The 144,179-nt window shown below is 34.4% G+C and overlaps 1 protein-coding gene across 7 annotated transcripts; it reads left to right on the top strand.

Moving 5' to 3' along the window:
- Positions 1-65,472: 65,472 nt before the first annotated feature.
- Positions 65,473-129,981, top strand: LOC149556999 (shaggy-related protein kinase epsilon). Of its 7 annotated transcripts, none has more exons than XM_089831649.1 (15): positions 65,473-65,550; positions 70,775-70,870; positions 71,102-71,287; positions 126,764-126,971; positions 127,168-127,260; positions 127,362-127,421; positions 127,576-127,848; positions 127,939-128,013; positions 128,093-128,149; positions 128,347-128,487; positions 128,608-128,658; positions 128,771-128,866; positions 128,937-129,020; positions 129,118-129,220; positions 129,383-129,981. In XM_089831649.1, the coding sequence occupies exons 4-15, from the start codon at positions 126,858-126,860 to the stop codon at positions 129,454-129,456; spliced, it is 1,221 nt and encodes a 406-aa protein (XP_089687775.1). In that variant the 5' UTR covers positions 65,473-65,550; positions 70,775-70,870; positions 71,102-71,287; positions 126,764-126,857; the 3' UTR covers positions 129,457-129,981. The 7 variants fall into 7 exon arrangements, with proteins under 7 accessions (XP_089687775.1, XP_089687771.1, XP_089687773.1 ...); XM_089831645.1 differs by having other exon boundaries at positions 126,764-126,992; XM_089831647.1 differs by lacking the exons at positions 70,775-70,870; positions 71,102-71,287 and adding an exon at positions 95,342-95,688 and having other exon boundaries at positions 126,764-126,992.
- Positions 129,982-144,179: the final 14,198 nt, after the last annotated feature.

The following is a 144,179-nucleotide window of genomic DNA, read 5'->3' as shown; positions in this document are numbered from 1 at the left end:
TATCATTAGCAAAAATGGTAGATAATTTTGTTCATGGTCTCAAGGAAAACAAAGACTGCTTGACAATAGCAAGAAACAACACAGATGACTTAGAAATAGTCTATCACAATGAAAGACATATTTTGCCCATCATAACACTAGCAGTGCTCTACTGTCTCATTTTTGGTAACAGAGACACCCCCCAAACATCTTAAAACATGAAATGATCCACTGTCTATTAGACTGGTGTCTAATCCAGGCTAAACCTCCATCAACAATTACCATCCAACACTGCACTTACACCAAGTTTTCCCACTCTCCTACATTTGGTTAATATAGTACAAATAAATTATCACAACCTCATTGTCTCCCACCAATAACAGTGACTACAGGTGGTAGGAGAGAATCTACATTGGAAACTTCAGAATAAGTACAGTTGATTGTGCCTAACTAGTCACTAGTTTGAATGCACCAGTATATTATTCCTTACTCAACCCACAATGAAAATTAAAAGAATGCGTGGAAAAGATAACATTAAATATTAGTCAAAATGCATTTGATACATCATAGGAACTCACCATGGGACAGATATTGAATTGCAGAGAACAGGATTATTTTATTGATTAAATTTTTTTCACAATGCCTTGTCTCACCACACCAACTCTACTTCTCCCCAAACACTCGACAAATCCCTTCTAAATAACCAAACAAGAGTAAACAACCACTACTGTCTAACTATCTAACTATTACCAGTTAGTTATAAACTAAAATTTGTTGTCTAAATTGACACAAAGTGTCAACTTCGACAACTTACAATCATATATGCCTTTAATATATTTCACTAACCTTTTCAAAGGTTTTATAACTTCACTAACCCTTCCAAAGACACCTAAAACCCTTACAAGCTTTTCTTTGCATTTTTTCTACATTTGATACTTTTCTTATAGGTGGACATGTCTATCACAAACATCCAACATGTCTGTCCTTGGACTTCATGGCAAAAACCCTACAAACAACAAAAAAAAAAAAAGGACATGAACCATCCAAACATCTCTCTAATAGCTTGTGGATATCCCAAAGATTCATAAGTGCATGACTTGTGAAAACCAAAAAGATAAAACTAACTTGTATAACAAGCGAATAACCAAAATGATTTTATGTATGTGTTATGTTTGACAATGATAATGATATTTGGATTCAAGAATGAGGAAATTTGTATCAATCAATTCATTAAATATCATTTGAATACAAAGAAGATTTTAAGAGATTCAAGAGCATAATTATAAGCTAAATTTGTGGAAGACCTAAATCAGACCTAAGTGAATAGACATGTGAAGGCTTATTTTGAATATGATGAGCATATCTAAGGCAAAATTTTTATGGAGGTATATTCCAAGTTTAGAGCATTTATTGAAAAACACTATTTCATATCTTGGTGGATTATTCATAAGTACAAGGCAGATTTGTTGAAGACCTCGAAGGAGATCTAAGGCAAATCTACCTACATTATAAACACTTTGCATTTCAAAGGTCAGCTCCTTCTACATTGCAGGATTTGAGGTTGGTGTCTCTTGCTAATTGAGTCTACACATTTGTTTGAAGTTATATACATACATTGTACATATATGTGTGTGTGTGTACATACACACACAATTCACCTACAAAGATTTCCATGCTAAATAGTATATGCATCTTGTCTTCTTTTGTTAGACATCAACTATGTGAATGCTTTCTACATTGCTTTCAGTTGACTAAATATAATAAAATAGTGGAAAAATATTTAATAATTGGGATTTAAAATAAGCAAGAACTATATGTTCAAGGAACCAAAAGATGACTGCAATGAGACTATTACAAGCAAAAAAACTTCAGTCTCATTAAAAAGAATTGGAATGTGTGTTTGAAGACTTAACAAATTTGAGCTTCACTTGGTTTCAAGAATATTATAATATTCTCTACTTAACAAGGCCAACCACGTGAAGGTGGAAGCTCATCTAGCCTCACCCCCCTCCCCCTAACACCAATCTAAAGTACCCATTATCATTTAATTACATACTTCATTCATTCATTCATCCATTTATGAACTATAACATTCAATCAATACAATCACATAACATTCATTAATGTGATATAAAATTCATTAATACACAATACTAATCAAAATTTTATTAACACATAACAATATTAATACGCTATTTTTAAAGCATCATTCATACAAAATTACTTAAAACAAAGTTCTTTCATTATCCAACAAGGTTTATCAAAGAAAATTTTTAAATCATTTCCTTTTTTTTGTTTTTTTGAGCTCTATTAAGAAAAATGCTCATAGGAGCATCCATATCTGCTTCATTCTCCTCCTCTTCTGGCATGTGTAATGTCAAATTATGATGGCTCCTCCTTTTTGGAGGAGCAAGAGGTTGCTGCACTAAAGGGCTCTGTTGCAAGAACAAGTGAATGCGATAAATTGGCATACTCTTTTTCTTTTTCTAACTATTACAAGTTTTTAATTAAGTACGAGTACAACATAAAATGCATTTTTCTTACCTGACAATGCCACATCATCTAAATTAACATTTTGAACTGCCACCGCGTCAACATGTTGAACACTTGGAACATGGTCCACTGCTTCAGCATGATGTTCAACATGCTCTGAAATATTCAAAAAAAGGATACACATCAAATTCCAATTGAAGATGTTAAATTGTATTCATAATTGCATAATTAATTTCTAATAGAAAATTAATACCTCCACCACTATAATGCACATCATCGCCTTCGTCAGGAGCAGGTTCTGTGGTAGGATATGAAGGCTGCGGTAAAATGTTATGCACATTGTTATGTAGTCAATTTACATTTAAAACTAATACCAAAAAAGAATCTTCTCAACTATTTAATTTCATTTACTTTTCATCTGACCAATTTACCTGTGAGATATCATTTGGTGCATTGGATTGTTGGGCAAGGCTTACAAATTCTTCACGTAGGCGTGCAACCACAACTTTATAGCCTTCCTTCAAGACAATTTTTTTATCTTTATCTGTGACCTCCACATTGAAATCTGTGCCCTGTGTTTTTTGCTTGATAATGTCAATTTTTCATGTATGATTTCATTAAACAAAACTGTTTGCAACATTATATTAAAAAAAAATACAAAATTCATTGCTCTACTTACAACTCGAGACTGCAAATTCATATAGCCACCAGAGCCAAGTTTGTGTTGGCCAACCTTTTCTATTCTCGCTTTTGTAGCCACGGATGTGTCCTACAATCTATGGACAATTTCAAGCATCTTAGATTATATATTTACAAATATCAATAATTAGTGCATGATTACAATGTAGTTAATACTATAATGACATACCTCTTTTTGCCCTGTGTTGCTTCATTATCTCTATCTTCACATAGCCTTTTCTCCTTTGCATCTTCTATTATTTCATTCCACTCCATCGGTGGAATCATAGGAGGATGGTTGTACTTTGGGTTATCCTTAAGAGCCCTTCTATATTGATCCCTCACAGTCTTTATATGCTTTGCTACTCTTTTCAGAAGTAGGCCAGTGTCAAAAATATTTTTCCCAAATTTCTCCTCAATGGATGCAATCAACTGATTTTTTAATTCCACAGCTTGTAAATTCCACCTTTTTAAAAACAAATAGATTGTTATATTAATAACTTTAATATATTACAATAAATAAAAGAAAACAAAAATTATGTAGCAATGATATGAAACTATGTACCGTTTACGTATGGTGGGTCCAAATAGTCTCAATGTCATATGAAAAAGATGTTCAAAGAAAGCATTATTACCTACAAAGACATAAAGGATTTATCAGTCCAAAATGAGTAATCTAAAAATAAACTAAATTTACACTTTAAATAATATCAATTTTAAAGCACTTGGAAGCTTTCATTCTCGTAATGGAAACATAAGAATTCAGCAACAATGTCCCTCCATACGAACCAGTACTAATCACATGAACTAGTCTAGAAAATTGATCAGCTTCAGTAGTACTACTCTCTGTTGCTCTATCAATTGAAACATCATACAATTAAATGACAATTTTAGTACTACTCTCTATTGCTCTACCTCCCTACCTATGTCCATGTCTCTCTATGTGTGGCTATATATATATATATGTATGTATGTATGTATGTATGTATGTATGTATGTGTGGTGTGTGTATGCAAGCTTCTGTAGACATCATTTAAGCACTAATATGCTACTTCATTGTTCATCAACTTGTAGAAAGACATTACAAAATATAACACATTACAAAATATAGCAAAACAAGGTTTTACTAGTTCTATTGGGCATAGACGATGATGTTTGCATGGTCCTTGTTGCCAACAATGCAACAGACAATAGTGGACCGCCAATTGAAGGAGGAGTTCGCACTTCATCATGAGCTAAAGAATAGAATATTGTTAGCAAAGACATTTGTAATGGATAAATATCAAATGGGATACTAGCGAGAAACATCCACCAAAAAAAGGTAAGTGTTATAATTTGATCAAAACAAACAAAGTGTTACTTACACGAAGGTATTGCACAACAATCTTGACCATGTTCACCATGTGACCTCGCAACTAGCACATATGCCTATACAAGAACACATAAAATTAGAGATCATGATCCATAAGATACTATAAAAGATCAATATCTATTGAACTTCTATTACTACTTACTTTCAAATATTGGATTCTACAGTCCAATTCTATTCTCAGTGCCTCTTTCTCCTCACTTCTGTCACCCTTGATGATAATTCTAACAAGCTCATCAGTGTATCTTTGAGTAATTTTTTGGGTGATGAATATGGGGTCAGTACTAAGGCCAATGTCATGTAGATATGATGCCCATATTTCAGATTGCATTTGATCAGCGATCATTGTAGCTTTTTCCTATCATTTGTGACATCAAATATTCGTATACTTTCATCAAAATAACTCCAAAGCCATAAAGAAAAGAACATAATAATAGAACATTTGTTTCTATATTAACATTAAAATTTACAATGATTAATGTTTACCTCTATTGAAGTTGTCTAAGATGGTGCATCCATATCGCCCTGTGAAAAAAATTAGGAAATCTTAGAAATCAGCAGTGAAATTAAAGTAATAGACTTACCAAAAAAAATATTAATAATAAAGTAGATTGTATATGTAAATCATTTGTCTTAAGTTAAAAATTTAGCGTAACTAATGTTTATATCTAAAAAAATATTTGACATGTTCTACCTTAATGTTTATATGTGCACATATGGTTTGGAAAGAAATATTTGGTCATACAAGACCCTATCATAGTTGACATTGATCATATCTGAAGATTTCATTGATCATCATGATCTTCATCCATGTCATCATCATCATCATCATCGAACTTGTCACTTTGATCGTCATCGTCACCACTACCATCTTCATCACCATCATCATCCTCTTGATCACTATCATCATCATGACCATCATCGCCATGATCATCACCATCTTCATCACCATGATCATGATCGTCATCAACATCATCATCATTATCGCCATTATCATTAGCATGACCAAAATCATCACCATCTTCTTCTACTTCATCACTGGGTAACTGTCGTTCCTGATAATCATTTACTTCCTCTTGTGCTTCTTCAATATCTTCTTCTTTGATCATATTATGCGTTACTGGCCTTCCTCTTGGGTCATGTCTAACAACAAATGACCAACCTGGTTTGTCTAGAACACCAAAGTAGAACACTTGCTCACATTGACTTGGAAGAACATAAGGCTCATCTCTGACTGGCTCAAATGACCTTGTATTAATCATACTAAATCCACTGTCATGTTCAATAACAATCCTATCGGGATCATTTTGATTCAGTCGTAACCTAAACCATTTGACGAAAAATAGAACTATTTTGAATGAATCAAAGTCACACTCAAGTATATCATCCAAAATGCCATAGTATCGATTTTCAGATTGTTGAGGATGTATATCAATTCTAGATAAAATATTGGTGACCGCGAAGACAACACTTATCCCAGAATCACACATTTTTTTTGTTTCATCTAACTTTTTTGTGCAAAATTTATAGCCATGGTAGTACATAGCTTTGTGGTGTTTGACCTAAAATTATTCAAACATGTCAAGAATCTTCTCATTGATCTATGAGTTGATATTAAACTTATGTCTCATGATTAGTAATCTTATGCATACCTTTGTATCTCTTAAGCCATATATTAGATCAAGTACCATTGGCGTAAGATTGGGATCTCCATTACGATGAGCTTCTTTAACCAACGATGCAACACCATCCCATCTTAATGAGCGACCATTTTCTTGAGACTGTTCAATCCACACTGTCATCCAATCAAGATTGTTTGCAATGTACAAGTGTAGTACATCCCACTCACGACCAACTATAAAGAAGACAATTACACCAGTTAGAAACAACTTATATATATTAATGATGGATAAGAATTGTTAAATTACAAAAAAAAACTTATAATTACCTATCACCCTCCTCAATCTACCTTTCCCCATCAAGTAGAGTCCCTTTGAATTTGTCATTACAGTTTTGATCCCAAATGCGATCTACATAGATACCTGCTGTAAACTTTGGAAGATATTCACTAATATACACCATGGTCTGGTATATCATATATCCCTCTATTATAAAACCCTCAGGACGTGCTCTTTTTCGAATCAAGCCCTTCATAAATTTCAAGTGCCTCTCAACACATTGATCTAGCTTGTACAAGTCCACACAATTCAATCTCCTCAACTTCATGAATGAGGCAGTGTTCTTAAGCATTGAAAAATGTTGGAGGTAAACACTTTTGCATTTCACACATAAGCTGTGGAGTTTTTCTCTTCCAATATTTTATATCTTTTTTATCAATTTCTTTAGATGATAACCACCTAAAAGAGATTCAACACACAAAAACACATAGAAGAGATTTCAAATAAAATTATACAATAGATTTCAAATAAAAAGCTACAAATCTAAGAAAAAACACTCTTCTAACCTCATGTATTTTTCAAGATCATATATAACTTGTTTAATACTATTGTCAAACTATTGTGGAAGGGATAGACGTAGGACAAACTGCAATCATTAAAAAACGGTCATTTCAATATATTATTAAATAATGCAACTAGTACTACATTCAATCTTACAAATATATTGTAAATAGAAAACATAACTTACCTTGAGGAAGGTATGCCAATCATGTGTCTTCAACCCTGGCCCAAAATCACCTTTCTTTGATAGAAGAGTGCTTATATTTGTAGCAAATCCTGTTGAATTTTTTTTTTTTTTTTATTACTTATTTTAATGCATCACTTTGTTGCTCCGTTAATAAGGGCACTTGTATTTATTTGGTCTCCATTCCTATTTGATTCAATAAAAACTTTTAGTGCATGATTAGATTCATGTATGTCAGTACAATTTTTAGCAATTTTTTCTCTATCACGCCTTCCATCCAACATTTTCCATAGTGTCTCTGTTACATTCTTTCCAATATGCATAGCATCAAACAAATGCGTGATTGGGAGATCCTTGTAGTATGATAACCTACTAAATTGAGTAGGATAACTTTTCATTCCTCTAGGAAGTTGGTCATTGATGCTTTGAGGACCTTCACGAGCATTAGTTACAGCATTACATATAAGACAATATCGAAATACAAATTGTAAACTTTGGACGACCAATTGGACATTACCTCGACAATTTAGTCGATCGTATTCCAACTTCCATAAATGAGGTGTCATTCTTCATGGCCTTGATGATGTCTCTTCTTTCCCAGTGAAAAGATGTTTTTCGGCAATTTGATACTTATGATTATGGTGGAGAAAGTGTCTAAACTCATCAAACACCTACTTTCCTAAACTTCTCGAATGATAACATTTCATCTTCAGACCACAAACTGGACATGCAAATTTTCCTTTTGTCTGAAGACCTAAAAGATCATGTATAATTGAATCATGTACAATGATCACGCGCAACTTAAGCATTCGATAGTAATGTGTAACCACTATAACATACCAAAAATATGTAATCTTAACAATATAACATATCACAAAAATGAGTTAGCCCAGGGGCATCATGTATTGTTCATACAAGCATTGCATGGAATTGAAATTGTCGATGTCCTATCAGTCTAGAGATTTCATACATAGTGATGCCATTCTATAACTTTAACAACTCGTCAATTAGGGGCTCAATATACATGTTCATATCTTTAACTTGGTATTTACCTAGCAATTGAATGAACATAAACATTTCATAATTATTATAACCATTTCCATGCACTATTTATAAATTAATTTAGATAAGTATAAAATAAAAAAATACCTAGCACAATCATTGACAACATTATGTGCTCCCTCTTTTTGGACATCCAAGGAAGAATGTTATTGTTAATAACAAAAATAGGCCATATTGAGTAAACAGATCTCATATCTCCATATGGATTGACACCGTCTGCCGCCAATGAAACTTTTAGATTACGAGGTTCTTCTTTAAAGTGTGACCATGTTTCTTCTATCTCTTTAAATGCAAAACCATCGGTAAGCATTCGCATAATGTCATCCTAACTTCTATTGCGTGCATGGTAATCCATAAATTGTGCCAAGCTAGTGCACTTGAATAACTGTTCAAGACGTAGAATAATGAGAATGTACCGAAGAACCTTGTGAGGCACTTTTTTTGTTATTTGATCTGACCGATATCTACTAACATGACAATCAAGGCATTCTATTGCAAATTCATGTTGTTTATGATATAGAATGTGATCATTGGGACATGCATGTATTGTCTGATACTTTATTCCAATCGGATCCATAATGTTAGATAATTTTCGGTACGAACGAGGCAAAATGTTTGATGGTGGTAACAAAAACTCACTAATCAACCTACAACAACAAATATGCATTGTTAATAGAATGAATAGTAATTGTATGCTATCATTGAAGATGACAAAAATGACATACCTTAGCATATGTGACATTGCTACATTGGATATACTATTCATAACCTTTAAGTTCGCCAACAACACTATAGCTGACAGTAGAGTTGTTTGGGAGCCTTCTTATAAGGGCTCGTGTGCCTTCTCAAGTAAAGGTATATCAAGGCTATCTTCATCATTATTATCAGATTCACTAGTACCATCATTGTGAGCCTCTTCATCACTTGCCTCAATGCCATCTTCTTCAATCGTGTCCTCTGGAAAATTATCATCTTCTTCCATGGGAGTGTTATCCTTAGCTTGGATATTCACACCTCCATGTTCCTCCAGTAGGAAATCCACATTCAGCAATGGAACAAAATTGTGGCCCCCTTCAACATGACCATATTACCTACAATAACTCTGGGCTGTTGTGATTAGAATTCTTTGATTATTTTAAGTCCTTACACTTTTTGCAAGGACAATAGCATTTATCAGGTTTTCTTCAAAGATGAGCCCACAATGCAACCATTGTCTCATTATTTTGTTCTGGGTTCATATTGTCAGGCATGGTCTTTCTTCAAAGGAAAATATACCTACAAATAAATTAGATATGTTGTGATTAATGTTTATAGCTGCACATATAGTTTTTGTTAATTAATGTTTTCAAATGTAACTAAAATGATTACAAACATATCAAAAAGGACTTTCACAAAGTCTTATTACATCAACTATTCTAACATGGTCGACCATCTTGGTTATCTTGAGACCTTAATTTCTTCTCGTGCCTTTAACCTTGACCTTGATGCTCCTGCATCATTCTCCCAAGGATCAAGGAAAGTTGGATCATCATGGAATTGATTAGGCAGACCTTCTAGGAAGTTGCAATACTTCAACCTTGTAAGTGTCACGTCAATGCAATGGGTACTAAACAAACAATTTAAGTTGATGAGAAATAGTTGTTATGAATTCAAATTGTAAGTGTCACCTCAATGCATTGGGTATTAAACAAACAATTCAAGCTGATGAGTATGGGTTTTAATGAACCACAACTCATGAAATATGCATTAAGTCCATACCTATTGTTTACAATGAGTATGGATTTTTTTTCTAAGAACATACATGTTGTTTAGAGTCAGTAAGTTTCTATATCCTCTAAGAAATTTATTATGTCAAATCAACGTACCCAACATCTAGCAGATAAATGTGCAATACAATTTGTGTGCTATTCACATTCAATTGTACAAAAATGATCCCTCAATTGAGGACAAAGTATCTTTTAATGAGTACATCAGATATGTTGGTCTGATTTTTTGCAAATCAAATTTTCTTAAGATCATAAAAAAAAAATCAGATGAGAAGTTGATAAGTAGGTGATAATTTCCACAGCAAGTCAAATTGTGATATTGCTATCAAGATTTAACTGTGTGATTTTTGAGTCAAACTCATTGACCCATGTTTCATGAGTAGTGATTCAACATGAATCCATCTCTCATGCGAATAAATGGAACACTTAGCACTCATTGGATCTAGGTGATGCTCACAGGGGTCAAGCACCGGGACTTCCCGGGAGGTCACCCATCCCAGTACTACTCCAGCCTGAGCGCGCTTAACTACAGAGTTTCCTCCATGGTTAAACCCAAAGCTTGCAACCCCATTTGCAAAACCTTCACCAAGTGTTGTGCCTTATGAACCATTCATTAGAAAGCCCCTTAAGCTCATCAATTGATAAGTAGGTGATAATTTCCATAGCAAGTCAAATTGTGATATTACTATCAAGATTTAACTGTGTGATTTTTGAGTCAAACTCATTGACCCATGTTTCATGAGTTGTGATTCAACATGAATCCATCTCTCATGCGAATAAATGGAACACTTAGCACTCATTGGATCTAGGTGATGCTCACAGGGGTGAAGCACCGAGACTTCCCGGGAGGTCACCCATCCCAGTACTACTCCAGCCTGAGCGCGCTTAACTACAGAGTTTCCTCCATGGTTAAACCCAAAGCTTGCAACCCCATTTGCAAAACCTTCACCAAGTGTTGTGCCTTATGAACCATTCATTAGAAAGCCCCTTAAGCTCATCAATTGATAAGTAGGTGATAATTTCCACAGCAAGTCAAATTGTGAGAAGTTTTTGATAAGTCATAGGGCTTTAGGTTTTGGCATAGTATATTTTGATACCTTTAAAAAATTTGTGAAAAGCCTTAGGTTTTTCCTTTTAAGTTTTTCCTGGCGCAAATTTTTAAAAAAAGGAAAAAAGAAAAAGCAAACAACAAGGAGCGAATATTCTTTTCCTGTCTGCTTGATCGCTGTTGTTAAGTCTTTTGAAAAAGGGGTTTTAATCTTGCCATCTGATCTGATTTGAATCTACGGTTGTCGCATGTTCGCTATGGCAAGATGCTCGTATGTTATGCATAGCGAGGTAGTGACCATCAGAGAATTATGTGTGATACTGAAAAGTGGAGTCCGGTGCCGCGAAATGTGTTGGCAGGAAGATCTATTGACCATGTACTATGTCCTAAACCAGTCAGTTTCAAGAAGAAGGGCACGTGGAAATATTTGCAAGTGGTGTCACTGAAGTTTAATTTTATCCAAGAATTTTCCAAGTCGCTAACTGAAAACACTTGTGACTTGCCAGTGGCGATATAGCGAATGCTCAAATTTTCCAAAGACGGCATCTTTCTGAGATTAGAAGTAATTTTGAGGATCCTGAGGAAGATATGATGCACGTTTCACTTTTGTCCCTTTGCAAGTTATTGTCTTTTGTAGTTTCTTTTTTCGAGCATTATTTTTAAAGTGCTTATCGAAACTCGCCATATCGCTAGCCGGATTTGTGGTTTTTATGCTGGTAGCGATGTAGCGATTGCTTGAAAAATTGTAATGTAACTGAAAAATCCTCAAAGGTGGGCCCCAAATAAATGACGTGATAGGGCTGAGCTGTGCAGATCAAATTACATGGTGGTGTCCTGTTGAAATATCTTTGAGCCGAAAAACTTTGATTCATCGGAGCTCGCCATGTCGCAAGTTGGATTGTTTTTTTTTGCTGGTAGCGACATAGCGACCCACCTGAAAGTCATAAACATGATGAGGCCCAAGACATGTGATGTCATCAAGAGATTTAAAATATGTGTGTGTGTGTGTGTGTGTGTGTGCGCGCCAACGTGTTGAGCCAGCTCAGCGACAACGGTATCATGGACCTACTTCCCGTAAATAAAGTACAAAAATTTTTTATCATGAGATCGAGCCAAGATCAAAGGCCATCATTAGCTCACTATGAAGAAGTGCTTGGAAGTTATGTATAGCGAGTTGGCGAGTGGTGGCCCACCATTGTTGCAGTAAATTGCTGACCGCAAGATAAAATCTAGATTGATGACGCTCGTTAACTCGCTATGAGGAGATGTACAATAAATAAGTATAGCGAGTAAATGAGCAAGGGACCCACCATTGTATTCTTAAAGGTTGTTTCAATTATCTGCCACACGATTAAAGTAAGATAAGTGGTTATCGCTAGCTCACTATGGAAAGGTGCTCGAGAGTTATCTATAACGAGTTAGCGAGTTGATGACACATGTCTGTGGTCATCTATGGGCCCAGTTTGAAGCCCCAGCCTTGAAGGAAAGGTATAGATGGAGGTATTTCATTGGTTTGACTGCTAATGTGTTAAGAAGAAAGCTGAGTCAGCCTAGTTGTCATTCCTAGGTCGTAGGATTTTTCATGGATCAACGGCGCAAGTTTAAAAAAGGAAATGTGATGCCACTCTATTTTTCTGTCTTGCGAATTTATGATAAATGAAAGCTTCGCATGTGGAAAAAATAGAGTATAATACAAGAGATTTTCATTAATTCTAGTCCCACGTGAACAAAGATTGCAGATTTTTTGAGCAGAAGAGCCTATTGATTTCGTCATGTTAAGCTTGGTAAGAATATGAAAACTATTCCTCAGTTGTTCGAGATCAATTACAAAGGTTCAGAGAAGAACAAGTTTAGCAAGTCAAGTAAGTACTCATACTATAACCTCTGTGGCATTCCAGTTCTCTCAATACTGTCAAAATGTCTCCTAAGAAGCCATTTTATGGGAAAATTAACTATATGGATAGGAATGTCCATGATGATTTATTAGAATTACTCCTAGAGTCTACTCTAGAGCCTGCGCAAGTTAAAAATTTGATTTCCTTAAACCCTAGGCTTAAAATTGTGGATGGCCTGTATGACAAGGGGAATTGGGTAAGGGATGCAACAACTACTCAAACTAGTCTTATCCTATTTAAAAAGTGGTTTTCAAAAAGGAAGTTGTTTGCCCCGCATGCTAATGTCTGGAAGTTTGATTTGGGAAAGTTAGTAGTCCCAAGTGTTTTCATGGATTATGATTTGCTTGAAGCCATTGCTAAAAATTATGACCAAGCCATTAGGGTTGTAAGAAGAAAGGATGGTGTGCCTCTGGTCTCGATTACTCCTGAAGAAATTAGAGAGGTTTTTCACCTTGAACCATTATCAAATTACCATGTGCAAATCAATCTACTAGAATTAGAGAATTAATATAAAGCAAAGAAGGTTGTAATCAGGGGAGGTGCATTGAGGGCACATATTGGTACAATAGGAACTTTGCTAGTAATTACTGCAGCCTCTAGAGAGCCTTTTAAGAAGAGTCTTTTTAGTTCTCGAGCTATAGAGATATACAGGACCTTATGTCGAGTTTTTGGTAAAGATGAGCAAGAACTTATGCCCATTGGTTTCATGTACATTATGGTTCAGATTGCTTCCTTTCGTGTAGATGTTATTTTTGATTTTGCTTCCTTTTTGGCTGAAGAAATTCACATTGGTTTAGTTGGGATTGCGAAGGGCAAGGTGGAAAAAACTTTTGGTCACTACTCTCTATTAATGCATATGTTTTTGTTCAAAGGAGTGACATATTTTGGTAATGAGATGGAACTAAACAGAGAGGAGAATGGGAAAATACTGCCAGTCTAGTCGTGGAGTGCAGATATGACCTGGGATGCAAGTAATGCTAGTTTTGTCAGATTTGATAGATATTTTGCTTCTAAGCTGAGGTGCCTTATATTGAGTGACAATCCCAGAATCCCTAGGGTACTAATGAGTCTCATTAGGCCTATGGATAACCCCCATGACTTGAAAGTTTCACATAATTGGGGAGATATCATCCCTTACTCTATTTCTACTATTTTTAGAATATATGGTTTTAAAGGGAGTCCTCATGTTTTTCCTTACCAAGTATTTTTGATGGTAGGAGTGGCTAAAGTTTTGTGGCAGTTAGGGGGAGTTGAAGAAATGTTTTTGTTGAAAAGGCAATTAGGGTCAATTTTCTCTACCTACACAGTGGCCCATCAGTTTGTGATTACAAAAGGGGGACAGCTCTTTTTGCATAAAATTTTGGAGTAGTAGATGATGGTTGTCTCGCATCCCCATTTTTGTGATTCTAAGGGATTTCTCAATCAGATGTTGAGGCATAGAATCAAGTTGGGACCAGTCAAGCACGATTCTTATTATCCAGAGGAAATTATAAGGAATGAATTCTCATTGCAGGAGCAGGAAACTAAAAAGGAAAAGTGGAGAGTTTATTCTTGGGTCTTAGAATTCATTCATTGTTTTGATAATAAATATGATCCTTTAGATAATTATGCTGTTACAGAGGCTGATAAAATAAGTAAACTCACGAATACCTTCCTTGAAATAATGGAAGTCATGAATGAAAAGAAACAAATTTTTATTGATTCCTATCCTGATAAGGCCACAGAGAGGTCATAAGGAGATTGGCTTTCACCCCAAATGTGGGAGCTGGTAAAATAATTTTACAAAAGAGGCCCTGGGTATACTATAATTTAGAATAAAAGGGTTCCTATAGATAAGGGCAAACAAATAAAAGGATCCACTAGTATAGCCCAAGAGGAGAGACCTAATGAGCCTAGTCCTAAGAGGCAGAAGGTAATAACAGAAGAAAGGCCTCAAGTTGAGGAATATTTGCCCACTCAGTCCCCTCTGAGGATTGGAGAAGAACATCTCACTGGTGAACAGATCAAACAGATGGGATCATAGGGAGGTATTTTTATTACTCAAGTAGAATTAGATGAGGGTAACTCTCCAGAACTTTCTCTCCCAAGTTTGGATCTAACTGTAGCAGATTATAGTCGTAGGGAATTGAACCCTGTATTAGAGCAGGCAAGTCATAATTTTTTGACTGATGACAGTTTTGTTAAATCTAGGGCTTTTCAACAGTTTGCATGGAGGGCAAACATGAACATTTTTGAGGAGAAATGTAAAAAGATGAAAATAGAGCATCCAAAAATGGAAGAAACTTCCATTTAGAACCAAACTAAAGAAGAAATGATAAAAGAATTATAGAATATAAGCCCTGAGGAAGGGACGAAAATGGTCAAGGCATCTAACATTTTACTGTTGCCAAATTGGGATATTGATGATGCTTTAGTTTTTAGTTTTGTTTCAAATAAATTGACTTTGCAAGACCAGAATAAAGAGAACTTTCAAGGCACTGCATTCATTGAAGATCAAGCTGCATTAGTCAATTGGTCACTAAGAAGAGGATCCAGAGCCACACCATCGCAGTCAAATGACTCTGGCTATATGGGAAGCTTAATTGTGAGAAGAGTTGCTGATACCTCACATGTGCAGGCAGCATCTTGGAATGTGGAATCTTCCAAGTTTCTTTTGGATACTGCAAAGAAGGAGGAATAGGCCATGTCTAATTTACAAGGTAAATATGAAACACTTCTTGAGGCCTATAATAGGGAGGTAAAAAGGAGAATTGAACTTGAAAACAAGGTAATGGGGAAGTCCACAAGGCCAAGAATAACATACCCCCGTCTCCAGTGGAACCTTTTAAATCCACCCCCCTTGTAGAACTACTAGACACACCTCAAAGGCTAGAATATTATACAGCTAAGGATTTTGAAGAAGAAAAAAATAAGCGATGGGCTTTAGATGTAGAGTTAAATACGCAATATGAGGATAAGCTTAGAAAGGCCCTAATGTATTTGGTAGATAAGATTGAATGGCCCTTGTTTTTTGATTAGTTGGAAAGAGTAATAAGTATATGGGAGCAACTGAAAACCCATGCTGAAATCCTCAAGCCTATTGTTAACAAGTGCGGAAAAAGGAAAAAAGAAATGACCCTTTTATGCTATTCAATTATAAGGTCTTCAAATGGCCATATTGAAAAATTATATGATATTGCTAATGACTTGACAGATTTTGATAACAGGAGAGTTGCTTTACAACTAAAAATTGTTTCTTATTTGAATAAATACAAGAATCAAAAATTTGATCTATTTCCTTGTGCTTTGGATAGAAAGAACCAATTGAAAAATAAGGATGAATGGAGTAAAGAACTAGATGACCTTTTCTGCATAAGGATAAATAAAGTTGTTAATGAAAAGGGGCATGCCTGGTGGGCCACCATGACAGAGGAATTGGTTAAAGTCTAGTTTTTTTTAATTCTTTGAGGCAAGAATTTGTTGGTTTTGAAAAGGAGGCTGATTATATATTAAAGAAACAAGATGATATCTTGCAATTCAACTGGCCGGATAACATACAATTTAACACATGGATGGCAGATATTCCTTCAAACCAGCAGTTGGAGGAAGGCAGTTCAGATAATGATAGGAAACAGGAAGATGAGGTGCAGGTCATTGACACATCAGCACCAGAATTGAAGGAAGAAGAAAGTGAAAAGGAAATAGTGCCTGCTCAAGGTGAAAGCAGTGAAAATCCACAGGAACAAACTGATCTAAAGGAATCACAAGATCACCCCTCATTGGCTAGCCTGGCAGCCACGTATTATGAGGATCCAAAACAATGAGAGACAAATCAAAAGTTGATAAGTACAGCAGTAACAAGAACGGGCCTACCTAAAAGAATATTTGATACACCTGGCATTCTGTTGTGACCTTTTTGTCTTTTGAGTAATGTTTTGTTCCTTGGACACCTCTCAATCACATTTTCCCTTTGCTTGTTGCAACTCATATCTATATAAATGAGTTTTCAAGGCATTGTGATGGTCCAAGACTTGTGTAATTTTTTTTTTCTTTCAAGAAGAGTACATATACAGTTGCTCCAATAGTATGCAAGGGTTTTGAGTTTGCTTCCATTGTACTTTCTGATAAGCAAATTGAAATGACAGAAATGGCAATCTATCTAGGCATTCAATTGGTTTTCTATTGGTTATTGTATTACTCATATGAAAAGGATAATACAACAGGTATTTACACTATTTCTGTGTGCTAAAAGGAAGTATTATGTGTATGATCAAGAGTTGTATTCTATTGTTAAAGCCTTGAAGAAGTGGAGACATTATTTGATTCCTAAGGAGTTTATGCAGTATATTGATCATAAAGCTTTATAGTATTTGGGAAGTCAATATAAATTGAATCAAAGACATCTAAAGTGGGTTGAATACTTGCAGATTTTTACATTTGTGATCAAGCATAGGAGTGGAGTTACTAATCGAGTTGCTAATGCATTGAGCATAAGATGTTCTTTGATGATCGAGATGAAGGTTGAAGTTATTGGTTTTGATGAAATGAAGGAATTTTTTGATACTACCCCTATTTTTCTAAGGTATGGAGAGAGTGCAGAGCACCAAATCTATCAGATCAAATAAGTAAGTATGATGAGTATTTCATTCAAGATAGTATATTGTTCAAAGATAATTAGTTGTGTATACCAAGAAGTCCTATGAGAGTTAATTTGATTAACAAAAAACATTGTGGTGGTTTGGATGGACATTTTGGAATTGATAAGACATTAAGTTTTCTTTTGCTTAAGTTATATCAACAAAATATGTATAATTATGTTTAGAATTTTGTAAGGATTTGTGGAATTTGTCAAATTGCAAAAGGAGTAAGTTAGAATACTAGTTTTTATATACCTATTTTTCTTCTTGAGAAAGCTTGGAGTGACATTAGTATGAATTTTGTTCTTATATTACCTAAGATAGCAAGAGGGTATGATTCCATATTTGTTGTTTTGGATAGATTTCTTAAGATGGAAAATTTCATACCATGTAAGAAGACATGAGATGTTGTGCATATTGCTAAGATTTTCTTCAAAGATATTGTTAGATTGCATGGATTCCCAAAAAGTGTTATTTCTAACAAAGACTATAAGTTTGTTGGTTACTTTTGGAGGACTTTGTGGAAGAAAATGGGTACTGAGTTGAGATTTAGTTCTACATTCCATCTACAGATAGATGGAAAGACAAAGGTTGTAAATAGAAGTTTGGGCAATTTTTTGAGATGTTTATTTGGAGATAAGCGAAGAGATTGGGATATTGTATTGGCACAAGATGAGTTTGCATATAATAATTTTGTGAATAGGAGTACAGAAAAAACATGTTTTGAGATTGTTATTAGAATGTAACCTAGAGGTATCAGATTTGAGGGATGTTGCTAGTGAATAGAAGAGAAAAGGGGAAGAATTTTCTGATTTTATGAAGTCTTTTCATGAAAAAGTGAAGTTGAACTTGGAAAAAAGTAATCAAAAGTATACAATGAATGTTGATAAGTCTAAGAGACATCATATTTTTGAAGTTGGTGATGAGGTGATGATTCATTTTGTTAAGGTTGTAGCTTCTGTCAGATTGATTTGATGGTAAAACATCTTTAAGATAAATATCCTATATATTTTATATGTAATGTAATATATTTTTTATATAATATACATTATATATTATTATATGATAATATAATAACATATTACATATATGCTTAAAGATGAGTTATACATATAGTTATTTATATTATTAATATAATGATGATTAACTATAGAGACATGTCTCCTCCTCTCATATTTATATGAGATCCAAATCAAGATTTTGAAATCATTAATAACATTGGCAATGTTATTACATTTATAGAAAATGATCCATGTTACTCAACATGGCATCAAAGCCTAACTATAAATGCAAGAAAATAAAAGAATACCTTGAATATTCTAAGCATCCTTTCTAGACTTCCCATCCAACTCACAAGTGTGTGAACTCAAGGATGTTTAGGAGTGCTTCACTACAAACTACCTTAAAATCAGGATGTTCAATGCAATATTTTATATGAAGAACAAACCCATTTTTTTCAATACAGAGCTCTAGTAAATGGATGGACAATGAACCACTTTCTTATTCCTCTAAGAAAAGGGTTCCTTTAATATATTTTTTAATGAATGATATTGGATCTCTACAATTGAGGTCCACAAGCGTCTATCTCCAACATTTACAAAGTGTATTGTGGCAGCGTTGGTGTGTTGCAACTTGACATTATGCATCATAATGTGAGTTAGAAACAAATGAATACTCATACCAAATGAATCCCACTGGAAGATTGACATCAAATGGATTGCAGTGAAAGACTCTCACCTAATGATCGTGATCGGGTGTGAAATGAATAAGGGATTAACATATATATATAATTTGTTGTATATATATATAGAGAACCATTATATATATATATTAACAATATGTAGAGTGGAAAGCAATAAGAATCACTTTAAAAACTCTAAAAATTTTCTCTATTCTATATAAACCAAGATGATGCCTCTACATAAAGATTATCATGCTCTCTGATTGAATACGATGCAGAAAATCTTTATTTCATGCACTTCTATCACTCATTTAGATGATGTATTAGTTCCTCCTATATTATGAAAGACACAAAAGGATGAATCACTTTACTCTTTGGCTAGTTATAAAACAAGTGACGTGTCATCATTAATCTTTTTAGCAAAGACAAGGGGAGGCCTTCTAACTATAATAATTGATATTGATGGTGAAAATCAAGGCACATTAAGGCACTTGGATTGGACCCATTTAAGGATTTGGTGTTATATTCACATCATGTACATCATTCAAGTTTGCATGTTTGACTGGTCCTTATCACCTAGAATATAAGGATTCGGGCATATAAATTAAAAAAAGGTAAACCATTCTAAAACTGACCTAAGTGTATATATGTTAGTAGAAAAGTACACTAGGTGTTTAACCAGGTGGTGTGGCCATACATGAGAAGGAAATAAGTTAGACACATTAAAGGTAGGTAGGTATAAATGCATAATTTATTGCTAATGATCATTCCCATTCCTTATTTCTATTTAAATTTTTGCTAATGTCATGTGTGGGAGTATATATATTAACATATATATCTTGTGTTTAATATATTCTATATATTAATGAAAATGGAATATATGTATATATATTCAAACTATATATTCTTATTTATGTTTTTGGAAAGATCTTTATTATGCTAGAAATAGATAATACTAAGAGGGGGGGTGGTGAATCAATATTCTACAAAATTTTGTGCACAACAAGATATTGTTAATTACTTTCTAAATTTGCATATGGAAGTAAACCAAAATTGTTGAATAGTAAATATAAACATGCACATAGAGAACTCATAACACCATTATGTTAACTAGGGAAACCTTGGCCAAGGGAAAACCCTGGTGGAGATGGTACCCACTAGATGATTCACTAAACAATAGGACCCTATTAAGGGTATTGACCCTATTAGGAGTCTATGAAGTACATATATTATTTCAAGTCCTTGATAGAGGACTAGGCCTTGTTAGAAGTCTCAACCCTATTAGGAGTTGCTACAACCTTGTTAGGAGTTGGTATAACAATTACACGCAAGAATATCTCACTGCCCTAACATGCAATTATACAATTCAATTCCTTCACAAAATAGGTATACATACAATACTTTCTTGGCTACTATAACTCAAAATTGCTCTGATCTTACATCAGATTTCACATCACATAAAACTTGCAGATATTTCTCATAATAGTTTGCATGTCACATCTAATCACACAAGTTCCTCCTTCTCTGCGCAAGATAAGATCTTTACTTATACCTTTCACATTAACAAAACTTTGCACTGGCAACCTTCATGTCTTCACATGCTTGACGTAATATAAAATAACTTATGAAATAATATCCACATAGTCAGCTCAACATAACTTAGTAATTATTTTGTAACCAAAATAATTCCTTAAGTCATACAACTTTGTTTACTGCTATGTTATGTTTTACACTATTAAATACCCACACTTTTAATCTTACTATAACTTGTGTCGTACTATTCATACACATCTATGCAATGACACACATCATCATGATAGTTTCAAAAAGCTTTCCTCAACTACACATAAGATAACTCTCAATGCATCATCCATACTCTTAAGATCTATTCTCTGAATTGCTGCAAACTATTTAATACTTAAACAATTTCTATCTTTAAATGCATAAATGAAATGTTGAATGTATGTTTCCATAATTGAAAACCATCAAGACATATAGCTGACCATATTTCCAATAATCTCCTCCTTTGGCATCGATGGAAACATTTGGGAAAAAATTTCTAAGTCCCAAAATGGTATCATACATAACAAAAAAAAAAAGTAACTATACAAAAATTGCCTTAGTACCTTTGGATTAAAGGTATATCCTATCATTAAATTCATTGCAAATATATAAAATGATGGAGCTATACCTTTTAATTTAGAGGATAGTTATCAATCAATGATAACTGATCCAACTATTAGTGTATTTTGTCTTTCATAGTTGGGCATGTTGAGTTCTCTTTTATTTTTCTATCCAAAGGACAAATCTGTTTACTAATAGGATGCAAGCATGAAGCTCAAAGAATGATAAATGTAAGTGGATGCTATGCAAAGGTGTAATCTAAGTCATGTCAAGCACTCCTAAGGTTACAAGTCTCCATATTTTCAAGGTTTCAAGTGTTTTGGACCGAAGTTTACAATGTCTTGACAATGTTGAAATTTTTTGACAAGTGTTTGAATAGTATCCAAGGTGTAAATTTGCAAGTTTTTCTTTATCTTGATTAATGTTTTACACACACACAAGGCACAATAAGACAAGAATAGTTTTACATCACAACCTAGGATTTAAGACTGTATATTCCATTGAATTCCCACTTGAACCAAAGTTTATCCATGCTTATCTAGAGTGGACAGCTTAGAATCTTGTCACGATAGGCTCTCCCTTATAGTGAACTCACTTCTTGGGGCTACCAAGATTTGGTTCCCAAGGGGCATTACTTCCCTAGGGACTATTGTCTCTACTAAGGATGTGAGAATATGGGATGTCTTCATGGGCATTAGTGACCCCTTGAGCTAGTCGGTAGAAAGGATTTTGGTCTCTAAAACAACGTATTTAGTGTGGTCATTTCATGTGGAAAGTGAATGATAAACTTCCCCAGAAGGTCTCTAAGCCCTAAGAGCTAGGGTTTGATACACCACACAGATACTGGAGGAGAGCTATCACACAACAATACCATTGACATAACATTAATTGTATCAAGTCTATTATAGTCGTTGGAATGTTGAAACCTAGTTTTGGCCCATCACCACTTCAAGGTCGCTCCCTAGGGCTCACCAAGTGATGAGTCTTGTGTCCAAGATAGGCCTCTCTATAGAAATTGCACAAATTTCTCTTGTACCCAAGATCTATGAATAACGAGGGGAGATGATATGTCCATGCAACTCCTAAGGTTCTAAACAATGCATAAACACCAAGTAGTATAGAAAGTTAATTTTGGTGAACCAAATAAAGTGTTATCTAATCTACAAAAACCATGCATAGAGTTTGAACAAGCACACAAGTCTTCAACAACATCCTGCAAACAAGCATTAGTAGTTTTTCAATGAATGTGTTCTCCCAATGATTGCCACATATTGTAAATAGACCATCAGTAACAAAAATTCATCTACTCCAAGTCCTAACATGAAATTGAAACCCTAGATGTGAATTTTGATCAAAATAGGTGCTTTTTGTGAACCAAATGAGCTCTGATAGAGTAGATTACACCCCAAAAGACCAAAATGACTAAAGATGCCCCCAATTGTGCTTAGACAATGAATATTACATCCATGGTGTAGTTGGGGTCCTAAAGGGTGCAATTGGTAGTTTTTAGGTGCAGTTGGGAGAGTGGAAGTAGGCTATAGGGAAATGGTGTCAAATAAATACCTAGAAACTTAAATCTTGAAACCTGCCTAATTCATCAATTTTTGTCTCTAGTTTATGGGTTTGTTTACTTTGAAGTCATTTAAATAAGGTTTATTTGGCTGAATGCAGTCTGGATGGGTTGTATGCTGGTTTTATATAAATGCTTCAGTAAATCAGTAGGGTTTATGAGTTCATAAAAGGGATATTGCATAAGAATGGAGATGGGTGATTGCAGTTGATTAATTCTTATACAAGTTATTTGAATTAGATCTCCCACCAATAGTCAATTTCTTGCCCAATGGATAAGGCACTGGTCCTATAAATCAGAAGTAAACAAGGATGAATTCTATTGCTGCATATCAAATCATCTTATAAAATCAAAATTATTTCAATCCTGTTCAAGAATTATAAATGTTGGTCTCAACTCATTTATATCTAATTCCTGAGTCTTAGGTAGCTGTTATTTTCAGAAATATTTATAAATTTTAGGAGAATTATGACCAGATCTACTAATAAGGGATGTGTATAAGTTTGAGAGCATTGAAGAATTGAAGTGAGATGTGTATGTATGTGAAGGTAACAGATGAGAATCAGAATGAAACTAAGATAATTTCATACATAGTTGCATTAGAATTATCCCTAGGTATACCCACCTTGGTTTAGCAGAGCTAGAAGAGTAGGAAACCATCATTTGGTTTTGTTGAAGTTGGGTTATAGTGATTCATTCATATAGTTGATATTGGGAATTGGCTAATCCCTAGATTGTGAGTCATTTCACTGTGATATTAAGCATTTTGTTGCTTGATAGTTTCAGCAGTTTGAAACACCAACAAGATACATGCTACTCCTAATCATTCAAAGCACAAGCATGAGGGAAAAAATGAATAATTATTTATAGTAGGACTATCTATGAGAGAATATAACACAGCTTCAAGAGTATGAGTTGCGTCTTTAGCCAGAGATGATAAAGAAAATTGCTTCTTTTCTTCTTCTTTTTTCTCCCACACAAGCATACCCATCTGCATGTCATTTGCTAGAATCACTAAATTACATTTTCTATTTTGGAGAAACAATTCCTTAAAATGGTACTTCTAGATTACACCAGGAAAGCTTGTATAACTTATAACAATGCATCTCATATACTTTACAAATGACAAGATATGGTCAATTTGGCCAAAAGATCAAAGTAAGTAGAATGAGAAAATGGGACAAATTAGTATGAATAAGTGATGAAGTTGTAGATGTGAACCATTTTTGAGCGTCTACATTTTTTTCCTCTTTGATACAATGTGATTTAGTGCATTGTATCAAAGAATAACTGATGAGAAAGCCACAACATGCCCCAATAGGGATGATATATATGGGTGCCCCCTCAAAAAATTGATTAAGATAAGCATATGATAAGTCAATTTATCAACAACAAGAAGACAAAATCATAGCAATTGACGGATCGCAAATCAGAGCTAAGATGTGAAAGTTATGAGGTCTAGAGTGCAAAACAGGGTCAATCAAGAGCCCAAGAGTGATTGCATGGGTTACCACTCTAGAATAACACAAAATGATGAAAATGATATTTCATGTTGTCCACAATGAAGATACGAATCCAACGCAACTGACGGATTGCAAATTCGAGTAAAAACACAAAAGTTATGGGCTCTAGAGTGCAACTTAGGGGCGCCGAGAGTAGTTCTAGGTATCCTAGGTCCCCAACTGCGCCCAAAACTCAACCAAGTGCGTCATTGACACACTTGGTAAGTCCAAGTGCGCCATGACTATTGGTTAACAAAGGAAATCATTTTCGAGTCAACTTCTACCGAGCTGGGTTGACTAACGAAGGATTTTCTTATTTTTTTATATAGCTTAATTGATTTATATATTTATTCCAGCTGACTAAGGTGATGAATATTGTTTATTCTAAGTTGCATTTGAGCCAACTTGACAAAGTGGAAGATATAAGTATAAGGTCAAGTTGTGATTTCAAAGTGTGTAAGTGAATGGCATGAAGATTTTATTGAAGATTTAATGATAAGCAGAGGAAGAAAATTTGAAGGATAAGTAGAATATCCTTGTGGAGCAACAAAGCCTTATTTGATTAAGAAGGATCAAGTACAAGCCAGAAAAAAGATCTGTAATCAGCAAATTAGTTGCATTCAATCAAATCATTTCATTGTTACTCTCTAACCATTGTAGTAGTGATCTAAATCTCTTAACAAAGTTGGCTTAATAGTCATTTGCAAATCCTCTAACAAGGTGGCAGTTCTATTGAATTATCTCAAGACCTCTAACTAGGCCACTCCTAATAAGGTGATTAAATCCTTTAATAGGGTCACACTTAATAGTGTGTTTTGTAATCTTCAACATGGTTGGCTCCTAATAGGGCTCACTTCAAAAGACTGAAAAATAGTAACTAGTTACAATTGGTGGTTTTTTCCAAATTAGGTTTCCACGTTAAATCCTAGTGTCTATTGTGTTCATTTTCTGCTATGTTTTTGCAACTTGATTAAAGTAATGTTAATCATAGGCAACATCTAAAGGTTTATATGTTAAACACTTACTAAGCCAATTTAGTTATTACCAAGTTACAACATTTTGTGTGTGTTTATCAAGCTTCAACAGTATTCAATTTTTTTAGTTTGTATTTTTGTACTGACATCTAAGGGATCTAGGATTTATTTTAGTAGTAAATGATTCACCCCTCCCCTCTCAGTTACTTCTCTTATATTTCTAACAATTGGTATAAAAGCTTTTGGTGCTTGCAGAGAAATTTTCAAGGACCTAAGATAAAGATCAAGATATCTTACAAAAGAGAGATTCCCAAGTTGAATAGAGACAACTTTGCAGCATGGCAAGGACTTATGAGGTTACATCTGGCTACCATCAGTGATTCAAGTTGCAAGTATCTTGATGCTAAATATAAGACTCCCACTAGAATATTATCAGTTGAAGATATTGTTGAAAAGAAGAATCATAATATCATGATGATTGATATTGCATCTGCTCTCAGTTGTGTTGAATTTGATGAGGCAAAGGATTGTGAAACTGCTTATGAAATGTGGAACAAACTGAAAGATATCTATGGAGGAGATGACAATGTAAGAAGAGCCAAAGTAGAAAGCCTTAAAGGACAATTTGATCAAATGAGAATGAGAGAAGATGAAAATATTGCAAAATATGTGGAAAGAATCAAGGCCAATGTAAGTGCAATCAAAGCATATGGAGGAGACATTAAGGAGGAAATTATTGTAAGTAAAGTGCTTAGAACTCTTCTTCCTATTTATGCAATTATCTGCTATTCAAGAAATGAGATGAGATCCAAATAAAAAATTGGACTTGGATGCTCTAGTTCAAAGATTGACAACTTTTGAATTAGATAACTATGGTAACTATGTTCCTGCTTCAAAGAATATTGTATCTGCATTCAAAGCAAAACTCTCACTCAAAGAAAAAGGTAAGAAATCAAAGTCTATTCAATCAAGAAGTGAAGAAGATGGATCATTAGAAGAAAATTTAGATAGTGATCTTGAAGTTGTTGAAGCCCTGCTTGCAAGGAAATATTCCAAAGGAAGAGGAAAGTACAAAGGTAAAGTCCCTCTGATCTACTTTTCTTGTGAAGAAGTTGATCACGTTGCTGCTAAGTGTCCAAATAAGGAAATCAAGGATGAGAAGAAAATCAATAAGCATAAAGGCAAGAAGGACTCCAAGAACCACAAGAACTACAAGGAAAAAGTTAAGAAATCTTGTTTTATAGCTAAAGATTCTAATAAAAATGAAGATGAAATGGTATATATTGTTGTGAAAGATGAATTTGACGATGAAAGAGAAGATGGCACTTATCTCTCATGTTAGTAAAAATGATATATGGATTATTGATAGTGGTTGCTCACACATATGACTGGTGACAAAACAAAATTTGAGCACATGGAATATTATGATGGAGGTAGTGTGAGATTTGGAAACAATAAACCTTGTAACATAAAAGAAAAATGATGGAAACAATATTCCTTGACAAAAGAACTTGTATGTGACAATGTTTATCGGGTTGAAAGACTAAAGTATAATCTACTGAGTGTGGCACAATTGAACAACATTGGATTCAAGGTAGAATTCATGAATAGATAGGCCAAACTACTAGATGAGAAAGGAAGTCTTGTTGGATTTGGCAAGGAAACAAAAGGTAATATATTTTATCTTGATCTCAATGATTGTTCATGTTTTATTGCTCAAGTAGAAGAAAGTTGGTTATGGCACAAAAGGCTATATCATGTGAATTTTGATAATCTGGCCAAGATAAGCAAACAGAGAAGAGTAAGAGGTATTCCTAGTTTGAAGAAACCTAACATGGGTCTATGTAAGAATTTCCAAATTGGTAAGATGGGGAAAACTAGCTTCAAAAGAAAAGACTATCAGTCAGAAGAAGTCTTGGAAATTGTTCATACAAATTTATGTGGACCTATTGGAATAGAAAGCTATAGTGGACAAAAGTTTTTTATTCTTTTTGTTGATGACTATTCTCGAATGATGATAGTAATGTATTTCAATAAAAAATTAGAAGCCTTTAAAAAATTCAAGTGATATCTGGCAAGAGTGGAGAAGGAAACTGGAAAGAAGTTGAAATGCTTAAAATCAGATAGAGGTGGTGAATTCATCTCCCATGAATTCAATAATTTTTGCATTATAAGAGGAATTAAAAGACAAGTATTAGCCTCTGGTACACCACAGTAGAATGGTATTGCTAAAAGAAGAAATAGATCTATCATGGATTGTGCAAGAACCTTGATGATTGAAAAGAATGTTGCTCTCAAATACTAAAGGAAGCTATCAACACTACAGTTCATACTTTGAATAGAGTTTAGTTGAAGAAAGATTCAAACAAAACACCTTAAAAACTATCGTATGGCTACAAATCTAATGTAAGTTACTTGAAAATATTTGGTAGTAGATGTTATTTATTGAAAGAATCTAGAAAAGGAAAATTTTATGTAAAAGGTGATGAAGGCATATTTCTAGGATACTCTTGCAGAAGTAAAGCATACAAATGTTTGAATTTATCTCAAAAAATTATAGAAAGTGCACATGTTAGAATTGATGAGTTTGCAAAAAAGAGTGAAGAAGAAAGCAACAAGGAGCCAAAAGATTACAAAAAAATTGTTTACTATGAACCTGATACCCTACCAAATCTATGTGAGAGAAAAGAAGCTACATCTCCTGAGTCCCCAAAAACTCCTATAGTTACCGAGTTGCAAATAGTGCAACCTAGGCTACAATCTGAAGGACCCAAATTAGAGGCTACCAAGCTAGTTTAGACTGAGCCTAATGGAACTGAGTCACAAACAAAAAGACCCAAGCTTGAAACTAAAATTCAAAATGAAGATGGTGGAACTCATTCAAAAACTAAAGAGCCCGTGTTAGCAAGATATGTTAGAAGGCATCATGCACTTGATCAGATCATTGAAGTCAAATCAAATGGAACAATGACAAGAGGAAACTTAAAAGGTACATGTTTACTTGCTAAATTTGAACTTAAAAGTGTTAAAGATGCTCTAGAAAATGAAAGTTGAATTGAAGCAATGAATGAAGAGATAGAACAGATAGAAAAGAACAAAACTTGGACTCTTGTTCCTAGACCCAAGGAAAAAAATGGAATTGGTACAAAGTGGGTATTTAGAAATAAGTTGAATGAAGCTGGAAAACTTCCAAAAAATGAAGCAAGATTGGTGTGCAAAGGTTATTCTCAAGGAGAAGGTATTGACTATGGTGAGACTTTTGCTCCTATGGCAAGACTAGAAGGTGTTAGAACCTTACTAGCATATGCAACACATAGAGGATTTAAAGTATATCAAATGAATGTAAAATCTGCATTCTTGAATGAAATTCTTGATGAAGAAGTCTACATTGAACAACCAGAAGGTTTTGTAAATCCTAGCAAAAGAGACATGCTTTGCAAGTTACACAAAGCACTATATGGTCTCAAGCAAGCTCCTAGAGCTTGGTATGAAAGACTCCATAATTACTTGGTATAGATTGGTTTTTGAAAAACAAATGATAATAGTAATCTATATATCAAGGAAGGACCAGAAAAGAAGATTGTGTTGGCAAAAATATTTGTTGATGGTACTCTATTCATAGGAAATGATGACTTGTGCAAAGAAGTTGAGATGTCCATTTTTGGTGAGATAAAATTCTTTGTTGGATTGAAGATACAATAGAACAAGAATGGTATCTACATCACTCAATTTAAGTATATCAAGGAGATATTGAAGAAATTTGGAATGAAAAATTCAAGACCAATTGGAACACCTATATCTACTAGACATAAGCTCTCCAAAAATGATGATTCCAAAGAAGTAGATAAGACCACATACATATCAATGATTGGAAAATTTTAGTATGTAGTGTACACAAGGCTTGATATTGCTTTAGCAGTTGGAATAGTAGCAAGATTCTCAACAAATCCCAAGGAAAATCACATAATGGCAATCAAGAGAATCATGAGGTATTTGAAAGGTACTGAAGATTATGGTTTATGGCACAAACTTGGAGGCAATTTGGACTTGAAAAGTATTTATTGATGTTAATTAGATAGGAAGTCTTGATGAAAGAAAAAACACTAGTGGTGGAGCATTCTTTCTTAGTAACAGACTAGAATCTTGGACAAGCAAGAAGCAAAATTGTACATCTCAATTGCAGAGGCAAAATATGTAGCAGTAGCAGACAATTGTTCTAACATTGTTCGGTTCAAACAGTTGTTGGAAGGAATGAAGGTAGAGATCAAAGACCCAATAGTCATATACTATGATAACACCAGTGCAATCAATATATCAAATAATCCAGTAATGCATTCCAAAACAAAGCACATTACAATAAAATATCACTTCTTAAGAGAGTTAGTGCAAGATAAAGAAGTCAGTTTGAAATATGTGAATATAAAGGAACAGATTGCAAACATATTTAGCAAGCCATTGCCTAAGGATGCATTTTTGTGTCTAAGAGGTAAGCTATGGGTCATTCCCCTATCTAAAATTTACTAAATAAAGTTTAGTGAATGCATCAACCAGAACCTATTGAAGATCAATTAGTTGGTGCAAAATTAGCAAGGGCATATTGCAGATGAATTAGTACTTAAGGTACATTGGTATTTTCAAAATTATTGTCTTTGGCATGTGTTGTCAAAGAGGGAGAAGTTTACCGTCATATCTTTGAGAAATTTTTGGAACCAAAATAAAGTAAGGAACCAGAGAGGGAGAATATTTTGAATGAACTTGGTAGCAGTTGTTGTAGATAGAATCCAATGAAAGGAAGAGCTCATACTAATAGAGGGAGTTCTCAGTCTGAATCCAAAATTTCATTGTGCTATGACATGTTGTGTTGCCATCAATGTCTAAGAGGGAGATTGTTGGATACAAATGATTAATTGTGTTATTTTTGATGTTACACAAATGTCATATCATTATCAATTAGTATATGTCAAGCTCACTTGGGCAGTGAAGGCAGTTCTCAATGACTATTGAGCATTCCTATGTTTGCCTAGTTCAAAAGGCAGTATCTACTGAGTTCACTCGAGCATCAAAAGAAAAGTTGCAGAAAGCAAGTGTTAACCAAGATCAGTCGGGTAATAAAAGAAAGTTGGATGGAACTAGTGCTAACCGAGCTCACTTGGTTGCCAAAGAATTTTTGCAAGTTTGCAGTTTTAACTGAGCTTATGTTGGTTAACAAAGGAAATCATTTCTAAGTCAGTTTCTACTGAGTTGGGTTGGCTAACAAGGATTTTCTTATTTTGTTGTATTAAGCTTAATTGATTTATCTATTAATTTCAGCGAACGAAGGTGATGAATATTGTTTATTCTAAGTTGTATTTGAGCTGACTTGACAAAGTGGAAGATATAAGTATAAGGTCAAGTTGTGATTTCAAAGTGTGTGAATGAATGGCATGAAGATATAATGATAAGCAAAGGAAACAAATTTGAAGGATAAGAAAAATATCCTTGTGGAGCAACAAAGTCTTATTTGATCAGGATGGATCAAGTACAAGCCAGAACAAAGATATGTAATCAGCAAATCAATTGCATTCAATTAGGTCATCTCATTGTTACTCTCTAACCATTGTAGCAAATCCTCTAACAAGGTGACAGTTCTATTGAATTGTCTCAAGACCTCTAACTAGGCCACTCTTAATAGGGTGATTAAATCCTTTAACAAGGTCACACCTAACAATGTGTTTTGTAACTTTTAACATAGTTGCTTCTAATAGGACTCACTTCAGAAGAGTGAAAAATAGTCACTAGTTGCAATTGGTAGTTTTTCCCAAATTGGGTTTCTACATTAGATCTTGGTGTCTACTATGTTCATTTTCTTCTATGTGTTTGTAACTTAGTTAAAGTAATGTTAATCACAGGAAACATTCAAAGGTTTATATGTTAAGCACTTATCGAGCCAAATCAGTTATTACTGAGTTACATCATTCTGTGTTTGTGTTTATCAAGCTTTAGTAGTATTTTTTTTTTTGGTTTGCATTTTTGTACTGACATCTAAGGGATTTGGAATTTATTTTAAGTAACCGATTCACCCCTGCCCTCTCAGTTACTCCTCTTATATTTCCAACACTTATGATGTCATTTTCCTAGTTTAGGTTTATTCTTCCAAGACTTAATCCATAATGTAATTAAATGCCTAACTAGTTGAGTTGTGGCTTAGCTAGCTATATAAGAAGTTTGGTTAGATGTAGGAAATAATCATTCTTAGAGAGAAGAAGATAGAAGGTGCAAGCTTGGACTCTAATTTTGTAATTTTCCTTATATATGGCCACAACCCAAAAGACCTCACAATTGGGCATGTTATTTTCTTTACATGTGAAGTGAAATAATTACATTATTGATCTGTTGCATATGGATTTTATTTTCCCTATTGATTATATGAGTAAAGATTCTATGTGTAACTCTAAGAAAGAGGTTTTAGTAGGTTTAAGTTGAGTCTATCACATCTTATTAATTATTAAGAAATTAAAAAGATTTATATTAAAGTTCAATAAATAGTATTAATGATGATTCTTAATAGTGTGAGGGGTCCCATAACATGATTTAGTAAAAAGTTAGAGATTCAACTTACGGGCTAAAATGATGATGGGGAACAATGATGATAACAAATATCTTGATAAGGTTATAGTATTTCATAGCAGTAGTGAAGTGCCATTTACTATGTAGATATTGGTTGTCAATGTCAAACTCTACTTTTATAGTCATGAAGCACAAAATACATGATCAGTCATCAAAATAGTGATCTTGAAAAGGGCAAGTATGATAGTTATTTGCATTGTACCAATGATCAAGTCTTGGGAAGATGTGAAACTCTATGAGCATACAACATGGTTCAAAGAAACAGTAAAATCAATGTAATAAAAATTAGTAGTGTTAAGACAAAAAAATGTATGTAAAGACAATAATAGATAGGTAACCAAACCCTATTTCTAGAGGGAAAAATAGATAGTCATCGAAATCATCACTATTGTTAATTTAATACCTTAGATATTTTTTGGTGTTTGGACCTATGAATGGGTTATCAAGAGTAAGGTTGCCAAGCCTTTTCAAGTTGTAATGTGCCAACAATACTCTATAAACTATCTACTTGCCTTCATATACAATATGATAAATCAATTAGTATCTTCTATTCATTGAGTATTAATGCACATAAGATAGCAAAGAGAGAGATAAATCCAATAACCAAAATGCAAATGAATATTTATCATGCACTTTAAGATAATTTTTAAGGACATCTATAAGAACTAAAAATGCACTGCAAACTATGCTAATTTAAATGGAATAATTTACTATGAACCCTACATTTTTGGGAATTTGACAAATATAAAAAAGGAGAGCATACTACAAGAAGATTGTTTAGTTGCTTATATAACTAATCATTGATTTATCTAGATTAAATTATGAGTATATCTAAGCAAAACCCCAAGCAAGTATCATAAGAGAGTATAATAGAGATGGAATGTACCTAGTAGAGAGGTTGTAGTAATCCCCTTTCTCATTCAATCACTCCAACTTCTCATGAATTGAAGGAACAATCGTGCCCATGAATCCAAGAAATAATGGAAAATGACTTTCATCTTAGCATGAATGAGTTCCATCTTGGCACAAATGAGTTTGTAGATGAATTTTCTCTATTGCGTGAATTATGGTCAAAGTAATATTGATTTTAGTTATTAAATATACCCAAAAAAACCTTCCAAAAACTCTAGACACTCCATGGTTGGCCAAATATCAAACATTGCTCTTTGTATTTTTATACAATGTTGATTCTTTTATTAGTTATTTTTTATTAATAAAATCCAATGCTTCATTCTTGTTATAGAAATTCTCTTCTCTTTTTTTATCATAGAATTTTTTATTACTATTTTATTAAAATAATGTATTTTAAAGGGTAATTCCACCAAGATGGTGTCCAAAAAGGGGGTATAAGTGGACAATTTTTTCTTGAAATCAAATAACCCTAAACTTGGACAAAATGTTTGAGGATTATCCACTCAAAATGACAAGATGTGTAAAAAATATAAATTATAGTAATCTGAATCTACTTTCTAAACTACTATAGTTTGTATAAAATGGATAAGATTAGGTGGGTCTAACCTTGTGCATATAAAAAATAGTCCCTAATTTGTTTAGGAAACATAACATAGCTATTTTCATGTGCAACACAAAATGCCTATTTATATTCAATATTTTGAAAATTCCTTTAGTAAGATGATAGTTAGGAGTGATATCTGGAAGTTGTGTATTTTTTTTGTAATTTTTTGATGAGTACATTTTTATGAATTATTGAAGTAACTGCATACTGAAATTATAGTACTTGTTCACACGAGCAAAGCATAACTTGCATCAAAATAATCAAAAATGAGTTTTTTTGTAAGTGTATAGAATAGAGTGTAGAGCAATAATATGTAATTTATTCTGTATTTATTTAAGAATATTAAAAGTTATTAAAAGAAGGATAGACATATGCATGTGAGGACTGTGAAGATAGTAGTAAAAACTAATTAACATTTACAATGTTAATGTTGTCAAAAAAAGAAAAAATCTACATATTCAGAAAGGTGAGAAGACAACTAAGATTATGGTGGTGATTTCATAGATAGCCACTTTATCATTTCAAAACCTTATGAAGGCAAAAATAAGAATTCATCTTATAAGATGAAAAAATGTCCAAAGGATTGCAATTGGAGGGAAACGAGCTCCCAAGTCTTTGGGTCAGCTTCCAAGGCTAATTTTAAGCCATAAACCAATTGGGTTTTATGTTTTCAAATAACTTGATTAGGTTTTTATGATACAAAACCTGATTGGGTTAATGAGTGAATGCAAAATACATTCCATTCACATAAGCCTTCCAAGTTACTATGATAGAAATAACCTGATTAGGTTATCTATAACCTGATTGGGTTATGTCCATCATAAATAAAGTAAATATTTATAATTCAATATTTATAAATATATAAACAAATTATCTTTACAATTATATATTTATTATTATATAATTAAATATTATATATAGAGAGATTTATAACTATATATTTCTAAGTATACAACTAAATTCATATATAATTAAATATTTCTAATCTATTATTATATATACAACTGCATATATTCATAACCTATCTCTCACTCTCTCGGTAACCCCTTACACCCACTCCCTCTAACCTATAACCCTTCTCTATCCAGGCTAACCCCTAACCCTCTCTCTCCTTAAAGACCTTACCTACCTCTCCCCCTCCCTCTCAAACCCATCTCTTTCTATCTAACTCCTAATGCCTCATCTCTAACCCTATACTTCCTTCTCTTATTGACCCCTAAGTAGTCTCCCCCCCCCCTTCTCAAACCCTTAATCTACTCTTCATTTATCTCCCTCCCTTTCAAATGCCTCTCTCTCTCTCTCTCTCTCTCTCTCTCTCTCTCTCTCTCTCTCTCTCTCTCTCTCTCTCTATATATATATATATATATATATATAGTTCATCTCTCTCTCCTCCCACCCTTCCTCTCCATCCCCTAACCTCTATTTTTTATCTTTATTTAACTCCTAACCCCCCTCTATAATACCTAAAGCCTCCTCTCTCTCATTGATCCCTAATCCCTCTCCCTCCCTCCCTCCCTACTTCTCTCTCTCTCTCTCTCCCTCCCTCCCTCCCTTTGTATCTTTATATAACTCCTAACCCTTCTCTCTCTCTCTCTCTCTCTCTCTCTCTCTCCTCTCACCCACTAACCCTTAATCCATATTCCCTATCCTCTCTCTCAATCCCCTAACCCATATCCCTCTCTTCCTCTCCTCCCCCCCCCTCCCCCCAAAAAATTTCTCTCTCTCAATCCTCACTCCCTCCCTCAATCTACTTTTCTATAGTAGTAATACATAACCTAATCAGACTATTAGTTCATATGGATGATTCAGTCAACACTCAATATCGATCAGATTAATGAAAACTATAAATAAAACATCATGTCTATGTTTATTATATTGTTTCAGTGTGGCCCACGATATTCTATTATTGTTTTACATGTATTTCTGCACCAGGTATGCAAGTATTTAGTTTTTTTTGCTTAGAAATGCTAAATCTGGTCTATTTTCTTGTGCCAACTTCTTATTTTATGTTAGTATCTTGTGATTGAGCATAAAATAATCATGCAAATTTGTTTAATTTTCTATTTGATCATGTATAATGTTCATGTTATTGTTTATAGGGTATTTTGCGTGGAAATGATGAATTTGTTATATTTCCTTGTGTTCACATGTTAATTTATGTTTGGAATTTTTGATTGAGCATAAAATAATGATGCAAATTTGTTTAATTTTGTACTTTATTGTGTGTTTTGTTCATGTTATTGTTTGTAGGGAAATTTCCATCTACAATAGTGGGAAAGAATAAAGAGGGATGATTAAAAAATGAGAGGCAACAAAGGCACAAACAAGGGAGTGTATGAGGAGATTACGTGAAAGTACATAATCAAATGCCTCTAATGTAAGTGATAAAAATATATCTATTGATATTGATGTTTCAAATGCACCTAATTTAACAAACAAAAATGTTTGACATACCCCAATTGAAATGATTATGACAAATACACTTACATCAGCTAATACCCCTAATTCAACATCTCAAGTTGAAATCATGAATGCATATAATGTAAGTAATGAAAATGTAGAGTATGCATGTACATCAACATCTCCTAGAATAATTCATAGAAAACCAAAGTTTCTAATTAACATTGATGAAAATATTTTGAATCCAATACATGAAAAATATCAGAAATAAATTGTAGAAGAATTGTTCAAAAGATTTGAAATAACTATTTTGAAAAATTAAATCAAAGTGGAAGATGCCAACTTGTTGTTGAAATGGTTAAAAATATGAAATTTAGAAAGATAATGAGAATTTTGGGTTAAGAACATCTAAATTGTAGGGAAAGAAGCATTGTTAGAAATCTCTTTGATGCATATCAATCTATTGGTTCAAAAGCATGTAGTAAAGATGCTAATATAAGTTGGCATGTCCTCATATCAACCATAATGGGATATGAAATGGAAAAATATGGTATGAAAAGAAAAACAAATAAATGGATAAGTAGAAAAATGTTAGTCAAAGCCTTAGTGAGGCAAGAGAAAATTGAGAATTATAATGAGACTTCTTTTTGGTCATTCCAAGGTGGACCCACCCCCTAGCCCCCTAGCCATTTTATGGGCCCTAGAATTTTATGGTGGGCCCTACCCCCTACACTTATCAGGTATCACCCACCCTAAAAATTTATGGGGGCAGATCCATACCTAAAAATTATAGGGCTTGCATATCCCCTATAATTTTGTAGGGGCATATTATTGCCTATTCTTCCCTCTATATTTTAAGGTTGCCTATTTTTTTATTCAAGTGCAATTTGATCTCTCACGTAAGGATAAAGTTATTGTTGATGCACTAAAAACATTAATTTAAAAAATTTGTCATGACAACACAAGGGCTTCATCAATCAAAAAAGATGTCAAAAGATGAATTGGAAAAACAAATTGCAAGCCACATGAAAAATAATTTTTGGATATGACTCAAACACAATTTTATGAAATGTTTCTTCAAATATTTCCTCAAATTAAAAGTAGCCAAAGGTTTTTTGAGATGGCCAAACATTCTATGTTAAGATAAATCATACACACACTACATGTTTTAGGTTTCATGTTAAGTTTTCTATGCATTATGATGTCTATCATTATATATGTTGTATGTTGCATACTAACGATATATTGCAAGAATGTAGTCTACAAGTACCTCCTAAGTTATTGAGAGAATTTATTGTAAGTGTACTATGGAAATGAGATGATGGGTGCATTTATGCCTTCAATGTTTTTGAAAGGTTTTGCCCTCAATGTGGTGGTTTACAAAAGTTGCATAGATGCCTACATCAAGATAGCACACATAAAATTGGTAAGACATTAGTTTCTCTTGGAAAGTACATGTCATTTAAATATGGTGTTAAAGATGGAAAAGAATTAAAGAGGTGTGAATTAGTAAAAAGTGATGTATGTGTAGCTAATTTTATGAAATTGTTTCAAGAGAAAATAGTTTATGAGTGCATAGGTCATACACATAGAGCTAGATAGTTAGATGAGCAATTCAAGTTGTGTAAGGTCACTTTTGCCTTGGGTACGATTGTGTCATTTGTTGACTTTGCTGAAAACTATACACTAAAACTTAAATGAAGTGCATCTAATGTATTCTAACTCTATACAAGTGTCAAATTTTGTACACAACATTTAGTCATGCACATAATAGTACAGAGGAGGATAGACAGGTATTAAGAGAGCATCACTTCTATATCAACAATGATCAAACTCATTCATTAGAGTTTTTGCAAGGATGTTTTAGAGTTTTCTATGACATTTTGAGGAAAAAAAAATGTAAGATACAATCAACACATTATATGGTTAGAGAATTACACCGTGTGATTCAAGAATGCAAGGATGTTCTATTGGTGAGTAGGATGCATGTGACAAGTGGAGTGTGACATTTTTGGAATTTTACTGAGACAATACATAGAAAGGGAGAGCATGATGGTGCTAGATCATGTGTGAAGTAGAAAGGAATTAAGTACAAAGGTGGCGTAGTATTACAAAATGCTGAAACAATTATCCAATGGTGTAATTCTATGATGGAACCAGGTAATAGATGTAAGTCTATGGTTTCTAGATATTTTTAGTTGATATGTGAACCTAACATTGAAAATTTGCAATATTGTTGTATACTTACAAGATCAAGCGAGATGCATTCATTTCAAAGTTCAAATTCAGCATCACTAGTTATTCATACTAAAAAGATTGCTTGATTTTTCTCTTCTTGAATGCGTCATTTTTGTGAAGAATGTGAATTTAAGGAGTGGCTTAACCATTGTCTTGTAGACCTTTGCATCCGATTGATTCATCTAAACTTCCTACAACACTACAACTCAACCAAGTTGAAGCATCAACAAACTTTGAGCATGTATTTGACCTAGTTGAACCAGGTAATAAGTTATCAATTTAATACTTGGTTAAAATAGATTACTTTCCATTTTGATATTAACTTATCCTTTTGTATAATGACGGTCATGTATATGCAATTATTGCATATGAGAATAATGATGAAGGAACATATTACTTTCTGTCTATGTATTGAGGCCAAAAGAAAACTAATAGCTACAATCATTGATGGTGGGGGTCTTGAGTACTCAATAGGATCCATCATTGTGATAGGCACATGGCTTAGAAGGTAGCATATTTTTGTCCCCTGCCATAAAGATCTCTTTAGGTCAATCTGTCATGTAAAATGTATCAATTCTAACTTTCAATTACCTTTACAATTAAATGTAGGTACCCTATCAAGAATTCTAGCATGTGGTTATTTGAGGATTTTGAGACACATAGACATATTCTTCATTACTCTAGCATTATTGTTGCAACAAATATTCAACTGATATCATACCATGGTACGATATCGTACCATGGTAGGCCTCTTAACATGAATCTAATCATGAGTCATTCCTTGGTACAATAAGGTTAAGAGTTGATCTTGAAGGTTCCCTTGATTGATTGTGTGTTATATAGTTGAATCATTCTACATATGGTAGAATAATTTTGTATATATGTTATGTGAAAGATTGCAACTTTGCAGTGATGTGCATATGTAGATGCCAAATTTTGTATATAAAAAAGAGAAGACATGTAACATATGAATATTTATATGTCATATTTTATATAAAAATCTGATAAGAGATGTAACATGTGCATATTTAGATGCCAAATTTTGATATAAAACTGATAAGATATATAAATTTTGTACATTATTACATGTTATTATTGTTATAAATTTGTGTATAGAACATATTGTTATGGTTATAAATTTGTTTCCTGAACTCTTTTTCATGGGTTTTATGATAACTTCTCCTTTAAATAATATTCAATTATCTTCAACTTATATGGATTTACCAAGGAAATACAAAGTTCACCTAATAGGCATAATGACACCTAGATGGTTGTCCTCTTGTATTTTTCTCCCAAATTTCTCAAAACATTAGGAAAATTAATTATAGATTTGGATACCCATTTGGCTTCTCTACAACATATGAAAAACTTGGATTGGGTTGTTTTGAATTGTGTCCTTGTTGTCACACTATTGCACCCCTTTTTAGGCTTAAAATAGGCCAATTTTACAAAGCAAATACTCTTTATCCCTAACCCTTGAGTCCCCCACTTTGTACAATACCTACTTAGGTGTCAAAACCATAGACTCAATAAGTTTAAATTCCCCTTGTCCTTGTATACATTTCCAACCATCAAATCCTTACCACTTACTCCTAAAAACTAGGGCCTTCTAGAAATTTACTCTGCAATCACTTCCAAAACTGATTCTTTCAATGTACACCTTCAATTAAACATATGAAACCAACATCAACTCAAAAAATTACTCCTTTGTTAAGGTAGATCACTTGCTGGTATAACCTTGCATAAACTTTATACCCTCCAACAATGCTTTATCACATTGTACACTCCTCGATCATTCTTTCTTACACCTTATATGATTAATTATATCTAATACATGTTATATTGTACCTTCACTCATCTTTACTACACCACTCGGGTGTCCCTTAGATGTTATCAACCACACTAAATAGAAGCATCCCTGAGGGTCTCTAAACAATATCGAGTTGTGATATTTGAGCAGGCATAACTTTGAGCTCGTGCAAGGTATTGATGAACTGTCAAGTGCTACAAGATTGTGTTGTCTAGGCCTACAACAACCTATCTCAATTTTAAGAGATTCAACTTTGTTTGGATTTGACATCCCTTTCTCACCTAATGCCAAAAGTTATAGTGTTGCTTAGTTTAAATGAGCAAGGTTGTGTATAATTCAGACCATTGGCCCTAAGATCAAATTGTATGCTCTATTATCTCTAGTTGGCCAAGTTTATGCCCTGCCAACCTTGTTTCAGCCACAACATCCCTTGGATGCTATCAACCAGACTGAATAGAAGTGTCCCTAAGGGTCTTTAAGCACCATCAGACTGCAATCTTTGAATGAGCATATATCTAAGCTCGTACGAGGTATTGATGAATTTTTAGGTGTTACAAGATCACATTGTCTAGGCCTACAAAAACCTATTTCAATTTTAAGAGATTCAACTTAGTTTGGATTTGGCATCACTTTCTTGCCTAATGCCAAAAGTAGCAGTGTTTCTCAATTCACATGAGCAAGGTTGTGTATATTTGAAACCATTGGTCCTAGGATTGAATTGTCTACTTCATTAGCTTTGATTGGTAGGGTTTAAGTTAGGGCCAACCTTGTTTCAGCCATAATGTCCCCCAGATGTCTTGTTGGTAAAATGTTTGTATTGGAAACTAATGTTTGTTCTTATGGATTGTACATCCAATATAACATCCAAAACAATACATTAGACCCATTTACTTAATCGACCAAGGATGTCGACTTTAAATGATGACTGCAAAGTATATGCTTTAAACCTCTTAGTTCTGAATTATATCCTATGGAACTAAGAATAGAAACACTTAATCTATAAGCAAGTGTAGGAAACTTTTAACTAAATGATAGAAATAAAATACAAACATGATTCTAGACTATTTGCCTTTTCTATAGCAACAACTATTGGTTTTGTTACCAATGGTTGCAAGAACAATAGAGTTCTTACTTAATCCTATCACAAATAAACTAATTCTACCAACTAGGCTCACTCACTAAGTGGGCCCCCTTGGATGAGTGAAAAACTATAGATTTGAACATCAAATACTAAAACATAACAATAACAACTTTTATTGATATTAACTCATAGAATAGTACAAACTTGAAATGATAGTATATCTCTGAAAAATGCTATTACAATTACAAACTCCACTAAACTATATTTAGGGTCTGATTCAACAACTTTATTAAAAGCAACTACAAAAACTAATATCCTAAGATCTAGCTTCAACAACGAGAACTTAGCAATGCAATGCATTTCTACATCATGGTACACATCTTCATGGAATGAGTCCTCAACAAATACATGACATAATGGCTTATGAATTTGCATAGCAGTTGGTAGTTAGGCTAACCTTATCTTCAACAGTTCATAAATATCAAGCAAACACATAACTATACCATTAATTTCTTTGTATGCACTCTTGCCTTTGACTTATTTCTGAAATAGATTAGTAAACATGCAATAATTTGTAGCACAAATTTACTCCATTAATTCATGATAGACATTTAATACATATATCAATCCTTGCTCACAATGCATAGTTGTAGGAAGCTACCCATTAAAAGTAAAAAAGGAAAAAGGTATGCACATCTATAAATCGCAAATATATAATCTCATTTTTTCTATATAAGTTTTAACCATAGCGATATATCTGTAAAATCATATAGTTTCATGAAACTTATAGAAAAGCAAGGCAATTAAATTAGGTTTATACATAGCATTATAATAAAAAGTCTTTCAACTTAAACATGAAATGTCCCATTAAAAACTAATAGACCTATGTCATTCCTTTAGCCCATCATTCCCCCCAACTTAGAAGTTGATTGATCCTCTAGACACAATGTAGTTTTTGACCCTAGCCTTTATCCTAAAGTCTTCTACAACAGTGGATCATGCACCTCCCTTTTTAGACACAATTACCAAAGGTGAGACCCACTAACTATCAGAAATGGGATAGATGAATCCCACATTCAGAAGTATTTGCAATTTAGTTTTTACAATATCACATAATACATGATTGACTCTTTGTGGGGTTTTCAAATAGGCTTACATTTAGGTGTAATGTAAATTCCTTGAGTATAGAGTTTTGGGTCTAATCCTTTCATGTTTGTATAAATCCTAGGAAAATGTTTTATGGTTTTCCTATAGCAACTTAAGTATACTTTCCAATTTTTTATGAGTAAGAGTCTTACTAATATTGAGTTCCTTCCCTAGAATGACTTCAACTCTAGTGACTTTATCAACCATGGCTAACTCATTAAGGCTAGAAGACTTAATTTCATGGGGTAACAAGGTATAAAGATAACTAGTGGTTGCAAGAAAATTGGATGTGTCTTTAGGAGGAAGAATCTTTCATAATGAATAGTTCTGGTCAATACATAGAGTAGAATCTTCATCATATTCTTTTAATAGGATGGTTGTAAGGATATCATCATCATTTTGAGGAATCATAAAGGGCTTTCTCTCAATCATCATGAGTTGAATTAATGAGTTTGTCTTTGGTTCATCATCTCCTAAATTAGGCCATAGGGCTTGGTCATCTTACAAGAGTGGTTTAGCAAGAGAATATAAGGCCAACTTCTTAATAGTAGATCCATTAGATATGGTCATTTTTCCTAACCGAAAAGCCATACAAACACTTTTTGTGGCTAACCAAGGTCATCCTAGGATAATAGAATAACTTTACAAATTTTCTTTAGGTGATAAAATAACAAAATCCACTGGATACCTCCCAAGAATCCAAAGTAACTATGACATCCTCTATTATGCCATCAGATTTAATTATTGAACTATTAGAAAGCTGAAGTATGGTAGGAGTTTCTCTAATACTAGTGATATTAAGGTGGAGTACCTCCCTAGTCATGACATTAATAAATGCACCTAAGTCTATCAAAGCATTATGTAGTTGTACTCCATTGATATGTACTATGACAACTAATCTCCCTAGATCGAAGTATTTTGGGGCTATTGATTTATTTAGCATAAGGTCAAATGAATGACCCATGACATGAATAGTTTGGGGGTCCTTATGCATTCTACCAAGTTGTTTTATATAGGCTTCTTTAATAGCTTTGGTATATGCTAGAATTTAGCAATGATATTTCAGATGTCATTTGATTCAATTGAGTAAGCAATTCTCCTACAACAAGATTTTCAGGAGGATTTGATGATTGGGAAAGCCTTTGTGGAAATGATAGTGACTTAGCCACAGGTTGCTATGATGGAACATGAAGGGATTCTTCATTCAAGACTTCCTTAGAAGTAACCTTTGTTATTATTGGTTCTTTAGGATTTGGAAGAGTGGTTCTAGACCTAAGGTGTATATCATTGATTGAATAGGTTTGTTGTTATCATTAGAAGAATACACTTGCTTTTGAGAAGTCACATTATTCGGATTTGGTGTTGGTTGAGCATGTAATTGAGTTTGTTTGGGTTGATGATTTTTGGTTGCAAGATGAGGTGGCATTAAGCTTACTATTGATGTTGTTGCAAGGAATTATATTGTTGATTAGACCACCACTGATATGATTGTTGCTAGTTATTCTAAGGGGTTTTCCATTGATTGGATTGCTACTGCTCGTTTTGATTAGGCTATTGCCAAGTTTTGTGTTGTGGAGGGGCTTGCCAATTTGGTCATTGCCACTGGTCAAGTGGAGGTTGTTGCTAGGATTGGTTATTCCAAATAGGTTGATACTAAAGAGACCAATAAGGATTCCATTGATTTGGGTTTGAAAAATTAGGATTCTTTCATTGATTATTAAAATTCCCAAAATTTTGGAGAGGATCTTCACGCATACCTTGTCTCTGAGCCCATGGTCTCCTTTGAGTGACATGCACTATATCTTCATTGTCATCAATGTTTTTGAACTCCACTAGCATCTGTTGTGGTTGAGTCTCCAGATTAGCAACCATCTTACACTTGTGATTCCTCTTCTTCTCTTGATGGTGAGAGCATAACTTAGCTAGCATAGCATCAGCTTCTTCATGTTTCCTTTTGGCTTGCATTGTATCCAATTGGGTTGCAAGATTATTAATAATGTCTTACTTGAAATTAGATAAGAAATTTGAAAGATCCATTTTCAACACACCGGCTCCACTAGTTTTCAAAGAATTAGAATGAATTCCTCTTCCTTTTTTTACATTAGCCCTTTGAGTAATTCTTGCGATATCTTTTGATATCCTCCCATGTACTTTTTTTAATGTCTCCTCCAGCCATAAGGTCTAGGGCTTGCACACAAGTTTCCTCTACACCCCTCAAGAAAATATGTTTCTGAGATGATTCATTTAGGTGATCTTCAGTATTCCTTTATCAATTATAAAGGAATCTTGAAACATAATTTTTAAGAGTCTCATCTTCCTTATGTTGCATCTTGAAGATACCATCTCCTCCCATACTTTCTCTGCAATAATCTTTATATTTGACAAGAAACAAGTTATTCATTCCATCCCAGTCTACTATAAGGGTGAATGTACAAAGTTGGGTCGCAATTCCATAGAAGTCAAATATGTGGAATGAGACCTCTTAGAAACGAGTACCCCAATTTTAAAAAATGGGCACCCATTTTTTAGCTCGAGTACCCAACCCTAAATTTTAAAAAAACGGGCACCCATTTTTAAAAAAATTGGGTACCCATTTCTCAAAAAATTAAAAATTTGAATTTTTTTAGAAATGGGTACCCGTTTCTAAAGAATTCATTTTTTTAATTTTTGGGGGGCATTTCACATGTCGCTTTTAGTTTTTCAAAACGAGTACCCATATTTTGAATTTCAAATAGCAGGTGCCTATTGCTTACAACATGAGGTGGGATTTTTTTTCCTGCCGCAAATTTTGGTTTGGGACAGGCTTGGTGAGACCAAGCCTATGCCTTGGCCTCTCAAGATTTGGCTAAGGAATTGAACTGAGAAATTCATGCCTTGCCATAATTTTTAGAGGGTCTTCCTGATCAAATTTTTTTACGAAACAAAAACCCATTAGAGCTCTCACTATCCTAATTTCAAAAATATAAATGTTATAGTGTTATGATTTTATTTACTATTTTTGTATTATTTTTTAATCAAAGGTCCAATATTATATGATGACATTCACTAAAACTTTAATAACTTTTTTATTTTATGATTTTTCTTAAATTAATTTATATGTCATCAATCTACATTCAATTCTTTTGAAGTTAAAAACATTGAAAAAAGTAAAATTTTGATCAAATTATGGTGTCCGTACACGAAAGGTTTAAAAATTTACCTTTATATAGCCAATTAAAAATTAATATAAAAAAATTCATTAAAAAATTCAAGAAAAATATTCCCATCAATCTTTGTTGTGTCAAGTAACTCCGTTTAAAAGGATTTGCAAAAAAATCATTTAGTTGTGTCAAATTATGGTGTTCGTACACGAGTGTGATATGGTCCTGAAATAGGCATTTTGAAAAGTGGTTTTTAAAGATCCATACTAAAAAAAAAATCTATCATATGGGTATACAAATAAATTACATGTTCAAAAAGAAGATCCCAGGCACTACAATTTTTATTTTTGAAGCTTTTTAATATTTAATCTCTAAATGGATCAAATTTTGGCATCAATTGACAAAATATTTCAAAAACAAGAAAAACACTTCCACTTTTTGGCCAAAACTGAGACCCAACTTCTTGCATTGACCCATAGCATTAGCTCCTAAACCCATGAACCATCTTAGAGCTAACTCATTCAAAGTAGAAGGAAACAATTTTAGTTGATGAGCATCAATTGTATAGTCATACCCTCTACAAAGAATGTCAAATTCAAAGAGAAAGGTTTTTGGGTCTTCGATAATTAAGCCATAGAATTTGGGAAGTATAGACGTATGAATATTTTTAGATTATTGTTATCCTAGAGGTCAGGTATGGGAGATGGAAATGTAGGCTGAGCCATTCTAGATGGTGGTGGTGGGTGTCCTTGGTAATAAATGATAATGTCTAAAGGATTATCCTAATATATAGGGGCAATAAAAGGATTATTCAAGCCTCATGATTCATTAGATGATGATGAAGGGAGGTTTACATGATAGGCTACAAAAGGATTTTCAAATGGTGCCTCTTTTGTAGTAGCTTGATTTCCTTCAACGGGTTGATCTTCTTTAGGGTGTTGGTCTTCTTGCTCAAGATATACAATTTCTTGTATTTGGAATGGGTCATTTTGAGGAATAAATCTCCCTAATCTTCACCTATGCTCACAAATAAAGTAATACTAAGTTGAACTTGAAATGAAACTTTGAACAACTGATTATGTATACAAAGTCCAAAAAATGACCCTTAGAAAAGGTTTAAATTGACACCATCCCAGCAACGATGCCAAAAATGGTTGGTAAAATGACTATACTAAAAACTAATGTTTGTTCTTATGGATTGTACATCCAACATAGCATCCAAAACTATTCATTGGACCCATTTACTTAATCTACCAGGGACATAAACTTGAAATGATGTTCGTAAAGTTTATGTTTTAAACCTCTTTAATTGTCATTTCTACCCTATGGAACTAAGAACATAAACACTTAATCTATATGCAAGTGTAGGAAGCTTTTAACTAAATGACAGAAATGAAATACAAATAGGATTCTACACTGTTTAGCTTTGTTGTAGGAATAACTATTGGTTATGTTACCAATGGTTGCAAGAACAACAAAGTTCTTCCTTAATCCTATCATAAGAAAAACTAATTCTATCAACTAGGTTAACTCACCAAGTGGCCCCCCTTGAATGAGTGAACAACTATAGATATGAACTTCAAATACTAAAACACAACAGTAACAATTTTTATTGATATTAACTCATATAATAGTACAAACTGGAAATGATAGTCTATATCTAAAAAATGTTATTGCAATTAAAAACTCCACTGAACTATATTCAGGGTTTGATTCAACAACTTTGTTTTAAAGCAAATACAAAAACTAACTTCCTAAGATCTAGCTTCAATAATGAGAAATTAGCAATGCAATAAATTGCGACATCATGGTACACACTTTCATGGAAGGGGTCTTCAACAACTACATGACATAATGGCTTCTGAATTGGTGCAACAGTTGGTAGTTAGGTTGACATTATCTTCAACAATTCATAAATATCAAGTAACCACATAATTGTACCATTAATTCCTTCATATGCATTGCTTCCTTTGACTGGTTCTTGAAATAGATTAGTACACATGCAATAATTCACAACACAAATTTACTCCATTAATTCATGATAAACGTTTAATGCATATACCAATCCTTTCTCACAATACATAGCTACAAGAACCTACCCATTAAAAGTAAGAAAGGAAAAAGGTATGCACATCTATAAATCACACATGTATAATCCCATTTTTCTATATAAGTTTTAACCATAGCGATATATCTAGAAAATCATATAGTCTCATGAAATTTATAGAAAAGCAAGGCAGCTTTAGGTTTATATAGAGCATGATAATTGTTGGTTATTTTCGTCCCCATTTAGCCTGACATTAATAATTGATTTGAGAGATCTTTAGCAGGTTGGATTCCTTGAAGGGGATGACATTGTGCTAAATCTGGCAGATAATATTTCATGTTTTCTTGGTCCCTTCATTGACTGAGTTGACTCAATTTGTTCTTTTACCGAGCTAGCTGGCTATAAGATCTGATGACTCTTGTCTTCTCACAATACATCTACCCATCTTCCTGAATGCCCAAGATGCTTCCATGCATCATCATTCTAGTGTTTCCTCATTCTAGAGTTCCTCTGTGAGACTATGAGATCTAGAATTATGCCACATGGCAGAGGGTCCACACCTTTGGTGCTTAAGTCAACCCAACATGCATGTGCAAATTGATGATGAAGATTTAATGGAAGATTAAAATATCTATGTCCATTATGTCAAATAGTAAAACACATCAATGACCCGTGTGTCTTCATGAGATGGTCTTCTCATCTCAGGAAAGTGCAAGATGCTACCAAGTGTTGCCATTTTGACATTTCTTCGTACTGAGGAGTCTCCACAAGGGTTTGAGCATGAAAGCCATTGGATCTGGCGCATCTTGGAGGATTTCCTCATCGCATCTAGTTTGTTCATTTTAATGGGAAGATCTGCATCAACGATGGTGATTAATCTATCATTGGGGGAGATTCTTGCCACATCTTGGTCGTCCATTTTAAGGGGATATCTATATTGATGACCAATATTTATTTTCAGAGAAATCAATTCCCCACACCCCTCACCACCCCTCGCGATCAACCAACATGTTGCAAGCTAATAATACGTCATGTTATCCCTCCCCATATTTTTCTCGATGGCGTGCTATCAAGGCTAGTTCTTCAAGCCCAACAACTTATTAGGCCTTGTTTCCATGGCACCAACACACTCCATGCCTCTTTAATGCATAAAATGATCAAATCCTTGGGGGTTTGACCTCTTACAGTTGAGTGCCTTGTTTCTTGCTCCTCCTGTCACTTCCAACATCAATTGCACTTCATGGTCAGATTTTCTTTATGTTTCTCAGTTATTGCTCTCCTCTGCAACTCAACTCCACTTGGTTAGGGATTGCACTGAATGCAAACATCAGAGTTATGCTTAAACTCATTAAAAGGTAGTTGTAAAATATTTCCTAAGGGTTCTTCTTCTTGGTTCTTCTCTATCTGTATTTTTGTAGCAGCATTATGCTCCGTAATTTTTTGCCTTCCATTAATGAAATAGCTCTACTTCTTACCTCTTCTTTTCATTCATGATTTGTACATGCATCTTATCTTGTTTTGAATGCTTCTTTCTACTTTCTAAGGTTTACATGTTGTGTTACTGATAATTGTTGTGTTGAAGATATCCTTCCTTTCAACATTTAATCGATTCCAAACCTGCATGTGAGCTCTTAGAAAATAGAATAGATTCAAGATCTATGTATTCAAGTATTTCATTGATGTTCTGTATAGTTGTGGGCATAGTTGTAACTACAGTTCTATCTCAATGCATCACCCCCTTTCCCTTTATGCATTTAATTTTAGTTCTCTTTCTCCCTTTTCCTCTCGAGTCGTAGTTTAGGTATATCCTAATAGTAAGGAAGCCAACCTTCTCCACAGATTCAATCTCATAGTTCAAGTCCCACAACTTGGAGATTATTTCCATGTTTCATAAGGTTGCCTTTAGGTTGAACTTCAAGCAAGGGTGAAAGCCTTTGTGACAACAATAATAAAAAAATTCTTTCAATTTAAACATGAAATATCTCATTAAAAACCATAAAAACCTATAGACCTATGTCATTCCTTTAGCCCGTCAATGTCATCAACCACATTAAACGAAAGCATCCCTAATTGTCTCTAAGCACTATTGAGCTGCAATCTTTGAGTAAGAATATCTTTGAGCTCATGTGAGGTATGATGAACAATCAGGTGCTACAGGATCACGTTGTTTAGGCCTACAACAACCTATCTCAGTTTTAAGAGATTTGACATTGTTTGGATTTGGCATCCCTTTCTCACCTAATACCAAAAGTTGTAGTGTTGCTCAGTTCAAATGAGTAAGGTTGTGTATATTTCAAACCATTGGTCCTAAGATCAAATTGTTTAGTCGATTAGCTCTAATTAGTTGGGTTTAGGCTAGGGCCAGCCTTGTTTTTTTAGCCACAACTTCCCTCAAATGGTATTGACCACACTAAACAAAAGCATCCCTAAGGGTATCTAAGCACTATCAGATTGCAATCTTTGACACAAGTACAAAAATCATGGCATATTTTTATTGTTCAAGTCTTATTACATCAAAATAAGTGACATATGAGTTTGATTACATGTTAAAATAAATTTGATAAACATGTTACATTTTCTATATAAAATATTGAGCATTCATGTGTTTGATTAATTGCAAGAAAGTAAGATGAAATACAAGTTTGTACACACATTGAAGAAGTTGGATGGAAATTCAAGTTTAATGTATATCAAAATGAACAATATATTTTGTCATATCAATCATATAGTTACCAAAAGATGTTATGTCTCATCAGTACAATACTAAAATCAAATGTATATAAATGTCAAATGTGTACAATAGAAATATTGAATGTGACAATACAAATCTCAAATATATAAAATACAAAAGTCGAATATATGTCAATTGCATGTAGTGACCACAACTACATATATATGTACATCTCTATCAGTATCTATGACTGTATTGGATCATCAAAACTGAGCCTCTTTGATGCAATTTGTGGCTCACTAGGTGTTTACAAAAAATAAATTAAAATGCTATATCAAATATATTATCTATAAGTAATATGAAAATAACTTAAAAATGGGTTCCAAATTGTGGATAGTTGAGTTGTTGACTTCATCTCTTTGTCCCACACCTAGACTAAATGATAACATTAATGGGCTCCTTTGTGGATAGGTAAGACTCCTAACAAAATGATGAGGTAGAGTGATGATGGGAGGAGACACAATTACCAATGAATTATTGTTCATGGGAGGCACAACCAGTGATGAAATGGTGCTAGTATGAGGGCACAATCTATATGGTAAGTGATAAAATGTTAAATTTGTATACATAATGTTAGGGATTTCTAAATATAATAAAAAAAACAAATGCATACTACAGTTTGAGCTAGATATCTTGTGCTAACAGGAGGCACAACCACTAATGAATCAATGTTGGTATGAGGCACAACCTGTATGGTAAGTGATAAAATGTTAGAATTGTGGAGTGGCATTAGGGATTCCAAATAGAGTAAAAAATAAATACGTATTGTAGTTTGAGATGGATCTCTCCTGCTAGCAAGAAGCACAACCACTGATGAATTAGTGTTAGTATGAGGCACAACCTATATATGGTAAACAATACAATTTTATAATTGTAGAGTAGCATTATGTATTCCAAATAGAGTAAGAAAACAATCTATAGCCTGAGTTGGATCTCTTGTTCTAGTAGGAGGTACAACCACTGAAGAATCAGTGTTGGTATGAGACACAACCTATATGGTAAGTGGTAAAATGTTAGAATTGTAGAGTAGGTGTTAGAGATTTCTATTATACATACAAATAATCCAAACTGAGATCACAAGAGGGTTTCAACTAAGAATCTACATGCAAACCTCTAGCCTCTATTGTGTTTGACCTCATCTTTGATGCTTGGGACTCCTAACAAAATGAAATGGGAAAATATGTGTACGAAGTCATACAGGGTGTTGTAATAGGTAAAAGATAAATAACACATGTTAATAAGCCAAAATTGGTGATAATTACTATAAAACTGGAAAAAAAAGTACTCATTTGTAAATGCAACTATTTAATATGAATACAGAATATTTGCATACTATAACCTAAAATTTAATAGAAGGAAAATATTAAAAAATTTATCTCTTCCCTTTCGTAAGCATCAACAGTGTCAGGTGCATTCATCAACTCTACAAAACTCAATTATTTCTATATATATTCAACAAACAAGTCAATACATATTCATCAACATTGAGTACATGTGTATATATTCATTCATAATAAATTTCAAAATGTAAACTTGACTTGTATATAATACCTTTTTTTTCATTTGGGTGTTCTTGTTGATTTACTTCCCTTTCCTCCTGACCTCGAGCTATGTGGAGTACCCTTAAGCATAAACAAATATAACATAAGAGGAATCAATAAGACACAAATCATGAGTTCAATTCAAAATATAAACTTGATAGGTGTGCAAGCTATGATACCGCATGGTTGTCAAGGCCAAAGTTAATGGAAGAAAGTGTGGCATCGTCAACTTGAGAAATTTATCCCTCAACAAGCCCTATAAAATATTAAAGAGTAATGTTTTAAATATGAGATAATGTTGTAAATGGCAAGAAGACACAAGAAGGACTTGAAGGATGAGATTGGAAGGATAGTTGAAAGATATGAAAACTTGGGGCTCAAAAAGGCTATAACACCTAGATTGAAGACAAAGAGATCGGGAAGGAAAATAGATATGTGAATGAACTTTTGGCACCTTGTCAAGAAATACAAGTGTATATTCATGACCTCCACACTCCTGCAAGACACCCTAGGTGATATAGAGGTTGCTAGGTTCTTCGATGGGGATGGATATATGGACGATGAACTCATGAGGTTTATTAGATGGGGTTCAGGTAATGCTAGGAGCAAGAGATGTGGATGGGAATTGAAAGGATTTTATGAATGAGAGGTTTTCAATGATGGTAAGAGATGGAAGAGGATTTATTAGAGGAGTTTAAATAACGTAGGAAAGAGAGGAGGATCTATAAGTGGGGTGATGAAAGTGGGATGATAGTTATGGTACATGGAAGAGGAATGATGGGTATGGGAGATGGAAAGGTTTCAACATGCTAGCAACTTTACAAGATGTAATTAGATGACATAAATCATCAATTTAACTTGGACATGGATATTCTGTTGACTTCCTTATAAAACTTCTTAGAGACTAAGTGTTCCTTATAAAACAATTAAGAAACAACATTTATGGGAACTTTGAATTGTTAGTGTCATACCAATTAAAACAATATTTCAAAGCCAATATATTATTGTACTTCTAAGAATATTTTAAAATTTTTACCTCGAGTATTCTTGCTCCTAGCCTCACACCTCTAGCAGAATGAGTACTCAATATTGGTGTTCTCATACCTCTTGTTGCACCCTGCATTGCATATTATTCATATATCAATCTAGAGTGCTCTATAAAATAAAATAAATATTTACTTTTATTGTATTTAGGTGATTAAATAATATTATGCCAAAACTCAAACAAACAAACCTATGTCTCCTCTCCACCAAAGACCATCATCATCAAATCATCCATGAGTGTGAAATCCACACCTCTGTATGCATAACAAGTCTTCCCACAATGTACACATGAATGAGAGGGCACTCTATCCTGAGTCACCTCACTATCCATACCATCACATATATGCCGATAACTAAAAATAATAATGATTAGGCCCCAAAGATTGTAATGATGCACATGATGATGATGCAGGTGACATAAGCAGGGATGACATTGGTGGTGTAGGTGATGATGATGGAGCTTACATAGGCTGTGATGACCCTAAAGGTCCATCTAATGATGGTCAAGGTTCCATAGGTGATGATGATGGAGCTGACGTAAGCTATGATGACTCTAAAGGTGCATCTAATGATGGTAAAGGTGCATCTAATAATGCCTATAAATCAATAGACTCCTTTATGCTTGTTGGGAGAACAACATGAGGCATGGATTTTCATGTTGTATGTCTCCTCTCATGTTGTGGTTCCACCCTATGAGCCCCAGGTCTATCTTGCACAGAGCCTCTCCCTCTTTCCGGGAACTCACCGATGTCAAAGTAATTTGGCTTCTCACAAAGGATGAACTCACAGTATAATTTTCTCAAAAAATATAGAGGTACCTCATATTTATTAGTTGGTGGTAGGTCAAATACCATATACCACCTATTCCAAAAACATGATCTCATCCTAGCATGAGTGCACCAATGAATAGGAAAAGTTTTGATTGTGCATAATAGGGAATTGTCAGATATAGGATTAGTGAAAAGAGCACATATATGATCTTTCTTTACGTCCTTATCTTTCACTTGTTATTGTGATAATCCATTGGCATAAAATGCAGAACACCTATCCCTCCACGAACCCCATTTTTTAACCTCCCTGGACACCTCATTTACATATTGGGTCATTTGTTCAAGTGTATTTGCTAGGGTTGAGTGATGAGAAAGTGTAGATGACCACAACCTATTTAGGATTTGGGTAATGTGAGTGCTATTTTATGTAAGGTGGTTTATGAGCTCCTCTTCCATAGTATTTAAATGATGTAATGGTATGCACAGAGGGTTTATAAGAGACAATGATTATTGAACAAGAACATTGAGTGGAGGGTTTTGTGTTTGAATGGGTGGAGTGTTTTGTGGTTGTGTCACTATGGGTGGAGAGTTTGATTGTGGTGTTTCTATTGGGGTGGTCTTTCATCTTTACCTCATTTTCTTGGATTTGTTGATGCATCTGATATTAATTTTTTTTATAAAAAGAACAATTAAAATTTATGAAAAAAATTACAAATCTTACAAATTACAAAAACACATTACAAATTATGATGAAAAATACACAAACGACAAAGAGAATGACACATACCTTGTTTGAGAGGCGCCATGGACAAAAATGTAAAATAAAAACACTAATTTCTTTACAAATCCGATCGGGTTTTAGCCTCTCATTGTCACCTATATGTTGCTACTATCGTTTGAGGGTATAAAAATGCCCTCAAACATGGGCAACATATATTATTTATATTTCTTAAAACTTGATCGATTTTTAAGAAACTCGATCAGGTTTAAAGTAATATAAATTTAGAAAACCCAATATAAATTTAAAAAGACCCGATCAAGTTTTAAAATTTTTGATCAAGTTATCATTAATTATTATGGGGAGGCTTTGATACCAAGCTTGGCCCCGCATTTGAATTTTTGAATAACACAATTGGATTATTGAGAATTTTTGTTTTATTTGGTGGGGTGTCCACTTTTTTGTACACCATCTTGGTGCACACGCCCTAACTAGAATACAAATTAGTAAAAATATTTACTTTATAATTATATTATACAAGGAGCCTATCAAATGATTAACTTCATCAAATAATTATAAAAGGAACTTACCAAATAACTATAGCAGGAGCCCATCAAATTATAAAAGGGACTCCATCAAATGATTGAAATATGTATTCAAATAACTATATAGAGCTATTTTGGCATTGCCAAGTATTGACACCATCTATTCAAGCTAGTATACCTATAATTAAAAATGTCCATTCAATTTCAATTTTTAATTAATTGGGGTTTAATTTTATTAATTTTTATTTTTTTTGACTAGTTAGTAAGTATAATAAATGTTGATGTGTAGAACTAGTTCTCAATTTTTTTTAATCTTTATTTTCTAATATTTTATTATTATTATTATAATATCTCTAAATGGTGTTTATTAATATTCAATTTTGAATTCACTTGAAACCCATACTTCTAACATGAGATAAGTGTAGATGAATTTCTCCTGCAATAAGCCGATTATTAAACAATCATTTTTGGTGAAACAAAACTTTTAAGTTATGTATTAGTCTATGACTATTTTATCAAACATTTTTATAAAGGAGTAATAATAATTTATTTAGTAATTTTTAATTGGCTGAGTGATTATTAATGACATAATTTAGTCATTTTTGTATAGGTAATTTATTATCAATAATTTATTTAGTCATTTATCTAATTGTCTATTTAGTCATTTTTATTTGGTTGTACTTGATGACCAAATTAGTCATTTATTTAGTCACTTATACTTTTGAATTGAAAAAAAAAGTAGAAAATTGATCAGTTTTAGTTACATGACTAAAAGTTTTAGTGGTGTGACTAAATTTTTTAGTCACACAGTCACATATTTACCAAAATGTACTAGTGGATGCTTCACTCCTATGAGTGTCATTTAGAAGCAATGAGTGCCAAGTGTTCCATTCATTCTCATGAGATGATGAGTTCTTATGACCAATACTCATGAAACACGAGTCGATGAGCTTGTCTTAAAAACTATGCACTTGAATCTTGATAGAAATATCACAATATCATATTATTACGTAACTAATATCTCTAATAATGAATAGAAATTTAACATTTTACCTATCAAAAGAATAAATCAATAAAATGGTTCTAAAATTGTTGTATATGTATACTAAAATATCTACATTTAAAATATCTAGATAAAATACCTTACCGAATATCATTATTATTGCAGTTTGCTAGAGTGGTTAGAAGACTGCCATCCTGAAAAACCCAACCAACTTTACTACTACCAAATCCACAAAAGAAAACTTGGAAACATCTGGTCCTTTACTTGGTGATTACTTTACAAATACAATTTACTGACTAAAAAATAAATAAACATAGTAACTACCAAAACAACAACTTTATCATATCCATGCTAAATTACAAAAGAAGATTATAAATATCATTTCATCCATAAAATCTCCTCTTCTTTCATTACCCTCAAGTGCTTCTTTGTCTCCCTTTTGCTTCTTTCGCACCACCTCTCAAATAGTTTGTGAGTTGAAGCTTCAAATGGTGTTTTTCCAACATTTCCTTTGTCACTCTTGCAACCAAAGTTGTCTCTCAAATTTTTACACAATCTTTGATGAAGCCCCAAGCTTGGGCCACCTCTGCTTGTCATGTATTCTTGTCCTTGAGTGCCCTTCAAAATAAGAAGGGCTAAAGTGATGGTAGAGAGCCCAATACATCTACCCAATCACCAACCCTTGCTAGAAACCCTAGCCATGGCTTTGTAATTACCAATAATTCATCCATCCCTTAACACCATTCGATTTGGACACATTATTGCATTACCTTCCACACCTTGTCCTTCTCATCTAACTCTAACTTCTATGCAAAACACATCGACAAGACATTTTTGTTGGTTCAATACTTGAATTTTGCCAACAAATAATCAAATCCCAATAATGAGCACATCATAAGGATAGTGTCTCAATAAGGTATTATTCACCCTTTCCTTTATGACCCTCCCCCAAAATGATATCTATTATTTTCTTAATCGTGGACTAAAATTTGCCTCCATTTCCTCCACCCCACCTCACATTATAGATGAAAATTTCACAATGAAGGAGAAATATAGTGACATAATCAATAGAACTCCACACAAGCCATCTTATTAGACATTGTGCAAAATTAATGCCATTTTAATCTCCCTATGCCACCTTAAAAATCCTCTATCTACTTTGCCAAATTTAATTTATTCATATTTTTAAAAAATTCCCACCACCCAAATATCTTGAAAGATATTGCCAATCAAGAAAGTGTGTCCATAATTTGGTTTTCCTCTTTGAAAACGTGGTTATATTGTAATTTGAATATGTCAAGCTTCTTTCGGATAATATGGGCAATCTTGTCAATCTTCCATGTGTGTGCTTCACTATTTGCTACTAAGAAATTGCTACAAATGCAAAAATAAACAAACAAAACCCTAGTTTGAAAAATCAACAATCATTTCATTAACCATAATAAAGGATTAAACAATAGTTAATCATTAAAGAATGTAACATATGACATTATCCATGGATGTGGGCCTACACATCATCCATCCATCAAAATGATTGGTTTAATAAATACATTCAAGGAGCATAATATATTCATTATCCATTGAGTATAATTACATCCAAAAGATCATCATAAGACGATTATACACATCACATCAATGTAGAGTTAAATAGGAGGTCTTTAACATGTGTCCATCTTCAAGCTCTGGTCTCTGAAACCATTAGACATCATCCATCCACTATATGAGATGGGAGTGTGGCCCATACGCTTTTACCACACCAACCACAGAGTGTTTAGCTCCCTTGAGGTCCTTCTTGATATGAAAAATGCCCCAACCTTGGCACAAGAAGCCTAACAACTTGGAACAAGAGGATCAGATGGATTCAGTGTAGCCGTGAAAATGAAATGTGACATGGAAACATAAACAACAATATATCTACACATATGTAGTAAATACATAACAACATATCTATGCACATGTTGTAAAGTGGAAATAACAACATATCTACTCATATGCAATAAAAGAAAAAATATATCTACACATATGCAATAAAATAAACAACTTTGGCCAAAAAACTTTCAAAGCCAAATTTAGTTGATAGAAGAAACAAAATATAATGTATCCATTCTAACAGAATTGGTGGACATGAAGAAACATAACATATTGTATTCATTCCTATCCCTCCTGAATTGCCACATTACACCCATGGAGGAAACTCTGTAGTTAAGCGCGCTCAGGCTGAAGTAGTATTGGGATGGGTGACTTCTTGAGAAGTCCCGATGCTTCATTATGAGCATCACCTAGATCCAATGGGTGCTAAGTGTTCCATTTATTCTCATGAGAGATGGATTCATGTTGAATCACTACTCATGAAACATGGGTCAATGAGCTTGACTTAAAAATCACACAGTTAAATCCTGATAGCAATATCACAACATTACACCCAACCTTAAGGAGACTAAATGCACTTAGAAGAAATTAACTAAATTATTTTCTGATAATGAGGAGATATGCTTCACATGCCCTATCAATGTGCAAGCATCCCACTTTAAAGAAGTTGGTGTTAGTCCCTACCTTATAAGAAGTTGTTGTTAGTCCCTTATATAAGGTAGGGAACTAATGTTTTCTTTTGGCCCTTGCCCCCTCCCCCCCAATTCTGTTTTCTTGGTAAGTAGATTAAAAAAATTCAATTATTATATGTTAATTTCAAATTTGTGATTAGCTAATACTATTTTAGCTATATTTTTTTTGTTTTTATAGTTATTAGTTCCTGCCAAGGCAGGATACTATAGCATTCATTGAAATGCAACTGTTTCATTTAATTGTTCAATAAGATTTGAGTATTTTTTGACAACTTTTTAGATCTCTAAAGTTTTAATATATATTGAAATTTTTAGAATTATAGAGAAAACATTTATCTTCAATATGATTGGCTTCTTTTTGCTACAGTAGTGTTTTTGGCTCACTTAGGAACTTTATACATTCCAATGTGGAAAAAAAGAGAGTAATAAATAAAGTTGAAAAAGCACCATAAATATCTTGTACTTATTCTAAAGACAATAATAAATGAATTTTTAAAAGTATCATAAATAGTTTGTACTCATTTGAGAACAATAACAATCTTGAAATTTATTTATTTATTTGTTTTCTACATTCCACAATATTGTTGAAGTATTTTTATTTCAATTTAAAACAAAATTGGCACATAGTGACAAAAATTGTACCACAAGATAGATCAATGTAATTATCCAAACAAAATGAACCCACCTTTACATTATTTTTCAAAAACTATTATTTGTCTTGCTCATCATTAATTGCTTAATACAAAGTAGACATTCTCTTGGTCACATATGATTTAAATGTATTTCTATATTTTTCTTTTACCACAGCAAAATCAATATACGTTATGTATCAATGACATTTTATTTTTTAAATTTTGTATTAGCTTATTAGTCAATGTTGTATTTGCATATACAAGTATAATACAATTTATTTTTTAACTCAAGTTTTTTTACGAACTAATTGTATGACTAATGCAATAACAAATTATACATCGGCAGGAACTAGACGCTATGCGTCCTTGTTAATATTGGGCAAAAATCACAATCTGTAGGCACAGTTGTTGAGATTTGAAGTTCATTTATTTCGTGAAAGACAGTGGCAAAAAGGTGCAGTTAATGTTGTTGCAGGCACACCACCGACATTATAACAATGGAAGAAGGGTCATTCTAAACCACTAGGTAGGATTTTTTCGCTCAAATGTTGTCTCCCTATTTTTGACTAATCCAACCAAAACAAGCAAGAATCCAATCAACAATGTTAAAGAAATTGAATACAAAATTGGTTGAAGCCCTCACAATCGTTACATCATCTGTTATTTGCCTACAATTTACAAGCTTTCAGATGATCACGGAACTTAGGGAGAAGATCAGGGCGAGTGAATGGCTTCTAAAAACCATAGCTTAGATATCAATGCAATAACAATAACAAGAGCCTTTGTATATTTCTTTGCAGTGGCAAGTAATATCAATGTGTTTAGGTTAATCCTGCTGGTGATGATTGGGCGAGTACAAGTGAAAGTCATATGAGTAGATATGCCGCACATGTGGAGTAGAAACATCACTCATGTCGTCCACAGAAGCAACGCTAGGCTCAAAACATTACAAGCTGCAATTACTAGACAAGTAGTATCTCATGACATGCTTGACAGCTTGACTGCACCTGTGAAGAGTGGGCAACACGTAGGAGAGTTAATGATGACAATGGGTATCGAAACCCCACCGCGAAAAATAAAATATGGCATCGTCGACAGAGGAAGCGATCTCATCTAGACGAATTGTCAGGCCGACCACATCTTTGACCTAACCAAATCAAGAACCGACAAAGGCTTGTCATTCGTTGCTATTTCATTTTGAAATTGTGTATTAATCGATGGATTTTGTTTTTAATCTATTGGGTTGAGGGCTTGGCGCAAATTTGGGTTTAAATGCACATATAATAAGCATATATCCTTTTTTTATGGATGTTGTGGGAGACTCGTTTCAACTTTTAAATGGACATAATGAACTTGGTGTCTATTATTTTTGGATATCTTGGTCATTCGAAGCAGCCCTATTATCTGTGGCATTGTTCCACATCTCCTTGATTTCAAAAATCCTCTTGTTGGAACAGAACAACATGAGTCCAACATACTCCCAATTTTTCATTCAATATGGATCTCCAAAATATCTGTAGAATGACATTGTTTGTAATTTTGCCAGAGAATAGATTGCAAATTTGCTTTCTATGATATTTAGTGCTGAAGAATGTAGTGCATATGTTTAATATTTTTAAAACTATTTCAAACGATTTTAACTTTTCTTAAAAGAGAGTTGTTTAAAGAAATTAATTTTAAATATAGCAACTTTTAAATTTTACTAGAACTTACAAAAATATAAATAATGATTGAGCTTTTGTAGTGCCGAATTTCATGCATTTTAATGTCAACGGTAGTGTATTTCACTTGTTTCTTTAGATTGTTCATTTGCATTGCTCTTTTTCCATTTTTTTGTGGAAGTCATTTTACAATAATATTGAAAAATATCAATTATGTTGGTGACTTTTAAATCTTTTGCCTCTAAAAACTTATTAAAAAATAAATAATTAAAATGAACAGTAGTGCACATAAACTGAATGTGTAGCACTAGACTACTTATGTATTGGTCAATAATTTGATTTAATTTCACACTTTTACATGGTTTTTGCTTTTGACAAAGGGAATCTTGAAAAAAAACTTCAACCTCATATCCAAAAGGTAGGGACTATAGCTCGCAAAGAGCTCTTGTTCAAATAAGTAACAATTTCATATAGATAAAATACCATACATCATTAATGACATGTAATTATTCAAAATTTAATAGTAATTCCTTATGTACTTTCGATTGATAAGCACAAAGAATCTCCCAATTTAAATAATTGAACTGCAATTTGTTCTTTTCTAACTGAGAGACCATGCTAAATTTATTCTATGCTGATTAAGCATTGATCTACCAATCACTTATAAAAGAGTTTGAAATCAAAGGCTACCAGAGCATTTGCTATAGTATAAAAGAAACAATGATTTATAATAGCATATTCTGCGATCATCAAGTAAGGGAGTATAATTCATACACTCGTACAGTCGTTTGATTACCAATACATAATGTTTCATCATCCCTTGTTACCAATGCATAATGTTTCATCATCCGTTGTCATTCCTATCCAGATGGCTTGATTTCCATTCATAATGCATAGGAGTTGTGAGTGGCTGTTTTACTTTAGTTATTCCACATTTGGCGTAATAGTAAAAATGGATTTCTGTATCGGTTTCATCACAATATAAAAATTATAAGAGTTGGAAAAATGTTACTAGTGGTTTAATCCCTTCCTACTTATGTTTGAGGTCTTTTCATTTGGACCAAACTTGTTTTTATGCGCAGTAATAGTACCAAAATTAGTAATGATTTGAATAACGAGGTTCATTTCCATTAACCGATGACTACAATCCTCATCGTTGTAGTTCAATTATCAATTTTAAATCTAATCAGCAACGAAATTTTTTGAACACAATGATGTTCACAGCTACAACCAGTTTTCAAACACATTAATAACCGAATACAACTGACTTTGTTGATGACTAATGAGTGTTCCAGTTGACAGATTCCAAAATCTAGAATTACGTAGTCTTAAAGCCTTCTCTCGAGAGACCCCAATTACATACATTTTCCTACGCGGGTTTGAGGAAAAGAAAAATATTATACACCAACCATGTTCTTCCCATATGGTGAGACTAACATGTTATCTAGACATAAGAAATGAATGCAAGAAAGCAGCCTGGACTTGTTCCACTAACAATGCACCAAAACGCTTAGAGCACAAAATTTTCCTCCCCTTCTTATAATAGATAAAACATAATTAATAAAGAAAGACTATCTAAATTGCTTGCAAAAACTGTTAAGTATGGTAATTTGTTAGAATTTGATTGCCCTCTAATTTGAAGCTGAAGATATACTATTTCTATCACAGACTTGTTTGGCGTAGAATTAAGAATATCAAATTCATTTGTTTAACAATTTTTGTGTTAGTGTAGTTCTCCTTGGTCTCCACACAGTAGGACACGGTTTTGAGTGATTGACATAGAAACGTGTTGGAGTAAACTTGATGGTTTAGGCGACATCAGAATGTTTGTTTGAAATTAAGTGGATAAAATCACAAGTTGTCAAGTTATTATGGTGAACGTCTCCCCTTTCTAATAAGTTGGTTTTATCATTTTCCATCTGCTCCATAAGGTTTCAATTTGAACTCTACGCATCTCAACAATGAACCGAGAAAAATAATGTTGTACATTCAAGTGAGATTAACAAAACCATTCATCCATATTATATCTAAAACAAAATACCAGCAAGGCAAGATTTTGTTCACATATTACAACAATTCTAGTATGAGCACGAAACACACAATGTATGATTAAAAAGGGAACCCGGTACTGCTTAATAGTGCCAATCTCCTTGCTGAAACTCGTTCCCCAAGCTCTCCTTCCAAGCCTTTTCTTTCCGCCCTGTTTCCTATCCTCCGCGTGGTGTGTTTCAAGATTCTAGTATTATATTTAATGAAAGAACCCCTACCCGTAACTGACCCAATTCAACATCTAACCAAGCCCTTATCTTTTTAATTTTTGTAATTAAAATACTATTATTAAAGCTCCTCCAGATAACATTATGTTTTTTTTATTGATTTCCTTGATGAGGTCCACAAGAAGCGTGCCTTCAGGTAGTTCAATCTGGTGATAAGGTGTTCTTGTGTGTCAAGCCTCAAAAGAGCTCATTCTCGTTTGGCAAGAGTTCAAAGCTTGTCCTGAGATACATCGACCCCTTTGAGGTGCTAGAGGTCATCAACCTAATCGCATATCAGCTTGCTCTGTCGTCGCCCCTAGCATGCATACATAATGATTTCCATATTTCTCTACTTCAACCTTATCACCCTCACATGTCTCATATGCTTGACTGGCATGCGTTGCGAGTGTAGAATTTGGGGTGGTGGCAGTGTAGCCCACCCATCTCCTTGAGCAATGCACCATATGAGTACGAGATGGAGATGTCCTCTAGTACAAGGTCCAATGGGACCAGTTTTCTATGGACAATGCCACTTGGGAGGATGCTGAGGACTTACATAAATCTTTTCCTCGTATTCTTGTGTAGACATGTTATGTTTTGATTTTAGTTACATTGTTAGTTTTGGATATGTTGTATGCTCTTTTAGTTGTGATAAACTTTGGGACGATGCCTCTTTCTAGTGGGGAAGGAGTTACATCTCACATTTCGATAGACTCAATTTCCCTACTTATGTGGTGACCTTGTCTGCTTTTGACTTGGTCAATTTTATTATGAGCATTGATTGTGGAGATAATTAATGTTAATTATCGTCATCAGGTGTTTAATTGAAATTTTGTGATGCATCAATTAAAATGGTTTAGATGTTTAACTAAATGCATATACGTATATGAAATCATGATATTAATAAAGATATTAATGTTAGCTCATTATGTGAACATGATAGTTAAGTGATTTGTTAACTTATGCTATATGCTTATATCATATTATTGCAGGAACTGATTCATTCCTTGTTGTGAGTGTTGAGTGGATGCAGTGAGTGTTGAGTGGATGTAGAGACGTCGAGATGAGAGTGTGGTCGAGGTAGAGGATTTTAGCTCCTTAGAAGCATATGGTCAGACTAGGTAACCACACACCATTTAGACTTTTAAATGTTGATTTACTTTCAAGTTGCATTTTATTTCTACCCTAAGTCTTTGAATAATGAGTTTTCAATGAACAAAGAAACATAATATATTTATATGTATATGATAATGTTGATATTGAGTTATATGTTAGGTAAATTGAGAAGAGTAAACGACATGCATTATCCAATGTTAAAAGAGCATCCAAACTTCTAGACAAATAAGGTGTTATATAATGTTGTAAATAGAGGAGATTACATTTTAATTACATTAAAAACACAAGAAATGCCAATATGTTGAAGAAGTCAAAGGGGATAAGAATCTCATCAAGGAAATTAATAAGAAAAAGTCTAAGCAGTGTGTGGCTGCCCGATTCTTGACCATCCCTTTCCGAGGAGCTACCCCCCTATGCCTTATCCACACTCTCACCTTGATGTCCCTGCATCCACTCAACACTCGCAACAAGGAACGAGTTAGTACTCGCAATAATATGACATAAGCATATAGCATTAATTAACAAATCACTTAACTATCATGTTCACATAATGAGATAACATTCATATCTTCATTAACATCATGATTTCATATACATCTATGCATTTAGTTAAACATCTAAACCATTTTAATTAATGCATCATGAAATGTTAATTAAACACTTGATTACGATAATTAACATTAATTATCTCTACAATCAATGTTCATAATAAAGTTGACCGAGTGAAAAGCTGACAAGGTCGCCACGTAAGTAGGGAAATCGAGTCTATCAAAATGCAAGATGTGACAACTATAATGTTGACAACACTATGTGAATCACCTTCAATATGATGAAGTTGATCAACATAGGTTTTCTTCACCAAATCGACAACCATTAATGCCATTTTCACATCCACATCATTGTTGGTGCCATTTTCTATTCTCTAAACTTCCATTACAACAATATTATCTCTCCATCTTGAACTACACAATAATTTTTTAAAGGTCTTAGATTTCCTTTACCACCCCATCAAAATTTATCTTGTTCCATTATTATTTTGTTCCCATCATACCATTTATTTTAAAAGTACAAGAATACACACTCATAAACTTATTAATTTAAAAACAACATTATTATGCTTGAAATCATATGATTAACTTACGAAATACCTAATAAAAATAATTTTGATTATAAATATATTTTATTAAAATTATACGAAACACATTTCTAAATAATAACAAACAAAAGGAAAATATAATTTTTCCAAAACCCACCAAAACAAAAGGAAAAAAATATACCATTTTATGCGAGTTTCAAATGAGAGTGCACTCAAATCTTGAAAGCATTATTTTAAATCCATCACTCTTAGTCAGGTCAACATCGGCCATATTTTATTCTCGGCTGACCTTTGACGTGGCATGAACATAGAAATCACAATTCCGAAAGGGTCCTCCTGTTATGCTGTTAACTTGTAACCCTCGCGCCAAAGAGGCTTGTTATATATTTAGGGCTTTGACCGTCAGTCTCATCTTACTTGTGGACTTGGAATTACAAGGCATAGCAGAGGACAGCCCTCCACCATTTCAATGAATCTCTTCTCTTCTCTTCTGGTTAGTTGTCCACATCCCGATCTATATAATTGTTCTATTTTTATACCACGGAAAATCCAACCTCTTGTTTATGTTTTCAGTTTTTGGACTGTGTCTGCTCTTCGTTATTCGTAAAATTTGGTGCTCATAATGTACAATATCTTCATAATTGATGATCTAAATAAGGATCATATTCTCTATTCGTGTGATGATTAATTGACACTGCTTTTTGTTGAATTTTTTGGCAGCTTCTATATGCAGTTTAGTTTACAGTGATTATTGCCAAGTCTGTTGTTATTAGTGCAGGATATGTTTCTTTAAGTTGCTTTTTCATGTTGACACAGATAATGCCAGTCCATACTGGTGAATTTGCGGTAATTGTCAATAGAGATAAACAGATAGAACTAGTTTTGTTATTATAACCGGAATAAGCTCATCACATTTAATGTATAGCTAACACAGTTAATAGTGCTATTTTGGAGATACACTTTAACCATCATATGGCCTGTACAACCAAAATTAAGTCAACTAGCCTATACAACCAAAAGTAAGTCAACTACGCCTCAATAAAAAAATCCTGAACTTTGGGAATGGTAGGCATGCAGCAATTAAAATAATTTAATCAAATTAAAAGAAGCTTAAATTTTAAATAGTAAAATGTACTTGCTGAATTTGCAAATAAAATTCTTCACATTTAGCTTTGTAGAGCTTTCTAGTATATCTTTTGTTCTAGAGAAGTTAACGTCTTAGCCTCTAAATTGTGAGGGCTGCTGAGTTCTGAAAAAGGGAACGCCCCCCCTCCACGTCTTAGGATAGTGGGGGCATCAGCTGGACCCTTGGGATTAACAATTTACGTTTCCAAATCTTAACATTTGAAGACATATCTGTCGGGATGCAATTGTGTTTGTAATCCTTTACCTCTCTCAAATGTTATGTTTTGGGTCTATCTTCCAGATCTTCGGGGGAATTCGGTTCAACAATGCCAAAACTTCTGAAAATTTATGGATGCCTGCAAAGTATCAAAGGCTGTCTGGATGTTACATTAGACAACTGAGAGGTCTTTGACGAACTCTTCTATACACATATATGAAGACACTTCCTAGTCTCGTTTCAGTGTTTCAGAGGGGTACACCTTCAGGTTCTGGAAACAATCTCTGCATTGGGTATATATGGGACTATGCATCCCAAATATACTTAAAATTCTGGACGCACCCCACCTGTCTCCCTGAGGTTGATCTTAAGATAAATGACATTAGTAATTGTGAAAAGTGTTTTCTTTTTAATTTCTTTGCTCTTCAGTAAAGTTTTCTAAAGATTTTCTTATTTCAATTGTACAATTTTAAGTTTCTGGTCTTATTTTCTCACCATGATTGAGCTCTTGTTTATTTCTATCTACTGATATATCTATAAAGTAAATTTATGTTGTAATTTTGCTGTGAGAAGTTGAGTCAAGTTTTCTGTTGATCTATGATTTTGTGTTATTTCACAGAATAAACTATTCCTTATGGATATAAAATGTTGCTGTGTGAGAAATGCAGAATTGCATTATGAGTTTGATGTAACCTTAACAGGGATAAAATTTAGGCTTATAATAGTTTTATACATTGTGAGTAAGGTCGGAGAGCTTTTCTTGTGTATTTTTAGGCCTATCCATGCCACGCCATTCCTTGAAATCTGGTGTTGCTGTCTGTTCCAGAAACACAGTCCAACAGTTTTGTATTCCCATTATTTAGAATTTAATGAACTATAGTTATTCAAGGTCAATGTTTCACTTATGCCATTTGGCTCTAGTATTGGGTAGAGTAGGAAACTCAACAAGTTGTTCCTAGACTCATGAGTTTTCCCACCTTTGAGTGGGTGCGAGGGGTCAATAGTTGTGTGGGCTAACTTTGTGGTCATGTATCTGTTACATAGAATATTGTAGGACCTCCAGTTTTTAATTGAAATGTGGTATGAATAAAAACAGCCTCTTCTTAGGGAAGAGCCTACAACACAACGGTAAATTGTGAGCATCTTATTTGAGAGGTCTTGGGTTCCAGTCTACTCAAGTTTAATAAATAATAATAATAACTAATCATAACACGCACATAATAATAATGAATCTCGACTTCGGTCTCTTATCGATAATATAGAAAAAAAACCCAAAAAAAAACCTATTCTTATTTAAAAAGATAACTCATATTCAACTTTATAATTTTTTTGGCAATCTTTACGTTTCATGATAAATTAGTTTTCCACAATCCATTGTCTAGATGTTGTTGCATCTAGATATGATTGTGTTTTGTTTTTTACATCAATGTGTTGGATCACACTATGTGATCCATCATCAAGATGAAAAAGAGCTGAAAGAAAAATGAATTACATAGTGTGTTCTGAAATGTTGATGTGAAAAACAAAAACACAATCATCTCCAAAAGCAACAACATCAAGATATATATTGTTTCTAACTTAGACACTAGTCATAGGACAAACATATAATGTGAAGTATTCTAATGCATATATTTTGCCAATGTGTATTGCTACCTCAATAGTTGTACATAAGAATAGTATGTGTCCACATAACAACAACACTTGTTAAATAAGCTCATTTAATAAATGACAAACTTATATTGAATAATTATGATGCTTATAAAACGTGAAAAGGTATTTAATATTTATCTAGAATTGTCGAAAAAATGGACAAGGTTTGTTCACTAAATTTTGCCGATTATACAAAAATATTTTTACTTCCGAAAATAAAAAATGCATTTCCTGAACTTGATCTAGATGGAGGGTTTGTGGGCAATTTCTAGTTGCTAGCTCAACTTAGCTTCTAGATTTCTATTTCTTAGCTTATTGGCTCAATCAGCTGCATCCCTGCAAATCAAACTATATGCTGCACCTGACCCACCAAAAAGCATGCAATTATCACATTTAAAAGATATTGTTTGATTGAAAGATAATATTAGTTTGTTTCAGACTAAAGAGGCAAAGACATACCCAAACTTAGCTATTCCGCCTAATTTATTTTCGATGGTGTACTCATGTTCCTAGTTATGATTCAACAACGTAGCGACATTTGTTTATTTGTTGACTTATACTGTCTAGTTATGTTTTTATGACTTTATGTGACACTCATAAGTTCTCATGTGCCAAACATTTGGTCATTTGTTGATTTATATTTGAAATAATTTTTAGTGTCCTTTTTTGGGATTTACCTTAATTTAGTTCGGAAATAGTCATTCTAACTTGAGATGAGATTGCAATGTTGAGGTTTAGGATCTCTGCAAATGTAATAGCACTTCCTGTAAATTATGTGTTTTTCAAATGTAGCGATCTCTCTTGCATTTATATTGAGGAAGAGGCAAGAAGAGATATGTCCCTTCCTTGGACATGTCTATTTATTATTAGGTAATTAATATAATGACAATTGATTATGTAACTATATATATATATATATATTCGGATCATTATTATTATTATTTTTTTGACAAAGTTGGCTTACACACACACACACACACACACACACATATGTATATGGGTGAGAGTGGAACTTAAGACCTCTTATATGAATGTCACCCAAATTCACAGCTAGACTGCGGGTGGGCTCTTATCTTTGAATCATTATTATTTCAATTTCTCCTATTATTATTTTAGATATATATCTATATATATCATATTTCACATAATAATATAATTATATATATATGTATATATATGTATGTATGTATGTATTTTCAATAGTTTAGTCTCATAGGATTTATCCGACTGAAGCTACAAAACATCAACACTCCCTCTTAGCTAGGGAGGATAAACATAGGATGTGATATTACCTCAATATCAAGATTCAAGAATGACACTTGATCAAAAGATATTCACAATTAGATATCATCTCATGATATTAGGAATAATGGCCTCGGAATATCAAGTCGTATGATATTCACCAAGTACTCTGAGTAATGGCCTCAAATTATCAAGTTGTGTGATATTCACCAAATATTCAAAATGTCCATAAGGTATCTCCACACATATCCTCAAAGATGCTTACCATACAAACATTATATTTATGATTTGTTTAAGGATGTTAATCCACCATGACATGTATCTATACAATACAACACATACATATCTATTAGATGATATCTATCTCTTTGTTGATATTGATTTACAAGGTATAATCTATCATGATCTGCTTAGACATTAACCATATGATATCCATCATGATAGAAGGTTAGTAGACTATTGTAAGATTGTCACCTTACTATATTAACCACAAAGGCGTGTAGTAACTCACATGACATCCACCATGCCTTAGCACAGAGGATGGATCCAAGGGATTTCATCTCAAACTTTTCTCAAATCAGAATGCAGTTCCACCATGCCTCAATGCAGAGGGTGGATCCACTATACCTACTCGAAAGAGGGTGGAACAAGGGATTTCACCTCTAACTTCTCTCGCATAGAAGAACTCATTAAGCAAATATCAATCTGTTGATCTTTTCATCCAAGATTGCTTATGATAAATTGCCAGACTCCCTCTAAATCTGATATCAACAATAACCAACAACGTAGTTGTGATACTCAATCTTTGTCACCATAGAGGCTTTGGTGGCAATAATGCAATGGTATCATCAACGTTAGTTATAATGATAATCTCTAATTAATATATTCCCAGTTTATTGTGAATGAGTTATGTAGATATGTTTCACAATTCCTGTCGGTAGTAATTCTTTGAGATATTATAATTTTAAAAGTGGTTCTAGTTTTATTTCCGGTTCCCTCTATGTCATATTCTTTTAGAAGTAATTATTGTTATCTGTGATGCCATTTCACCATATGGCTGCACTGACCCGTTACTGGCTATTTAGCACCGCCTAATCATTTTCCATTGAATGACCCTCTGCATATGTATTGTATCCTTGAATCTTTTTTGTTGATCTCCTTGTTAGTTAGAAACTGTTCCCTTCACAATTTCCTTCACATGATGTAATTTTGTTGTGTATGTCTCTGCTCAAAAGTGAGTTTCTTATCAAATGTGGCTCTATGCTAATTTGATATGCGGGTGAGGAATATCCTCCAAGGTGATTGCAGATACTGATTTATATGCTCCTCCCTCTGTTCATTTAACACACACTCTGTGCTTGTATCATCCATTCCTCCTATGTGTGGTGTTGTGAATATTCAGTTGAATACTCTTTAGATAACTGTATCTCTTCCTTTTCAAGCATATTCTGACTCTGACACCATCATAAGATTTATCTTGCAGGACTATGGTCTACACTGCAACACATATCCTTACAGCGATTATCTAAGAAGCTGATTTATATGCTTAGATTGCCATAAGCAAATACAACAGATAGAGGTAACACTCATCATTGAAGACTTCGACAATCACAAAGTTCTATAGAAGTAATAACTGAGATGCTACGATTGTTGTAGCTGTTTAAAGACAAACTGATAAGTCCCAGAGCTATTGCTGTATTTCATCTCTAAATCTGATCACAATTCTCCATTTCTGATTTCTTCATTTTAACATCATCGCTGTTTATGAGTAACATAGATTCTGAAATCATTGTTCAATGTTATTGGGTAGTTTTGACAGTAAACTGGAAACCGCAAGCAACATTTGTGAAGGTTATACTATGCTCTAGAATGCCTTTAAACTGCAATATAGAAGTCGCATCTGTTGTAAGGATATCGGGTGCTTGATCATCTCCACCCTTAAAATGCTCACAAAAGAACCTTACGGTGAAGACGCAGAATCTCAAAACTGCTTTTGGTAAATCCCCCTCAATTAAAGTCATGTCTTCTATAGCATCATACATTTGCATAACTGGAACTCCAACTGTTATACGTTGCCTGAGATAACCGTCAAATTTCAGATTATATGTATAATTTTTTTTCTTCTATTTCTGAAATGAATATTTTTCTTACATTTGCAGCCTGACTTTGATATCATGTTGAGTTTTAGGATATCTGCAAATGTAATAGCACTTATTGTAAATTCCGTGCTTTTCAAATGTAGTGATCTCTCTTGCATTTATACTGAGGAAGACGAAAAGAGAGACATGTCCCTTCCTTGGACATGTCTAGTCATTATTAGGTAGTTCAATATAATGACAATTGATTATGAAACTACATATATATCTTTGAATCATTATTATATTAATTTCTCCTACTAGTATTTTAGATATATACCTATATATATACATACATACATATATACATGTATATGTGTGTATGTATGTATGTATATCTTCAATAGTTCAGTCTCATAGGATTTATCTGATTGAAGCTACAAAACATCAACATGCAATATATTTATAAATATAATTTTGTTAAATGGAAACCACTCCATTATGATATTCAACTCAAAATTCTAAGAACATTTCAGAAGGTAGAAATTATCTTGATTTACTGCAATAGTCTCCTTCAGATTGCCATGTCAAAGATCAATAAATTCAGATCATGTAAGTTTCACCCATCAATTTATATAATAACACAGTTATAGTTGTGTCTGCTGTTCTTTATGGGAATCTTATTCCAGATCGATTGCGTTCCTTCTTGACTTCCCATAGATGCGTGTTTGAAGTATTCTGGTTGATTTGTGAAATCATCAAGTCTTACTGTGTAAGATTTTTTTCATTCTGAAGTCACTGTTCGTGTTCGACTGGGGCCATACAGTTTGATTATCTCTGCTAAGCATATGTTTTCTTGCTGCTGATCAATTGTTTCAGCTCTCTCTCTCTCTCTCTCTCTATATATATATATATATATACATATATACACATACATACAGAGAGGGAGAGAGAAGATTCATGTCCCTTGCAATATTTCTTCAGAAACTAGGTGCATCCCTTCACCTTGCTTAATCACACCTTCCTAAATCCTAGTCTTTGTTAATATATCATTGCTGTCCGCTGCTTATAGCAGATTGCTGTTCCTCTACTAATCATTAATCCACATACTGGTGCAGATTAGGAATCTCTGCTCTGCAATAATTAGATCTGCCTATAAAGGATATTGCTGTTCCTGATTTATGTCATGGAGAATCTTGTGCTAACCTGTATAAGTTCACTTCTATAGGCTTACAATTTATGATTTATCTGCTTTGTCTGATTGAAGAGTTGTTATAAGGTATGCTGCTTGACATGAAGCTTTCCCTGATTTTACATTAGACGTATATGCTTCTTAGTTTTGATCTGCTCCGCTCATTCAAGCCCTTCTGAATTTAAGGTGATAATAAAGTATCCAGTCATGTCTATGTCAAAATCCAACCCTTCATATTTTATCCATAAATTCCCTGCAGATGCCACCCTACACAATTGCATCCTTTGGTTTATGGGTTGGCTACTAATTTCTTGAAATCTTTATGTTCTAGGCTCTGATATCACTGTAATGTACCCTGTACTCCCTGATTGTACCTTTCGATTTCCTGGCTATGAACCTGCAACAGGTATTAGTATTCTTATAAAGAAAGATATAGAATTGTTAGATTAGATCTAGTTACTGAATTTAGATTACAAGATTATAAGGATATATATTTACTACTTATTTCTCTTCTCAAGGAGGGATTGTGATCAGGTACTTTAGTTCCTGGGGGAGTGCCTCCTGGGGCTCTGAATAATTAGAACAGCTCTCCACTAAGCACCGTCTTCTCACTGTATTCCCACACTTCAAGCCTTATGGGTAGCCCATGTGGCTAGAAGAGGTTTCCCTAATGCTAGGCCTTATGGATAACTTGTTGAGTATATCCATCCTCTCATATGCATATGATTAATTCCTTTAGTATACTGACCTTTAGGGATACTCAACCCCTGTCCTGCCTCTTTGATACTTTATTACTTGAAGTCCTTCGGGGACCTTAGATCTCTTCTATAGAATGGTTGAGAATATTCTCAGGTCTGTATTGTCTTTGGGTTCAACTTGTATTCTCTGACCGGTTTCTAACTGGATTGTGGATTAATAATCGCCAATTTGTATTTCTTCTATTATTATCACCTGTCTGCGTTGATGAAGCCTTGACTTATGTTTGAGAAAATAGTTATTATTCTATGTTGTGCGTTGGCTGACAACCCTGTGTTCCTCGCTTGGCAACCTCCTTGTATTGCTTATCTTACTCAGGTGGATGGCTATGTGTCACGATGATAGTTCCTTTGGCTTGTAGGTTACTTCCAGATGAGTTTAACAAATTCCCTTCTTGTATTACTCTTGACAGGCGGCGATATTCCTGAGGCTCGTGGTTTCTTATAATCGTATTAATATTGCTTGCTTTTTGACGTGCATGTCTTGTCTGCTTGACACGGTGTACAAATAGTAATCCTTCGCTATGTTCCTTTTTCGAGTACTGGGATGGTGAATGATGTGCTATTATTTCCATTGTTTCCCAGATGTCGCTGCTTGTAATCACTTCCTGCTAGTATGTTTTCAGTTTATCGATGATACTATCTGACTGCTCAGCGTTGTCTTTCATCCCCTAGCCTGCCTGCCCTCAGTTGGTATAAATATCGTTGGGGGGGGGGGGGGGTGTCTTTGAAGAGTCATGACTAATTGGTCACAATTCTTAATTTTTTTTTAATTTTAAAAATTCGATTTTAATAGTTTGATAGATTAGCTTTTAATTATATTTTAACATTTATTATTAGTGATAGTTATTTTATTTAATATGTATTTGAATAATAGCTTTAAAAATAACAATTATTATATGGATAAAAAAAATGGAATTGACTACTATTATTTTGTTTAATAATAAATATAATGAAATTATAAAATTTACAATCATGATTGATTATTATTATTTTAAAGAAGGAAAAAAATATTGTTCTTTTCCTAAGTCACGGGGTCATTACACTAAATTATCACTTCCCTAATTGTTTTAATTAATAAAAAATGCTTCCTTAATAGGAGTTGGCCTTGTCCATGTCATTAAGCTATTGTCCTATATATATTAGTAATAATGGTTGTTATGTCTTCCATCCTTCAAGAATTTTTTTTCTTTGCACTAAGATATCCCTATTAGTACATTGTTGGTGGACAATACTCAATGTACAACATGAGATGGATGATCTGATCACAACTTGTTCTACTTTTGTTAATATGCTTCAGGATGAGTATTGTATACTCTTTGCCATAAGAATGAATATATGAAGTTTCAACAACTATGCTAATATAGAGATTAGATTGTGGAATCATATGATTTTTTTCTGGCAAGTACTCGACAAAAACTTGGTGACTTTGACAAAAAGCTCACTAGATGCTTAAAAAATGAGAAATGAGAAAAAAAATGGCAAAAAAGCCAAGAAATAATCAAGTAATAAATTTTTATGCACGAATGCTCCTCATAGTTCTTCACACAACACTTGAAGAGCAAATATTCTTCACAAATTGTGTCAAAAACCTAATTTCATCCTAAATGATATACTCATGAAAATGGTGTGTAACATGATATTTTGCATGGTTTCAGAGGCCTTAATTTGGGCTTGGTGATAGGTGCTTTGCCCCTTAAACTTTCTCTATATTGCAAGAGGGAGTGCATTGGAGATGCTACCCTCGGACCTCCCTTCAATCTTGTTGGGGGCATTGCCCATGGACCCTCATGAGGGGGGTGTTGCCCCTTGATCTATGACCCCAATGAGGGGCATTACTCTATATAGTAATTTGACAAAGGGAAGATAAGGGGATCCAACTGTTAATTTTAAACAAGATTCTTGATTTTGAGAAGAATGTGATGGATGATGTTGTAGCAAAAGGAGCTACTAAATTGTCTTTGGATGACATGGATGAGGTTGAGGAGTCATTGCCTTCTAAGAGTAGGATGAAGGTTGAGGTTGAGCCGCAAATGCAACCTTTAATGCTAAAGGCGCATCAATAAAGTACAAGGATTGTAATTGCTCTCCAAGTTTTCACTAGACCAATGTTTAAGGTTTGGGGTTCATGGTTCGTGGTTTAGGTGATAAGCAATTTATGAATGATGATGATAACTTTCTAGAGGCAATCATCATAAATTCATAAATCCGCTATCCAACTGTGGTATTAGGATTTTGCACAATGGTGCAATTTTTTACTGAATTTATGTTCAAATGAATTGATTCTAGATTTAACGATTTGACCGCTCAATCAATTAATATCAAGCAAAGCTAGTCTACTTGTGGTAGTTCAATTGTGCTTACATCAAAGGATGATACTTGCCAACTACGAATTGATTAATAGACACTCAATAGGATCATGATAAATAATAGACATTTGTTACTATGCATTGCTGACCTATTAGACTAGCCTCTTAAATATGAGTATCACTGAGTCTGAGTATGATGTAGTCAAGGACAAAGAATCTCCAAAGGTCCAAAGGAGAAGTCCAAACCTTGCAGCCAGAGATGCCACAACTGAAATATATAAACAAACAGGAAACAAGAAACACCGATGGAAGAAACAACACAATATTATTCTCAAGTTGGCCTACAAATGCATATATTACTTTGCCATTGTCAATACATAACTGCTTAGAAGCTGGACACATTCACTTTCCTCATGACACATGCACACAACTGATCGGCCCTCAAAACTAATACAACTCCTACAAACTTGTGTCTCGGTTGCATCTACATATCTTTCTACACTAATCAATCCTTCCTACCAATCCTTCTTATTTAAACAAGAACCTCTACCCTACTATACAAGATTGCCAACCACAAGTCAGCTTATCCGATCATAAATCCCAAGATCAAGGAAACATATTACAAACAGATAGTTGAGGACCCAAATTTATAAGAACACCCCCAAATAGATATACATCATGTCGTGCGAACATGCAAGAGGGTCGACCACATGTATAACAACATAGAACAATGCACCATTGAGCATCACATATCATGAGTCTCCATTGCAAGCCGAATCTTGTCACCTTTGCTATTAGATCACGAAAGCCAATATAGTACCAAACCGATTATAAGGTAACTTCGTCTGGAATTATCAGAACAAGATGTGAAGCTAGACATAGGATCTCTATGATGCCTACATCACTCCATAAGGATTGCATAAGATAGTGAACCAACATGCGATTGCTACCTAAAACAATATGAAACTGTCGAAACGAATAGTAAATAAATAAAGTGAAAGGAAAATATGTTTGGGTGATGCAAGATTGCCAACAAACCAAGGATGCTCCCGCATCAAAGTATTATTAGGTTCCAATACAATTGGAAAACATTTGTAAGACAACATTTAAAATGTAGGAGGGGCTCTACAAGTGATTGGTTAAGTCTTTTAGTTTGACCAATGCACAATGTTTATTCACTTAATGAATGTTATGTTGTGCATATTTATCAATTCTTTTGTCTTTGTCTACTTGAATGACATTCTTGTATTCAACAAGGCTTGGGTAGAGCATGTTCAACATGTTATATGCAAAGTTGCATGGATACAGATACGGTATTGGGTACAAATACAAACATTTCTTAAGACCCCTAATATGGATACGTCTGGACATGACATTAATAAATAACACATACATATATTTAACATAGTTTTCAAAGTTATTATAGGATATTTTCATTACTTCAAGAGCAATATTGACACATAAATGCTACATAAATATTTGTTTATAAGTTAATTTGACACTTCACAAAATCTAAACATAGTAGAGTTGCATTAGAAGATAACCTAAAAAATAGGTTGCTGAAATAGAAAACACATTTTATTTGTCTTTCTCATTTGGTGTAGGTTTTGTTTATACTATTTAAATTAAATTTGGGAAGATTTATGTCAAATCTTTACAAAAATTAAATCCCATAGTATTTGGAATGGTTGGACAATCAAGTTTTTTTAGGCAGACATTGCACAATATTTGACATGTATCTAGAGAGTATTGGATACGTTTTCAAATTGGATATGGGGATACGTGCGCCCAAGGAGGGACAAAGGAGTTTTTGGCAACTCTGGTTATGTGTTGTTGAAGCCCTAAAACAACACAATCTACATCCAAATATTGGTAAATGTGCCTAGACCAAATCCGGTAACTTGGATACTGATGCAGGAGCATCTAGAGGTATAAGGGCAATCTTGTGTCACCCAAAAAAAATGTACTTAGACTTAGTTTCTGTTTCATGTGTTTTCATTTCTGGATACCCATTTGGGTCAAATAAAGGTTCCAACTCTCATAGTTCCACTATCAGTGTTCTAGGATAGAGTATTTGAACACCTTGGGATACATGTAAATGCTGGAAAATAGGAGTATGTAATTGAGCCATCATTTTGGTGAACTAGAAGGTGTAAATTGGTCGGAAGATTGTCATTGTAATTTAGAGCATTCCAGAAAAAGAATCAGGTCAAAAGGCCCTACGGTTTGAAAGTTATCGCAGTTTTTCGGTTTTTGGAGACCTCCTAAGAATGCTTCAAAGTCAGGTTAGGGGCATTAAATGACCTCAAACAGGGCCGAAAAATGGGGGACGAGTGAAGCTGGTCCATAGGGCTATAGAGCGCTTCGAGAGCTTTCCGGAAATGTAAACGGTTCGTCAATCGGAGCTACGGTTCAAAAGTTATGCCTCCCAGAAGTTCAGTTACCGTTTCTGGATTCTTCTAATTTTGCGCTGACTTCTAATGCGACTTCTAGAGCCTTCTATTTGGTCGGTGGATGCCTACTAGCACTTTCTAGAATGTATTCCTAATCCTTAACCCTCCGAGGTCTATTTAAGAAAATTTTTGGCATTGTAAAAAGTAGTTCGGAGTGGAGTTTGAGAGGAGGTACTGGGAGAAGAATTTATCTCCAGATTTATGCTATTGTAAGCCCCTAGGGCGTGTTTTGAAGTCTATTTTATCTGTACTGAATGTATTAGCATATTTACACAGTTAATAAAATTTTCCCTTTCCTGTTGTGTCCATTCTGTGCTTGGGTTGTGTCCCCATCAGATACATCACTAACCAATTTGACATTCATATTGGTTTAGAAAAAATAAATTGTCTTTATCCACATAATCTCACATAATTATACAAAATTGTTGGCCTTGGTTGATTTCTACCGAAGGTTTGTTCTTGGGTTTTCATGTGTTCTTGGCCCCTCAAACAGATTAGGCATGCCAAGATGACCTTATTGGACTTATGCACAAAAAATAATCCGCTTTCAACCAACTTAAGTAGTGCCTATGTTTTGCACTAGTCCTAGAACGACTTGATATACCGCATGCTTTTGAAATAGAAATACGAATATTACATGCTTTTGAAATACAAATGTGTTTGAGTATGCACTTGGTGCAATGCTATTTCAACTTGGCCATCTCATTGCCTATAGCTTAGAGACTTTTAGTAATATTGTGAAGCACTTCTTGCCTATGAGAATGAATTCCATCTTTTGTTTAGTTTGTCAACATTGGTGTCCCTATTTCTCTAATAATTTAATTATCATTGTTTGTGATCATTAACCATTTCACTCTTTACATACATTGTAAAAAATAAATACATGACACATGGAGTGATTATTTAAAAAAAAAATGATATGCTTATCATACATAAGAAAGGGCTGTTAGCATGAATGCTGATGGTATTCCTATGGGGGAGTATCCTAGCATTGCTGGAGACATGATTCAGAGGTTATGTTTTGCATTCGTGACAGTGTTTGTTATTGATGTCAACATACTAGTTATTCTGTGAGATTGACGGAGCAGCAAATAGAGATTGGCTTCGCGCACTTCGAGGAATGTATATCAGCTTATGCATAGTTGAGGACATGTTCTATAGAGTGTCTTGATGCTATGGTTAAGTGCGTGTGCGGAAATTTGAAGATAGTGCAAAGTTATTCAAGATTTAATGAAGGCAACGTTCAAATAAATTTCTGGTTAAGAAGCTTCTAATGTTTTGATTGTATCTCCTAACAGAGATAGAATCTGGTTAAGTGAGGTTATACAAAGGTAGAAGACATGCTGAAGATGACATAGTTAAGTGAGAAAAGTTAGATGCACATCGTGCAAAGAGTTATGAAGACTGTGAACCGACAGTTTGTTTGTAATTGTGAAAAGATGTAATATTGTAATGTAGCATGTAAATATAATATCTTAAGATGACCCTATATTATTTTTGTAAATTGAGAAAGCCTCAAGGCTGACTCAATAATTGTTTTTAGGACTTGGTATAAAGGAAAGATGTTTTCCTTGGTTGTAATCATCAGTGAGATCATTTTTGTCATATGCAAACTTGTATGTGAGGTCCAATTAACTTGATAGCGAATGTCTTTTGATCAAAGAAATGTTTGTTATAGTTGAGGCACAGTGAGCTTACAAAGTGATTGTATTTGGCAAGAAGTTGTTGTTGGACAGTTGTATACTTGTATTATTTTGAGAAGAATAGTACTAAGGCCAATTGGATATTGAGTTCAATGGTCTTGGCTTGAAGTTGTTTGGACAGTGGGTCCTTTTGTCTTCCATTCAACTCCTAACATGGCTGGAATCTCCCGATAGGGATTCAAAGTCTCCAAAGAGGGACTGATATGTATTGAATGTATTTCATTGACCCCTAATTGGGTCCATCCTTGCACAAGGAACTTTTATATTAGTACATCATTTTGTGGGTACCACCCCACCGAGGTTTTCCCTCTAATCAAGGGTTTCCTCTAGTTAACAGATATGGTGTTATTGTGTATGGTCACCTTTCTGTGGTTGTTGGTTCTATTGTTTACATGTTTTAGAATTGATAAGGATATTGAGAGTTGTTTAATTGCGTAACTAATTCACTATCGCCCATCGCTCCCTCTCCAATTATCTTGGTGGACTTAACTTTCTAACAAGGGCATGGTGACAAAATTGTACTTTTCCTTAGTTGACCTCTTGTCCAAGCATCAATCACCATCCTAAAACTATGCGGACATAACTATTTGATTGGGGATTATTGTATTCGGTAGACAAATATCTTGTACAATCCTTGGATGCAATTGCAAAATGTGTGCCTATAGGCAACTTTCTAGCTTGAGTAAACTATGTATTTCCTTGATGCAACTCAACAATGTTTGATTTGAGAAGAAAATTATTGCAAAATTGCAAGTCATTTTGGTATCATCAAGACACTTGCCATACTCCAACAAAAAATCTGTTAGGCTCGCACAAGACATTGAGCACCGCATCAAATCTTGCATTTTGTGTTGCATTGTAAAATGTACAAACAAAACTTTGGGTCTTTACACTCCTCTAGTGGTTCCCCAACCCTAATGGAAATATATCAATATGGATTCTTAACATTTTTCTCAATATCAAATACCAAAATGATTGTATTTTTTTGGTTAATAGATTTTTGTAAAAGACCATTATGGGTGCTTGCAAAAGACTTTCACAATGTTAAGAAGCTTCAAGTATTTTCTTCAATCATTTTTGTATCCTTTTTGGGCTTTTGACATCCATTGTATTTAACTATCTCCAAGATTAGTCGATATCTTTTAGCAAACCCTTTGTAGCATGTTGGATACACAATCAAACCAGACTCAATCTTTCCATCCTCAAACCGATGAATAGACAATTATTGTCAATAACACATGAGTACATCACTTATCTATTCACAATAATGCTCCATTGTATTTAACTACTCTAAGATTAGTTTATATCTTTTAGCAAACCCTTTGCACTATGTTGTATACACAATCAAACCAGACTAGAGCTTTCCATCCTCAAACTGATGAATAGACAATTGTTGTCAATCACACATTAATACACCACTTGTCTCTTCGCAATAATGCTCATTTGGGAACATGCGACAATAACTTACCCTACATTTATCACACCTACAACATCACTTCATAGCTTTATAGGACATATTCCTTTTCAAACATGTCTTGGGTTTCAACTATTGATACCCTTGACATCTTATATCATGTTCCTTCAACAATAGAGATGCATGGACAAGAAAATGAATCAGATAAGAGACATTGCTTCATCCAATGCATCCTTCAACAAAAGGTTCAACAAATTCCTATAGCAACAACAAAAATACAAAGAGCTTCATAGGCCTTCACCACATTCATTGTGGATTGTTGTGCTATAAACCTTTCATAATTCTGCACATTGTTGGTGAGAATGCTTTTGTTCTCAACATTCCTTAGTATTTGGGTTTACGTCTAATCTTCAACACAGATCCTTAAGCCATAATTTTCATCGAGTTATTCAGCTCACACAATCCCATCATCCCATAGACTTGGATCTTGTTCATTTTATTTTAACTATGAAACATGCCTTCATAGATACCACAAGAACCCATACTTAGGCACTCATTGAGTAATCCATTTATTAAGGTTAGATAATATGTCGACGAGGCAAAGTAGTTATTATGGAACATTTGACACCTGCTTTCCTTTATTGAGGAAATATATAACGGACATCATCATTTCTCAAGAAGGGGTGAATGATCTGAGTGCAATGATTGCTACCTGATATGTTTGTGTGACTTGTAGGCTAGTCTCCAATTACAATGTACCATAGCAGATTACTATCTTGTTCAATGCAACCTGGCACATTTTTTAATGTGACTTTCCGTGCTTAACTCCCATGCACAGTTGTGCAACTCAGCTCACCTCCTTTTCTTTCTCCACTCAGTTATGCCCTTTGCTGGAGGCCTAATGGAATACTTGTTTATACTTAGAACGCTTTTCTTGTACTAGATATAGACAACAAAGTTCTTACCAACATCTCTGAAACACAGAACTACATAAATATTCTATCACACAATATAAAACTCTGTGATTTTCGTTTTCCAAATATGCATTTGGTCTGTTTCCCTAGATTTCATTACAATTCTTATAGGCTAGTTACTTACTTGCAGGTTTTGTCTGTCAACTTGCCATAGGTCAGATTATAAATGTTTTGAATGGGGTCTGAGAGGGACTGTTATTTCTAAAAATGTTTAGTCTGATTTGTTATTTTGCTTTTGGATTGACTTTGCATCAAGTTTACACTTATATTGGCATCCATTTGCCCCAAAGTCATCTTGGGCCCAAAGCTCTACGCAGTCCTGATTTTTTTCTGTGACATTTACCAATAAAAAAGTTTGGGGTAGTTTGGCTGTCCAAATAGCAGCAGTGCTCTCTTTGGCAGCATTTGATTTTTGTCCACCTGGGAATTTCTGTGTGATGTTGCAGCTCCTGATTGGTTCTAATTTCAAGGTGACTAGAGGTATAAATGAATGGTAGCAAAAAATAATGAATTTATATTCACTAGGACATTTGACAGGCTGGATTTTCTTCACACCTATTCGGTGCAAATTTCAAATCTTTGTTGCTCTGGATTAAGGGTAATTTTGAAGTTTTTGTGAAACCAAGATAATTCCCAGTTTGTAGCCTGGTTTTTGCCAAGGTATCTTTGGGGTGTTTTCTTGGCTCCTGGTGGCTTCAGAGGGTGCAACTATTGTGATATCTGAGAATCATATATGTTGGTCCCTAGATGACAACTTTCCATGAGATTCTATACATATGTGGATGGCAGTAGGCCTACAATGGTCTGGAAATAGACTCTTCACAGTTGATCTGGGGCAAGGCTTGTCATCCATTGGCCACATGGGGAGCTTAAATTTATATTTGAATATCAGTAGATTGTGTGGAGATCTGTGGATGATTGTCAATGTTTTTAAACTTCAAATAATTTCCTGTGATTGCACCATGTGGAAGATAGGAGAGGAATTTTTAGGTCGCACTGATACAGAGTGGTAAAAGTGTAATGTTAGTCTTCTAGGAAGTTTTGAATTCAGTTAATTCAGGGGTTTGCGTCCAGACATGGCCTATACACTCAAAATAGAATAAGTTGGCCTCTGCTTGTTCTGATAGCTGCCTAGATGTAATATTTTAGTGATATCCAATTTAATCCAATGGGCCAGGACATTTGTGAATGAAAAGGTCCCAATAATGACATGGTAAGTAATGTGATGTAAGTGTATCCCAAGTGTACAGAATATTGGATCGATTTGAAAGTGTTAATCCACTGCAATTGTAATCTTGGCTGCTAAGAAATTGTTGAATTCAAAACGTTTACCCCTATGATTTGACCGATGAAAGCAAAAAGGTTGTAAGACGGGAAAAAAAGTCTTGCAGGTCCTTGTTTCCAGCAGATGGATTTTCTCATTTTAGATGAATAGGTTGAAGGCAAGGGCATTTCTAATTTGGCAGACATAATGGCACCGCATCTGTGTATGAAAAGAGCCTATAATGACATGGTAAGTAATTTGGTGTAATCATATCTCAAGTGTATAGAAGTGCACTTCTATTTACCTGTGGCTCAATTTGAAATTGTTCATCCATTTCATGCATAATTTTGGCTGCTAAGGAACTACCAAATTCAAAATGTTTATCCCAAGGGCTGAAATAGGAAAAAATAGTCTTGTGTGTCCCACTTTCCTATAAACGGATTTTTTAGTTGGGGATGAATAGGTTGGAGCTGACGGTGTTTCTGATCTGAGAGGCGTCATGCTTAGGCAGAGTAAACATGGCTCAGTAGAAAACTCAGAAGAGTTGTTGCAGAATTAAATGTGCTTGTCAGTAGATGGTGTGCTGGTGATTAGGGTTTGTGCTATTATTTGGTTTACCTTGTTAGACCCCCATTTTTTCTTTCTATGGAGGGTATAGCTTGTAGAACAAAGAACATGTGATGCTTCCCAGTTCAATTTCACCTTTAAAGAATTCCAGGTACAACCATATGCATCCGTAGAAAATATATTGATAGCCTATTTCCTTGGAGACACTATGTTCATACTTGAACTTACTATGAAATGTCTTCTTAACATGTTAGTCATACGGCCACAAGTTAAGTTTGTTCAATTTCCAAGTTTTGCACATAGAGCCATGCATTTGTCAAGTGCCACTTGAACAAATAAGACGAATGAATTTGTCCAATTTCACTTGATTAGCTTCAATTCCATGCATACGTGAGTGTAACTTGGCTAGTATGATTTCTAAGCATTGTATTAAGTGTTCACTTGACTGATATAGGACTAATGAAGCAATGAGACACCTCTTGTTTTTCACCTCACTCTTTTGATTCAAGTTAGATTGAATGACAATGTGTAGAAATACCCCATTAAGGCTCACTGCTCTTTGTTGTCTGTGTGACAGTTTTAGGTTTGCTTTCCAGTCAAAATGGAATCCAAAATTTCCAAGTCTATTTTTCTTTCATTCTTAGGGATAAGTTGACATATTCTTATTGTAAGAATTTTCCTAAGGCAATAATGCAACACCAAGATCTAGAAGCACAAGAGAGACTAGAAATGATCAAATGAGAATCTCAATAATGATCAAATAATAATGGATTTAAGATAAATACATCATAGAAGTGCCTTGTATATAAAGGCAACTGATATGTTTTGGAGTCATACAAGAGATAAACATAACAACTAAGCACATGTCCACCAAGAGTGGATTATCCTCCATTGTGCATGAATGTACGTGCAACAATGAGAGGATACGAATATAATGTGTATCTTGTAAAGAGATGTAGAAGATAGCATGTGCTCAATTGGAGTGCAAACTACTGTGTTGTCTACATGACAACTCATGAATATGCAAACTCCTAGATGTCTACATGACAACTAATATGAATATGCATTAACTTAAGTGAAGTGTAAATAGTAAATACTTATTTACACCAACACCCTCCTTAAGTGCAACTTAGGGGAATGCATTTAAGCTCATAAAAGCTAGATAATAATGCAAGATGGGCCCTGGCTACTAGTCCATGTTAGGTACCCATGTACAAACTGCAAGTGCAAAAGATATGCAATGCAATATCTCATAAAGCAAAGAAAGAGGGAAAACCACATGGGAAAAACCCCCCTCCAAAAAGAGAGATAAGTACAATAAAAGAAAATGAGAGAGAAGAAGACCTCATGTGAGGAAAAGATCCCCCACATAAGAGAGAAGAAGTGGATGAGAGACCAAGTAGCCCCCCCTCAATGTAGAATGTACACATATGGTAGATGGTCTAGGCTCGATGTAGAAACTGCTCCATGCGTGTAGAACAACATTCCTCCCCTTAGGAAGAAACAAAACCAAAGGTGTATCAAAGAAGCCTCCCCCATTTGTAGGAAGAAACCTCCAAATGTATGAAATCTTTAAAACCTGCTCAAGTGTCCCCATGTCAATACTCAAAGGTGCCTCCTCCAAGTCGTGTACTATGCCACTCTGCAGAAAAATTCAAATCAGGATCAACTGAGGATGAATGTAGAACATATATCAAAGACTCAAGTATCTCCTTTGAAGAGAAAGTGACCTCCTCCAACTGTTGTATCAAAGGATCTACCATCACGTCAACCTCGAAAGACTGATCAAGTAGAGAATGAAGATGATGGTCAACATGCTCCCTTGCAACAACTGAAGAAGGATCATCTTCACCAAAGAGAAGATGAATGCCATCAATAGTGTCCTAAATTGACAATGTAGGACTCCACAAACAAACCTGCAATCCCTGTCAAGAAGTCATCCCATGGAATTGACTCTGGAAAATAAGTAAGATTTTGTTGCACTGAATCACCTGAATCCATGGTTGTGTGAATACAAGCATCATCAAGAACATCAATGAATGCAATATCAGTAGGAGGAGAAGTAATGGATGGATCAAGAACTTGATCACATGTGAGAATACCCAAGTTGAAGTATCCAAAATCCTCCTCAATGTCTGAATTGACACTGGAAGTGTGATCAAAATCTGTTGAGAAATCACTGTCATCATCATGAGAAGTAGTATAGCCGAGACGCATGATCGACCACCCCTGTAGCAAGAACATCTCTAGTCTCCAAGTCTCTGATAAAATCTAAATCAGGTGTGAATTCTACTGTACTCCTTGTATCCCCACGAGTGAGCTGATAGATGGAAAGAAGGTTATGGCTTAGGTGAGGTACACACAACATATCTTTGAAGTATCCCTCCCCCTTATCAAGAGTTCCTTTCCCAATCACATTCATGTAAGTATGATTGCCCATCAAAATAGGTGGAGTGTGACAAGGATCATTTGATGAAAACATAGACTGTAAAGATGCCATATGATGTGAAGCCCTTGAATCTAGAAGCCATCTCCTTGAATCTTGACTTGAAGTGGCAACTAGTGCTTGATCTTTGCCCATGTGATCCTTTCCTTTATATGACTGTGAAGAAGAGGATGAACTATTCATTCCTGAAGGTAGACTGATTTGATTCTTCTTGAGAAGATTCTTGAGTTCATGAATGTTTTTTCTTATAGCAATAATGTTCTTCATGTCCATTCTTCTTGCAATATGCACAAGTTTTATTTTCCTCCTTGTTGAAGTTGTTCTCCTTCTTATTGTTGTTGGAAGAAGACTTTCCTTGTTGTGAGGAATATTGTTGTGTAGAGGTAGATTGGTGTGTTTCATCTTGTGGTTTAGTCTTCCACTACATTTGCTTCTTGTTGGAATTCTTACCCCTTTGGTCTCCTTGATTTCCTTGATTAGCTACCAAGGCCTTGGACTTAGAAGATTGGAGAAATCCCATACACACCAACTTTTCTTGTTCTAAGACCAACATTCTTGTAAATGAATCAAATGAAGGCTCAGTGAAGGCATCACCCATTGTTAATTTGTGTGTATTATAACTTGAAACAATGGCAACATACTCAGGAGGAAGATGAGTCATGATGTGTGTGATCAACTTCGCATCCTTAATGGGTTCACCACAATCATTAAGTTGTGCCTTATAGATTTTTACTTGAACAAGATACTCCTGTATGTTGTCAAAGTTTCTAGGCTCTAATTGGAGAAGGCTATTCTCAATTATTTAAGCCCTTTCTTCATCTACTTTCCATACAAGGATTCTAGTTTATCCCAAGCTTATTCTACATTCTTATAGTTTCTATGTGATATTTGATAGGATCTGAGACGTGTTGAAACAAGGTTCCCAAGGTCTTATCTCTCTTTTTAAGCCAATCATTTTGAGTTTGACTATCAACATCATCATCAAGTTTTATTGTAGTGCCATTAACATGGTTAAGTAAACCTAATCCCATCAATTTTTTTGACATTTCAACTTTCCAAATAGCATAGGTATGAGATGTTAAATTTACAAAACCCATAATGCAAAAGAAAATGCACAATACCAAAAGAGATAGAAGAACACAAGACACACACCCCGTTTTCACTCAATCAAAGAATCCCCACCCCCGCAAAGATGATTTGGTACTTTATATTTAGTGCGTGTACAATAGGCCACATGTAATAAAGAACCAAAGTGGACTTCTGATTATTACAACAGCAAATATGAAGCAATAAAAGACTCAATACAATTAGAACACAAGTTCTCTAAAAGATCCACAAAGTACAAGTACCTAATAGGCCAACATGAGACCAAAATTTGAAAGTACTATGTCTACTTATAATTTTTCCAAACTGATACCAGAATTGGAAAGTAGACAAAATTATGCACTTTTAAAAAAAATAGCACCCGGAAATGTGTCTGTATGAATTGGAACGAAGCCTCTAAAGTTGTAAAAATTGGGATTTTCTATTTGTAGAAAACTTCAGGAACAAAGATCACAAATAACCTACTCCAATGTATAGATCATGAAGTTCTACCCCAAAACAAAAACAATCGCTCGAAAAAACAAGTCCTGATGAGGGAGATATCATTGTTTGAAAATCACCTTTGTAATTATTTTGCTTGAATCGCCGCCGCTGCACCTTTAAAAATCAAATGCCTCTAGATTTCGCCTCGGATGTTCGATTTGGATGAAATAAGAGTTGATTTAGGGGTTTTGGATCTTCTCTATGAATCATCATCTGATTTGCACCAACAAGCTCCAATCTTGATCTACAAAAAATATCTCTCCAATGGTTGATACCATGTAAGAATTTGCCTAAGGCAATAATGCAATGCCAAGATCTAGATGCACAAGAGATAGCACAAGAGAGATGAGAGATGATCAAATGAGAATCTCAATAATGATCAAATAATAATGGATTTCAGATAAATACATCATATAAGTGCATTGTATATAAAGGAAATTGATATGTCTAGGAGTCATACAAGAGATAAACATAACAACTAAGCACATGTTCACCAAGAGTGGATTATCCTCCTACATTGTGCATGAATGTACGTGCAACAATGAGAGGATAAGAATATAAGGTGTATCTCATAAAGAGATGTAGAAGACAACATGTGCTCAATTGGAGTGCAAACTATTGTGTTGTCTACATGACAACTCATATGAATATGCAAACTCCTAGGTTTCTACATGACAACTAATATGAATATGCATTAACCTAAGTAAACTTAAGTAAAGTGTAAATAGTAAATACTTATTTACACCAACACTTATGCCTATGTTTCCCATTCAAGTTTAAGATAAACCAGTCGTTCAATACCCAATCAGGTTTTATTTCACCCATTTGAACTTACAAGCTTAAGATTCTTCTTTAGCATATTTATGACACAATTCTAAATACATTATTGTGCCATCTATGCCTTTCCCAAGGGTTCTGTACCAAGCAACAAAGAGGAAATAGTAAGCATTAACATTACCCAAACCCATGACATTGAACGTAATAATATATCATTTCTTTATTGCAGGATTGTGTACCTTATTGTCCCACACAACTGTATTGTAGGATTTGTTCAACACGGTCAAAGGAGTAGAAAAATCAATCCTTAGCATATATTAACTTCCTCATTCTATGTTAACCAATTGATAATTCCTAATTGGTACAGTGATCATTTTTCTTTACACTTGGAAACCTTGCTAAATAGTGCTTTAGGGTTGTTAAGACAACATGGAGAAGCAGAGTATTCTAACAGTCTTATTCATCTTTGCAAATCTGGTGAATTAGTTTAGCAAAGACAAGTTTTGTTCTTTTTCTTCCATAAGAATCACAAGATTAACAAAGTATAATACTCTTCCCCTAGGGCAGCATTGAACACTCCATTTTTAAAGAAAAAGATCTAGGATAGTCATCAATGGAGTTAAAGAAATAAAATCCTAATGAAAGAACAATGGCTATACCAAATTATATTCAACCATAGCCATTAAATTACTGCTTATTTAAGTGGTACAGACAATATGCCTACTTTTCTAAATGTCACAAGCACATAGACTACTGTTTAACTCATAGTAACATAGGGACGTGTCCCTCTCCTTTTGCCCCATGTTGTGGAGATGGGGATACACCGGGGACTTGGGGACTCCCTTCCCTCGTCCCTAGTGGCACCACCGGATTTTGCAACCTCTGCCGGGGATTGGGGGATGCCCCTGTGTTGACAATATGCTGATTCGACTATTTATGTTCTACTTTTGATGCTCCAATTGGGTGCAATGTTCAAGTATTTACTCTTTTACATCTTTATATCGCATATTGCAATACATATTTTCATATCTAGCATTTTAAGTACCACATGTATAATATACACAACCACCCCTCGTCCCTCGCCACCATCCCCCTACTGTTGCCAAATTAAGTCCCCTCTGTCCCTCTGTCACGAAAACTTGTCCCCCCATTCCGCCATCCCCCAAGGCGGTCTAACTATGGTTTAATTCCAAGATTGACAACTTTACAACAATATTACAACATAATTACATGTTAGATGTCAATACTATTTGAAATGATCATCTATACACATCTTTAGAACCAAAAAAGCTACAAATGTGTACTGCTATCTATGATGGTATCGTTTCAAATAGACAATGACCATGCAACTCTATGTACCTCCCAAAGATTAACAAGATCATAATTACTATCAGAGATTATGCCATGAACCTGTACATTCAACATGTCTTTATATTGTAATTGAATACATCATCTCTGTTACAAATAATACCCATTCTATCATATCCATCTAGAAAGTAAGTGCTTACGCAAGTTAACTGTAATGTCCCCATGTTTGGCGAGCTACAAATGATCGAGTCAATTCGTTATAGTGACCCTTGTGAGCTAACAAGGTGGTTTGGGGGGTCTCATTGGTGGACTTACTATTTTTAGTAACTCTAACTTGGGCAGTTGCCATATTTGGTAGTGCAGATGGTGGCATTGGCAGTTGGTCGTCACCTGCATCAAATGAGGCTATTTATTGTGTGAGCTTATATTTATTAACTATGTAACTTGGGGATGCGTCCTCACCTGAAAAACCAGAGTTTTCAGAGACGGGGACGTCCTCAGGACGGGGGGATGGGTATGGGACAACTCCCCACTGTCCCTAGTTAGGCAAAAAATGTAGGAGACGTCTTCAGTAATTGGGGACTTTTGGGAGAAAATAAGGGGACGATCAGCCGTCCCTAATACAGAAAGGGGACGTCCAGAAGTCCCTCGACTGTTCCAAGGACGACGCTTTTTGTGAAGATATAAAAAAAAAATTAAAACAAAAAAATTATTTCGTTTGTCCCTACTCGGTTGTCTAGTGGGCCCCACCCCTTCAAATGCCCTAAAAGGTCAAAAACAACCACATTGTGGTTGTTTAGACATTTGTTTGGTTTCGCTTGAAGTTGGAGTGTGTTGCAGCTTGTTGGGGTTTTCATTTTGCAAGAAGAGGAGGTGATTCTTTTACTTCCATGGTGGAAGAGGCAAAATAGGAGCAGCAGTCTGCTTCATTTTTTTAATATTTTATTTTCTATGTTGAACTTGAACATGATGAAACTTTATGGCAGCCCTTTAGCCTTTGGGCATAGATTTCTAGATTTTTATGATATTTTACTTTGCTAAACTTATATTTAAATATTTTTGTTCACATATTGATATGCATATTGACAATTGAGTACTGAAATCGGTTAATATTTCCTAGATGGCATTCAAATGGTGTATGCTAAGGTTCTATAATGTCTAAATGACATGTTTTGTGCTTAGTTTCATATGAATAACATGTATATTTGCAAATTTCAATGTATATTTTAAAATTTCTCTCTCTCTCTCTCTCTCTCTCTCTCTCTCTCTCTCTCTCTCTCTCTCTCTCTCTCTCTCTCTATATATATATATATAACCGTCCCTGTTTGCCATCCCTCCCAATCCCCAAGATCACCAAAAAAAATTGCCGTCTCGGAAACCCGTCCCACTATCCCCGTTTCGGAAACTCGGGGGAACATAGTTTATTAATTATTTGTTAAATTCTCACTATTATAATAGCACTTTATTAGTATAATGTTGTAAAATGATATTGTGCAAGGATAACTTTAGTGGCTAATATTTGCCAATTGGCTAATATCACTCATCGGAGACCCCATATTTGGCTTTTTTTTTGTATTTTTGGGGTGTCCATGGTGCCTGCACTTTACCAAAATTGGGTTCCATGCTTAGGGTAATCGCCAATGATAATACAAAAGTATATATATTTTAGTGATGACTTTGCCAATGGAATCTATTTTTTCTACATAGTAAATTAAATATTTTCGCCGACAATTTTCAAGGCTTGTCTTAATTGATGGTCATATAATATTTGCCAATATTTGGTAAAAATTTACGTTACACTACAGATTAAGATGTAGCTTTGACATGTGTCTCTATTTTGAAGACTTTTCATGAAACTTTTTATCCTTACTCACTTTTTCGCGAAATAGATTTGATTGGGGACACGTCTTTACTTTGGGAACTTTATTTAAAACTTGGTATCCTTTGTAAAAGTTTGGCTTGAAATAGGGTTTAGGCCATTCATTTAGGATCATCCTGTTGGTTCCCAAAACTGTAGATTGGAAATCCAAGAGCCTGCTACTTCTCCGATAGGGCTTCTCAATTAGTTTTGGCCAACAAATGGGAATGCTTCTCGATTCCCCTACACTTCAGGCTCCGCTACACCCAGGCGGGTAAACCTTCACCTCCAACGCTGACTGTCTAGTTCAAGGCTTTTCTATAGTGAATTTAAACTTCTAGAGTTCTTTGGCTGGCAAGGTCCTCAAACTCGATCAAAATGAAACTAAACACTAGAAAATGGCTGAATGTATTGTTGAATTGAATAATAATTAATTTGATGCTTGTAGGAAGGAAGTTTATAGATATTCTGACTTCAATAATAAAAAGACCAGTGCCTCTGCTCATTTGGGCGATAGAGTCAACTTCAGTGAATTTTCACGTACAACTTCATAAAGTTCTTAAGTACTTATACTGCCAACAATTAAATAATCAAGATGTGACAAACCAATTATTATGCAATCTTAAATTAGTCCAGATTGATTTTAACTCCTTTGGTAGGGAGACAAAATGGACACAAATACGGAAACAATTTAATATTTTCCAATACCTGCAATGATCAAATTTAAAATGCTAAATGATCATGTCCACTTATTTGACATTTCAATTGTATACGGAATTCCAGAAAATAATTACAAAGGACGATTCACCTGCAGTTTAAATCTCCACACTTTTAATAATAAACAAAGAATATTTTATTTATTATTAAAATAAAATAATAGAATTTTTATTACAAAGTCATAATGAGCCCCTTATTCCTCCATACAATAATAAAATATAAAATACTTTCTCCTAAGAGAATATGGATGTGAATATAATTGTTCGAATATATCTTGTTGGAATGTTGTTTGTCTTTTCTCCATTTTATATCTTAAATACAAAGGAACATGACTTTTTACATTCAAAAATCATATCTCTTCAGAAATAAATTGCCTCTCTCCTTGCACCTAATTCCACGTAAACATTTCTGAATGCTTGATTATAATAAAAGATTTTAATCGCCTCCCAAACTGACAACTATTTCGTTTTTAATACTTGACACTTTCTATAGTTGTTCTTTAGCAATATTGGGAGGATTATTTCTGGAAGGTTAATGACCAGATCACGTGGTGTGCTCGGTAGCACATAGCTTTCTCTCGAATTGGAGAGGGTGGCACATGCTTTCGCCAAAACACCCTTTAATCATTTTAATTATCGGGCTCTTTTCATAATTTTTTAGAAACATCATCTGCGGCTTCCAATCTCCTGTTCGAACTTGTATTTCATTTATACATCTTTCTGTGCTTGGTTTGACCCTCGACGGCTTCTCTAATCGTCTTAAGGCATGAATTTGAGATGGTAATACAAGCTATAGCCAAAGCTCCTAGTCTATGTATTGCTACAACCACAAAGCACACAAGCATCAAGACGAGGCTTTTTACACTTGGCGTCAATGTCTTCCATGAGTGATGCAAACTTCTATTTGGGCGTATGGGTTAGACATCCACCAGTAACCTACAGATTCCAATTGCTCCCATCACTCCAAGAATTCATTTTTGTGTTCATACTCATCAATGAAGATGAAGATTGCATATAATCCATCTTTGTGAAAGGCACAAAGTAGCGTTCTTTGTCTTTGCTATTGCGCTATTTATTTCCTTCAGTTGGGCTAATGTTTCACTTCATATGATAAACAACACTGCTGGATGATGTTATTTGTTTTGAATTCAAATCTGCATGCTTGTTTTTAACATTTGAATATCTAGGAACATCACTGAGTATCCTTGGGACCAGTTATAACTATATATATGTTTGATGAATTTATTACTGTACCTTAAACTGATACTTTAATTTCATACACTTCTTAACAACAATCCAGAATACCTCAGAGGTTATACACAATACTGAACCTGATATGATGCTTGAATCTGCCCAATACTCCTATTTTGCAAAAGGGGTCATTGTTTCCTTCAATGGCTCCCATTCATATGACTGAGATTTTACATTCATCATATGCAGACCTGAGATGCATCTACATTCAGGATCAATACCATCAATAGCACAAACCAATATTGATATACAACCATATGTGTGATCTTAATACTTGTGAAGAATCAGGTTTTGGGAAAAGGAAAGACAGGTAACAAATATAATAGTCAAGCCATAGAAAGTGGTTATCATCTCAGGGTTAAAATAGAATACTAATCAAAATATAGGTTTTCAAATATCCAGAATGCTGAAAAAACTAGTCAAAATCTAAGATTCAATCAATATAAAAGCTTATCTTCAAGGGGAAAGGGTAAACAATTTTGAAGATAAGATTAATAGTAGGAAAAGATGAAAAGGGTGGTAGACAAATGGAGATCTTGATTTGATAAATCAGGGTTCCATCACATCCTATGGTTAAAAATAATAGGGTTGCTTCCCCCAAGCCACCATTCAATAATTTGGAGGGAAACTATAATGATAAATGTGGGCTAAATTTAACCTTAAAGTTTGATAATTAATTAGGCTCCATATGATAACAACAATAATAATAATAAAACCATTGTTTATAGGTATATGTACTCTTTTCCATGATTTTCAATAATAATGAAAGATTCGCCAGGATTTTATAGAGTTTTCATATGATTGAAAAACAATTGCCAATAAAATTTTAAAAAATCCTACTTAAAAATACAAATTCGCCAATAGAAATTTTTTTTTCCCCTTGAACTAATGTTTTATTCGCCAAAATTTTATACTTTTTTTTAAAGGGGGTTTAAGTTATCCTTGATATTTTGTTGGCGAAGCTTCTTAAGTGAAGTTGCATTTAGGAAACTTTGTGCCAATGGGGGTTATAAATATGAGCTCATTTTGATGGAAAAAGCATCTGATTATCCGAGTGATTCTTTTCTTTTGTTGATCGTGCAAATTCTCGAGGTTGATGTTTTCTATGCTCTTGCTTAAGTATAAGGGTTTGAGCCGAGGGATGTCTCCATTGATGAAGTATAGTGAAGACAAGGAGTTTAAGGATTTTGAGAATTTGCTTGTGGCTTCTACTGTTTACACTATAACTGAGAAGTCCATTTTCTTGATAGCAAAATTGGGGTGGATTAGCATCCAAATTCATTCTCTTTGAGGGATTGAACTGTGTTAGAAAGGCTGTGAATTTAGTTAAGAGACTTGTGTTTTTCTCATAGGAGTTTGAGACTGGTAATTGGTGACTGAAATTTCTGTTTGGAATGCCAGGAATCTCTGCCAATTTGGAGTTTTCTTTCTCTGAATTTGAGAACGCCAATACCCTGCATTTGGCGATTAATCTGCTGCAAATCATCACAAACTGGGTGACTGAGAATTCTGGGGTTTGGCATTGTTTTGTCTGTCACTGCTAGACGCCTATCATAGGCAACTGCTGTTGGGTTTACACTCACGTTTGAGCATGAGTTTTCCCTGCTGACGTGTCTTTTTACCTGGGCTGTGCGAGGTATTTCTTCAACTGTTGGCATGGCACTATTCCAGGCTAGGTGCATGGCTTATTGGGAGAATTCTTCCTTTGCTTCTGGTCAACTACCTTGTTTTCTGCAACGTAAATACAGGTTCTATTTTATTTTATTGATATAATTCGCACCATGAGCTGTGGTAATTAAGTAATGCAAGAAAAATCCAGAGATTCAAAAGCTGGCCGCTCTTGTGCAAAGCAAATAAGGAAAATGGGAATAATACATTGTGTTAATTCTGGTATATAATTTCAGTCAAGTGGTGCTTGAGCATTGTAGTTAAGTTGTCCAAAATAACTTCTGCATATGGTTGTACAAATGACATTGATAATTCAACTAATGAAGTTATGATGTGAGAGCTCTTGAATTATGGTATGATATCCAGTTACATATTCTGATTTTTATAATTAAGAAATTGCAAGACAATTCCTGTAAAATGGTATCATCGTTCAGCAATAGTTGGAAGAGCATGTTGGGTTTCTACAGTAGTGTCAGACCTTGCTAGTCATGTGTTTGACGAAATGCCAAACAATTGATTAGTGAGGAAATTGATGTATGTCTAAGCTATAATTGATCAGAGTTATTACATCCACATGATACTCAGCATTCTGATGCTATACAATATGATACAAATATTCGTATTAAACATTAGTAACACGATTCAGGTTTATTTGAATACTTGCATCCATTCGCAACATACAACTCACATTGTACAGAGATCATAAATACTGAACCTCACATCTTCACAATGTCATCATTGTACAATATTACATGCCAGTATTTTTACAATCATAAGATAAGTTCTCATAACTTTTAACAGAATGTGCGCCATTGGTTTGATACTAAATCCCAGAGACCAAAATTAATCTGAGCACAGAACAACCCGAGTCATGTTTATAACAAGAATACAACATTATGCTTGCAGATCATAAGAACTGCCATATATATTATAGAGTCTAAGCCATAAAGCCTTCCTAATCCACAAGACAGATGAAGCTAAATACTGCACCTATCATAGATCTTCACAGTGAATATTCCTGCAACCCAGATAATTGTAAAGATACATGAAAGGGTGTAGGGTGCAAAATGATCCCATCTGCTTTACCACCACCCAGTCTCCTTTGTAGCTAAAACCAAGATCAACCTCAGCCAAACCTTGGCAATGATGGCCTAGAGATTGCACATATAAAGCAAGGACCCAAGATAATGTCTGCACCTAGGGTTTAACTTTAGACTTCTGCATGAAGACTCAATTGTGAAGCCAACCACAAAGATGTTTGTGTCACTAGTATAAAGATTTCATTCCTAAGATAGACTAAGATATATCTACAAGAGGAGCCAAACCTGCAATAAAACTCAGAAGATCATTCTCAAGTGTAATGTCCCCTTTTTGGACATTAGAAAATTTAAAGACTTATTCATATAATATTAAAAATTGACTTTGAGAGCATTGATTCAAATTATAAAAGGTCAATTTAAATGTTATAAAGTGGGCTAAAAATGACAATGAGAGATAAGACGAAAAGCTAGGAAGGGAGTCGAAGAGTCACAACTGTGAGGATAAAAGGAGAAGAGATTCATTCATTTGGCATGTTTGATTTATGATTCAGATTTCGGTTTTCTCTTGCGAGAGCTATTCAGAAAGCTTCAGCTTTCAGCCAGGGTGAGGACGTAGCCCCTCGTGTCGGCAAACAATGGAGGCAAACCCATTGTTTGTGGAGACGTCACTGTAGGTGTCTTGTATGCACTTATAGGTTCTTTTCTTAGTGTTCCAATCTGACTGTAAAACTGTGCTTAAGATTGGAATTTGAATGCTGGTTATTGTATTGCTGTTGTATAATGCAATAACATGTCTTGAGCAGTTTTATGAGAGTTTATGGGTTTTATACTCTTGATATGTAATGCATTTTAATATGCTTGAATCCTGTATATTATTTTGAGAAAGAACGAGTTAATATCTATTGGAATATCTATTGGTTTCTATTATTGTTTCGTAATACATCTACCTATGTTTAAGATCTGAATACATATTTTGAGGAAGGAATCGGGTCAATATCCGTTTGGGATATTTCATCAAGGTAAAAAGGTCTCAACCCTTAGTGGGCAATTGAAAATGACCAACATATAGATTTAAAAGCAAAAATTGAAATTGAAAGCACGTCCTTAAAAATCTGTAAGAAACTGGGGTTTACCAAATACCCCAAAGTGCTCTTTTACAAACTATTGTCTTAATGCTTAACGTTTAAGTGTACAAGGTTTTCAAGCCCATAAAACAAAGTTCATGATGTCCTCCTGTTGGTTCCCAAATCTATAGTTTGGAAGTCCAAGAGCTTGCGAATTCTTCAATAGGATTCCACACTCTGTTTTGGGCAACAAATGGGAATGACCTTGCTTCCCTTGCACTTCAGGCTCTACCACACCTAGGCGAGTAGACCGTCACCTCAAACTTGATCACCTTGTTAGGCTTTTATAGAGCAAATTTACACTTTATGAGTTCTTCGGTTGACAAGGTCCTCAAACTCATCAAAATGAGATTGAATGCTGAATGTTTGAATTGAATGAATGTTTTGTATAATATTTGTCAATAATGGATTTGATGCTTGTAAGAAGGAAGATATAGATTTTTTGACTTCAAATATAAACCCATTAATAATACTTCAATGATTCAAAAGACCAATACCTTTGCTTATTCAGGCAATAGAATCATTTACAATGAAGATTATCAGGTACAACTTTATAAAGTTCTATGCACTTAAATTATAAACAATTTAATAACTTATATGCGACGCATCAAGTTTATATATGCAATTTTAAACTAGTCCAGATTGCACTTTTAACAATTTAGTATTTCATTATATCTAGGATGATCACTAGTTTAAAGTGCCATAAATGATCCAGTCCACTTATCTGACATTTAAATTGCTTACGGAATTTCAAGATGATTATAAAGGACGAATCAATTGCAGTTTAAATCTCCATGCCTTAAATATAAACAAAAGGCTTTTTATTTATCATTACAATATTATATTTGAATTTTGTATTACAAAGCCATATTTTTGCTCCTTATTCCTCCTTAGAAGTGAATGCAAAATACTTGTACTTGTCGAATGTGTCTTTTTTCTTATGTCGCTGTCTTACAAATGAATCATCCTTCATATTGGAAGATTTTAAATAACACGACCTTTCAAATTTGGGAGTCATGTCATTTCTTAATCAAACTAAATATTACTTGCAAATCGTATTTCTTAACCACTTTAATTTATCAAATATAATTATTTTGTCGAGTGGCAATATATATGTCTTTATTTGCAGGAATGTCGGCACACATCTTCAATGATATGTTAGCTTACAACTTGATACTTGTTCCAGGCGCATTATCTTTAGCCTTTTTCTAATGGTAGTGATCATTGTATATTCCAATCCTCTCCCGTCTTATTTGAATGATTCCAACTTATATGCTCGATATATACTTTGCCTTATCATTGTATGTGTATGTGATAACTTTGTGTATATTTGTCTATACAATGTTGCATCCCATGATGACTCGGCTTGGACAAATGTTTCTTCTTTGCGAGATGATCAATGGCAATCAGTATGCGAAGCACATGATAATCCCTTTTACAAAAGGCTCTCTAAGTATCTTATGCGTATGTTCGAATATAGTTCAAATGTGGTCCTAGATACTCTGTAAAAATACGTCCTTTACCATATTCAAGTCGCTATCTCCCTTTGAAGATGTTTGCATGCATATTTGATTTCATCTCATCTTCACAAGTTTGATGTATCTCCTACTCATAGGATGAACTGAAAAATGTTTGACCTCCTGAATGCATATCATGAATTTTATCAACTTCGAAATCATTAGTAGGCCTATCTTCACCATGATACTGATGGATTTGATTGCATAGAAGATCGTCTTCAAATAGTGGGTTCAAGAACATAGGGTACTCAGCCATATCTTCTACTTCCTCTTCAAATAATGGATTTAGGAACATAGAGAATTCAGGCATACCTTCATAAGAGCTTTCATTTGGATCATCACTACATATAATATCATCAAATAGTGTACTAAATTCATCCTTTTGAGAATCATCATCTGCTTGACCAGCAAGACGGATATTTTGATCAGCAATATATCCTAAAACTTCCTCGTGTTCATATGCTGTATGCAATTTTGTTTCATCTTCACTATTGGATTCCTGGGAATCATCATCTCCTTCCTCTAGTACCTCTTGAGTATGTGATGATCCCATTAACTTGTTTATTATATTGGATTGAGAAAAAATTTGGACTACTTTTCTCAACATGCTTCTTATATTGTGTCCAACAAAGCTGAAATCTCTTCTACACTAAGAGAATCCTCTTCCTCATATTTACATTTGCTAACATCTATTGTTGCACAAGTCTCATCATGGATGGATTTTTCTTTAGACTGTCTAATAATTTCCTTTCCTTTTGAATCTGAAACATCATCATGCTTTTGCAGCACTTCAGTATATCTTTCATCATCTCCATCACCTTCTTGCAATATTTGAAAAAGAAGCTTCAAATCGGGGTCATTTGGTGAGACTCCCAACTCAAAAAAATTCTTTATAAATTCCACATATGGGGGCATGATGTCTGATGGTATGTGATGATAAATGTTTGTCATCCTCATGTACAAATGCGCTGAAGACTCCCGTTCAAATCGCTCCAAATTGAAAAAGGCATCAAGTGGAGACATGTCAAGACCTTCTTCCATTCTGCAACTTTGATCTTCACGTTGTTCATTACCCATCTCATCTTCCTCGCTTGCATCATGAAATTCATATAAGAGCCATTGTTCAAACTCTTTCCAAGATGAGATACCTTGTGTAGCAAGTAATTCCTATGCTTGCCTCGTATTGTCTTTCAATATCCTGACAAATAGCTTCATCACTTGATCTTTTGCACTGATCTCATAATCTTCTACGAATGTATAAAATGCATTTAGATGTTGAAGTGTTGATTCATCCCATTCTCTATGGAACTTTGGTACAAGTTATGAAAGATTTGGGGATAACTTGCTAGGTTCATAATGAAAATTGCTGAAATACAATGGTCTAATGACATCTAAAATAAAAAAGCTTTCTTTGAAATGATCGATGCATTTCAAAACACTATACACCATTTCCTTCTGAGTTCTCTCCCTCAGTAGAGTTACCAACTGAAATCTTATTGAATAGAGTCGCCACCTCTTTCGAGGAATGTATTGATTGCTCATCTTCTAGGTTCTCACTTCCAGCAGAGTATGCTTCCAAACAAACTGATAGAACTGCTTTCTAATTCTAGTCTATGAAATCTGAAATTCTAGGTAACTTCACAATATGTGTTGCGAGCAACTCTCCCCAATAGAGACATCAATCTATTGTTCCCAAAACCACAGATTGGAAATCCAAGAGCTTGCCATTTCTCCAATAGGATTCCATAATAAATTTTGGCCAATGAATGGGAATGACCTTGATTCCCTTGCACTTCAGGCTCCGATAGACCTAGGCGGGTAAACCTTCACCTCAAACCGGATCACCCTGTTCAAGGCTTTTATAGAGCGAATTTAATCTTTATTCTCCTGTTGACAAGGTCCGCAAACCAATCCGGCCATATTGCGAAGTAAGGTGTCACTCTGCCATCCATTCGTCAATCAGCTCCCTAGATCCCATATAAATCTATGAAATATCACTGTACCTATAGACTGTACATCTTTGATTATCCTCGCATCCGGTCTCAAACTGAGCTTAACTGTAACAAAATCCTCAATAAGCAATAGGTAAATATTGTCAACATCTGGATCCCAAACCCTGTTGCCATGACCATTTGATATGATGAGGTAGAAGTGTATCTAGGAGCTATGTATAACCTAGTAGATGGTGACGACCTGACCAAAATAGATGATGAGGTAGAAGTGTATCCAGGAGCTATGTATAACCTAGTAGATAGTGACGACCTGACCAATCAAGCTGTTGAAAGGCTGAAACTAATACCACAGGTACATCAAAACCCATACTGTCTTCATAAATCTGGAGAACCCCCAAGTGCATAGGTGCTATGAGTAAGTATGAAGTTGAAAAGCTAATCATTATGATTGAAACATAGCTCACATCAATACTACACCAAAATCTATTCAATAGCTGATGTAGGAAATCCATCCAACTCTTGTATGGGGTGAATTAGAAACCATATTTAGACTGATCCAATGACAAGCGACAGTTGTGATGTCCCCACTTTGATATATAATTTAAATAATAAATAAGTATTATATATAAAGTAATATTAATAATAATATTAAAATGATAATATTTTATAAAGTAATATTATACTATATATCATATTATAGTAATACTAATCTGATATAATACATAATACTATTATGATTAAAATATATTTTAATATGAAAATGCTAAATGTATTATAATATAATAATATATACTTGATATATTAATAATATACTTTATGACATTAATATAACTAACCTTATTAATTAATATAATTATATCATTATTAATATAATTATATTATTATTAATATAATATAACAAACCTTATTAATTAATATAACAATATTATTAATATAATAATCATTATTGGAAAGATGTGATTCTTTGGAAAATACATATAAATATCGAATATCAAAGAGTGAAAAAGGATATCGGAGGAAAATCTAATAAATCAATACAAATTGAAGAAAATTCGTAGATGCCCTAAACGGGACATTACAACAGTAGTCAATTCACTACTCTCATCCCATGACCAAGATTCACTGCTAGGAACTATACCAGGATTCAATATTCTGAAATCAGAATCATCTTCTTCATGAAAATCAAAAGGAGTTTCCTCGTTTATCTCAAAAGGGGGATTATTGAAAATCCAATCAGCATCCACTTCAAACATGGAGTTGTCTGTAAGCTGAATGTGATCTGAAACTTTGGTACTTAGTCTTTTAGAGCAACTGTCCAAGTCATAAGTCTGTTGAATGCTATCAAGTTCCTCAATTACTTCTTGGAAAAACTCCTGTCTCCCTTTATCCTCATGTTCCCGAAAATGGTTTGTGATCCTGATTTGATTTTGTGCTTCCTAAAGAGATAACTGAGTAACATCCAATGCCTCATGAGCATACTTAAGTTCCCTGTTGGGCTCCTTAATCTCATTCCTTTCTTTATTCAACTTATTGACATACATTCCAGCCACCTTAAGAGCATAATCCTTGTCGGAAAGCAAACATAAGTAATCTGATTTCATAGATTCAATTGCTGTTTTAACCACCTGAAAATCAGCAATAGGCAATCTCCTTCCACTTTCCCTTGAGCCTCCCTGTAGATATCTTCAACCATCTTGAGAGTGCTGTCATAACATACCAACGACGCCACAACCATGTCTTCACTAACCATCAGTTGGTTCTTTAAGGTATGCATTTCATTATTGTCATGTTGAAGCGGTTCATAGTCTTGCTGTATCATCTTAGATTGCTCCCTTAAATTCATGTCATGGGCTTCAGAATTATATGGCTCATCATACAAGGATTCCAACTTGTTATTACCTTGTGTGCAACCGACCTCATCAACCTGCTTGTCAAAATTAACCTCCAAATCCCCAACGTAGACACTTGCGCCCTATGTAACATCTTCTATGTGATCATGAGAAGGCTGCAAATCAATAGTTGCTGACTGCTCTTTTTTTTCAAGGTTCTCTATTAGATGATTTTGGTCAGCTGGAAACTCTTCATAATTTTTTTTGCATTGTTCCTTTGCAAGGAGATCCTGAGCCAATTCAAAATACTTGTTTTTTGCCATATCAATCTTGTTTTGTAGCTTTGGGTGAAAATCCATGTCATCGATGAACGGTAAGTAATTCTGAACTTCGTTAGGAAGTTTTTTATACTCTCTATAGATGTCGAGTATTTCTTCTCTTATATTGGATTCAAAGTTCTGGGCTAACTGCACTTGTAGCTTCATAGTACCTTTCCCCATTGCTTCAACATTTTGTTTCTCTCTGCAAGGACTGACAAGTACCTTCAAACATTGCCTCACCACTTCGCACCACTCTGAACCTTGAAGTTTTTGTTATGCGTTCATCATATACTTGACAACCAACAATCTTTGCATCAACAACTTTATTCCTTCCTTTAAGCTCAATAATGCTTGACATTTGTGCTTCATCAGCAACCTGAGTTTCACATATGCTAGGTGCCATGCTTACTATCAATTTTACTATATCCTCAAGCAGATGATGGATTACATGATGCTGTCATATAATTATATTTGCTTGACGAGCAACGGCATCTACAAAATTTGGTGTGTTGCGTATATTAAACCCAACAATGCATGCCCCACATGCTTGGGCTAAATCCACGTCAGCTTGAGAAATTGCTCCAACTCCCTTGTGACCAATATTGACAAGCACCTGGGGACTATTCAGTGTCTTTAATGCTTCTGTTACAGCCTAGACCGTACCTTGCATATCAGCTTTTACAATAAGTGTCATTTCAACTCCTTCATCAACAAGATCTGACATTTAATTTGCTTCTTCATTTTTTAAATCCTTAATCATCTTACTAGAGGTCACATCATCAATCTCAAATCCAATAATCACAGATGTAAAATCAGATGCCGTTCTTTCCATAACAATCTGTAGATGTTTCCTTATTTTTGGCCAAGTGTTTTGTGATGCAACCTCAAGAAGAGATGCCACAGATTCAGCAAGGGCTTCATTTAGCCGCAGCTTGAATTGTTTTTTTAATCTCAGACAACTTAGTAGCTTACACAAATGCTGCATGAGAATCAATATCTCGCTGGAGTTTGTATTGAGTTTCTGAAGAATTCCAATTCACGTGTTCAACTTTAGCATCTGCACATTCTTGATCAAACTGTTCTAGACAACTGTTTGTACAACATTGAACAAAATTTGCAAGGTCCTTTCCTTCTCTTGCAATTTCAAGCTAATTGCGATTGATTGAGGATCCAAGCCTGTCGCTGCATCACTTTTTGTTTGCAGTTTTAGCTCCTGAAGTAACTCATCAGTTTCTCTAATGAAATCAATACAAAGAAGTGTGTCATCTTGCTCTGGCAATACGTCGATAGGATCCTTTGAGATGTCCACTCCTGCACGTGTAAATATGCTGAAAGGATCTTCACGAGGGAAAGTATTCAACATGTGTATTCGACATTCTTGTAACCATTCTTCTTCATTGGAACCGTCATTCAAATTCAAGAGCTCATTCAATAACTACAGTGCTAGACTAGAACGCATTTTCAACAATTCTGCCTGTAAGCTTTTTATTACAATTATTTCTAAGTTATTTCTTCACCAACTGCCACTAGATACACGTTGCAATATGTAGGAGCGACTTATTCACTCCACTTGCCAAATTCCGTTACTCCTGAAACAATTCCCCTTCAAGCAAGGAACCTGCTATCTGTCAGGGCTGAAAGTGGCGTTATTTCATAATATAATTTGAATGGTGATTTGGACCCTATCTGCCAGCTTCCATAAATCGAATTGATTGCTACACTTCTTACTGGCACTCATAGACAATTCGTCTTCACCTCACGACAAAGGCCTCCTATGGTAACGTTCCTCCAGATGTGTGTTGTAACGTTTGTGGTTCAGAGAGAACACATGTACAACCCGAACGCAATAGTTTACTCGTTAGCTGCCCAATGAGTAACACATCCAGGACTGAATAGAATATGGTTCACAACAAAATTTTAGGATCCTAACTCACTTCTTTAGTAGCCTACTCAGTTTTGTGTTTCATTAGAAACAATTCCTCTTCGTCACCTCTTGTGAATTCTCCCTTTCCATATCAAAGTAGCTCCATCACAATAATTAAAATTTGAAGTTTTATTGTGCATCCAACAAACCACTTCTAAGCAATTAAGGTCATCATATATTAAGCTCGACTTAGAATTGCTTGTCTACTATCAAACTTCATTCTCGCTTGACCCCAAAATCTCCGCAAACTCCCAAATCAGTTCTTTTGAATACTCAAATTCGACGGTTCTGGACAACTCCAATGATAGCCAAAAGGTGCAATGGTTACTTGAATCATTTTAGACAATTACACCCATCACCTAGTCTTCCCACAACAATTATGGATATGGAAGACCCTCGCATTGAAGCTCGTGAGAGTTTTGTTGTTCTTATCTACCCCCGATAGGTGACTCTCAACACACCTCCCTCGAAAACCTTGAATCGAGAATTCCAAAAGTCGGGCCAGTTAGTATTTTCTCCTTCCCAAATTTGAAACTATCGATGATCACCAACTAGAACTCGTGTCAAAAGAGGATCGCAAGCAACATGACAAAATGAATTTCAGGAACACAATATCAGTGTTGATTCTTCCACGGCATGCTCGATTCAGAGAATTAAACTTAAATGGGTGCAGAACAATACTCCATTGAAATAGAAATTGCCTCCCGAAAGCTTAAGCAAATGTTTTGCGCTAAAACTATTTATCGATAGACCAATTATTTCCTTCCATGGGTTCAACACAATAATAAAATTCCATATTTGACGACATGCCAGACACTGGATTATGAAGTGGCATGCTAGAAATATCACATCCAGAAGAATATTCATGCACACTATTTGCCAACACTGTCGTTGGAATGACAACATGAAGTGATTGTTCCTTATCTACAATTTGCTTGTCTCTTCCAAACTACCACAAAATAAATACTTCCTCTTGACATCCAGGATGATTTAGTGGCCGTTCTATGTTTACGGTCTTTCTAGAAACTTATATCTTGATCTTGAACACCTAAGTATTGTAAATTCACATGTTGGAAGCAAAAATTAACACTACCAAGAAATGTTTCTACTTTTAGCTGCAATCATAATCTGTTGATGGTTAACCCACATGCAAATAACTTCATTAAGGACATCTTGGATGTTTTGATTTGAAGGGAGTTATGATCAAACTATTGCAAATTTGTGCCTTGTTTGTTTTTGCTGTTATCATTTCTTTGTGATTAAAAACATACAATTTCTTAAGTGGGACTTCAGAAATTCAAAAGGTAATTATAGATACAGTACAGTTTGAATCATTAAGCTTTTGTAGCATGTAGCCTCATCCCCATTGTGCCTTTGAAACATAAACTATTTAGTATTTACTTCTGGTTTGACAGAAACTATTTACTATTTTACTTGCCGCCATCAACATTCCACATGAGAATGTGATTTTGTACCCACTATGCATTTATATATATCTAAACTTTGCTTGTTTCTTTTGTGTTCTCTTTAAATAACTCATTAAATGCATCTTCTCATTGAAATTTGCAAAAAAAAAAGTATTTTTAATTAAACTTTAGCGGTTTTTTAGGTTCCCAAGTTTTTTTAAAAATAGGCCAATTTTTTCCCGAATAAAAAACTTTTAGGGGCTTGGTGAGTTGTTGCCGAGTGATTTTTCCAACTATGACTTCAGTTATGTACAAATATAAGAAATCTAGTAAATATGGGAACTAGTTAAATAAAGGGGGTAATCTCAAGAAGCAAATAATTGCTTTGATAGAAAGTATGGAAAGTCTTGGACAAAATCAGAAAAAGATGGTTGCAAGATTTTCAAATCCTGCGATAGTTGATAGGGCAGCAGGTACATGGTTTCCATTTTTAAAAAGTCTCCTTCACTGAGAATGTAAGAAGAGAAGCTTTTATTTTTCACAGGTGAGACATCCAAAAGTCTTCACTATGAGTTTTTAGTAGCTACTGATCACGGTGAAGATAATGTGCTTAGTGGGGCAGCCACTAGTCCATCTTGTGCACATGATGTTGGTGACTCTTTGAAGGGACATACTGAGTCTCAACATCTTGACGTGATCAGACTTAGTGAGCAGGTAAAATAGTGATGACATGCTCACTACTATTAATGGCAGCCTCACTCCAATTAGTGGTTGTGAAAATATTAGTGGCACAAGGTTTGATTCTTAGGAGAGTGGACTCTTATTTGATTGTGTTGACAGTGTTACAAATTGGGCTAGTGCGGAAGAGGCAAATAATACCACCACTAGTTTAGACTCTCTTAATGTGAGTGTTGGTTTTGAAGATAGCAAGAAAGATATGAGCACTAATAGCTCTGTTTTTTATGGCAGCTATCATAGCGTTGAGTCAGGGTAGGAGACATCTGCCTTTTCCAGTGGAGAGGATGAGGGTATGGAGCTACCCAATGATGACACTCATGATTTGCGTGTTACTCAGGTGATGTAGATTTATGCCAGTGTTGTTGATTCACATCATGACATTGAGTCAAGTATGTCGCAACGGGCGATAATAGAGGGGTCTCAATTGGACAGTGTTGATACTAGTGATGTGGGGAACTTTGATGTTTCACGAAATGATGATTCATGTTACAATGAGTTTGGTATATCATATTAAATGTTGAGTGATGACTCAAAGTGGTTATTGGATGATGATAGGTCCTAGGATCGTAATTTACATAGACTTACAGGCGAGGGAGGAGCAAAGGCACAAGGAGTTTGATATAATGACTTCCACTTCTTTAGAAGAGGTATTGGTAGAGGTACCCAGTGGCAATACCTTGTTAGTGGACATGCGTGAGGTTGTTAGTGTACATGAGGAGAGTGATCATGAGGTGAGATTTGATGATACTATTTCCTATTAGAGTGCAGTTAGTGAGTCAGAGAGCTTACGTAGGAGTTAGGGTATGTAAAGACATCATGTAACCAGAGAACTGAGGGTGAGCGATGGTGATATCTTTTCAGCTCTTGAGCATTATGATGCTATCTGTCAGATGTTAGTTGCATTTGGTTGGGATGCTCCCTAAGTCACAAGGTGTGAGTTTGAGTTCGAGTTCGATGACTATGAAGTTCGAATGAAGTTCGACAAGTCAAGAAAATCTGAAAAAATTTGACATTAAATTTGTCCAATGTAATTTTAAAAATATATAAATATATACTATTTTTATTATATTATATTTTAATAATTGATAAATAATATAAGTATTGTGATGTTTAATTATAATTTATAAGTACAGACTATTTGTTATTATATAATATAAAATAATATTTGGCATATTTTAATATTTGATAAACAATATAAAATTCATAACAATAATAAATTAAAAATTAATAATAATAACAATTTTTTTGTATAAATATCAAGTAAACCTAAAATTACTCTTAAAACATTAAACATACTATAATAAAAATTCAAAACTATTAAATAAAATCAAACCTAAATAATATCAAAACATTACAAAATAATTATGCCCCAAACTGCCGACGAGAGGAATGGAAGTGGAGTTTTCTCAGACGCTGTTCGTAGGGTATGAAGTTCGTACATGTAAAGCAGACACCGTTCGTTCAAGAGAAAGCAGGCGGGAAAGAAGACGACCCATTACACAGACTCTCTTGTGAATCTAGACGAACTCACTCACCTATACAAGGACTCTCTTGCACTTACAGTTTAGAAACGACAACTTGCAACCAATACATAGAGTTATCTGCACTCATGGTTTTAGAAACGACGAATTTAGGCCAAACTTACACGAATTTTTTAATATTTCTTTAGGTTTGCTGAATTTCAAACCTGGAGCCAAAAATTCGGTGAACCTTGTGACACAGGATGCTCCTATGTCTATTGAGCACAGTGGTAGTTGCCTTTTTCTTCACAAAGATTCATTCACTTTGAGAGGTTGTCAAGATCTTGAAGCTGTAGTTATATACAGTTGATAGCTTATAGGGATTACCTTCTTGAGTGGGGTAGCACTTGTTATGAGGCATTGTTAGGTTAAGAGGAGGTGGTTGACCTCACCTATGAGCTTAAGGTAACTTTCGGGGTGTTGGAGATCACCCAATTGGCTTTCCAAGAGTTGCAGTTGCAGTAGAGGGTGATAGTTGTAGAGTTGGAGCATGTACAATCTACACCAGCCCCAGATCTAGTTCAACTACATATAGTGGTGAATGGTGGTGAGTTGACTTCTGTGGATAGGGATGATGGATGTGATGTGGATGTATTATCTTCTCACTTCTCACAGCTGAGATGAGTGCATCTGTGGTGGACTACAAAGAGCTTCCTATTGTACCAGTGTCCCTAGTAGTTAGCACCCTGATAGATGATGCAGAACAAGGCTTGGACAAGGTATCATCTGATTTGGAGGCATGCTCTCATGGGGGTTTGTTTCCCTCTACTGGAAGAAAATCTATTACTTCATCTCATACAAGTAATAGCGATAGATAATTTGTTAGTGTTGTAGTTTTAGAGGGATTAGCTGTGAATTGTAGGAGAGTAGGTTGATGCTTCATATAATTTTTACTACACATAATATTTATGGAGTGTCTTCTTAAGATTCCAGAATTGCAAGAGGGACCATGCAAAGCTTTTGAGGGTATTGGGTTCTCGTGGTATTCGATGTTTGGTGGGAAAGATTGTAGAGACCTTGGCTACAGTGCTTTCCCAAAGGGATTTTTTGGTTGGGTTTGCTGAGAGGATTACCGGGGATTGTTCCCAACCAATTGTTCAAAGATAGAGATTGTAGCCATCTCTTGGTTCTCGGTTTGATGATGATGAGCTTTTGATGGAGATCAAAACATTTTATTGCAACTTACAATGAGGAGTTCTCATCATTTGTTTTTGATCCATTGATGGAGGACTTGGTTACACGTAGGTGTGGGTTGGCTCTAGGTTCATACCATCTTTTATGGGATGGGTTTGCACCACCAATAGTTGAGGCTTCTTGCAGAGTCAACATGTTCATAATGGTTTTACTAAGGATGGATATTTGGGTTATGGTACAAATGCTTTTGGGAGTACTAGATCCTATTGCACAAATAGACTTCATACTCATGGAAGACTGGTAGGGTGTGTAGGGAGTGATGGAGCCCTAATTTTTGCAAATCAAGGCCTTCATTTGAGTGTCCTTTTGAATCCTTTTTCTAAACTACTAATTTTATATTCTATCTGGCTATCTTCCAATGATTCACAGAGACCTAGTGCATCAACATGTGAAAATTCTTGACAAGAAGTAAGCAACTCTGATGTTGGGTTGATAGAAAACAATTATGCTTGTAATAATCGAGTGGCAGAACATTCTATATAACACAAAGACTCAAAAACATGTCAATTCTCTAGAGACTGATTGTTTCATGAAGATTGGAGACAGAAGTAGTAACTATTTTGGTCACTTCATTGTCAGGAGTCATTTATGCTTGGAGCGACATAGTGATAATCTACGTAGGGAAATGGAAATGATCAAAACGTCATTGGAAGAAGTATATATAATAAAAAAATTAGAACATACTCCAAAATAATAGCGTAGTGTGAGAGAAGCTGTTCTCACAAGCGTCCAATGTTCATCGTTTAGCAATATGAATTCCTGAGACATCAAAGCATTGCGATGGAAAGACCTAGCAATGTCTACAAAAATGCTCATGTAAGGAGATTAGTTATGGATACTATCCACGTAGCCTGTTGAAAGTAGTATCCGAGATCAATTCGTTTAGGGCATCGAGATGTAGTAGTCAATATCGTGAATCCTTTCAAGAGTCCAAGTATGGTATGCACGACATCAGTAGCGGCAAAGGATATATTCTTCCAAATGAGGTCTGATGATGGTGCGGAAGAGAAAGGATCTATGCGTAGGAAGATTATGGAGTTCCCAATGTCCTCGATAGTGGAGATTTTTGCACCCACTGCTCACAAGGTCACCTGAAACATGGAATTTACAAATGTGTTACTATTCATTTCTCAATCTTTTATGTCTAAAGATATTCTGTATTTGTTGCAAGTTGAAGGATTCCTTGCGGACCTGGAGTATGGGTATTGCGAGCATGATATGATCATTCCTTAAAGGTAAAATGATTGGATCAATGTCTACGCATTCATATAATCAAAGGACAAATCCGAAGACTATGTTTCCAATGTTACCTGTATCGTGTGATGTGTGGCCGTGTTTATATCGTTGCACCCAAAACAAAAGGACGACTACAAAGTATTAGTTTTAATTCTTTAAAATAATACCAAATTATATTAAGGTTCACGCTGAGTAACAAATGCTCAATTATTTGTTACAAAGAGTTGTATTGTTTAAAGAAAAGATACACATCTCTTTGCTTATTATAAATATGAGATGTGAGGAACAAAAAGATATATATACAATTCATATATACTTCCCAAAATTTTTGCATACTTTATAGTATACAAATTATTGATATATTTTCTCATTGGTAAAGAAATGGAAATTTTGAAGTAAGCTCGTGGATGTTGGATTATTGAATAATTTTTTATGCAATTATGGAGTCAAATTGCATTGGATGTGTTGGTTCCCAAAACCCTAGATTGGAAATCCAAGAGCTTGCCACTTCTCCAATAGGACTTCCCAATCAGTTCTGGCCAACAAACGAGAATCACCTTGATTCCCTTGCACTTCAGACTCCACTACACCTAGGCAGGTAGACCTTCTCCCTAAACCTGATTACTTGGTTTAGAGCTTTTCTAAGGCGAATTTAAGCTTTGGAGTTCTTTGGCTGGCAAGGTCTTCGAACTCAATTAAAATGAAAACTGGATGCTGAGTAATGGTTGAATGTTTTGTATAATTGAATAATAATTAATTTGATGCATGTAGGAAGGAAGTTATAGATTTTCTGACTTCAATAATAAAAAGACCAATGCCTTTGCTCATCCGGGCAATAGAGATAACTTCAGTGAATTTTCATGGACAACTTTATAATGTTTTACGCACTTTATTGCCAACAATTAAATAATCGAGATGCAACAAATCAAATATATATGCAATCTTAAATTAGTCTAGATTGAACTTTAACTCCTCTAGTAAGGAGACAAATTGGAGACAAATGCGGAAACAATTAAATATTTCACACTATCTGTGATGATCGAATTTAAATGCTAAATGACCTTGTCCACTTATTTGACATTTAAATTTATATAGAATTCCAAAAAATAATTACAAAGGACGATTCATCTGCAGTTTAAATCTCCACGCCTTTAATAATAAACAAAGGAGATTTTATTTTATTAATGAAACTTATATTACAAAATCATATTAAACTCCTTATCTCTCCGTACAGGTAATATAAAATAACTTCTCCTAAATATGAATGTGAATGTTCGAATATTGATGCTTTTGAAAATAAAATAATCCTTATTTATACCTCACTTGGTTGAGGTTGTAACTCTTCAAAGTGAAAAGACACTTCTTTTAAAATAAAATGTATTATAATTGCATCTCTTCATTTTATTTAATCCCTTGTGTTTTATCGGGCTATATGGTGTTTCACCGGCAAATTTTAATAAACTTCCGTATCATGGCCTTTTAAGAAGATTACTATTGCACATTCTTTGAGTCAAATTCGTTGCAAACTTAATCGCATTTGGGCTTCCATTTATTGTCGTTACAATCCTCTCCAACGTTTGTGTATGATGGGTATTCATTGTTTGTGCATGCACATATGTATTCGATCTATAAATCTCCATCACTTAACTTATCATTTCTTTTGAAAGTTTGAGGTTATGTGATGCTTGTTCAAAAACAATTTTGTAATGTGCCCAAGCTATGTACATAGCTTTGAGATTGATCTACTCTTTCATTCATCAAAGTTCAAACAAAACTCTCAACTAGTAGGACTTTAAATTTTGATATTACTATACATGCTATTACAAAATTTTTGTAACCAACTCAACACAACGGACAATATATTCCAGATACTCCACAACTGGAAAGATTAGGGTAATTGGAAATATGGTCACTCCTTGAAAGTTTGAAAATGCTTCTACAAATGTTGGCTTCATTCATTAATCATAATAACTTCACTTTCTAGAATACTTTATTCATGGATTTTCATTTGTTTGAAACATATTATTTTAGTATAAGTAGTGGGTAAGATCTGAAGATTTTATCTTTGCTATGGTGCCTGGAACTCTTTAATTTGCCAAAATTTTAGAGTTCCATCAAGATGGATCATCCGTAAGGAGTGTCTCTAATATACTTTTATTTCCGGCATATTCTGTAAGCATAATTATTTATTTTAAATTCTAGAGTTGAAATATTATTAACTTGTGTCCTTTATAATTATTTTAAATTCGATAAATAATTTATATGATAGATAAGTGGACAGGGTCAATGATAGCATTTTAAAATTGAACATCTTAGATATAGTGGAATATTTAATTGTTTCTATATCTGTGTCTGGTTTGTTTCCCAACCATAGGAGTTAAAATACATTCTAGGCTATTTTAAAATTGCATCCATATATTTGCTCTGTCGCATCTTGATTGCTAAATTGTTTATGATTAAGGTGCATAGAACTTAATAAAGTAGTACGTAATCACTTACAATATTGACTCTGTTTGCCCTTTGAATTTTGGCACTGGTCTTTATGTTATTCATAATTCATACACTAGCAATTATTTCAATATTTTCTTTTGAAGACTTAATATATTCATTTGTTGCAATAATCCATAATAATTATTTTTTATTCAAAACACTTACACATTTACATAATCATTCACTTTTGTTCTTAATTCATAATTTGCAAGTTTAAAGTTTTCTGTAATCCTTGCCATTTGGGAAACTTTCATTGTAATCGCTGTTATAATAATCTTGGACTTAAGTGATTTGTTTAGGATTAGGTATACTTGCCTTGGCCTTGCAAAGCCAGAAGTGCAAAAGACTTGGATCAAATTGATTGTTCTTGTCAAGTTGGCCATAACCGGTTGGATATCCCAACATTGAGCTGGCAAGACTCGTAGGATTCCAATATGCGGTTTTGGGAACCAACAGATTGGAAACTCTACTGGGGAGAGTTGCTCACAATATATATCGTGAAGTTACCAAGAGTTTTAGATTTCTTAGACCAGAATCAGAAAGCAGTTGTAACAGTTTGTTTGGAAGCGTACTCTGTTGGAAGTGAGAACCCAAAAGATGAACAAATTAATACATTCCTCGAAAGAGGTGTCGACTCTATTCAATAAAGTTTCAGTTGGTAGCTCTACTAAGGGAGAAGACTCCGAAGAAAATGATTTGATTACCTAACATGGAGAATAGGTACTATGATCAAGAAGTGGGTCTATGTTACACCATGGAGGAAGCACACATACACACCCTTTGGATGGATTTTACAATTTGGAAAGATACGAAGGTGAATCTTATCACATTTGTTCATAAGGATGGTGAATATTTTTCAAGAAGTAGCTTCAGACATCATGCCTCCATACAATGAACTCATAAGAAAATTTCGTGAGTTGGGAATCTCGCCATATAACCTTGATTTGAAGCTTCTTTTTCAGATATTAGAAGAAGCTGATGAAAATGAAGATAGATATGCCTTAGAGAGACAAGAATCAAAAGTTTCAGATTCAGGTATAGAAGAAGTCTTGGGCCAAGTTGAAAAAGAATCTGATCATGATGAGATCGGTAAGGAATTAGACGTCATGAGAAGGAGAATTCTCTCAATGTAGATGAGATTTCAACCTTGTTAGACAAGGAATATCAAAAATATGTTGAAAAAAGTGGTCAAAATTTTCTTCCAATACACAAAGAAAAGCAAATTGATGAGACAATAAATGTCCTATGAAACATTCAATGAACAAGAGGATTCATTCATCTTGTTAAATCCATATTACTTTCATGAGGAGGAAACCAATGAACCAGAAGAGGTATACATTTCTTAAGTTGATAACATGTTTGGTGAAGATTTGCATTCTAATCAAAGTATAGAAGGAGATTTCGAAGACCATGTGAACATACGACAAGAAGAAAATGCATCCATGAGGGACTTCAAAATCATTTCGTATCTTTTATGCGGTGACACAATAGAGAATTTTGACAGAGTATTTTGTCGAGATGAAGTAGAACAGCATGTGGCATATGAACGAAAGGAAATCTCAGATGAAGGATCTCATGGAGATATGGCCAAGCATTCTTCTTGAGTCCGTTGTTTGAAGAAGATTTTTTATGTAATCAAATATATCATCACTATGATAACATACTTGATGATGATTGTGAAGTTGACACAATTCATGATATGTATTTAGAAGGTGAGACATCTTCCAATTTATCCTATGAGCATGAAGTACATATAACATGCAAAGATGAGATGAAATCAGCCAAACATGATGTGGAAGATAGACTGAAACGGAACTCTAATAGTTGCTCATCCAGTCATATCTTAGGTATATGTGAAGCGACACCTTTTAAATATGGATTATTTCCAAAGGCCTATTGCAGAGAGAATGGAAGTGGAAAGAATTGTGCACAAGAAGATATCCAAGCTGAGAAGTTTTATCTAGATGCTTGTGTGACTGATCAAAAGCATGGCCATAGAGATTTTTCGTTCAATAAAGAGCACATTGCACCTGATGATCTATCAAAAGCTAAAACAGTAATCAGATGTGAAAGATTGCATTGATGAAACAGAGCTAGTAAGTATTGCCCATAAGGATGATGCATTCAATACAGGTATGAAGTATGAGCAGCCTACTGAGGTATGTATCCTTGAAGCTTCTATGATAATATTTGTTAACAATATGGCTAGGGAAATGTTTTGAAGTTTTCATCATATTTCTCTCGACAATTTTTCTCCTATGTATACTGACCAAACGACTGAAGCAAGAGATCAGATGTTTGGATTAAATGATAATGAAATTTATTTCTTTTTAGATGATCCTATTGATAGGGTAAAAGTAAATTCTAAACAAGCGATGAAAGAAAAGTACATGTCATATGATGATTGTTTTTTATTTGCTAATGGATCAGATTTTACTAACGAACGATATGATATCATTGTTAGGAGATCCAAGGTGCTACAAGAACGTGTTTGATAGAGGAAAGAATTAATGTTCACTTTTGGGGGCCTAGGGCCACCCAATTTCATCTTGCATCAGGTTAAGCCTGAGTGCACGGTCTACTCTTCCAGAGATAGCTGGAATTTCATTATGCCCACAAGGGGCATATGTCTCCAACGAGAGCCACTGATGGAGCTTTGATTTTTACAAATCAGGGTCTTTATTTGAGTGTCCTTTTGAATCCTTTTTCTATACAACTAATGTTATATTCTATTCGGCTATCTTTCAATGATTCACAGAGACCTAGTGTATCAGCATGTGAAGATTCTTTCCAAGAAGGAAGCAACTCTGATGTTGGGTTGACAGCAGACAATTATGTGTGTGGTAATCAAGTGGCAGAACATTCTATTTTAACACAAATACTCAGAAACACATCAATTCTCTACAGACTATATATTCTAAATAGAAGGAAGCATCAATAAAATTAATTAGCTTGGGCAACAAAATTCTGGGAAGTGTGACAGATTGAAAAGAAAGAGAGTTCTATTATAAAATAAAGATGTATATTATAGTCTCAAATTTGCAGCAATTATACAGATATATGGCCTTGTGTTGTGCTGGAGGGATATATTACTGCCAAATTTCCATCTTTTTCAGATAGCAATTACCATACAATGTTTAAAATTATAGATTCAGTAGCATGGATGGAATCTTCAGAGATGAAGCTACTGCAGTTAATTAAAACAATTATCACATCTGCAATTGGAAGGAGAATTCCCTCGTTTATCAATGAATTCTTACGGCATTGATAATCAAAATGCTTTCAGATTGATAATAGAAAATGAGTATGTGGAAGATCTCAGTAGATGCCTTCAGTAACAGCATCATACAGCATCATCCCATACGTATCTGATATCAGACAACCGCCTGTGCAAGAAGTAACAAGCATAAATAGAGATCATCTGAACTAAGAAAAAACAGAGGACATAAGATGTTCAGAGCAGAAATGCAGTGTGATTGAGGGGGCAATTCATTGGTGGGATTTTAACCAAACATGTGAAATTTGGGAATGATGCAAATGTTTTTTGGAGCGTACTTATGGGTGATACTTTATCTTTTCAATACACAATCAGACATGAAGGTTATTAATTTTGCACCAATAGAGGCCTGCGGCAATGAGTGATAATAATGGGATTTGAAGAAGTCACTGCTCTAAGACACAGCAACGAAGTTGTATAGGCAAGCAACTAATTGTTTCATGGAGATTGAAGACAGAAGCAGCAATTATTCTGGTCGCTTCATTGTCAGGAGTCATTCATGCTTGGAGCCACATAGTGATAATCTACATAGGGAAATGGAAATGAACAAAACGTCATTGGAAGAAGTATACATATTAAACATATTAGAACATACTCCAAAATAATAGCTTAGCGCGAGGAAGCTGTTCTCACAAGCATCCAGTATTCATTGTTTAGCAATATGCATTCCTGAAACGTCAAAGCATTTTGATGGCGAGACCTAGCAACCTCTACAAAAATGCTCATGTAAGGAGATTAGTTATGGATACTATCCGTGTAGTCTGTTGAAAGTAGTATCCGAGATCAATTCCTTTAGGGCATCGAGATGTAGCCGTTAAAACCATGAATCCTTTCAAGAGTCCAAGTATGGTATGCATGACATTAGCAGCGGCAAAGGATACATTCTTCAAAATGAGGTCCCATGAGAAGAGCACGCGATTATATTGAGAGGGGGGGGTGATTCAGTATAATAACAAATTTGCCAATTAAATTTTTTTAATCCAAACAATAAACTTCAAATACTGAAAATGGACAATCATGCACATAAACACAGTGACACAGATTTACGTAGAAACCCAATGCGGGAGAAAACCATGGGAAATAAAATGCTTTCTTATATAAACTGTTCTTTTACAATGTTTTGTAGGCTACGACCTACTAGAGGCTCCATCCCCTATGTTTATGAGCACTGACTCACTGGAAGCTCCAACTTCCCCACACTTCACAGGCTCCGACCCACTGCTTCCACCACCCCCATTGCGTTCTTCGTGGGCACAAACTCACTGCCCTTGAACTGTTCTTCCACCTTGTCAATGTTGCTTACTTCAACTGATGATGGAGATCTTCAGCAGACAATTTATCTTTATCTCTATATGTATCTTTTTACTTTAGCACACACCCTTCTCAACTTTTGATTCTTGAAGTCTGCCTCTTCTTTTAATTTTTATCATTTCAACTCTTCTCTTATATAAATAGTAGATTTCTCAATTCTGAATATATATTTAAATTCTTTTTATTTGTATTGTTCCTCTTCTCTGTATTCTTCCCATATTTCCTATGTTGCCGGATTCGTCCCCTGCTACCCGGATTCGGGTCCGGGTTCGTACGGGTCCGGATTCGTCCCTAGGTTTGGTTCGGGTCCGGGCTGGGTCCTTAGTTTTGACTGTGGATTCGTCCGGGTCCTCGCTGAAGCGAACCCAGATGAACCCACAGTGAACCCAAGGCTAAAACAACAGCGTGTGTTTTTTTAATTGTGTGTGTTTATATATATCAACTATACAAATACCTAAGTCATGCCATCATGTCAAAAGCATCCCAAAGATTTAGTTTACTGCCCCATTGGATACATCAACTATACAAATACGCTATATTACCAGATCCAAGTCTGGTAACTGAATTCAGAATCTGGTCTGATTCCCCTATTAAATCTGGTAGGGCATAGAATGGCAGAGCTAAGTGTGTCTAAGACTTGGGGAGGATTCCAAGGATCCCATCTAACCCACATAGAACTTATTGATTTATAACGGTTTTGTTTTCCTTTTGGCTTTTCTTTTCAGCTTTGTCTTTGACCTGGTTGCCCTATAATGAATTCTTCAACCTAAAAGTGCCATTTGAAGCATTTCAAACACCAAAACGGAATCATTTTAGCTTATTTTAATTGTAAAAGACAAACCATTTCAAAAGGCTGAGCTTTCTCTTCCTTGTGATTCAACAAAGAGAGTTGAAGAATGATCATTGACAGTTCCACAATGGTTGCATTGCTATTCCAACATGTGCAAGTGTCCATTAAATGCCAAAAAGAATCAATAATATTTTGTTCAAATGAGGTAATATTTTTTTATTTTTTACGTTTTTGTTTTACTAAGTAACGAATATAATACAAACTCTCTTGCTTCACCGTTCTTTCATTTTTTCTATGAATGTATCACTGCACTTATATTTTTTTGGGGTTAAGTATTTATTTTCTAAATTTTATTTGTTTTGAACGTGTTGTTTATAAAATAATTGCCAGAAGAAATACAGTGGCACTTAGTTCTAGCTCCAAAAACGGACCTAAATTCAGAATAGATGAGTTCTTTTATTTGAAAGTATGTTGATATAATATAGTGGGTTCTAGGAAGTGTGGGTTATATTTGGATATGCAAGGTGGGTGATGTTAGGTATTCAAGTTCATAGACTCAGGTGAAAGCCCATCTATATGGAATTCCTAGATAAAGTATTAAAGCTTTCCCTAGAAACAATGGTGTACGTATGCTATCAAAGCAAGTGATAGCATATATTAATAAGCCAAACAAGTAGGTAGGCCATAGAGAAAAATAATCACCATGCTTTTGACATGATGGCATCTCTTGTGTGTGTTTATATATATATATATATATATACTCATGAACCCACCCACGAACCCAAATGGGGAAAAAAAAATTTGCCCGAACCCACCAACCGAACCCCGAACCCGAACCCGTCCCCGAACCCGAATCGGCAACTTAGATTATATCCACTCCTTTTGATGCCCACACTTATATCTCCCTTTTAAATAACACTTTCACTTATTATAAAATATACTTTTAAAACATTTTAAACTCCCTTTTAAATAAAGTTCACTTAATTTATCAATAATACACACTTAAAAATTAATTATTATTGAAATATAATTTAATAATAATTATAATGTCATAACTCCATCATTAATCATTTTTTCTAAATTCTGACTGAACCCAAATTAATTATTGTGTCTGCTATGCATCCAACTGCCTCACTAAAAGTAGTAAGGGTCTATCTCTATCAAAACCCTAACTTGCTACAATTAGTAAATAACTAAATACCTGATCAACAAAAATGCCAAGGGTCATCACTACAACTGAAGTCGGTCTAGGTGCCCTATCAAATGCAAAAATGCTAGATGAATGATTTACTATAAATAGTAAGTGTGCCAAACTGACCCAAACGAAGAGCACACCTGAACATCCTTGACCTACGGAGTGGGAAAATAGCCTCTAGCATTGCCAACAAAGATTCTCTATCCATTTGATTAGCCTACAACAGTTAAATAATAGACTATTCCAACAAACTATAATGCTCATGAAAAAAATGGGGACATTTCAGTTCATCGTCCCTATGATTGCTTGTACCCTAGCATCATGACTGCAAAGAAACTCCATTAAATTGGAAAACCAAAGGAAGACTGATAAATTTCCAACGACATAACAATTGCATAGACATGAACAACAACCCAAATTGTGATATTGCTATTAGGATTCAACTTTGTTCATTTTAAGTCAAACTCAATGACCCATATTTCATAAGTAGTGGTTCACACAAACCCATCTCTCATGAGAATGAATAGAACACTTAGCACTCAGTAGACCTAGATGATGCTCACAAACATGAAGCACTAAGACTTTCCGAAAGGTCACCCATGTTAATCCTAAAATTAACTCTGATAAACATAATAGTTTGGACTGCTGATCCTACGGATCTACCAATGCATTAATATCCTTTGTATGGATTGTACCTATTAAATACCTTATGATATTTACCTAATTGATGTCCCTCTTAGAGCATTTGTTATTGTTCTAATTATCATATTTAGTGTTAGTACATTTACAAACTAAATCTTTTTAGATGAGACGCCAATCTGGGCTAACATATCCTTTGGTATGTAGGGCCGACCTAGGAAGAGTTATGTCCTTTCTTAGGACATGAGCCTTGGGTGCCCTATATAGATGAGATAGGGATGTGGATAAAGGACACACAAGAACAAGAAGTTTGTACCTTTAGCATTCTTTGCCTTATTCGAATTTGTAGTAGACTATAATATATATTATTGCAGAATTATTATCTCAGTAAGAAGGACTAATATATCATCCTTAACTGACCAAGTTCATCTCCAGCAATAGAAAGGTTTTATATCAGTTTGTTTTAGTAGAATTTACAGAAAATTTACATGGTATCAGAGCTCTGGTAGTTGAACCTAGGCTCTGCAAATTATATAATCAGGCTGAGTATATCTAGCAACATTCACCTATCTTAAATGGCATACACAATCAGACCCGAGGATAGGTTTGCTGGGAAAGAACACTTTGATGTTTGGAAATTCAGAATCATGATGATTCTTGAACAAAATGATGTGAAGCAATTTGTTGATAAAGCATCCAAGCTACCTAATACTGAACCTAATAAAACTATTTGGAGTAAAGGAAACAGGAAAGCCATGTAGATCATATTAGATAGAATTAAAAATGAAATAGTACCTATGCTAACGAAACATCAAACATTCAATATGATGAATGCATTATTGAATGCATATGAGGTTAACATTGCAACTAGAGTCCTCACACTAAAAAGGCAACTAAATCATATACAGATAAAGAAGGGAGAATCAATGAATTCTTACATCCTAAGGGTTGCTACTCTAAGAGATGAACTTGCAAGTATCGGAACCATAATTGATGACAAAGAATTAACACTGATGGCTAGAGATGGATTACCAAATTCATAGGAAACATTTGCATAAGGAGTAAGTGCTAGAGACAATCTTCCTGACCAATAGACTTAAGGGAGATTGTCTTCAGGAAGAATCCAGAAAACTTAAGAAAGAGGGAAAGTTGAAAACTGAAGATGAATTCCTATAAAGTTAAGAAGCAACACTTCAAGAAGAAGAAATGTAATCAAAAGAATGACAAACCTAAGAAAGATCTATACAAAATAAAATGCTTCGAATGCAAAAAGTTTGGACACTACAGATCTTATTGCTCTGAGAATTTTGAATAGAAAGTAAATTGTATAAACATTACTAGGAAAGAAGATAACTATGATCCTGAGAATTGTGTATTGTATTTGGCACTATCAAATGCAGTCTCAAGTAAGACATGGGTGATTGATAGTGGATCATCTTGACATATTACAGGATACAGAGAAGCACTGGACACTATATTGGAAAAATTTAATGGCAAAGTCACCATTGGTGATAATTCAGCACATTCCATCAAAGGAATTGGAAATTGCACCTTGAAACTAAAGTCAGGTAGTTCTCTTCTTCTCAAAGGAGTATTCTATGTACTAGGAATAAAAAGGAATCTAATCTTGGTTACAACACTTGAAGATGATGGACATAATGTTGCATTTATGGATGGTAAAGTAATAACTTGGGCTAAGAACTCGTTTAAGAAAGCAAAATTGATTGGTCAAAGAATTGTATGAATTAAATTCAGAACCTAGTCGACCTATTCAAGCCTTAATTCATGAAGCTGATGATATAAACAAAATATGACACAGAAGGTTAGGACATCTAAATTTCAAAACCTTATCAACTATGGAGAAGATGGTTACTAGTTTATCTAAACTAAATAAAGATCACTCAAGCATATGCAAAGGATGTGCTCTGGGTAAGAACACCAAAAGTCCATTTCACGATAGCACTAGAAAAACTAACAATGTTTTGGAATTAATCCACTCAGATTTATATGCACCTATGTCTATTCCTTCTCTTCGAGGATTCTGGTACTATATACTTTTTATAGATGACTTCTCTAGAAAAACTTGGATCTACTTCTTAAAATGTAAAGAATCAGAAGAAATCCTTAAGAGATTTAAAGAATTTAAAACCTTAACTGAAAACTTATCAGGACATAAAATAAGAACTCTTAGTACTGATAATGGAGGGGAATATACCTCAGATTTGTTTAAAGAGTTTTGTAAAGAAATAGGAATTAAGAGGGAGTATATTGTTCCTTATAACCCACAACAAAATGGGGTAGCTGAAAGGAAGAATCAGACAATTATAGAAGCTGCAAGAGCTATGATATTTGATCAAAATCTAGAATATTATCTTTGGACAGAAGCCTCTTGTACTGCTGTCTATATTCAAAACAAAAGTCTTCACTCCTACCCTAGAGATAAAATTCCTGAAGAAGTCTTTACTAAGGTTAAACCTAATATAAGTCATCTTAGGATTTTTAGGTGCCTGGTATATATACATGTTCCAAAAGAAAAGATAACTAAGTTAGAACCCTCCAAGAGGAAACGTATTTTTGCAGGGTATAATGAAACATCTAAAGCATATAGGTTTTCATACCTGGTCAGAAAAATATATGCTGCCCTTACTACTGATCTCACCTTCACATCTTTTAATTATTATTATTATTATTACCTCATAATGCTCCACTCCTCTCTCTATAGTTCCTTATTCATATATCATACATCTGCTACTCTTTTTATATCCACTCACTTTCTTCACTCACATATTCTCTACTCCTATTAAACCATTTGTAATCCCTCATATATATCGTTTTCATGACTGTTCAAGGAAGGGTAATGACTTCATATATAACTGATCAGTATCTTTTATGCATTGATTAACATGGGTTTGTTTAAATCATATTTTCCTTTCGATTAATATTAATACTTCTCATTCATTGACTTCAATCACTGCATATCTCATAGTAGACAGAATAATCAGTCTTTTTGTCCATACCTCAGCATAATCTCATTGTATCCTTATACTGTTGCTTGACATCACATACTTGTTGATACATATGATATCTTTGATTTGAATCTGTGTTCGGTTTCTCCACACCAACCTTTGACTAATCACCAATTGCTTCTCTGTTAACAGCAATGTTCTGATTTCTTACGGTTTCTTCCTTAGTGAGAGATTCATTCATCTCAGCGCATATGTGGTTCTTTGATCATTATTATTGCTGCAGAATAGTGAAGGTTGTCTTTTTTAATCAAACCATTTCAAACTCATCAATGAAAACTCACAATGATGTGGCGGACAACATAGGATAAATATTTCTTATTTTTAAAACTGCCAGCACCTCTGTTACTTTATTTTGCTGCATTCGATGACTGATATATTCGGCATCGTATTCAACTCTCTTTAACTCCTGGGCACATCATATTTCCTAGGCTCCACTGTAATTTCCATAGGCATAATCGCTGCATTCAAACTGAAGTATGTTGCCTTGTTGCTACTCTTGAATATTTTATCTCTCTCTACCAGTCTTCAAATAGCTCTGCTATTTCTCAGAACTGATGGCATATGCATCGTCATTCATCATTAGTTCAAAACTTCAAATTTTGAACTTATAATCATAATAATAAGAATTAGAATTGTAATTCTCATTAAGTGATGAGTCCATAATTATCAATATATGATTTTATCATAACTATACTTAGCAAAGGTCTCAAAATGGCATTACATGCTGAAAATTTAAATGACAGGCCATATTTTAATGTTTCATATTAAAAAATTAAAACAGTAAACTTAATATCCAATTCCATATTCTTTTTCACAGTGTAACATTGGAACTAGGGTATGTTGGGATGAGTTTCTAGGGCGAGTGGACAAAGGGCCTCAATTTCGGGAGAGTGGAGCAATAGTTGGAAGACAATGGCGAGGGGGTGGGAGGGCAGGGAGTGTCTTGTATACTATACATATGGAACTTGAAATACTAGTAATGAAGTGATGCTTCAGTTTAACATACCAAATTGAAATACTTGAACATGGCAAAATTGCAGCATGAACCATAACCATTGAACATTCAACATAGTAACATAGTACATATCCAATACTAACATTCAAAATTCATATAGAAATTTAGGTATTCTTCCCGACGACAGGATAGTTGCGGAATGACGAAGGTGGGGGTACTTGGGTACTCCAACTACTTGGTGCGGGGTGTCTCAGGGACGGTTACTCCGAGGTTTTGAGAAAGGGGGGGCGGGAGTGGGGGGGAGTGGGTGAGTCCCCGGGTTTCACTGCTTTTTCATCATCTTCATGGAAATCAAGGTGAATTTTGCAGTTCCTCTTCAACTTAATTTGAACCAACAGCTGTGGCACTCGTGTCATGTGAAACAGTTGCCTCTTGATCATATACAGAGAGACATGGGCATGTTGTGCAACCGTGGCCTCTAAAATAGAACTCTGAGGGACTAGATCTCAATTCTTTGTCACACCCTATTAGTCCTCTAGAGTGTTCACTTTTGAAGAAAAATGCTACAGCTGCAAAATAGAACCAAAGTGGTGAAAAATGCTTGAAAGATGAATAGATGTCCATCAAATGACTTTAGGCAACCTTTATTGGTCAAATTAGGGTTTAGGTGGGGCATTTAGGGTTGACTTTGACTTTAATTTATGAAAAAAGAAAAGAAAAGTTAGTGGGCCTGTTTTTCCTTCCCAGAGATCTGGATTCCCGCGGATCCCTCTTGGATGCAAGCGGGACTCTGGGATGGAATCTGAATTTTGTGCACGGATCTGAATTCCATTCCAGTATCCTTCCTGGATCCAAGAGGGATCTGGATCCAGATCATTTTGGAATCAAGATCCGGCACTTCCCAGAGGGATCTGGTATTTCAGTTTAAATTCTATAGAACTGGTGCTATAAAACGATATCAATGCAACTGAGAAGGTAGAAAAAGGAAATGTAAGGACTCAAACTTGGTGACTAGCAACAGTTTGGTAATATAACCTTTAAATCTTGATCCGGATCCAGATCATTTTGGAATCAAGATCTGGCACTTCCCAGAGGAATCTGGTATTTCAGTTTAAATTCTATAGAACTGGTGCTATAAAATGATATCAATGCAACTGAGAAGGTAGAAAAAGGAAATGTAAGGACTCGAACTTGGTGACTAGCAACAGTTTGGTAATATAACCTCTAAATCTTGCTCTGTCATTTTCCTTGAGAGTTGGTTGATTGATATTTGGGATTTTCCTTTTCAAATACATCATGTGTTGTCTGTTAATAACTTAATAGCTACTTAAATATACACGTGTTTCAAATACCGCAGAACTATAACAAATTTAAATTGTCTAGGAAGAAAACTTACATGGTAGTATACTCATATCAGCCCACTGGAAGTTTAATGTAGAAAATATTATCATGAAGTGCCTTACAGTTCTACTTCTCAAGATGACAAGAAGTCTGTAAAACTTGGTTTCAGCCACTGTTGTACAAAATCTCAAATTTCTGCATTGAATGCATTTTGAAGCTGTGTATAAATCTCATATGAATTGAGCACTGTGAAGTAAATTTATTGAATGGTAGGAGGATCTATTCTTTATTTCTATTTAATCAAATGTCTGTTTTCTTGGCAATGCATAAGAGCGAAGTGAAGCAAAACTAACAAGCACCCGTGAGGAAAAGTGCCTGGAAAATTGTCCAGTGCAGAACTTGCAGAATAGTTTTGTGCACAACATATGGCCTCTTTAGGTGTGGCAACTGCGGCAGAAGCAAACACAGGACAAATTAATACCATTGGTGGGGATAAACTTCCAGAAGAGATGAATGAAATGAAGATCAGAGATGACAAGGTGGAAACTGCTACTGTCAAGGTTATCGGCAGAGTGAACTATGTTTATTTTCTGGGGGCACAGGATGTTTATTTTCTTTCTTATAATATATAGGTCAAAGAATGTAAAACATATCCCAAGATAAGCCCAAATGTAGCATTGAGTGCTTTTCATGTTTAGAATTTTCTCGTTAATGGAATTCAGCACATCTTTACAGGAAATGGAAGCTACTGTTGTGGATGGAAATGGTACAGAGACAGGCCATATAATTGTAACTACTATTGGTGGCAGGAATGGCCAACCAAAGCAAGTAAGCATATGTTAAGCCTCTGTTCACTTTTTTTTTCTAGCTTTTATGGATCCATATGCCTTACATTTTCTTTTGTGTGAATTCTGTCTTTGTAAATACAGACCATAAGCTACATGGCAGAACGTGTTGTGGGAACTGGGTCTTTTGGAATTGTGTTTCAGGTAACACTTCTTTTGAATCAGCAACTTGCCCTGTGTTTATTCCTGTTTATTTTAAATATCGGATGGGCTTGTCATAGCCATGCTATTGACATGACTGACAATGTTATTAATCCAGTATGTTGTACGGTCTAACTTATTTCTCTCCCTCACCCAGGCTAAATGCTTGGAAACTGGGGAAACAGTAGCAATTAAAAAGGTTTTACAGGATAAGCGTTATAAGAACCGTGAGCTGCAGACAATGCGTCTTCTGGATCATCCAAACATTGTCTCCCTTAAGCACTGTTTCTTTTCAACTACTGATAAGGATGAACTCTATCTCAATCTTGTTCTGGAGTATGTACCAGAGACTGTGTATCGTGTTGCAAAGCACTATAGTAGGATGAACCAGAGGATGCCTCTGATTTATGTTAAATTATATACTTATCAGGTCTGCAGATATTGATCATTTTTTATTGTTACAGTTGGTTTTTCATAGTCATTATCTCTAGCTATCCTAATTTTCATTTTCTGTCCTCAGATCTGTAGATCCCTGGCCTATATTCATGGTGGCATTAGAGTCTGCCATCGGGATATCAAGCCACAAAATCTTCTGGTCTGTTATCTGGACATCCTGTTGTATCCCCACTTGTTATTTTTAATCAGCTTAATTAATTGACATTGTTGTCCAACAGGTTAATCCCCACACTCATCAACTAAAGTTATGCGACTTTGGAAGTGCAAAAGTTCTGGTTAGTGATTTAATTTCTTAAATGTTTGATATCTTATATGCTTTGCATTCTGTTGTTTCCCTGAGGATTTTGATTTTTGGTTTTTAAAACTATTTATTCTCTGTTGCCATGCTAAAATTAAAACTGGCTGTTGTGCATCTTCTTTTGCTATCTATTATTTTTTATGCATTCTTGAGAAGCTGTTCTTATAAAAACAGGTTAAAGGTGAGCCAAACATATCGTATATATGTTCTCGTTATTATCGTGCACCAGAGCTCATCTTTGGAGCAACAGAGTACACAACTGCGATTGATATATGGTCGATGGGTTGTGTTCTAGCTGAGTTGCTTCTTGGTCAGGTAATGAATTAATTTATTTCCTCTTGATTTTGTGGTCATAGCTTGTAGTTGCAAGCTTTAGTTATTGTGTTGTTCCCATACGAACTAATATATGCATTTGTTGTTGAAATTCTTGTCCAGCCATTGTTCCCTGGTGAAAGTGGCGTCGACCAGCTTGTGGAGATTATTAAGGTCACACACTTTATTAACTATAATATTTTTGATCAATGCTCTTTATTTTATCAGACATAATTTTTGTACCAATTTTGAATTATATAACCTTTTTTCCTACCTAATGTTTCAGGTCCTTGGAACTCCAACTCGTGAGGAAATTAAATGCATGAACCCAAATTATACAGAATTCAAGTTTCCACAGATAAAAGCTCATCCATGGCACAAGGTCAGTTTTTGCATCCAAAACTATCAATATTTATTGAATTTTTGAGGATGTTAATGACTTTTGTTCTCAGATTTTCCACAAGCGCATGCCACCAGAGGCTGTAGATCTTGTGTCTAGGCTGCTTCAGTACTCCCCTAATCTTCGATGCACTGCTGTGAGTGACTTTGTTGAGAGCATTGTAACAATACTGTAAAATGGTGAAGTTGTGAAATTTTAATCTTGATTTGGGGTATCCAAAAATATTACTGCAGTTAGAGGCTTGTGTGCATCCATTTTTTGATGAACTTCGGGATCCGAATACCCGCTTACCAAATGGACGACCATTGCCACCATTATTCAACTTCAAACCTCAGGGTAAACTTAAAATGCTGTATATTATTTTGTTTGTAGGTGACAAGATATGATGTTTGATGATTTTAGTTCATTTTATTTGTGATCTTCTGTTTTCAGTTAGTTCCTGTGTCCTTTATGATGATTTATACATCAAATAGTGACTCTAATCAGTTTCAAATGCAGAGTTGAAGGGTGCTGCTCCAGATCTTCTTCAGAAATTGATTCCAGAGCATGCGAGGAAGCAGGGCCCATCCTAAAACTTTTAATTAGCTCATTTTCTTCGTGGATAAGTTTATGTTTGAAAACTGCTTGTTAGAAACATTGTCATGTTGGATGGCCAGTGGTGGACATTTTGGTTGTGGCTGGAAAGCAAAGAGAATCTGGAATAAGATCATTTTTCCTCAATTCCAGACTTGCAGGCAGTCATTCTTATTGGCGTTCTTATGGTATAAAGCTTCCATTCGCCACTTTCACTGCATTTTGGCATTCAGCCATGTTGTCCAAAGGAAAGTGCAGAGAGATTTTTGGCTTTATCAGTCTTTCTGTATTAGCACCACCTTTGTTTTGTCTGAGGAATCTTTGGGTTGCAGTCAAACAATAGTTTGGTCCTTTAGCCCTCCAAGTTACAAATATATAACACACCTGTATGGCTCAACCAAGATTATAGCCAATTTAATGTTTTATTCTAGATCAGAAATGGCACAACAAATCAAGGACACATAGTTATAGTTATTTATCAGCTTGGTCAAACTTTATTATAAATTCTATAGGGTTTTTATTTAGGGGATTGCTGGGAAAATGTGTGGTGGTCCTGATAATGGTTACGTTGCCCTAATTAGATGATTACTATGTTTCCTTGTTGTGCGTACGTTAGAAATACTCTTTAAATGTGGGTTCAATGGTTCTGTGTCGATGTTGGGTTGCATACTAGTGCAGGTCTTATTACTTCACTGAATAGGCTTTTTAATGGTGTAGCATGACATATTGCACTGCTGATTCAACCATCGTCTATTCAAGTGTCTTATTTTCACTGGAGCATGCCTGATGACTTCCGGAAATCTCTCAAGGATGTTGGTTGGGGGTGTTCTGGACATGAACTATTTCGTGTATTTTATTTCAAACGAGTCGCACAATGTGAAAGTTTGAAGTTCGTTAATGCTAATAGTGCCTGCCCTATTTGTATTATTGGTGAAATCCATGATGTGTGGTTATTCATGTGTAAAATCTTTGTTGGATGAATGAAGGATTTTAATGTTGTCCACGAGGCCAAAGAGGCCTATAGGACCCACTTTCTAACTACAACCTAATCCAGTTGTAACTCTTTGACTAACTCTTCTCTTTTGTGGGGCATGTTGATGATCAAGTTTGCGGTCTTGTGCAACTGTTTTTCCTCGAAGAGATGGCTCAACTTGATGTTTTCTAATATCTTTGAGTACCTGGATCTGATGTTGCTGTACGTCAGGCATTCCATGACAGTGATGTTCCGTTTCAATGGCTCCCGTGTTACAGAATAGGTAGGTCCTATCTTCTCACTCCTCTTTGGCACTCTCCATCTAGCCGACTCACATCTCAGATGGTGAGAGCTAGTCCTAAGTTGGGCTATGAGCATTTTGGGCTTCCACTTGATATCCGTGCCTAAATACGCTTTTTCCTCGTGACAACTATTGGGGTTGAATTCTTTAACATAGTGGAACCTTTTTCTCCCCATGTGCCTTGTTCAAATGATGTTATAACGAAATCTCTCACGGACAAACTTCTTGACTTATTCAGTATTATCCGGGCAGCTATGGATGAGATAAGCAGATGCATAGCATTTTACCATATTAGAATAAGTGAAATTTGATTATCTTATTCTACTATATACCTCTAAACTTTGTGGCGTGACAATACTAAAGTTATGAATAGTGTTAATATTATAACTTCGATCTCATTTTGATTTGATTTTATAGATCGTACAATTCTAATGAAGCATAAAGTTCCTTTACAGGGATTGACCTCTTATTTTATCTAACCTAATCAATATCTAATTGTTGAAGATATTATAATGTGTTTATGCATAGTGTGTGTTAGTACCTTTACGAACTAATATATTTCCTTTAAGAATGCCGATCTTGGAAAAGATATTTATTAGGTTATATTGGCCAATTGGGGAGGGGACGTGTCCTTTCTAAGGACATGCCTTTTGAGTGCAATATATAGATGAGGTAAGGATGAGGTTAGAGGACACACACAAGATACAATTAAGTCTGCTCCTCTACAGTGCTGCCTTGTACGATTTATTGTAGAGATAAGAACATTTCAGAATAGTAATTATACTATTGATTAAAGTTCATATACAAGTCTGCACATTCAAGACCATCTTCAACACTATAAAGGTACTTTATATTATCTTAGTCTAATTTATAGCAGAATTTGCAAAAACTTTGCATGGTATTAGAGCTCTGGTAGTCAAACCTAGGCTTTGCAAATTGACAATTAGATTTAAATATCTAGCAACACCCTTCTACAGTAAATGACTAGCACAATCAGACCCAAAGATAGGTTTGATGGAAAGGAACACTTAATTGCTTGGAAGTTGAGAATTATGACGAATCTAGAAGACAATGATGTGAAACTATATGTTGATAAATAATCTAAGCAACCTAATATTGAACCTAATAAAACTATCTGGAGTAAAGGAAATTTGAAAGTCATGCAAATCATATTACATGGAGTGAAAAATGAAATAGTACCTATGCTAATGAAACATCAAACAACATTTCATATGATGAATGCATTATTAAATGCATATGAGGTTAACAATGCGAGTAGAACTTTTGCACTAAAAAGGCAATTAAATCATGTGTAAATAAAGAAGGGAGAATCTATGAACTCTTACTTTCTAAGGGTGGCTAGTCTAAGAGACGAACTTGCAAGTATAGGGACCATAATTGAAGACAAGGAACTGACTCTTATGGCTATAGATGGGTTACCAAATTCATGAGAGACATTCTCACAAGGAGTAAGTGCTAGAGACAATCTTCTAGACTTTAATAGACTTGAAGGAGATTGTCTGCAAGAATAATCTATGAAACTTAGGAAAGGAGCGAAATTGAAAATTGAAGATGAAGAACTTCATGTTCACAACACAAATTCCTATAAAGTAAGAAGAAGAAGGGAAATCAAAAAAATGACAAACCTAAGAAAGATTTATTCAAAATAAAATGCTTCAAATGTGAAAAAATTGGACATTATAGATCTAATTACCTTGAGAATACAAAGCATCTAGTAAACTATGCAAACATTACCAAGAAAGAAGAAATCCATGACCTTGACATTCATGTATTGTATTTAGCACTATCAAATGAAGTATCTAGCAAAGCATGGGTAATTGATAGTAGATCATGTTAACAAATTACATGATACAGAAAAGTACTAGATTCAATATCAAAAGAAGTTGATGGCAAAGTTACTATCGATGATAACTCCTCTCATTACATCAAAGGAATTGAGGATTGCACCTTGAAACTGAAGTTAGGTATTTCTCTACATCTCAAAAGAGTACTCTATGTACCAGGAATAAAGAGGAATTTAATTTCTGTTACAACACTTGAAGATGATGGACATAATGTTGCATTCATATACAGTAAATTAATGACTTGGTCTAAGAACTCCCCAAAAAATCAAAGTTGATTGGTGAAAGAAAGGGATTCTTGTATGAATTAAATATAGAACTTAGTCAACCTATTTAAGCCTTAATTCATGAAGCTACTGATATAAACGAAATATGACACAAAATGTTAGGGCATCTAAATTTTAAAGCCTTATTCACTATGAAAATTATGGTAATTGGTTTAACGAAGTTGAATAAGGATCATTCAAGCATATGCAAAGAATGCGCTCTGGGTAAGAACACCAAAAGTCCATTTCATGATAGCACTAGAAAACTAACAATGTTTTGGAATTAGTCCACTTAGATTTATGTGGACTTACGTTTCTTCATTCTCTTGGAGGATTTTGGTACTACATACTTTTTATAGATGACCTCTCTAGGAAAACTTGGATCTACTTTTTAAAATGTAAAGAATCAGAAGAAATCCTTAAGAGATTTAAAAAATTTAAAACCTTAACTGAAAACTTATTAGGACACAAGATTAAAACTCTTAAGATAGATAATGAAGGGGAATATACTTTATATTTGTTTAACGAGTTTTGTAAAGAAGCAGGAATTAAGAGAGAGTATAATGTTCCTTATAACCCACAACAAAATGAGGTAGTAGAAAGGAACAATTATAGAAGTTGCAAGAGCTATGATATTTGATCAAAATTCAGAATATTATCTTTGGGCAAAAGCCTCTTTTATTGTTGTCTATATTCAAAACATAAGTCCTCACTCCCACCTAAGAGATAAAACTCCTGAGCAAGTCTTTACTAAGGTTAAACCTAATATAAGTTATATTATTGATACTATATGTTGATGGTGTACTAATAACAAACGATGATCTTATAGATCAATGTAGGAAAGATCATATTAGAGAATTTGAAATGAAAGATTTATGATTCCTTCATTACTTCCTAGGATTGGAAGTATGGAAGAATTCTAACAACATCATACTTAATCAAGGGAAGTATACATCAAACATCTTGAAGAGATTTGGAATGTGAAACTGCAAACCTATGTCTTCTACAATGGAGACTAATCTATACAAACTTAAGGAAGTAGTTGCAGAATCACCCTCCATAGATTCTACTCTTTACAAACAGATGATTGGGTCTCTTATCTATTTGGTAAATACAAGACCTGATATTATCTATGTTGTTAATGTCTTAAGTCAGTTTATGTGTGAGTCAAAGGAGATTCACCTAGTTGCAGTCAAACACATTATGAGATACAAGACACTCTTAACCTTAGACTCAATTATGAGAAAGTTGACTTGGACTTACATGAGTACACATACTCAAATTGGGCTGGAAGTGTTAGTGATAAGAAAAGCACTTTACGGTGTTGTTTCAGTTTACGCTCAACATTGATATCTTGGATATGCAAAAAGTAGGCATCAATAGCATAGAGATACACATTGTAGCAATAATGGCCTCTTAGGAAAGAACTTGTCGTAGAAAGTTACTTGTGAGATTATTTGCTCAACCCATGAATCTTACTACTATTCGTTTTGATAATCAGAGTTCCATCACGCTTTCTGTGAATCTAGTTTTTCATGACAAGTCCAAGCATATTGAAATTCCTTACCATTATGTAAGAGATATGGTAGACATGAATACTGTAAAATTAGAATACATTTGCACTGCAGATCAGACAATAGATATTTCAACCAAATCTCTCTCTCTCTCTCTCTCTCTCTCTCTCTCTCTCTCGTGAAGATTGATCACTTCAGAAAAAGACTTGGTATGGTTGAATTATAATATATTTGTATTCTTTAAATTATTATTAAAATATTTTTTGTCAGGTTATTGATTGTTATGGGCTTCACCATTTGTATTCATTATCTAAGAGGTGACGATCTCTAAGATAATGAATACTTGTATAAAATACATTATGAGAGATGAGAATCTCTTAAATAATGTGCTGAATGGTAGAGATCTATTGTTAGATCTAGATGAGTTCAAGATCACATTGTGATGTAGACATTTCTGTGCCTATGAGTCACAACTTGGATAAAAGAAGAATTTAATCATTTTTCGGAGTTTATGCTATGAATTGGTAGGTCTTAACTCAAGATCATATTGTGATATAGGTCTGCCAGTACCTATGAGTCATAGCTTGGATAAATGAAGAATTTAATTGTTCCCCAGATTTTATCCTATATGTTACATTCCATGCAAATACTGTTATCACAAGTTTAAGTGATAAGTCATATCACGGGCATGGTAATATGACATAGTATCATGTTTTCAATGATACCACATGCTTAGTAGATTCAGATAGATATAGAGTATCAATCTATGCGTATTCATGTTAATTGATGATGCTAGATATGTTATCTCTTAGTATGATTATCAAGTTAAGAGGGAGTGTTAATTTTGTAACTTCGATCTCATACTAATATGATTGTACAGTTCTAATGAAGCATGAAGTTCCTTTATAAGGATCAACCTCTTATTTTATCTAACCTAATCGACGTCTAATTGTGGAAGATATTATAATGTGTTTATGCATAGTGTTAGTATCTTTACTAACTAATATATTTCCTTTAAGAATGTCGATCTTGGAAAAGATATTTATTAGGTTATATCAGTCGACTTGGGAGGAGACATGCCCTTTCTAAGGATATGCCTCTTGAGTGCAATATATAAGTCAAGTAAGGATGGGGATAGAGGACACACAAGATACAATTAAGTATGCTCCTCTACATTGTTGCCTTATATGATTTATTGAAGAGATAAGAACATTTAAGAATATTAATTATACTATTGACTAAACCTCATATACAGGTCTGTACATTCGAGACCATCTTCATCACTATAAAGGTATTATCTTAGTCTTATTTAAAGCAGAATTTGCAAAAACTTTACAAATAACATTACAAATATTTATTATTTTGTCTGTATAAGAGATATAATGCTTGTTGAGGGATTGATGCTTCAATTGACCTTACTCTTGAAAATGTTATTAGCACTTGTAACAATAAGGTGTAGTGGTGACACTAATAGTAAGTAATATTGTCATCTTGTGATGTTTTTCGAAGAAATATTGTCTTTATTAAAAATGTGCAAAAAAGAAACAAAATATACTAGGAAACATGACTAAAAGGTAGTTCAAGGTCTATTAAATTATATCAAAGTTAGGTGATTAAAGGTACAAGTCTATCTAGTCTATTGAATTTTTCAAGGTATACTTAGTTGCCATGTCTTATATTGATAGGTAGGAGATAATTTCCATAGCAAGCCAATTTGTGATATTGTTATTAGGATTTAACTGTGTAGTTCTTGAGTCAACCTCATTGACCTATGTTTCATGAATAGTGATTCAACATGAATCCATCTCTCACGAGAATAAATAGAACACTTAACACTCATTGGATCTAGGTGATGCTCATTGATGTGAAGCACCAAGACTTCCTGGGAGGTCACCCATCCCAGTACTACTCTAGCTCGAGCGTGTTTAACTACAGAGTTTCCTCCATGGTTAAACCCAATTTGCAAAACCTTCACCAAGTGTTGTAACTTATGAATCATTCGTTAGAAAGTCCCTTAAGCTCATCAATTGATAAGTAGGAGATAATTTACATAGCAAGTCAAATTGTGATATTGCTATCAGGATTTAACTGTGTAGTTCTTGAGTCAAACTCATTGACCCATTTTTCATGAGTAGTGATTCAACATGAATCCATCTCTCATGAGAATAAATGGAACACTTAGCACTCATTGGATCTAGGTGATGCTCATAGAGGTGAAGCACGGAGACTTCCCGAGAGGTCATCCATCCTAGTACTACTTCAGCGTGAGCACGCTTAACTACAATTTCCTCCATGGTTAGACCCAGTATTCTTGCAACCCCATTTGCAAAACCTTCACCAAGTGTTATGCCTTATGAAAACCCATTCATTAGAAAGCCCCTTAAGCTCATCAAATTGATAAGTAGGAGATAATTTTCACAAGAAGTTAAATTGTGATATTGCTATCAGGATTTAACTGTGTAGTTCTTGAGTCAAACTCATTGGCCCATGTTTCATGAGTATTGATTCAACATGAATCCATTTCTCATGAGAATAAATGGAACATTTAGCACTTATTGGATCTAGGTGATGCTCACAGAGGTGAAGCATTGGGACTTCCTAGTAGGTCACCCATCCTAGTGCTACTCCAACTTGAGCACGCTTAACTACAAAGCTTCCTCCATAGTTAAACACACTTTACTTGCAACCCCATTTGCAAAACATTCACCAAGTGTTGTGCCTTATGAACCATTCATTAGAAAGCCCCTTAAGCTCATCAATTGATAAGTAGGAGATAATTTCCATAGCAAGTCAATTGTGATATTGCTACCAGGATAAACTGTGTAGTTCTTGAGTCAAACTCATTGACCCATGTTTAATGAGTATTGATTCAACATGAACCCATCTCTGATGAGAATGAATGGGACACTTAGGACTCATTGGATCTAGGTGATGCTCACACAAGTGAAGCATCGAGACTTCCCGGGAGGTTACCCATCCCAATACTACTTTAGCTCAAGCATGCTTAACTACGAAGTTTCCTGCATGGTTAAACCCACTCTGCTTGCAACCCCATTTTCAAATCTTGACCAAGTGTTGTGCCTTATGAATCATTCATTAGAAAGCCCCTTAACCTCATCAATTGATAAGCAGGAAACAATTTCCACAGCAAGTCAAATTGTGATATTTCTATCAAGATTTAACTTTGTAGTTCTTGAGGGGAACTCATTGACCCATGTTTTTGGAGTAGCAATCCAACATGAATCCGTCTCTCATGAGAATAAATGGAACACTTAGCACTCGTTGGATCTAAGTTATGCTCACAGAGGTGAAGCACCAAGACTTCTTGGGAGGTCACCCATCCCAGTACTCCTCAAGCTCGAGCTCGCTTAACTATGGAGTTTCTTCCATGGTTAAACCCACTCTTCTTGCAACCCCATTCAAAAATCCTTCACCAAGTGTTGTGCCTTATGAACCATTCATTAGAAATCCCCTTAAGCTTATCAAATTGATAACTATGAGGTAATTTCCACAAGTCAAATTGTGATATTGCTATCAGGATTTAATTGTATAGTTCTTGAGTCAAACTCATTGACCCATGTTTCATGAGTAGTGATTCAACATGAATCCATCTTTGATGAGAATAAATGGAACACTTAACACTCATTGGACCTAGGTGATGCTCAGAAAGGTGGAGCATTGAGACTTCTCGAGAGGTCACCGACCCAGTACTACTCTAACTTGAGCACGCTTAACTACAGAGTTTCCTCCATGGTTAAACTCACTCTGCTTGCAACCCCATTTTTAGAACCTTCACCAAGTGTTGTGCCTTATGAACCATTCATTAGAAAACCCCTTAAGCTCATCAATTTATAAGTAGGAGATAATTTCCATAGCAAGTCAAATTGACATATTGCTACCACGATTTAACTGTGTAGTTCTTGAGTTTGTCAAACTCATTGACCGATGTTTCATGAGTAATGATTCAACATGAATCCATCTCTCATGAGAATAAATGAAACACTTAGCCCTCATTGGATCTAGGTGATGTTCACAGAGGTGAAGCACTAGGACTTCCTGGGAAGTCACCCATCCCAATACTACTCGAGTGTGAGTGCACTTAACTATAAAGTTTCCTCCATGGCTAAACCCACTTTGCTTGCAACCCCATTTGCAAAACCTTCACCAGGTTGTGTGCCTTATGAACCATTCACTAGAAAGCCCCTTAAACTCATCAATTGATAAGTTGGAAATAATTTCTACAAGAAGTCAAATTGTGATATCGCTATTAGGATTTAACTGTGTAGTTCTTGAGTCAGACTCATTGATCCATGTTTCATGAGTAATGATTGCACATGAATCCATCTCTCATGAGAATAAACTAAACACTTAGCAATCATTGGATCTAGGTGATGTTCACAGAGGTCACTCGTCCTAGTACTACTATAGCTTTGGCATGCTTGACTATGAAGTTTCCTACATGGTTAAACCCACTCTGCTTGCAACCCCATTTTTGGGCCTAAATTCTATCACAATGGTCTCCACAAATACCCACTTGCAAAAACCAATCTAACTTATACCTGTGTTTAAATTTTAGAAATCTTATGAATCTCTTGGTATAATTTACTTGATGAAATCCACATATAGTGATGGCGCAAATGATAAGAGCCATAATTAAAAGTCATTGCTTTCTTGTGAAAGTTTATTAAGTCTCTTTAACAAATTCATTTTGGATATACCCTCAAATATTATCATGGTACATATAGTTGAGGGGTATTGTGAAATAGTCTACAAGCTTTGTCTCTACCTCATTTCATGTGTTTTGCATGCAATTGTACATCTATCACTGATAAAATGTGAATCGTATGTAAATTTTCTATCAGAAGCAATAAACTTTAAAAATAAAAAAATAGAGTCAAGATGATAATCCCTTTGTCCATAATGGTCTCTAAAATATATCAACCTATATATATATATATATATATATATATATATATATATATATATATATATATATATATATATATATATATATATATATATATATATATATATATATATATAGACACACACACACTCACACACACGACCAAGATGACAATAGCTTTGTCCCAAGGCTAAGCTTAAATGTGTAAGAAAACTTTGTAAAAAATAAAATTGTAAGAAACAAATTTTAATTATTAATTGATTAAAACAATTATGCACAATGATTTTCATGAAGACCAAATTTGTATTTAAACAACTAATATTAAAATCTTTGAATTAGTTAGCTTTCCTCTCCAACTAATTGTAGAAGACATCAAGAATAATTTATTTTGTTAAAATCAGTTCTTTCCTTAACTATATTAACAATATAACATGAAATGAATGTAGACTCTAGTTACTGAAGTTGTAGATTTTAAATAAGATTGCTTTAGTGAATAACAAAAGAAATTTAAGACATTAGCATAAAATGAGTAATCTTCAGTTATGATTATAAATAGCTCAAGTTATCATTAACTATCAAATTTTCATTTTCATTTTTTTTTAAAAATAATGCATTATTATCATTCTTTATTATTATTTATTATTGTTAGCTTATTATAATTAAAATTTGATGATAAAAATGTAAGCTACAAAATATATCTTCATCTTTTAACTTCAAATTTAGTTATATTAATTTTATTTCATGTAAATATAAATATAATTACAAGTAAAATATTCTCAATATTAGTATTATATGACAAATATTATACTAATAAGTAATAATTAAAATTTATAAATACTAATCTCAAATTACTCAATTCCACTCCTAATTTCAAATAATCTAACATCTCTTCATTAATCTACTTTACAAATTATTATTTGTTAAAACTACATCATTTTTATTATATTATCATATCACAATATTTAATTTTAAAAAATACTTTTGATTCCATATAATTAACAATCTATATTATTAGTATTATTTTTACATATTTTTATAAAATCATGTAACTTCTTTTTTTTTTTTTCTTGTAATCAAGACAAAAAAATACTCTTCAACCTAGTACTAGAGAAGGCCAACACATTGCCTTCCTTGGAGTGTCTACATGCTTGCTTGACAATTTTTGAGGGATCCTTGTGTCCAATGGTGGTGGGCTTAGTGGTTTTTTGTGTGCATATGTGATGTTATTTGTGTTTATTTGACTTTACCTTTTTCCTTTGTGTGGTTCCTTGAGTTAGTTTGTGAAGGGTTTTTTTTTTTCCCAATCTGGCTAGCGTCTATGAGCCAATGTATATTTTTTTTTGGAAATATTATTGCACATATTGTGGTGAGGGTGATAAAAAAGATTGATAAAGTAAACATGTGGATGACAATGTTGGTTTACCACAAAATTTTTTTGAGAAACCCTTGTAGAGTGGTAACGGTGGAGGCTTCTATTCCATTGTGTCCTCCAACAATGTATTTTAATGGAACTTTCTTTAGAAGAGGGCCGAGAAGAGGGCCGACAGGAGACCCTAGAGGAGTGAAACGGTCCACAGTTGATGAAGATAGATGAGGATTTGGAGAATATGTTGGTGAAGGAGGATGCAACAATAGGTCTTCTCCTTCTACTGGTTTGAAAACACACTCTTTCACCTAATGAAGACATGGTTAAGGCAATTAGGCCATAACAAAATTGTTTAAAAAATATTGCAATATTTATTGCTCATCTTGATCAAGATTCTCTCTGCCTTCTCAATTTTGTTAATATGAATGGTTGTTTTCTATTTGGGGCAACTTTTTTGGTATTCATGCTAATTTTTGTAGGATGATACAAAAAGGGCTATTTGTATTTTCTTGAGAAATCCTAGTATGTAGGAAAAGGTGATTAAAAAAGGGTTTTGAAATGTTGGGCATTCATTTTCAGAACCTTTCCATGGTCTCCCAAAGGGATTTTTTACCAAGTTATTGCAAAGTCTAAGAGAAACTAGATAGAAATTAAGGAACCTTCAAGCAAAATTTTTGTTGTTTATCTCTCAAATTCTTAAACTACTTGGGTTTGTGTTGCAAAATGAGGAATCTAGGGTTACTTTGTCTCATTTGAACATGTGAGTACTTATCGTTGTTTCACCAGAAGTTAAATTTCCAGAGACGATTGCTCTTAACATTGAGAATGCATTTTTTTATGGGAACTCTCCCTATCAGATAACATGTGTTTTTCCACTATAAGCTCAATGGTGACACAAAAAGGGATTGCCCCATCTTTTAAGAACTCTCAGGATGCACAACTCAAGGTTGCCTCTAGCTGTAATAAGGAAAAAATGTTAGCAATGTAAACCCTACAGATATTCCTTGTAATAAGGACTTTGGGTCTAAGGCTCCCATTGGTTCCCAAAACCGCATATTGGAATCTTACAAGTCTTGCCAACTTGATGCTAGGATGTCCAATTGATTATTGAACAATGTAGCTCGAGATCCCTACACTTTTAGTTCTGCAAGGCCAAGGCAGGTGCACCCGATCCTGAACAAAACACTTAGGTCTAAGACATTTATAGCAAATTGATTAGAATGCCAATGTATTGAAAGTTTCCCAAACAACAAGGATTATAGAAAACTTCAAACTTGCAATTATGAATTAAGAATAATAAATGAAAAAATAAATGTTTTTAAAATAAGAATAAGTATAGATTAATGCAACAAATGAATATGGTAATTCTTCAAAGGAAAGATATGAAACAATTGCCAACATATGGATTATGAATCAAGAGTAATATAGACACTAGTGCTTAATTAAATGGGAAAACATAGTTAATATTATAAGTTGAAACACACAACTTTATACTATAAACAAATTAATAATCCAAAAGTGACGAATCAATCATACGAATGCAATTTTAAACTAGTCTAGAATGCATTTTAACTCCTATGGTTGGGAGACAAACTAGACATAAATATAGAAACAATTAAATATTTCACAATATCTATGTTTGTCAAGTTTTAAATGTAATAACGACCCAATCCACTTGTTTGAATATTAAAATTGCAATGAAGACACTCCTTACAGATGATCCATCCAATGCAATTAGATTCCAAAATAGTATAGAAAAATCATACTCAATGATCCAAATCCACGAGCTTAGTTCAACAATTCATTCCTTCGCTAATGAAAGAATATAATAAATCAAAGTGCATATATCTTGAATATGTAAAAATTGTTATAATATGAATTGTCCCTTTAGTTTGATTTTACATCTTATATTTATAAAGAAGGAAAAGGTACCCCTTCAAAACTAATAACCAACCGATGTTAAATGGTAATATAACTTTAATATGATTTAACTTTGTCCAACATAATCGATGGTATATAATTATAATTCTCATTGATTTATATTTATAGATTCTATCGCACATACTCCCATCTCCCTCATGCATCCACACTCAAGTGCCAACATAGATTTGATTGCTTACTAATAGCATGTTTTCATTGGCACTGTCCCTGCGATAAAATACATAGACAATATCAAATAATGAATACAAAATCCTTCGTCGGGAAATTCTAATCTCTGTATATTTGTTAGGAATTATCAAATCTCTCTTTCACTACATCGAAAACTCTTGATAGCCTCCGCATGGTGATTGGCAAGCTATTTTATCTTTTTACTTCCATATTCGATGGCTTTAACTGTGCATTTACTCATTGTGATTTTCCTGTTTTGTACTTGTCAATTTCCATGGATGTAGATAATACAAAAGTATATCTAAAAATTTATAGGGATTTCTTCAGACAACATCCTCATTGCGATCTCTTCAAACTTGATACTTTTTGCTTCTGTTTATTTAATGATCAATGGTTTGAATCCCTTATGTCAGACATACCTTGCCAAGATGAGGATTCTAGTTTGTTGTAGCAATATTTCATCTCATACTTTTAATGATAATATTGAATACATTTAAGTTCTAAAACTTCTCTATTGTTGTGTTCAACTACAAACCTTTTATATATATATTTATATCATGATATGACTCACTACTCTATTTTTCATCAATCTGACCTATGAACTATTCCCATGTTACTGCAAATATAAGAAACATTGTATCACTCTATTGCTCCAAGTTTGCACCAATCAAAAAAATTAAGTATCTCCATGACTTGTGTCACAAGTCCATAGATGACTTAGTGTTCAACTGAATCTGAATCAACCATGTCTCTATCTACATGCCTGCTGCACATCATTGCTTGGTCCATGCCATTTATGCTTACCCATTATATCCAATTTTATGACTAGATCCTCTAATGGGCTCTCATAGAAAATTAACTCCTGATCCTTGTGAAGAATACAAGCATAAATTTATGTACCATACCTTTTTTTTTGTTTGCACAAATCTGAATGTTATCTTTCCTTGATCAACTCAAAGGGATTGTCGCCTAGAGGCTTCATCTCTATGTATCTTTCCCCTAGAGGAAATAATGGGAAAAGCTATACAGGTATCTTTCCTTGATCAACTCAAAAGGATTATCACCTACCTAGAGGCTTCATCTCCATGTATCTTTCCCCTGGAGGAAATAATGGGCAAAGCTATACACCTCTTGTAGCTTGATCCTTAAAAGTAAAGCTTCATGTTTTATTTTCAAATATCATGTTGTTATGTAATGTCTACAAAGATCCTAATTGCATCTCCTTTCATATGAATGAATGGTCATCAACAACTGTTGGTTCACATTATTAGTAGAGTTTCTAAAAATCTTTGGCATCAATGATTTCCCAAATCTTCAACATTATAAAGGCAAAAAAATAGAGCTCCATCAGCTCTGACCAACCAATAAAGTAATTCAAGCTCTAAATTGTCAATTATGCTCATGGAGGCTCCTATGGTAGAGACA

The sequence above is a fragment of the Cupressus sempervirens genome, chromosome 5 (assembly GCF_028749045.1).
Source record: "Cupressus sempervirens isolate cs-2001-9-10 chromosome 5, ASM2874904v1, whole genome shotgun sequence".
NCBI lineage: Eukaryota > Viridiplantae > Streptophyta > Pinopsida > Cupressales > Cupressaceae > Cupressus > Cupressus sempervirens.
The sequence above is the reverse complement of the archived record's forward strand: the minus strand, read 5'-3'. Positions and strand labels throughout refer to the sequence as shown.

What these genes read in the sequence shown, in the direction of transcription:
- LOC149556999 (XM_089831644.1), top strand. Translation starts at nt 126,858, where the DNA reads ATGGCCTCTTTAGGTGTGGCAACTGCGGCAGAAGCAAACACAGGACAA. An exon ending in TCAAGCCACAAAATCTTCTG is followed by an intron (nt 128,014 to 128,092) that starts GTCTGTTATCTG and finishes GTTGTCCAACAG; the next exon opens with GTTAATCCCCACACTCATCA. An exon ending in TTGGAAGTGCAAAAGTTCTG is followed by an intron (nt 128,150 to 128,346) that starts GTTAGTGATTTA and finishes TTATAAAAACAG; the next exon opens with GTTAAAGGTGAGCCAAACAT.